Here is a 144,179-nt window from a genome sequence, read left to right as displayed (position 1 = left end):
TTTCCGAGTCACAGTGGGGTTCTTGTAGGTCAGGAGTGATTTTGCAAAGTTCTGAGTGAAGGCAGGGGAAGGACGGGATGATCCTTGCTCTCTCAAATTCTGAGCAGGCTGGAGGGCTGTACGAGGTGTGGGTTCTGGCCAGTACTTGGCACACTGTGTGACATGGGGATTTATACATCCAAACCAATAGGTCTTGGTGCTGAGAGCAGTAGTTGAAGGACGGTCAGTTGTTCCTCTGAGAAACACTCACAAAGATGTTCTCTGTTTCAGGCACAATGATTACTCCAGAGACTTGAGGAGTTTCAAGACAACTGAATGCAAGATAAGAAAGGAGATAGCTTGGGGAAGATAGACTGCTTATCCCTACTGGGACTCTTCTGGAAGGCACATTATTGACTTCAAGGCAAGAGGCTATGAAAGTGTGCCTTTCCTTAAGACAGTAAGCTCTCTGTTTTCTGAAGCGAATGGAAAAAAAGGGGCGTTTTGGTTCCCTGTATCAGTTTCCAGAAATGAGTGTATTGTACAATGTACTTGAATCTACAATGCTACCAAATATAACTTATTGTTACTCAGATGATTCAGAAGACCCTCTGGGATCTCATTAAGATAAACAGCAAATATTTTGTGCTGCAGCTGTATGGACAAGCCATTTCCCAGTGACTTCTAGCAATGAGTCAGAAAAATAAAAATAAATGCCTTTCTGTATTGTCACATATTCTAAGCCAATCATTCAATCAATTGGAATTTATAGTTTACCTCTTAACTGTCAGGGATTATACAGGTATGTGGGGGATATAAAGAAAGGTCAGTGGCGGACTCATTGGTTGCAAATAGAGTTACATCTACATAGGTTCTTTGTCGGAGCTTAAGACTAGAACTCAGTATTGGGGTTTTGTGATGGGTTTGGTAGATCTGCCCCCAGTGTCCACCCCACCTGCCTTCTGCCACTTCCTGCACTGTAGTGGCTGGAGAGCCAAACACCCCATTTCCCAGACTCCCCTGACCTCAGGATGTGCTCTGGATGTGATTTAAGTCCAGCCATTACTTTGCACTAGTGTGAGGTTTGGAAGGCAGAAATGAGCAGAGGCCATGCCTTTGCGGCTTCTGCTTTTTCTTTTAAAAGTCTGGTTGTAGAGGCATTTGCATTCTCTGCGGCAGCATTAGCAGAACTTTGTGGGTGACAAGAGCCAGGTCACAGGGACCCCATCGTGCAGGTGAGGATTAAAGCATGTCTGGTTTGGAGCGGAGCCAGCTTCCTGTCCCTGAGGGCCTCCACATTGCGGTGGCTTCCTGACTTTGGCTGTCATACTGTGTAGAAGGTGGCAGGTTCCTAATCTTGGGATAACCAAGAGCTCCCTTGGTGACCCAGTTTGACTACATGGTCTGGGGAGTCATTTCTGAAATCTCAACCTCAGTCTGTTTCGCCATCTCTCCCAATGACTCAGTGAGCTTTTTAATGCCCTATGATAAACCCTTCCGTGCTTCAATTTGCTAGGGTGGCTTATGTTCTCTGCAACTAAACCCTGCCCATGACTGTGATTGGTAGAGGAGAGTTACAGGCAACAGACTCTAAAGAAATTGGAAATCTGGATTTATGTTTTCTGACTGGATTAGGTTTGAGAGGAGCAACAATGATGTTAGCATTAGAATATGGAATACTGGCAGTGCGTGACATGGAGTGGTGAAGTCGTTACTTAATATACGGGTCACTTGGGATGAAGTGTACAGTACAGGCGAGGCTTTGGTGCACTGGGTGCCTGCTGACCACTATGGTAAGAATAAGGCATATAAGCACTGTGGAGCTGGGTGGCTGTTTTCACCTACATTAGAGAACTTAAAGAAAAAATGATCTGCTTAGGATTTTAAAGTTACTGTTGTAAGGCATGATCAGAAGACAAGAAGTGCCTATGAATTTCTAGAAGAATCATTTATTTCATGTAGCCGCAGGGCTGATACATTCTAACATTAAATGCAGTCTGATCCTGTGGGTTGATGATTAAAACATAATCTGAACTCACAGAATCACTAGGTCTCTTATGCGAAAGTTTGAGTATTGATTGGGAGAGAATGAGACCATATGAATTGGGACCATTTGGGTGGGTTCAACTGAACCTGAGTACAAAGATCCCCCAAACTCCATTGAACCTCTGTTGCCAGTAGAAGCATTTCCTCTGGCAATGATGTTTGATGAGGCTGGTCCAGCCTTTCTTAGAGACTCTGTAATGACCTTGCTGAGGGAGTTCCCTTGCAGGGGAGTGCCAGTTTTCCTCTTACCACAATTCCTATCACTCATTGGTCTAGATCTATCACTAGAGTCAAACGCCATCATGAATTCAGAAGGACAAGTACAATGTCTATTTTAGGAGGCAAAAGTTTACACACCTAGGGAATGGCAAGATTTTCTCACTTATATCAGCAAAAACCTAGGGAATATATGTGGGGATAAATTATGAGAATCTAGGCTAGAAAATAAGAAACATAATTTTAAATCTGGCTTACTTTATTGGGGTGGTTACATTTTCTAGAGATTCTGGATTGTTCTAGTCGGAGCAGCTGGGAGTGGTTGTAACTCTTGGCCTGACTGATTGACTGGAAATGGGACTCAGTGGTGGCCTAGTCAAAGGAAATTGAGGTATCAGAAACCTGCGGTATAACGTAGGGGGAGGAATCCAAATACTTAGGAGAAAGGACTATCGGGGTAGGTATTTCACATAAAATCCAGTAACCCACTAAGAGGGCCAGGGGACTGACTTTTCACCAGAGCACTGAGAAACAAAACTGTGAGAAGTACATCCTTGAGAAGTGTTGCAGTGAAGTCATCCATAAGTCAGGAAGGTGAGAGATGCTGCTTTTGAAACGGACATTTTGATTGCAATGGGTCTGCTGAGAACCTAGAGAGGCAGAGAACAAGTAGCAATACCTAAATGTTAGAAGCAATGTGGAAACATCTTCTGGCAGCATTGCCAGAGCAGCAATCTGATCTTTGCTGGTAGTTAATTGACCATCTGCCTTCTAGGAATGAAGAGACGGCCGTTCTGTCAGAATCCACTTGTTGATATATATATAATCAAAAATACTATGCATCTGGAAAGTCATAGGCCTTCACAATTTCCAGACCAGTTTATAAACCTAAAGCCATTGAATGAAGGGGAAACCAGAACCCTGAGATCCTATCAAGAAAATGTACCATAAATATTTCTCCTATTCTTCCTCAAAGAAACCTGTAGCTATTTAATAACTTAACTCTGCACTAGGAAAAGAGAACCACCAAAACTGATGAGGGCTGATTGGATTCTAGCTTTCATTAACATGAATCACCTAACACTCCAAATACTACTGTGGTCCTTTAGAGGTGATAAATGAAATTTGGGTCTGAGCTTGTCTCTCAGTGGTCCTACTGAATTTGTGAAGCCCTCTTGTAATTATTTCCCTTACTCTTTTTTTTTTTCCCTTACTCTTAAATGTGTAGTTGGAGTATACATTTCAGCAACTGAAGAGTAGCCACGTTGGTTTTGTGGAGTAAAAGCTATTAACTATGAAGTGTCCAGTGGAAGCTGGAGTAACCCCTACCCATAAAAATAGTAAACCAAACCAATCCCCCCCCCACAAAAAAAAAACTACTGCAATCTTGAGGAAATCACAGAGATTAGTGTCATCATAGAAAGCATAAAATAGTGCAGGGATGATGGTTCTTCTCATATCTACATTTAACTCATAGTAGATATACAAGAAAACTACGGGTCTTGGAGAATGACAGTGGATTACTGTAAACTTAATCAGTTGGTGATTCCAATTGTATTTGCTGTTCAACATGTCAAATTAACATAATTTCTAGCACCTGGAAGGGACCTATACATTTAGCAAATACTATATTTTCCTTCTAGTTGGTAGAGAACACTAGACTCAGTTATATTTTACCGCACAGAGATAGTAGTATACTTTCCCTGTTTATCTCTGGGCTAGGTCATGCATCAGATGCTCAGACATGTTTTAGTTTTCAGGGAAGTTGATCACACCATGCTATGGAACATCATACAGGTCCACTATGTTGATGACATCATTCAATTGAGCCTGGTGAAAAAGAAGTAGCATGTGTCCTTGGTAAGATGTATACATGACAGGATATTTAAAAGATCATAAAAATACAAGGGTCTGTCCCTTCAGTAAAGTTCATGGAAGACCAATAGTCTGGAGCATTTTGAGATATCCCATCCAAAGTGAAAGACTAACTGTTGTGCCTTCTGCTAAGAAAGAGGTTCAAGCTTGACAGCTTTCTTTTGGCTTTTGGAGACAGCACATACCACATCTGCATGTGCTACCTGGACTCATTTACTGAGTAACCTTAAGCTGCCAGCTTTATGGAGGGCCCAGAGCATAAAAAGGAATAGAAGCAGACTGCCACTTGGCCTAATAATCCAGCCGATCTAGTGGTGACTTGTAAAGGAAAAAATTCAGCTTGTTTCTACTGCTTAGGGAAAACCCCAGTTCTTCCTGACTGTGTGTTTCTTCCCTGAGAGTTTCCTTTTCTTCTACATAGACACTTCAATTCTGACACTTCTCATCACCAAATAGATGGAAGTTTCCCCCACACCAATCAATTCTCTGCAACACCAGCTGCGTATCCTACAATTTAACTCAATTCTTACACTATCTCAGTTCCATAAGAACCACCCCCCCCTTCAGATGCCAGTTAACACCTGTGCTTCTGACCAACGGGCTATAGATCAGAGGCTCCAAAAACCCCCCCTTGGGTTTGATTAATTTGCTAGAGCATCTCACAGCACTCAGGAAAACACTTAATGACTAACAGTTTATTAAAGGATACAGATGAACACCCAGATGAAGAGATACATAGGAGGAGGTCTGGGAGGGTCCTCAGGAGAGGACCTCGGGGACATAAGCTCTGGCGCTGGAATTGGGGTGCGTCACCCTTCCAGTGCATGTGTGTGTGTGTGTGTGTGTGTGTGTGTGTGTGTGTGTGTGTGTGTTCATCAACCCGAGAGCTCTCTGAACATTGTACTGTTGAGATTTTTGGAGGCTTCCTCACGTAGGCACAATCAATTATGAACTCCATTTCCAGCCCCTCTCCCCATTTTGGAGAAGTGTTGGAGGGGGAGAGGTGCTGAAAATTCCAAGCTTCTAACCATGGCTTGGTCTTTGTGGGTGACTGGCCCCCATCCAAGAGCCATCAGAAGCCCACCCAGAGTTGCCTCGTTAGAACAAAAGATGCTCCAACTGCTCTTACTACTTAGGAATTGACAAGGCTTTGGGAGCCCTGGGTCAGGGTCTGGGTCAGATATAAATACTAGAACACGAGATGATCCTAGTGTTCTTATCACTTAGGAAGTTACAAGGGTTCTAGGAGCTCTGTGCCAGGAACCCAGGGCAGAGGCCAATATATATATTTTCAACTATCTCACATGACTGGAGTGTCTTTATCAGATGAGGATGGTGCATGGAACCTATAGGAGTATGGAGCCTCTACAGGAGTGATACACATCCCTAGAGTCTGGAGCAAAGTTATCCTCTATTTGTCAATTGATTACTCTCTCTTTGAGAAATAGGCCTGGCTTGCTTCTCATGGTCAAGTGACCACGTGGCCTGAGCTGTGCATCATGGGCTGGGTGTTATCTGATTAACCAAGCTATAGGAATGGGTCTTCTCATTCTTCATTCTCCAACACTTTATGATTGTGTGGTCTTGAAGGGTGAGTACATTGCATGAACAGAGGGCTCACACTGCCAGGGCATCACCCACTGCTGCATTGCCCTCTCCCCCAATCAATACCTGTAGATCCTTGGGGCGAGCCCAATGAAGAAGGTACCCTAGAAAGAAAAAAAAGTCAAGCCCGGTTTATGAATGCATCCATATGATGTGCTTGCGTCAGCTGAAAATCAGCTTCTGTAACATTACAGCCCCACTCAGCAGTGACCTTGAAAAACAGTAGGGAAAGAAAATCTCTCTGTGGGAAGAACTTGTCAGTGTTGCTTGAAAATAAAGATGTTCAGATGTCCAGGTCAACATAGATTCATTGGTAATAGATTCATTCTGGAGTAGCTGGGTGGCCAGAGATTTGGAAGGAAAAAGATTGGAGGACTGGTATCAGACTGGGGTAGAGGTGTGCAAATGAACTCTTAGGATGGGTACAAAGAAGGAAGATATGTGTGACCACATGTTTGTTCAAAACAGGGCATATTTTGACGAGAAGTTGCTGAAAAGTAAATTGGACACGTTGACCTGTTTTGTGGATGTCTGTAAGCCTCTTTCCTCAGTCTGATGGATTGTTTCCTCATGATTAGATTCAGGTTATGCATTTTCAGCAGGAATACTACATAACTAATGTTGTATCCTTCTCAGTCAAAACATCAGGAAGCACGTGATATCAATTTGTTCTGTTAAATTGGAACTTGAGATTGCTATGCACCATTTTGGCCACCATGTGCAAATGAACCAACAGGCAAAAGAGGGGTCAGTACTATGTCAAAGGAGTGTTTCAGCCCAGTTATCAAGAGGAAATAGTGTTGCTGCTTTACTATGGGAGCAGGGAGAGGTATTTTTGGAATCTGGAAGATCCTCTGGGACACTTCATAGAAGTGCCATGCCCCGTGGTAAAAGTTAAATTAAATTATATATTCAATGTGCATTTTAATTTAATTTATATATTTAACAATAACTTTTAGTGGAAGACTACAGAAATCTAGTATAGTCAGGATCCCTGAGGGTTTAGATCCACCAAGAATGAAGATCCGGGTCACTGTACCAGCTAAATAACTTGGCCCAGCTGTTATGCTGGCTGAGGACAAAACAGGCTGGGGAGGAAATAAGTTGTAAATACCAACTGTAGACTTCCAGCTGCCTCTGGAACTATCATGACCACAAATGATTTCTTCCTTGTTCTGTTATGTGCTTTTATACTCATTAACCATTTTCCCTCCTCCCTTTCCATTTTTCTCAAAACTTTATAAATGGTCTGATGGTGGTTAATTTTACAAGTTAATTTATATAGCATGGAATATCTTGGTGGAATTGTTACTGAACTAGAGAAGGAATAAATATCACCCAAAGATAGATACAGAGACTTATGGAACTTTGGGTGTTCCCTTTTGAGGGGAGGTGAGTATATTTGTTTTTTGTTTTTGTTGGTACAGGGACAATTATGTTATTGCTTGGAAGTTTAAATATGGAGATAAGGTAAGTATAGATGTTGAATACCCAGAGGAAGCATCTACAGCATTTATGGTGGATTGGTGCTCAATATCCATTCAAGTTTTCTTCTGTGAACTTTCCCAATCTGCAGAAGTTAGAAAGTAAAAAAAAAAAAGTTTCTGTTTTTTTTTTTACCTGGACTCTCTTGCAGCTAAGGTTTTGGAATTTCTTAGGCTGGGCCAATCAAATACACTTGTGCAAGATTTGGAAGGCAGAGTGGAATGGAGGCTGTATTTCTGCTGTACTTACTTTTTTTTCTAAAAAGTACAGGCATGGAGGGATTTTTTTTCCCCCTGAGGCAGCATTAACATAGATACCAGTGTCTAGGAACTCAGTTGGTTTGAGTACTAAAAGGCAGAGCATGAGGCCTCCCTGCTGGTGTGTATCACAGCAGGGATGGTGCAACTTCCTGATGTGGCAGGTTCCTCATTGTAGCAGCTTCCTGCCACAATTCTGGAGCCAGCTTCTTTCTGACCACAGAAGAGGCAGAAGCTCCTTTGGTGACCCATTTCTGCACTGAGACTTTTTGTTCTTGAAAGCTTGTCATGGAAGCTCTTTCTTCTGCTTTCCCAATGATTCAGTAAGCCTTTACAGTAAGCTTGTAATAAGTATTTTTCCTGCTTAAACCAGCTACAATGGATTCTGTTCTTTGCAAGTAAACCCTGATCAATATAGGGGCTTAGGAGCCCACTGTCCTGTGCCAATAGTTTACATGAGGAGCAAGCAAGGTTCAGGTGTAGCTTCTCCACTACTGCTTGTTATGCTTCTATTCTGGAGAGAAATCTATCACACCCTCTACGACAGCGATTCTTAAGCTCAGCACATTAGAATTATCTGGGGAGTTTGAAAAATTCCTGGTTCATGAACTGTCCCCAGAGTAATTAAATCAGAAATCTCTATGTGTGGGGCCCAGCATTCAGTGCTTTTTTTTTTTAAAGGTTTAGTGTTATTTATTTTTGGCTGTGTTGGGTCTTCGTTGCTGTGCGCGGGCTTTCTCTGGTTGTGGCGATCAGGAGCTACTCTTAATTGCAGCGCACAGGCTTCTCATTGCGGTGGCTTCTCTTGTTGTGGAGCATGGGCTCTAGGTGCACAGGCTTCAGTAGTTGTGGCTCACGGGCTCTAGAGTGCAGGCTCAGTTGTTGTGGCGCATGGGCTTAGTTGCTCTGCAGCATTTGGGATCTTCCCGGACCGGCTCGCACCCATGTCCCCTGCCTTGGCAGGGGGATTCTTATCCACTGCGCCACCAGGGAAGTTCAGCATTCAGTATTTTAAAAGCTGCCCAGGTGATTCCAATGTGTGTCCAAGTTTGGAGAACCACCGTAGTCTGGAAGAGAGAGGGAGGTGAATTCTCAGGTTATGTATGAGTTGCAGTGGAGGAGAAATAAAACACTAGTAAAGTAGCTAATTTACCATCTCACAGTCACAATACTGAAATAGGTCTCACTGGGCTAAAATCAAGGTGTCTGCAGGGTTGGTTCCTTTCTGAATACTCTAGAGGAGAATCTGTTTCCTTGCCTTTTCCAGCTTCTAGATGTTGCCTGCATCCCTTGGTTCTTGGCCCCCTTCCATCTTCAAAGCCAGCAAAGGCTGGCTGAGTCTTTTTCACGATGCTGTCTCCCTGGTTTTGACTTTTCTGCCGTCCTCTTCTGCTTTTAAGACCCCTGTGTTGACATTGGGCCCACTGAGACAATCCAGGTTAAACTTCCCATCTCAAGGTTAGTTGATTAGCGGCTTAATTCCACCTTCAACCTTAATTCCATCTTGCTATGTAACTTAACATAGTCACAGGATCTGGGGTTTAGGATGTGGATATCTTTGAGGAGGCGTTATCCTGCTTTTCCTAAGGAAATAAGGAACAAGATCACTGGGGAAGAGACACCCCAGGGATTCCTTCCCCACACTGTTTGAATCAGAAGAGGCAACTGGAGAGGCCAAGGAACTCAAAAGCTATTATACTATTAATTTAGACATAAGTGGGAGCCTGGTACACTGTATATTCATACTTCTGTAAGAAGCATGGCTAGCCAGAATGGACTGCTAAGACGTTAGATTATAATTTGAGATTGTTTAGTCTTGCCACTTTTCTCCTATTGGCAAAATTATGTTTCAATGATTTGAAGCTTCTTTGCAATCCCCTGGTTGCCCAACTATAGATAATGGGAAAATACAAACAGGTAAGCCTTATAGTTTGTTGACCTCTGGTTAGGAACCAAGAGGCTTACCACAAACAGGTGGTCCTGCTAGCTAATTGTTTCCCCCTCTTTAAGAGCCATTCTACAGTAACCATTCTAAAATAAAAAAATTATGCTTTTGGCAGATGTCCTTCAAAATTATTGCTTCATATCTGGCAACCGCTGCTGCAGGCTAATTGATCTAGTTCCTCCAGGGGCACACTGTACAGCTAACTCATCCAGGCAGGTTCACTGGGAAGCGGACAGCGTTTCTGATATGGTTTTTTTTTTTTTTTTTGACCTTGCTGAATGATTGGTCACACTTGCTTTAAGCGTAGTCCATGCCAAGAGCATTGGAACCACGATCCGTAGTATAGAATGCCACAACCTTAACCTTTGTTTGTGGCCATGCCTGAGTAGACCCTGGCTCTCAGGAAAATTCCTGGCTTTGTCCTTGGTACCCTGCAGGTGCTGCCTTAACCACTTGCTGGTCTGATCTCAGAAGCACCTGGGTCCGCTTTTAACCAGCATCTTGAATTATTTGCACACTGGCTCCTTGACTGAAAACTCATAATCTGTGCTTCCCCGGGGCCACACTAAATAGGAATGGGCGTAGAGTGAGGTTACAAAAATGCAAACAAAGTTGGGCATCTCTGGCTCACTGGTCTCCCCCCGGTCCAGACTGGCAGGCCCGTCAGCCTCACCCTTGCCTGCAATTCTCTTTGTAATTCTAGAGGCCCCTGACACTCCCTCCTCTCCGGGCCTGAGGTTGGCCTCATGGGCCCCGGCTCCTAGGTTGCTGCTCTAGCTGCCTGGAAACTTCTCTCTCAAGCTAAATTTGAGGCACAATTATAGGCCCTATAGAAGCTGTCATGGGCTTTCCTCAGTCTCAACTTTCTATTTTTATTTATATTGTCTCTGCTGCTGATTCTTTATTCTAACTTTTATTACATCACAATGTTATTGTACAGGTTTTGGTGAAAAGCTCTTCAAATCCTCCACGGACTGATACAGAACACAAATTAGTATACAGAATAGTAACACTGATGTCTCTGTCGCCATCGAGAGACTGGGGATGGTGTCAGCCGTGTATTTTATGTCTCTACATTGAAAGGGCAGAGGGGATGGTGCCAATGTCGCCTATTCCACTATGTGGATCAAGGAGGTCTTGGTTGCCTTGGTCAGAAAAGGGGAGCTTTACCCAATCAGGCACTTTTTCCAGATATTCCAGATAGACAATGATCAATGAAACTATAACCCACCAGGATTTAATCTCGGGACTGAGTAGGTAGGAAAAATGATCACCTGGGCTTTTCATTTTTGTGAAACAAACACACAAACCACCCTCCACCCTCAACAAAAACAAAAACAAAAACCACCTAAATATAGCTAACTGAATTTTCAATCTTGGGAAAACGTTTTTCATAAATAAAAAGCATAAAATTTTGGCTCAATTGGCAGCATCTAATAATCAAATTTAGGAAAAGTCATTTTGGGTGGTGCACCTACAGTAGAAGCTATCCTGAGGAAAACTTGGAAAACTTGTCTGTCTGACTCTTGGTCTCTCCTGGTCTCTCCCCTTTCTCTCCCTCCCCACCTCTTACTGCACGTTCCTCCTCACTTCTCCTCCCTTTGCCTGACACTGGATGAAGTTTCCATGAGGGCCCCACTGTGGTGCTAATAATAGCGATAGCTGCTGTTTATCAAGCCTTTGCCACTTGTCAGGTGCTGTGCGAAGCGCCCTAGATACATTACCTCACTCATTCCTCCCGCAGTCCTCCCAGAGGATGGGCATATTTGTGTAATGAGCCCGGACAGACATGGTGCCTAATAGCTCCATTATATCCTTTGTCAGCACTCCAAATAACAAAGTTATTGGTATTCTTGCCTTTTTCATGCTTGGTTTCAAATATATTGGTAAATATGATGCTGGCTACAGAAAGGAACTAGCAGGAGGGCTATAGGAAATTGGGGTTAGGCTTTACATATTTTTTAATCCTTTCTCTGAGCAGTAATTACTGGTGGTAGATGAGAGTACTGGGAGCTGTTGTTTCATATTGAAATTTAACTGCTTCCTTCCCTGCAGTAAAAAAAAAAAAAAAAAAAAATACTGGTACAGATGATTAAGAGCCTAAGATGTAGGAAAGTGCTAAGTTTTGAACTCAACCTCTCCTGACAGGCTCAGTATTAACCACTACTTTCAACGCTTCGTCATATGAGAACAAAAGGTACCACAGCTCCATGCTGTATATTTTGCAGTCAAGATGTTCCAGGCTGTCTCTGGAGGGTCTGACCTTTTGGATTGGAGCAAATGAGTCTGGAGAGGATGGTAGGTCAGTAGAAGCTGAGATTTTTGTTTTTTCCTCCTCCTGGACCATATATCACCTTCCTACCTTCCTCACTGTCCTAGTGGTCCCACCAGAGTACAGAGTTTTCCAGAGTTCCTCTGCTTCGCAGGTAAAACCCTACAGATTGCTTTTAAAGTCAGAATCTTTGCGACTTCAGGGACTGGCAAATGTTGCCTAGTCAGGCAGCCCTGTTCTCACACAGGGGCACAGAGTCAACTTGTTGGGGCCTGAGGACACCAAGGGAGCATAGTCTTGCATCAGATGCTGAAGATCTTTCATCATATTGCTCTGACAGTGAGGCTAGAAAACCACAGTTGAAAACGGATGCAACAGGATAGAAGGGGCTGGTAGCACTGGGAGTTAAGTTACCCTTGATAAAGGGAAGACAGAAAGGAAAATTAAAAACAATATCTTGAGGCACTGAATTTAAATGACCAGCTGCATATTACCTGAGACCATTCCACATCTTTTAGGATGACCTAAGGGAATATAATTATGTCACTTAGAAGGAAAGTGATGAGTTATGTTAGAGAGTCATCAGAATGTCAGTTTTATTAACATGAATAAGGTGTAGACAGCAATTTTGTTCTTGTACTTGTCATTAATTTGTGAGTGAAAACTTCAATTAAAAAAATTAATTACTTCCGGGCTTCCCTGGTGGCACAGTGGTTGAGAGTCTGCCTGCTGATGCAGGGGACACGGATTTGTGCCCCGGTCCGGGAAGATCCCACATGCCGCGGAGCGGCTGGGCCCGTGAGCCATGGCCACTGAGCCTGCGCGTCCAGAGCGTGTGCTCCGCCACGGGAGAGGCCACAACAGTGAGAGGTCCGCATACAGCATAAATAAATAAATAAATAAATAAATAAATAAATAAATAAATAAATAAATAAATAAATTACTGTAGTGGGCTTAATAATAGCTCTCAAAGGTATGATGTCCTAGTCCCTAAAACATGTAAATATTTCCCTATTTTGAAAAATTCTTTGCAGGTGTGACTGAGTTAAGACGCTTGAAATGGAGGAATTATCCTGAATTATCCAATGGGCCCTACGTAATCACAGTGTAATCCTTTTAAGAGGGAAATAAAGGGAGACTTGACATATAAGGAAGAAGAGGAGAAGGCAATGTGACCACGGAGGCAGAGATTGGAGGGATGTGGTCACAAGCCAAGGAATGCTGACAGCCAGCAGAAGCTACAAGAGGCAAGGAACAGAATCTCCTCTAGAGCCTCTGCTGACCCCTTGATATTGACTCAGTGATGCTGATTTGGATATCTCACCTCCAGAACTGTGAGAAAATAAATCTCATTGTTATAAGCCCTCAAGCTTGTGGTAATTTGTTACACCTGTTATAGGAAACTGATACACTTAACTTGAACCTAGGAAGTTAGTTTCTTAAGTCATGAACGTAGGTCTCTCTACTGAAAAATATGTCCGTACCTGTATGTGCTTGTAGAGAAGGAGACACAAGAAATTGGCAGCAATGTTTGCTTCTTGGAAGGGGAACCAAGAGAGTAAGTGTCTAAAGTAAGAGGCAGACTTACTGTTCATTTTATATACTCTGATTCTATTTGAATTTTTTCAAATGCATATATTTCTTTTTTAAAAAAATAAACTTTTAACTTTAGGATAGTTTTAGATTTACAGAAAAATTGCCAATGTCGTACAGAGAGTTCCCATATACCTAAACCCAGTTTCCCCTATGATTAGCATCTTACATTAGTACATTTCATTTTTCACAATTTGTCACAGTGAATCCATATTGATACATTATTATTAAGTAAACTCCATACTTTACTCAAATTTCCTTAGTTTTTACCTACTGTCCTTCTTCTGTTCCAAGATGCCACACAGAACACCACATTACATTTAATTATCATGTCTCCTTGGGCTCATCTTGGCTGAAACAGTTTCTCAGACTTGCTTTTGATGACCTTTCAAGAGTACTGGTCAGTACTAGCTACTAGTCAGTAGAATGTCTCTTAATTGGAATTTGTCTGATGTTTTTGTCATGATTAGACTGGGGCATGTATTTCTTTTTCAATTAAAAACTAGTTAATAAAAAAGGAAATTTATTATTAGCACACTAATAATACTTACGTAGATTACTGTGAGGATTAAAATAGTATGTGTGTGTGTGCATGTATCTTAGTAGGATAATATATACAAATATATATATTTTGGGTAGGATAATGTAAAGTCAGAAGGATCAAGGTTACACTCTTAGCCCTGTCACTTCCTAGTTCTGTGATCTGGAGCAAATAACCTCTCTGAGCTTCAGTTTTGAAATCTGTAAAATGGTGATAATAATATATGCTTAATAGGGTGGTGATACATATTTAAAAATATGTGTAGGGCTTCCCTGGTGGTGCAGTGGTTGAGAGTCCACCTGCTGATGCAGGGGACATGGGTTCGTGCCCCGGTCCGGGAAGATCCCACATGCCGCGGAGCGGCTGGGCCCGTGAGCCATGGCCGCTGAACCTGCGCGTCCAGAGTCTGTTCTCTGCAACGGGAGAGGCCACAACAGTGAGAGGCCTGCGTACCGCAAAAAAAAAAAAAAAAAAAAAAAAAAAAGGTAAAACTCAAATGCAGCTATAGTAAATTTTGTATTGTTCTTATGTATAATATTTGAAGATAAACTATATGCAAGGAATTGTGACTAATTTGCTTGTAATACAGGGAATGTATAAATAAAGCAGCCAAGTTATTGCTTTAGGTTAGCTGTATGTAGCTGTATAAACATCTGTGCCTTTCTCTATTAGCTGTATAAACATTTCTGCCTTTCTAATTGTGATGTTTTATCCATGAAATACTTATTTAGTGTCTACTAGAGGTGAAATTTTGTGCAACACAGAATTATACAAAACACAGTGCTTGCTTACAATCTAACCGGGGCAGGAACAAAATGACCCATGAGTGCAGGAGGAGAAGGGGTATTCCTGTCAACTGGGGCAACTTTGTCTTGAAATATAGGTGGCTAGAATTTTATACTGTATCTTCTCTTGACTATCAACATATTGGATGTGCACTGCAGAAAATTTGGGAGAGTATAGAGAAGTAGAAGAAAAATATCCAAACATAATTCTATTTTGGCATAGTTCCTTCCAGTGTTTTTAACCATGAATTTTTAAAAAAACTGCTGAGATCATATCATATATATATATATAAAATTTAATATCCAGTTTTTTTCCACCTAATATATGATAAACATTCTTTCGTGACACTCAAACTGCTTCTTAAAGCATCATTTTAAATAGTTGCATACTATTTCCTTCTGCTAATAGGAAGTAGGTTTGGCTGTTGTGAAAGAGACATGGAACAATAGTGGCTTAAACAAGGTAGAAATGTGTTTTTCTGTTGTGGCATTCCGAGCTGGTGTGAAGCCCTGTGAAGTTGTCAGAGGCTCAGACTCTTTTATTGAATTGCTCTGCCGTCCCGAGGTGTAGCCCTTGTCTGCATGGTCCAAGATGTCTCACCACCATGTTTATGGAAAATCAAAAAGGGGAGGAAAAAAGGTGGGGAAGCATGCCTCTCGTCTTTAAGGACACAACCCAGAAAGTATGCCCATCACTTATGCTCATATTCCATTGGCCAGATCTACTCATATGGCCATAACCAGTTTCAAGGAAGGTTGGGAATCATAGTATTTATTCTAGGTGATTATATGCCCAACTAAAATCCAGGGCTTCTACTACTTTAGAAGGAGAAGACAGATATTGAGGGTCAACTAGCAGTTTCTGGCACACTTTGCCTGGCTGTCCTCTGCTTATATAAACCATGTACTATTGCTAGAGATTTTTGATATCTTCATTTTCTTTTGCTTTAATGATAAATCTTTATATTTTTGTGCTTACCAAGTTTCAAATGTTTGACATATCAGTTCATTTAGGCCTCACAATAATCTTATAGGTAAATACTATTATCCCTATTTTAAATTGAAGAGAGTAAAGTTAAGGAATTTGCTCAAGGTAATATAATTAGGTAGTGGAGTGGCCAGGATTTGAACTGAGAGTCCATATTCTATAACTACCACTATGCTTCTCATTTTTTACCATGTACTGATGATTTCCTTAGGGAAGACTTCTAGAAGAGGAATTAGTGGGTCAAAGGGTATGGACTTGTTTTTTGGGGGGGCTGTGTTGAGCAGCTTGTGGGATTCTAGTTCCCTGACCAGGGATTCCCTGAACCTGGGCCCTCAGCAGTGAGAGCGCAGAGTCCTAACTACTGGACCACCAGGGAATTCCCAAGGGCATGGACATTTTAAAGGCTTGTGATATATTTTTCCCAATTATTTTATAGAAATTTATACTAACTGACCATTCCCTCCAATGAGAAGAAAAGATGTCCTCCCACTGGTCCAAAATAAATCTTCCTACTTGGTCACATAAGTCATCCTCTAGCATTTTCCTAGAACTGGCCCCATGAATCAGCTCTTCTCTGCATTTTTGCTTCAAATGTGGTAGTGGTGCTCGTAAATGGGCAGAGGTTATTTTACACACGCTTATACACCCACAGTGTCCAGCCAAATGTAAAGGAGCTCCTTGCATGCTTATTGAGTGGACACAGGTGACACATACTCCTGTGGAAGGTAAGCCCAGTGCCTGGCCATGGTAGGTGTTCCAAAATACTTCTTACATGAATTTACAGCCTCTTCCCATGTTGAAACGAATCTTTCCTTTGGCCCCCACTACTTCTGTAAGCTATTACCTCATCACAACATTTCTTTCATAGCTAAATTTCACAAAACCACAACAGTACAGCTTTCAGTCCTCCTTCCCATCTACCCTCCAACTTCCTGACATCTAGCTTCCATCCCAGTGCCCCCTCCCAAATGCACTTTCAAAACAGAGTTCTTGGAATCCCGATGTTAATAGCAAGAGAAGGCAGTACTGTGTGTTTAATCCACCTCTATATTCCCCTAGCCCAGAGTAGATCCCCAGTAATTATTTATTAGATGAATGAACATATCTAATGGCTCCTTCCTAATTATAAAATCATGAAATCTTTGATCTAGAAGGAATCCAGCAACCCAAAACATGGTACAGGCATAAAATATAAATTGCTTCAGGGAAACACACAGTTATTTGTGCTGTCAGTGGGGTGGGGAGTGAGTTAAGGAGGTGAAGCAACTTCAGTGGTTTACTCTGTATGTTTCCCTGTCATTCAAGTCTTTTGCAAGGGAATGAATTCATGTTCTATTTTTAAAAACATAAATGTAAGCAAAAGAATTGAATATATCTCTTAAAATAATTTAGAACAAGTAATGGCTGCAGAGCCTTAAAGGTTTTCTAGTGTATTTGTAGAATACAGTCTTGATTATTTGAGATTGACATGAAGAAGGAAAGGAGTCTTCCATTAGGCTGTAATGAACTGTGTGAGTCTTACCCAGTATGGCCATTTTATTGTCAAATATATGTTTATTTCAGATTTCTAACACAAACACAAGCTCCTCCATTTTTCCTTCTTCCCCCTCTTCCTTCCTTTTGCGACAAGTGCAGGACTGGGCTAGGTACCATGTGAGATGTAAAAAACATATACTTGGCTCCTGCTTTCAAGAACACTACATGGGCTTCCCTGGTGGCGCAGTGGTTAAGAGTCCGCCTGCCGATGCAGGGGACACGGGCTCGTGCCCCGGTCTGGGAAGATCCCACATGCCGTGGAGCGGCTGGGCCCGTGAGCCATGGCCGCTGAGCCTGCGCGTCCGGAGCCTGTGCTCTGCAACGGTCTAAAAAAAAAAAAAAAAAAAAAAAAAAAATGTAAAGGAAACAGATGATCTGTTATGGAAGAGATAACACCACAAGCCCAACATGTATGTGATTAAGTTCTTAAAGTGTAAACCCATAGGAAATGTTATGAAGTGTCGCTGGTGATGCGGATTAAAACAGAGCTGACCATACAAGTGTAAACAAAATATAGCCCTGCTTAACTCTTTTCAATCATTAATTGTTCTGAGTGGTCACTTCAGTATTGGTTACCTCCATTCTCAAACTGTTACTGTGATGTTAGCTAGCAAGTGTTTATCCTTAACATCAGAAGTGTGACTGGAGTCCTACCAAGTGATTTTGCCAATAGTTCCCGTTTCTGCTAAAAAAGTGGTATACTCAGACTTAAGCTGTCATGTGTCCACACTCACCTGTCACTTGGGAAGGCCTCTCTCAGAATGCCATGTGCCCAATATCACACAGCCAGGAAGAGGCAGAATCAGGAGTTGAACCAAGCAGTCTGCCTCTAAAGCCTGTAGGCTTAGCCGTTGTCTTAGGGAAAGGGAAGGGAAACCTAACCCCTGTTGAGTATCTACCATGTGCCAGGTGCTCTGTTAAGCACTTTCACTTACACTATTTCATTTAATCCTCATGAAAATACTTAGAAATAGCAGTTATAATCCACAGTTCTGTAGATGAGGAAGAAGACAGAGGCTCAGAGAAGTTAGGTAAGTTGTTTATAGTCACACAGCTGGTAAGTAGTAGAGCTGGGATTCAAGCCCAAGTCCTTCTGACTCCAAAGCACATGCATGTTCTATCATTTCAGGTAATAATGATAAACATCTTTCAAAACATAGTAGTGGGAGACTAATAAAAAATGGTGTTTGGTGATGTTGGGAATCTATACCCTCTGCTAGTCTGGCTCCATATTGGGCTTGTGTTTGTTAGCAATTCTACTCTGACATTTCTCTCCAATCCCTATAATCTCCCTCTGGCATCCTCTCCTACCCTGTGGTCTCCTGTTTCTTCCATCCTTCAGCCACTTGATTATTCTCATCTTTAATTTCCATTAATACCTGCTGAGCATGCCCATAGCTCTCTCATGATATGTCCCTTTGGCATTATAACTTGTATAAGAGCAGTTTTGTAATGTGTATTTGTTGTTTTTGCCCTACCCCGAATATCCTGAGGACAGGAACTACATCTCATTTATTCATCTCTGTTTCTCTCAGCTTTGGTGCTCACAGAGTAGGCAATCAGCAATTATTTTTTGACTTGAATCTCCCTCTGGTTGCTCATAAACGTCTACTTCAATTCCTTTTCCCCGACTGTAGTCCTCATGTACCGCCTCTCCCAGTTCCCACCCTTCACTATCAACCTGCAGTGTCCTGAGCTCAGAGATAACTCAATAAATAAGATCTTCTGCCATGATGGCCATGTCCAGTATCTGTGTTGTCCAACATGGAAGCCACTAGCCACATGGACCATTGAGCACCTGGAATGTGGTTAGTGCAACTGAAGAACTGAGTTTTACATTTCATTTCATTTTAAATAAAATCGACTAATTAATTTAAATAATTGACTTGTTTTATTTAAATTAATTTAAATAACCACCACCATATTAAATAGCACAGCTCTTCAAACATGGAAGAAACAAGCTCCTCAGTCCAAAGCTCAGATGGGAGAACACGCTTCTGCAAGAATTCTGTGGAAGGGTATTCTGGAAATACAGAAATGAGGGCTGTACGGTTCATTTCCAGACAGGTAGTTTCTCATGTTTGTTCTCAAGTTGTCTTGAACAAATCATCCTGCAGTCAATCTGTGGACTAAATGTGTAGATACTACCTATTGTCTATAGAGTGGCAGCTCCATTAAAATAACGTTCATGTATATAGTGTAAAATGGGGAGACATCTAAGTGGTCTGTTACTGAATGGTCCTAAAATCCCTTCAAAGGCACTGAGATGCTAACTGGAAAAAAAATTCCCTCTTTCTCCCACTTCTCTGTTTCTCTCAAATTTAATTTTCTTGTTTTCTTTTCCTGGAACTCTAGTGGCTGTCTAGAATGTATTGCTGGGAGCCAAATTTGTCATTTTATCTTTGGCAGTTGAAGAACTTAAATTTTTCTTTCTAGGGATAATATGATGCATCTCCATTTAGAGGATAGCTAAGTGAAAATGCACTCCTGAAACAAGATTTGTTCTGCTGGCTTCCTTCAATTTGTCAAAAAGACAAAAATCTCACCAGCCTCACTTTGTAATAATGCCCTGAAATTACTTGGAATCACCTTCCACCTACTTTTCTTGTCGCTATTACCTAATACGTGTGGCAGGGAAGACGAAAATGAACACATTTACAATTGAATGTTCTGCTTATATGTGTATTGTCAATGCTAATTGTTTTAGGCAAGGTGTTTGCCTTCCCAGTTTAACTGGGTATCAGAGTTGAATATTCAACATAGCTTTCAAGTCTCAAAATCTCAGCACCATCTTCAAAGCACATAAGGCATCTCCTGAAGCTAGCCTTTTGCTCACAGACCCGCCCCTTGCCCTGGCAACATGACCAACCGTTTCTTCTTTCCAGATTCCTCCTCCCTCTTCACCCTTCATCTCTGTCGTGAGCAGACTCATCAAGACAATGCTATTGCTGGACAGCTCAAGTTCACTGTCTCCCAAGAGGGTCTCAAGAGAGCCTACTAAGCACCAGGTCCTTTCCAGAGCTGATCTTCATTCCTCATGTCAACCCTGAGAGCAGGTGTCCTTTCCATTTCACAGACAAGGAAACTGAAGCTTAGTCAAGTGCAGTGAATGGTCTGTGATCTACCTGATAAAAGGAAACGAGAGCTCCGAAGTCCTGCTATCCTTTGGCTCTAAAGCACCACACCATGCTGCTTTACTGTTGAGAGTAAAGGTTCACTTCATGCATGTGGAGCCCAGGCCTTGTAGAGCTTCCAAGTACCGCTTTGTTAGAGAAGCAGGGCGCTAACCCACAAAACTCCTCGTGGGAGGAAACCTGACCTGGGCTTGTGTGGCAGGCTGAAGTGTGGTCACCCAACGATGTCCATGCCCAGTTCCTGGAGCCTGTAAGGATGTTAACAGACATGGTAAAATGGACTTTGCTAACAGTCTTGAGATGGGGAAGTTATGCTGCATTATCTGGTGGACCCGATAATAACAAGGGTCCTTATGAGAGGGAGGATTAAAGTTAGTAGTAGGAGATGTGACAGCAGAAGCAAGAGGTTGGAGTGATGCAAGGAAGGGGCCATCAGCCAAGGAATGTGGACAGCATCTAGAAACTGTAAAAGGCAAGGAAATAGATTCTCTCCAAAACTCGCAGAAGGAATGCAGCCAGACCAACATCTTGATTTGAGACTTCTGACCTCCAGAACTGTAGGAGATTAAAAACTACAAGAGAGGGGCTTCCCTGGTGGTGCAGTGGTTGAGAGTCAGCCTGCCGATGCAGGGGACACGGGTTCGTGCCCTGGTCCGGGAGGATCCCACATGCCACAGAGCGGCTGGGCCCGCGAGCCATGGCCGCTGAGCCTGCGCGTCCGTAGCCTGTGCTCTGCAACGGGAGAGGCCACAACAGTGAGAGGCCCGCCTACCACACACACACACAAAAACTAGAAGAGAATAAATTTGTGTTGTTTTAAGATAGTAAGTTTGTAATAATTTGTTGTAGCAGCAATAGGAAACTAATACAGCTTATTAACAAAAAGAAAACAGTCACCCAAAGATTGGGTTGGCTGATTGCAGTCCCCATGTGTTGGCCCCAGTGATTCCTGCCTTTTTTTTTTTTTTGGCACAACATCCCAGGAAGGCCTTTTATATCAAAAGTGTCATGAAGTCCTCAATTTTTAAAAAGTTGCTAAATTGTTCTCGTGTTAAATATACCACCTGGTGAGGGAGCATCTTCTGCGGGCAAACTGCTTTGTCTTCGAGATCACAGGCTCGTTTGGGAGACTGAAACCACTTGAAAGTCTAAAGGAGAAGAGCGGTTAAGAAAGACCTAAGTCTCTAGAATCAAACTTAGTTGGAATGGCAACTGTAGCATTTGTTAGCTTTGTGACCTCAGGCAAGTTATTTAACCTCAGCTTTCTCATCTGTAGAATGGGGATAATGAAAAAAACTATCTTATAGGGTTTTAATAGAGATTAGATGAGACAAGGTATTAAATGGGGGGTGATAATAGTTTCTATTTCAGAGGGCTAAAGTGACATGATTTTAACCACGTAAATCTCTTAGATTTCTCTTAGAAAGCTCCGGGCACATAGTAAGCTCTCCAGAAATCTATGTTATTATTTTAATTAAGGCAAGCAAGCCATGATGGGAAAGAAGTAGGACTCTAGACTTTGAAAGACAACTAGTGAGTGCCTTACCTAAAATGACAGAGGGGGAAGAAAACCAGTATTTTTGAATGCTTAGTAAGTATCTGGAACTTAACATCAAAGGAGATATTTCGAGGCTTAAATAAAATGATACCCCCGTGCCCAGTGTAGGTTGTAGTTTTCTTATTCTGATTTTGCACCTGAGTCTTCCAAAGTTTAAGTAGTTTACCCAGGATCCCATGACCCTGGTATGTTGGAAGTCCCTGTCCTTTCCCTCCACCTTGCTGCATGTAGCTGCAGGGAGAAGGGAGGCGAGTCAAGACGGGTGTGGGGACACAAGGAATCAATTCGGCTGTAGTCAGGCTTGGTACCTGGTTCCTGCTCTGGTCCCTGGCACCGAGTAAACACTATATATACCTATATATGTAAATTTATATATATTTATATATATACCTGATGAATTCCAAATGGCCGAGATACTGGGTTGCCGGCCTCTTGACAACCACCAGATGTCAGTGCTAACAAGGCATTCATTCCTCCCCTTGGTTGTTTCCAGAGCTAAATGTCAGAGTGTACTTACGTCTTCATTTGGGAAGCAGCACCTCTTCAAGTCCGGAGAGTGGAATGATTTTGGAGGACTGTGTCATATATTTTAGCAGAGCCCAGAACTGAATTTGGAAAGTATATGGTGGTAGAACACTTGGGTCTTTAAGATAAAAGTCCAAATCATCACATCCTAAGGAACTCTTTGCACTTTTTTCTTTTTTTTGGCGGCGCTGCGCTTGGCATGCAGGATTCCCCTGCAGTGGAAGCACGGAGTCCTAACCATTGGACTGCCAGGGAGTTCCCAAACTATTTGTACTTGGAAGATGAACTTTCCTCGAGGGTAGGCAGTTGTGGAAACCAAAAGGCACTCAAACCCTTAAATTCATGAGGTGAAAAAGTTATGACTGGGGACTGGTTATTGATCAGCAAAAGCTTGGAACTGTAGCTTTAACCTTTTAAACCATGAAATGTAATTTACTCACGATGCAAACGTATACACATACTTTTATAATTAAACTAAAAATTTCCCCAAACAATATTTTACTACATGTGGGGCACTCTGATATTTTCTCTTCTATTCTTTCATTAAAAAATGCTGGTTGGGACCCACCAAACCGATGACCCACGGTTTGAAAAACACTGACCTAGGAGATTATGCCATAGTATGTTTTAGATGAGGTCCTGGGTTTGCAGTGCTTCGTCAGAATTAAATTCCAGGGTTAGAGTAGTCTAGCGGGGAAACCCATGCTTTGGGTATGGATCTGGACTCAAATTGCAACCTTGCCTTGAGTAAGTTACTTATTCCCTGAACCTCTACTTTCTCGTATGTAAAATGGATATAATAATGTCTCCTCACAAGACTGTTGTGAGGTGTCTGATATGTAACAGGTTTTCAACATATGCCTTGCCCTTCTGTACTTGAAGGGTCTTATATTATATGTGCTTAGAGAAATTATAATTTAAATAAACCAGGGCATTCTAAAGTGGAAGGGAGGTTCGATCCTAAAACCAGTTCCTGGAAATCCTTAAGAATAGAATAATCTGGGAGTTCCCTGGTGACCTAATGGTTAGGACGCCGTGCTTTCACTGCTGTGGCCTGGGTTCAATCCCTCGTCCAGGAACTGAGATCCTGCAAGCAATGTGGGGCAGCCAAAAAAAAAAAAGAATAGAATAATCCTGTGCCTATAGTTCAGGCATAATCGTGCTCGTTAGAGAGCTGGAATAATGCCTCTTAAAGTACTGGGGAGGGGACGACATGCCCTGTTTACAATGATGCTTCCCTGGAATCCCCCTGTCTGACCCTCTCTTAGAACTTATCACACAAATATTATTACTCATTTAATGATTTTTCCCTGTTAGGATCTGTGCTTGGCTGGGAGACAGTAGGTGCTCAAAATATTGCTGATATTAATGCAGATTTATGACTGAGCATGGGACTGTGGGTCAGACTTTCTATCTGGAGAATTCTAGCCAAGGAGCCCTGTGACATGCTGAGGGGGAGCTAGGAAGACTTTTTAATTTTCCAGGTAATAAATACTGATCACAAGTGCACTATGATTTGTTTCATAATGAAACTGCCTGTATAGATTTTTTCAGTCTGTGAAAGCCTCCAAGTTATGTCACCTGAGGAAGAGACTGATTTCCTAGCACTTCAGCTCTTCTGAACCCCTGGTGTAAGAATCCATAGCACCGTTGGCAGTGTTTTCTCGTGATGTATTTATATCTCTCCTCTCCATTGGATTATAAATTCTTTGAACCTGTTTTATGACAATAAAGCCTCTTGTTTTCTGATTACCTGCTCTTCGTGTGCATGATCACCTACCCTCACGGCTACCACAGCAAGGTAGATGTTGTTATAGCTCCATTTTACAGGTGAGGGGACTGAGGCTCAGAGAGGGTATAAAGCTTACCAAGGTCACACAGTTAGCAAACAGCAGAGTGAGGATTCAAACTCACCCCTCTAATGCCAGAGTTGGGGTTCATAATAAATACGTGTTGAACTCATACACTGCTGGTGGGAATGTAAATTGGTGCAGTGCTGTGGAAAACAGTATGGAGGTTTCTCAAAAATCTTAAAATCGAACTACGATATGACCCAACAATTCCACTCCTGGGCATATATCTGAAAAAAAAATACTAGTTCAAAAAGACACATGCGGGCTTCCCTGGTGGCGCAGTGGTTGAGAGTCCGCCTGCTGATGCAGGGGACACGGGTTCATGCCCCGGTCCGGGAGGATCCCACATGCCGCGGAGCAGCTGGGCCTGTGAGCCATGGCCGCTGAGCCTGCGTGTCCGGAGCCTGTGCTCCGCAATGGGAGAGGCCACAACGATGAGAGGCCCGCGTACTGCAAAAAAAAAAAAAAAAAAAAAACACACACACACACACACACACACACACGGAATACTACTCATCCATAAGAAGAATGAAATTTTGCCATTATGCTAAGTGAAATAAGTCAGACAGAGAAGGACATATACTATATGATATCACTTATATGTGGAATTGAAAGGACACAACAAACTAGTGAATGCAAAAAAAAGAAGCAGACTCGCAGATGTAGAGAACAAACTAGTGGTTACCAGTGGGGAGAGGTAAGGGGGAAGGGGCAAGATAGGGGTAGGGGATTAAGAGGTACAAACTATTATGCATAAGATAAGCTGCAAGGATATACTGTACAACATGGGGAATATAGCCACGATTTGATAAGAAATACAAATGTGGTATAACCTGTAAACATTGTGAATCGCTATATTGTACACCTGGAACATATCATATTGTACAGCAACTACGCTTCAATAAAAACAAATAAATAAGTAAAATATGTGTTGATGGTTGATGGGTTGATAGACCCAGGACTCCGAGGTCTGATTCCCTGTACGGACCCAGGACTCCGAGGTCTGTGTTCCCCGCCTGTATTGCAGTGTCCAGGTTGGAACTGAGTGTTCCAGGATCCTGGACCCCGTTAGTGGGGCATGCTTCAGAGCACAGAGCCAGGGGAGTGGTGATGCAAAAGATAATGCCTTAGGGGGAATAGAAATGAAAAACTAGCAAGCTGAGTCCTTGGTCTGAGGGAGAAAGAGAATGAGAGAGAGAGTGATTACACGCAATCAAGGGAGAATAGAGGGGTAAAGAGAGGGGAAGCAGGGAGGTGGACAAGTCCTCTGAACTACAGCCCCAGACTCTAAACAATGCCTGAAGATTCCCGCCTGGATGGGAAGGAGCAGAGAAGGAGGCTCTTTGTGCTCCGGCAACTGGCTTGTGTTACAATTCAGTCCTCTTTGGCCTTAGTCAATTCGAGCTATCGATCATTTTCGTAGGCTCATGAAACTTTCGAGCTGGGAAGGACTTTGAAGATTATCTGCTGCCATCCTGTGGTAAGATCTCTCTCTCTCTCTCCAGATAAAGCCACCAGGGACACACAGTGTGAAAACAAGAAGAATAATAACATTAATGATAACAATAGCTGGAGGTGATAGTGAACATACATTACAATTGCTGAAGCGTGGATGCTGACCAATCAGAAAGGACACAGCAGCAAATATCTGGTGTGGCTGGGCTGGCCACTGATTTTCAGCTGTACTTCAGCCCTGGCACGTGTATGTGCTGGGCATGAGCTAAGCATTGCTTAATTAAATCCCCAGAAAACCCCATGAGCCCAGTGATACTTCACCAGAGGAGGAAACGTTAGGTTTAGAGAAGTGACATTAGTGTCCCAGGATACAAGTGAGTAAGTGGAGGTGTCTGATTTGAACTAGGGGCTCCTGACTGCAAGGCCCATGCTAGGCTTAACAACTCTGGGGTGATACCTGTCTCAGAAGCGCATAGCTGGGACAAGGCGGGACCAGGGAAGCATCTGCTTGGAGTTTGAGAGTTTGAGACATGTGGGTGAGGGAGTTTTTTCCATTCTGCTTAGAGAGACTTCTTGATTTTGTCCAACAAGGGCCCCCGAGAGTGTTATAGACATTCTGGTCTCTGATTCCCATTAGGGCAGGAAATGAATAGAAAATGCTGACCTCTTTCCTATGTCAAGGCTTTCCTTGGCCTTTTGGGAAGTGGATTGGGAAAGCATGTCCGTTATTTTTACTTCAAGCCTCCCTTCCACTTCAAGAGGGCTCTTACCTGAGAAAAATGGCTGGGCTTGGTTTAGGCGTGACCCTGCACTGGAAAAATCCCTTGAATGAAAGAACCTCAGTGAAATTTCCCTGCCACTAGGCCTCATCTTTCTATAATAATGACTAGTATTATAATAATTACATAATATTTTGGCGGGAAAAGTTGGCATGATTTTTCTCTTTTGCTTTTCTGAATATATTTTCTGCCGAGCCTAGCCAAGGGCACTCATCTGCCTCAAGGAATTAGGATAATTACAGCAGAAAGAAATCAATAGTATTCAGGTTCTGGTTCTCAAAACAAGATCTTATTTCAAGGCAATAGACTTGAGAGCAGGTATTGTGAAGAGAGGAGATTTTCTCGATTCCCTCATGTCCTTCCTTAGCTTATCAAAACCCAGTCCTGGTGAACCAACCCATAGGGTTTTTGTTGCGAGACATGCAGGAAGAAGAGCGGTGGGTGGCAGAACCCCATCCCTTCCAGTCATGGGGGTGGCTGGAAAAAGAAGGGAGGCCAGGAGAGAACTATTTTCTTCAAGAGGCAGGCGTTACATAGGCCGAGGAAAACCCCGTGGGCAGAGACCTCCAACTCCCCCCCTTTACTGTGCTGGGCTGCCCTGTGCCAGCTGAGGGTGCGGTTTGCTCATCTGAGACTGCTCTCATTTCCTGTACAGTGTGGACATCAGGCTGAGAGCCAGCAGGTCTAAACAGGGACCCTGCCTCGGTGCGAGTGAGTTCCAGGGCTGGATGAAGAATGTGGAGAAGGGGACTTTCCTGGTGGTCCAGTGGGTAAGACTCTGTGCTCCCAATGCAGGGGGCCCGGGTTCAATCCCTGGTTGGGGAACTAGATCCTGCATGCATGCCACAACTAAGAGTTCACATGCCGCAACTAAAAGATCCCGCACGCTGCAACTGAGAAGGCCACATGTTGCAACTGAGTCCGCACGCTGCAACTAAGAGTGTGCATGTTGCAACTGAGAAGTCCACATGCCGCCACTAAAGATCCTGCATGCCGCAACAAAAATCCCGTGTGCTGCAACGAAGACCCAGCACAGCCAAAATAAATAAATAATTAAATATTAAAAAAAAGAAAAAAAGAATGTGGAGAAGAGGGGAGGGAGCAGAAAGTCTAGGGAATCTCACTAAGATGCTGAGTTACCCAAAGGAGACTAATTAGATGGGCAAAGAGTGGGATTGCCAACCCGGAGGATGAACAGAGAAGTTAGAAATAAAATAGAGGATCCCCTGCCTCTCAACCCCCAGTGGAATCCCCTCACACCTAGACTAAAATCCACAATTCTCCTCATGGTAGGCAAGACCCCCCCAGGCTGGCACTCCTCTGACACCTCTCTGACCCCTTCATCTTTTTCCAACCACCTCGGCCTCCTGGCTCTTGCTCCCACACAGCTCATAACTGCACCTGGTGAGGGGTGGTGTGGCATGGGGGATGGGCTGGGGGGGGGGGTTGTACTGGTTCTTTCTTCCCTTTGAAGCTGCAGGCTTGATCCTTCATTCCACTTAGGTATCTCCTCACACAGAGCCTCGTCAGGAAGACTTCCCTGACCAGCCTATTTAAATAGTGCTTCAACCCCTCTCCAGGCTCTTACCTGGCTTTATTATTCCTCATAACAATGCTTACAATTTGAGCCTACATTTTAACAAAACACCACATAACAAAATACCACAGACTGGGTGGCTTAAACAGCAAGAGATTTTATTTTTTCATAGCCTGGAGGCTGGAAGTCCAAGATCAGGGTGTCAGCATGGTAGGGTTCTGGTGAGGGCTCTTCTCCTGGTTTGAAGAAGGCAGCCTTCTTGCTGTGTGCTCACATGGCCTCTCCTTGAGTGTGTGTGTGTGTGTGTGTGTGTGTGTGTGTGTGTGTGCGCGCGCGCAGAGAGAAGGCCACCAATCCTGTCAAATTAGGTCCCTATCCTTATGACCTTATTTAGCCTTAATTACCTCCTAAAAGCCCTATCTCCAAATACAATTACATTGGAGGTTAGGGCTTCAACATATGAATTTTGGAGGGGACACTATTCAGTCCATGGTGCCCTTATAACTACACATTTATTAGAAAGTATTTACTAGAATAGTCTGTACATTGCTATACCTAACTTGCCCATTACTGTGCCTGGCACATAGTAGGCACTCTATAAACGTCTGTGCAATAAATAGATGATCTACTCTGCTTATCCTAGTGGTAGTGTAAACAAGTTTATGCCCTCATTATGATAACATCTCAAATAAGCACCATTAATCAAGCATATACATATGCCAGTGACTTTACCTTAGTTTCTGATCTAATCCTCAAAAAAATCCTAGAAAATAAGAATGACTATTACTGTGATAGGGATGAGTCAATAGAGGCACGGCAAGGTTAAGTAAATGGCCCAAAGTCACACAGCTAATAGGCAAGGCCAAGATTAGGACCCTAGTCTGTCAACTCCAAAAGTGTATTTCTTTTTAGACTCTAGACCAGTGGTTCTCAAACTCTGGTGTACTTCACAACCACCTGGAGGACTTGTTAAAACAGACTGCTGGGCTCTACCCTCTGAGTTTCTGATTCTATATAGGTCAAGGGTTGGATCTGAGAATTTGCATTTCTAATAAGTTCCCAGGGGATACTGATAGCGCTGGTCCGGGGACCACACTTGGAGAATCACTTCTGTAGATGTACAATACTTCAAGTTCCTTTTTCTTTCAGACTTCTGAGCTATTTTCTGTCTCTATAGCCTTTGCTTGAGTGCATCAGAAATGAGTTTGCAGTAAATGCCTGGTGTTTCCACATTGTCTGGAGTGGCCATCCGGAGCCTAGAGAAAGACCTTTGCCACAGGGTGGCAGCAGCATCCCAGGTACAGAGAGTTTGGCTTGGAGCTGGGGACAGCTCATTAGCACACTGGCCCCTGGGTTCCCACAGAGTGTGGGCCTGACTGCCTCTCCATTTCCCCTTGGCAGGGAGGAGATGGCAGGAGGGGGGCTGGCAGAAGGGGAGGTCGTTGGCACACAGAGTGGTGGTTTTGTTCTCTGGGAGACCGGGAGAAAGCTGGGTGGTCCCCTCAGAGTGTCGAATTGTGCCCTTGACAAAATCACCACGCAACGCTGGAGAGCCGGGCCTGACAAAGGCCGGGAGGAGACTGGCAGTGGTTGCCTGTACCCCGGGCGCACGCAGAGGCCTGGGCCCCTCCGGCCTGGCAGTTTCTCAGGATGCCCGTTTCTAGGGGTGATTGACCCTGCAAAGCCTCCCTCGGAGGAGAGGTTGGTCTGTGGCCTCCTCGGTGAGTTCCTTCCTGTTCTGGTGGGCCCAGATGGAGCTGGGAACCACTCTCCCCTCCTCCAGCATCATCCCTAGGCCTCTTCTTTTCTCATTGAGACGGTTTTGTCCTAAACGTCTTAAGGATCTTCCTAAGTGCCAGAAGTTGTGCTGAGAATTTTATATTATCATTTATTTAATTCTCATTACACCTCATGGTCTTATTATACCTACTGATGATGAGGGAGTTGAAGTCTGAGCCATCACGTGCCAAGCTTAGTTGACCACAGAGCCCCATTCAACCTCCTCCAATATATGGAAACCTGATATGAAAACTGGTTTGGAGACTTCAGGTTTCAGACAACCTTCACAGGTACAGATGAGGACATACAGGGAGACTTAGGTCAAGGTACCACAGTCGGTGAAAAGCAAGTCAGGAACTTGAACTCACATTTCCTCGTCCAGGTAACTACCATCACCACGAATCCAATAGATTATGTTCCAGAGTTAACCAAGACAGTCCAGGGACCTTGATGAAACTGCTCAACAATTTAGGGTTAATAGGTTTGGATTCAACCACCACTCTGAAGCTGAGAGCCTTTAAGTTTTAGGAAGCATGAAGGTGCTTTTAGCCTAGCTGTGTTAGTTTTCTAACACACATGTAGACATCCTGCTTCTTTGGTTAACGGCTCATCATCAGCTTACGTGCAACAATACCTCACTGAGGCCCTGTAGTGCCAAGGCCATGGAATTTGGTGACAGTTTTCAGACTTGTGTTGCTGACAGAACTTTTGAATGCTAAGTTCTCCCCACGGCAGACCGATCATCATTTCCTTTTGGGGCTGAGATGACCCTTGGATGGTCTTTATTTTCTCCTGCTATGTCTTCAAGTTCCCGGCTGGCTGCCTTCAACGTTTTTTTTTTGTTTTTTTCTTTAATGATCTCCTGGACCTACAGACTTGGAAAGGAAATCCAAAAGTTGTCATCTGACACCCGTCTTCTGTGAGACACACTGTTGTCTTTAACCTGGCTGCACGTATGTGATTATTGGGAAAGAATTTATGATTTTAAGGGGCATATTTTGTGCTCCTTCTGCAGTACCGATTGGGCCCCGCTTTTTTATATCCTTCAGCCTCAGCTGAAAGAAGGGGCTTTTGTGGGAATGATGCCCATTCACGGAGGCTAGAGTTCCCTCAAAAGACTTTGAAAAATGCCTCTTCCGAACTTTACAATGACTGGAAAATGATGGTCTTTGAGTAGCACAATATGAAAAGAATATGGGTGCGTTTCTAGAAAGAGCACCCCAAATGAAAAAAATATGTTCACATTGGAAAACAATATGTGAATGCCAAATTGTTCAGTCCTGTAACGGATTACAGAAAATATTTTATGTTTGGGTGGGCAGGGGAGAACAGGAGGAAGGAGTGAGAGAAGGAAAGGGGAAAAAAAGAGAAGAAAAGAAAAACAGATGTGAGTCTTAAAATATTTCAAGCATGGATAACTGAAACATTGTTTAATCTATTTAAGAGGGTTCTGTGAAGTCTTAAAGGTGATTGATCAGGCTTTTTAAATGCAGCAACAAGATTTACAAGCACATAGTGAGTGAAAATGCCCCCCAAACAAATAAATAGTAAGAAGAGTCCCAGATCTGGACTGCCTTTTAAAGCATGTTTTTGTCTGCAAAGAGGAATTAAAAATTGGGATGATTATTTTTAATAATCACACAAACTCACCTATAATATTCTCTTCATCGAAGCAAACATAAATTGTCTTGAATTCTTCATTTTGCTTGTACGTAGGGTTGCCAAATTAACCAAAAAAATACAGTATTTTGGAACATACAGTAAAACATTATTTGTTACTATTCATATTTAACTGGTGTCTTGTATTTTATCTAACAATCCTACTTGTTCGTGTGTGTTCGGTAAAATGAGACCGTTTCCAAATTGAAGGCTGAGACACCAGCTTTGTGGGCATGATGAGGGAAGACCAGCTAAAAAAATGTTACCGAGCTACTTACTGAGAACCTGCTCTGTGCTTAGGAAACATAAGTGATGGGATGGGAAGATAATTATCTAGAACAGGATGGCATCAAAAAAGGAGGTGGGAGGGGAGAGAGGCAGGGCACAGGGGAAGAGGAAACAGAGAATACCCAGAAAGGAAGGGGCTCCTGGGAGAGAGGACTGGAGAAGCAGGATGACCAGAGGGAAAGGAGAAATGGGGCAGGGAAGAATTTTAAACTCCTTGATGTCTTTCACATACTGATCTTCCCTCTGCACGGCCAACCTTAGAATTTCATACTGAGCTCATCCAAGCGAGTTCTCTAAGAGGAAGTTCAGTTCCTTCCTGCGGAGAGTTCCGGGCTCCCCCCGGTGGCTATTGTAGGTATCGCTCCCCCAGACCCTGCCTCATTTACCCCAGACATTTCTCATCTCTCACTTTCCCTCTTAGAACTCGGCACATCGGCTTCCTCCGCTCTTCCTTCCCTGCTTTTTCTGATGGCTTATTCATTCGGAGACTGCTTTCGGCATGGCATGACACCTCCCAACTGCTCTGGCCCCCGGAACAGGCCACACAGAGCTGGTCATTGTTGCCCTAGTTCTGGGACCACCCGAGCGGGAGAAGGGGCAGCGCGCCGCCGCGGAGGCCGGATGATTGACAGCAGCCTCAGGTCAAGTGCCCGGCGGGCCACCCGGAAGGAGGGCGTGTGCTCCCCTCCCCCTCCCCCTGCCCCTTCCAGCGGGAATGAGCCCTTCCTTCAGACGCACGCAATTAACGGCACCAAAACCTCTATTTTCAACACTCTGTATATGAATAAAGGCTTACCAAAAAAAAAAAAAAGGATTTTAGCGGGAAAGGGAATCCTGCTTGGGGTGAGACAGTGCTGCTGAAGGGATAAATATGGGAAGCACACAGACCCCCAGCTTCTCACAGTGTAGGATTAAAAAAAAATTGTTTGTATTTACTCATCAGAAACGTTAAAAAAAAAAGCGTTAATCTGAAAAGTGTCCAAAGTTCCATTTGTGAACAGATCTGTGACCTACCACACAGAGGGATCTCTGCGGGCTTCCCCAACACCTTAGTCACACCCTGACAGGGCTGCCACGTCCCTCATCCCTAATGGCATCACCCGATCTTCCACAGGCTGATGAACAGCTTCGCAGGCGTGACTGTGGGCTGAGGGGGGGTGGAGGCAAAATGCAGCTTCGGCTGCGACTGGAAGGAAACTGGTGATTGCAGGAAGAAGCACTTCCTAGGGGTGGACTCAGATTTTGGTGGCACCTCCCTGATTGCTTCTTTATCCAGAAAGTCCCATAGATCAGGATTCCCTCAGGATGGTGAGAGCTGGTTTGATGCCCTCAGGCTGTGAGCGTTTCCCCAATCAGCCATTCCAATACCATAGATGCCTTGTAAAAAGTTAATCAGTGATCGGTAAATGTTTTGGTCAAAAGATCCTTTAGAGAAATTGATGGAAATTAAGGATTTCTCCCCCAGAAAAAGGCAAATGCACAAAACTCTCCCCACACTTTCAAGGGCTATTAGAACTCACTTAAGTCTTCACATGGATGATCTAGGGGTTTGTGGATCATACTTAAGAGTCCCTCTCTAGATGGCTGTCACCTGCTAGTAGAGGGTCAGATTAAAATGTCTCTTAAAAAGAAAAAATGTCTCTAGACACAACTTCGGTCTGGGCATTTCATGATATTGCCTCTCAGTCCTCTGTTAAAAAGCATGACAGAAAAAAAAAAAAAGCAGTTGTCGTAACTCGTGCTTTATGAATAGAACGGTTCACTAGCACATTGGCTGTTTCTGAAATATCCCTTGAGACCTTATTCAGCTCTTTTCGCAAATGGCAGCAGTAATCACATAGATAAATCTACCTACCTAATTTGAAGGTCAGACAGGAAATTACTTTTTTTGGAAGAACCAATGGTGGCATTACACTTTTCTAATTAATCCCAACATGGAAATGATTCAATTTATTGGCGAAATCTGAATCTGAGGTGAACAAGTAAATGCATGCTGTTACAGCAAAGTGCTTCCCTCACCTCCTCCTGTTTCCAGTTCTAGGAGTTGGGCAGGGAGAGTGTGTCCTTATTTATTTTCCTGTGGTTGGCTTCCCCAGCTGGGCCTTCCAAGATTTTACCTAGTAAAATCTTTAAAAAAAAAAAAAAAAAATCTGCATGGCATCCTTCCCAGCATTGTCCTGAACTCCCTGCAATACTTCCACGAATGAAAATTTTATTTTCCTTCAGCGATAAGAACAATAACAACATGCAAAAGTATAATGTAAAACTAATTTTTTTCTTTATTGAAAATACATCTACAAGGTAATGCTTCTCAGTCCACACTGGGTGCATGTAATATGCAGAGCCTGTGATGGGCTGGCAAGAGGGTCATCCCAGAGGACCTGCTTTCCATAAGAGATGGTTAGTATAAAAAAGATCACATTGTGTAACAGTTAATTTGACACAATTAATTTTTACTCTACTGGTGTCATGACAGCCATGCACATTAACTTTTGTAGTGTATTTCCCAAATAGAGCCTTGACATTAAATGGTTACTCCACCACAGCCTAATGTTAACTTTTGTACACATGTACGTAATGCTCGCGATCTATATAAAAACATCTCTAATTGTATATCAGAGGATGTATGTCTAGATTTTCAATCTGTTAGCATAATTAAGTCCGTTCCTTACCATTTTCAGTCAGAAACTCAAACACAGCTGGTATTGTCTGACAGCTCACACTTCACATCTTTGACTGGATACTCCTTAGAGGGTAAAAAAATAATCTCCTCTAAACCTGGTAGCTGCCTTGCCTGAAACTAATACCCCTAGTGTTTTTTTTGTTTTTTTTTTTTTGTCTTGGAACCACACTGACATGAGTTCATACTGATTCATCTTCTACAGTTTCTCTCAGGGACGCAAACCAAACCAAACCAAACCCCACTTCAGCTGAAGGTTTTAAATGATTTGGTGAATGGAGTTCCAACACAAAGAAATATCTTGTTTCTCTCATTCTAAGAACTTTTGATGATAGTCAAAAACCTTTTCAAATAAGAGACCACCCACCCGGTTCATGGACCTCTAGTGGAGAGAGAGCTCATTCATTTGACTTCTTTAAAACGTATAAGAAGTGACCTTATATTTTGATCTGCAGACTTCCTTAAGGAATGATTTTTGAACTGAAAAGAAAAAGTGTTTCAGGTTAAAAAAAAAAAAAAGAACCTCTCCTTTTAAAAAAAAACCTTCCTTAAAGATGACTTATAATCTTGGTGTTTTAAAATCCTCTCTTTATAATGTCAGCCATGCTCCGTTCTTTCCTGGCGATCTTTAGTGTTCCATAGTAAGACCGTGAGCACCCTTGCTAAGTTGCTAGTCTTACGTTTTATTTTCTAAAAGTCTATGATCAGTTGAGGAGTGGTGGGAGATATCCTTCCCAAAGTAGTCCCTTTAGTTTGTGAAGAGTAGGAAAAAAGGGAATACTTCCCCTGTTGGGAAGAACTAAGCAGAGTTTCGTGAACAATTCCACTCCTGGAAGGGCCTCCAGCCAGGTGACTTGTGTAACTGACATTTTGGACACGGGACCTGGTAAACCACACAGCCATCCTGCCCCCACTTAGAAATGTTCATTCCCAATAAATGTCTATTCTGAAAGTCTCACGCTCCATGGACTGATACTTGCTACAGGATGTTCTTTGGGGAAATGGAGGGCAGGCTCTTTTATGGTACAGGATGTTTGGGTGAGAATCGACCATAAAGGCATCTAAGGAATTCGCTCATTTTACAGATGGGAACTCTGAGGCCTAGAGATGAGACGTAACATGCCCATGGCCACATGGAAATTTCACTTTCTGCACCTCCTCACAGCTGTGCTGGGTATGTATTTGTATTGTCCTGCTACTAATAAAAGAAGGACACAAATCATAAGAGAAAGGAAAAAAAAAAAAAACCCTTGTAATGTCCAACCAATAACCCATTGCTGATCAAGTTGTTTTGTTTTGATATTAAAACTGAATTGTATTCTGAAGGATTTTTAAATTCTGAAAGTTGATTTAAAACCATGTTTTTAGCCTAATATTTGTTTTGACTCTTTAATTTGTAAGAACTATCACATTTACAGGATTGCGTGCCACATAAACTTGTAAGACCTGATCAAGACTATTTTTGATCTCAGTACCTTATTAGATAAGACTAACATGAAATGACTTAAAAATTTCAAACATGGGATGAAAACTATACATTTTGGCCACTGCAAAATCCCCCCTTGTTTTTGGATGACTATTTCCCAATCCTATCAGGGCAGGGAGGAAAAGGGAGGTAAAGGGCTGACTGGAGAGAATGAGTTGAAATGAGATGGAAACATTGTATAATGGTTTTCAAACACCTGGTGCTCAAGGAAGCATTTCTTTGTGTTAGTCTACATCTTGGTCTCGCTATCAATGGATTTCTCAATTTCGCTTTCCTGGGCAATCAGCTGATACGGTTTCTTCATTTCATTCTCTTCAATCACTGAGTTACCCATTTCGACGTCCCGATTCTTCAGTTCATGTCGTGACAAGTGTTCAACAATGCCAGCTCCCAGGGAGTCTCCCAGCACATTGGTGGTGGTACGAAGACGGTCCCTGGGGAAGGGAGGGGTGGAAGGAAAAGCGAGGCTCCTGTGAATATCACGGGATTTCAGCTCATGTTTTGAACCAGCTGGCTAAGTCACTGGGGGCATCTCTTAAAATTCTGCTTGGTGTAGCCACCCACTTCATCATTCCATAATAGACACATAACATTCAAAATCGTAGTTACTAATATATATCCGTATAATTAATAACTTATATAACTTATAACTAAGGATATATATTAGTATTAATTTTTAGTTACTAATTAGAGTACCAACAGTAGGAATGACCCTCCCCTTTCTCCTTTTATTTAAAATTTTTCTTTGGTTCTCTTTCCTACCACTCACTTTCCTTTTACCAGAAGGTCTCAGAAGTGTGATCTGGAGACCCCTGGGGGTCACTGAGGCAAAAACAATTTTCATAATAATGCTAAGATATTATTTGCCCTTTTCCCTCTCATTTTCTCATGAATGTCTGTCTAGTGGAATTTTTCGAACAAACAACACAACACCAAAGATAACACAACAGATTGAATGCAGAAGCAGCTAGTCTTGTATTAAGCTAGACATTAAGGAGATTTGCAAAAATGTAAAATGGTATCATTCTTTTCCCTAAATTTTTGGTTTGGAAAATGATATGTTTCCATAAAAGTGTTATATATGTTAACATGTAATGAATGGATTATTGTAGCCTTTAAATGAATTTAACATTTAAAAACTGCCTAAGTTTTTCTAACATGATAAATATTGATAGATATGACCCACACAGATAAAAGCTTTGGGGGTCGTCAATTTTTAAGTGTAAAGGGGCTGTGAGACTAAAAACTTTGAGAACCACAGCTTTATATTATAAAAGTCTTCACATGACTCAAGTAGTGGCTGTGGGCCAGACAGTGAGCTGAATGCTTTCCATGTATCAATGCATTTAATTCTCACAGCACCACCGGGAGGTAGACGGCATTATTGTCTTCATTCTGCAGAGAAGGAAAGTAGGGTGGCTGGGTAATCTGGCCGGGTGCCACACAGGGGCAGGACACAAACCCAGATCCAAGTGACCATGGAACTCATGCTCTCAATTAATTATCTTCCCCCCACTTATTGTGCCTTGAGAACACTGAACTTTTTGTGGTCATTAGATCTACCTCATGGAGTCTATGTAGACTCCAACACCTACTGTGTCCTTCTAGGCTGTCACCTTGGGCATCCTGGGGAGCAAGTGTAAATGGAAGGAAAAGAAAAGAGGCAGAGAATGTTAGCTGGAAGGGTGAGGGGAAAAGGGCAGAGGGGTGGGCCCTAGAGGTTAGGGTCTGAGGGTGCTTTTCTTGAAACTTTCCTCAGAACCAAAAATCAATTCCACTTAATGACGCCAGCTCTCTTCCCACTGTCTGCACAGCTGCCCCACTCGCTGTTGGGGTCAGATGGGAACATCTGCATTATATTACGCCATTGGAATGGGAAGCACAAGAAGAACGCCTGAGGCAGCCTGGGAGGCCCGCTGTTCGGTCCCAGCCGCCATGGGGATGTGTTGTGTAATGCAGAAATGGCTCTGCTGATTTATGTTGGCTTTGTAGACAATAGGTTTCCCAATCCCCAAATGGTTTTATAGAGTGAGAAGCGTAGCAGCCAGATGTGCCCCGAAGGCTGATAAGGGAGAGTGTGCATGGCGCCCGGGGCTTGGTGGCCAGATAATGGCAGGGATCAGGCAGGGAGGACAATTTAATTACAGGCCAAGCCTCCCCTCTTCACGGAGCCCTTTGGCAGGGGTGCCAGGCTGCCTGGTGCCCTAGGATGACAGAGGAGAGCCCCACGACAGCAAGCCGAATGCAGTCCGAGCGTACTCACAGGAACCAGTCCACTGCGATGATGAGCGTGATGTCGTCGGTGGGCAGGCCCACAGATGTCAGCACGATGACCATGGTGACCAGGCCCGCCTGAGGAATCCCAGCTGCCCCGATACTGGCAGCCGTGGCTGTGATACTGTTAGAGGAAGTCCCCAAACAGAAAACATTTGTTTAAATCTCCCCAGATAGAGAGCAGACCCTGTAAAACATGCACAGGGGTGATGTCTGACTTGCCAAGTTAACATAAGAGGCCGTGCTTTAGAAAACTGTAAGTGAGATGGTATGAAACCCATTGAGCTGATAATCGTATTAACTCATAGTTATCAAAAGCCTATTACGTGCCTCCTGATTTGTTAAGCATGGATTACCTCATTTGTTTCTCACAACGACCCTTAGGAAGTTGGTCCTGTTCTTACAGCTGTTTCTAAATGAGGAAACTTGTGCCTATATACTTTTTCATGTACCTGGAAGTATTTTGCAAGGTCTAAAATACTGTACAGTTACAAAAACAGTTTGTTTCTAATAATTCCCCTATCCAAGCAGAGGGTTGTAAAGATACTGAACTTTACAGTATGGTTACTTTGGTCAGAAAAAAAAATCAAATTTATTAATTCAAAAGCAAAATGATTTATGAACAAGGTTCTGTAGCACTAGCTATATATATATATATTTTTTTTTTCTTTTTTTTACTAGCAATATTTTTTATGGAGGCAGTGTGAACCTCATTTGTAAGGCACATAACCTCTCTGGGACTCAGTTTGTTAAATATCTATTTGATAGGCTTATGTGAGAATGTGAAAATAGTTTTTGAATAATAAAGTATTACCTAGATATAAAGTGGTATTCATAAAGTAATAAGTCTGTGGAAGAGACTTCATGGTTCCCCCGCATTGTTCCCCTTGTATAGTACTAGAATGTTTAGCTGGTGTATGGCCGCCCACAATGAAACTATATTTCCCAGCCTCCCTTGGAGCTTAAATTAAGTTCTGGCCAATAAGACATAGGTGAAAGTGATCAAGCAAATTGCAGGTTGTGTCATTCCTCCTCCTCCCACTGGCTAAAATTTGGAGGTGATGTTGAGCCATCCTGGACCACCTGGATGAGGGTGATACCCCGGGGATGATAGAACCACAAGTTTTGGTCCCTTACACTGTAGAACACCTACCAGCCTGGAGGGCTTTGTGGAGCGGAACTGCTCCACATGAGAGAGAAGTACAGTTCTATCTTGTTGAAGTCACTATAATTGTTATTATTTTTAACTCTGACACACGCAACTGAAACTTTTTCATAACGCAGGGCTTTTCAACCAGTATGTCAAGGTATGCCCGAGAATAGGTTATAGTTAACTGAGATATTGAGCTCCCAGCCCCAGTTTAGCTAGACTGGGCCTGGGGCTCCCAGAACCTCCAGGTCCGTCACCTCTGGCCATGATCAGCCCCATCATTTTTATCCCAATGCATCCTACAACTATTATCATTTCCCAATAGTACAAAATATGTATACAGAGTCTGACATAAATTATTTCTAAATAAACATATATAGACATACACACACAAATGTGAGGGAACTGATAGAGATTTAAAAAGACTAAAGTGACATAAAAACCAAATACAAGCCGTAAACCTGGATTGGATCTTAGTCTGTGGAAAAAGCTATACAAGATATTTTGAAACAACAGGGGAAATTTGAATATAGGCTGGATATTCCAGAAGTATTTTTAAGAATCTTACTATTGTGGTTATGTAGGAAACTATCTTTATTCTTAGGTGATGCATGCTGAACTATGTACGATGAAGTGTCATGAAGGCGAGGGGAGGTGGGAAAGAAGCAAAAATGGCAAAACGTTAACAATTGTTGGTTCTAGGTAGAAGATGTGTGTTGTAATATTCTTTAAACTTTCCTATGTATAAGACAATTTATAATAAAAATGTTGTGAAAAAACTAATTTATTTTGATTTCCAAATTGAATTGTTAATAATAACACACACACACACACACACACACACACACTAAAGAGCAGGGTCTGATCTGGATTGTGAGACTTTGTCTCCATTATACTCATTGGTCTGTTGTGCACGAGGACTTTCATTAAGCAAAAAGAAGGGACGATATTCACATGTGCACATGGATATGCCTGGACTGTCGTCAGAAGGATACAAAAGAAACCAGCAAGCAACAGTGGTTGCCTCTGGAGAAGGAAACTAAGAGACTAGCGGAAGGTAGGAGAGGGAAAATTACCTTTCACTAGACAGTTCAAATAATAGTTAAAAAATAGGGCTTCCCTGGTGGCGCAGTGGTTGAGAGTCCGCCTGCCGATGCAGGGGACACGGGTTCATGCCCCGGTCCGGGAAGATCCCACATGCCGCGGAGCGGCTGGGCCTGTGAGCCATGGCTGCTGAGCCTGTGCGTCTGGAGCCTGTGCTCCGCAACGGGAGAGGCCAAAACAGTGAGAGGCCCGCGTACCGCAAAAAAAAAAAAAAAAAAGAAAAAAGTTAAAAAATAGTCCACAAAAGGAAAATTCTCAACCTATTTGTCAGTGTGCTCTGTCATATATACTGCCTAAAAATTAACCCAAGAGAAAATGTTAATCCAGTTTTTGAAATGTATTTTTATTTTCTAATTTTCTCAATAAAAGCTAATGAATAATAAAAGCTAAAATTTCAATGCCTTTTATTGAAGTTTAACATTTTTTAAAAAGAGAAATATCCATACTATGTATTCTACAGATTTTAAAAAGAAAGAGCTGGATATGTTTATAGATGGTATACGGATGAGTAAATCTATCAAGTGGCAAGCAGTATGTATGGTATGATTCCATTAATTAAAAAAAAAAATGTGTGTATGTCTGTGCATTGGAAAAGGTCTTTGTACACCAAACAGTAACCCTGGTCACCTACAGAAAGATGAGGAGTCATGGTGGCAGACAAGTTTCACTTTTTACTTTATACATTTCTGTATTATTAGAAATTCATTATTAATAAATATGCACATCTGTAGTTTAAAAAAGTAAAAATCTCTAAATATCAAAAATAACACTGTTCCTATGAAGAGTCCCCTCTCCCAGTTTCTTCACTCAAGCCCTGATCACCGGCTCATCATTTAAAGTCGTTCTTAAGAAAAGGTCGTATAGAATGTTCCTTGTACCTGATTGTAATAATCTGTCCAAAGTTCAGGTCGAAGTTGTTAACTTGAGCAATGAAAATGGCAGCCAAAGCCTCATAGAGGGCAGTCCCATCCATGTTAATGGTGGCCCCTACTGGGAGCACGAATCTGGTGACACGTTTGTCCACGCCATTGTTCTCTTCCAGGCACTTGAAGGTGATGGGTAGGGTGGCAGAGCTGAGCACAGTAAAACAGGACATGTCAGCTGACCATCCTGACAGTTCAGACTGTGCCTGTCCATTTTGGTATTTTGGACAGAGAGTTCCTTCCTTTCCCATATCCTAAGTGAAAGGGAACTAAGTCAGCACTAGTATAGTTAGGGGAACAGAGCTAGGGACAGTGGGTCCTCTCACGGGGTCATTTGGCAGCTCCCCTGCTTCTGGAGTCCTCTGTGAGGCATCACTTGCGATTACTCCCCATCCCCCAACAAGAGCCTGTGCCAACGCTCGGCCATCTCTCCCTTAGGCAAATGGCAACTGGACGAGGAAGATGAGAACGGGCAGGAAAGGATAGCTGATTTCCATTTTGTCCCCTGAATGGGTATATAGCCAGCTAGTCTTTGAATCCCAACTAGGTCTGACTAGCATTGGAGTCAAAAAGCCAATTCCTATGTCTGGACATTTAAAACCTGGAAAAACACACCCCCGCCCCTCAGTCTGAAGGTTCTGGTTCAAAGTAAAGTTTGAGGTACATTTTCTGATAGAAATAAGCCACGGATGTATGCGTACCTGGAGGAGGTTCCCAGAGCCGTGACGAGCGCTTGCAGCAACCCACCGATGAAAACCCAGGGGTTTTTCCGTGTTACCAAGAAGTAGAGGAGGGGCAGGACAATGACTGCATGGATGAGTAAGCCCACGATGACTGTCACTGTGTACATGGCAAGCTGCCCGCCAATGACTCCCATGTCTTCCATCTCAACAATTTTCCCTGCAATCAGGAAGAGGATGCCCAGAGGGGCGTACCTATGTAGAAGCAACACATGCACAGTTGGAAGTCTGATTTCCAACAAGCTATTCCACAGAAATTACCAAGTGATAAGAAAAAGTCAGAGAGTTGACTTCCAAACTTTTCTGCGCAGAATACTATGAGGACTTGCAGACACTGTGAACTTCTTTCTTTTCTTTTTTAAAATACAAATTTAAATATAACTAGCGCATAATTAGGCTTTCCTCTCACTCAGAATTTCTCTAGGTCACAATTCTTTTTTTCTCCTAAACCAGAAAAAAAGGCAGGTTCAGAGGTTTTGCTACTCACCTCTTTTTTTCCTAAATAACTGTCATTTCACCACACCTGGGTCACTTTGGGGGTCCTCAGATGCCACCATCCCCCCATCCTGCTGTCTCCTGCTCCCCTGCTAAGTACTCTGAACAGTCAGAATCCACCAAACCAATATCCGGACTTCTGGGAGCATTTCCCACGTCGGAGCCTGACTCCCAAGCTAAAACAAGTTGCACACGATGGCATTTCAGTGTTTTAGATTTGCAGACAGCTGTCTTAATCAAGGACAACTTTTATTAGTTTTTCCCATATTACACACTGCTTATAATATTACTTAGTATCAATCTTTTTTTATTTAAATAAATGTACTCTAAGAGGAAATTGTATGTTACAATGCAAATGAAAAACTAGCACCATTTGCCATAGGTAGAAGGCAATCATAAAAGAAATTCAGAGCTATCAAAGTTAATAACATGCATGTTTGTACTACCACAATCAGGTTATGGGTGTTCTAGTTAAGTAATTATTACCCACAGGCTGCTACTGCCTTTTGTGATCTTTCGCCTGTAGACTCGAAAGAGTGAACAACGGAGACATGAAATGTCTTGTACACATCGAATCAAGGCCCCGCTCTCTTTGTCCGACGTGTGCTGTAAACTACAACCCAACTCACATTACCCGAAACAGAGAAGCTGATCACCCGTCAGGAGAAGGGTCTGCTGGGAACTGTGGAGGACTTATTTCATATTGAAAAATACAATGGTTCTTTTAAAAGTCCTTTAAAATCACAGGCCAGGAAATTATAAGAGTACCTGTTTTCAGAAATGTAATAACTCAATGTTGAATGTGCAGGCAAACGTACAGCTAGAAAAGCTACATGTGAGGTTCATTCAGCAGCCTTGAATAGGCTTCTTTCATAAAAGAGGTGAAAGGTGGAGGCATTTTAATAATATGAAGATAAATGTCCACTTTCAGCTCTGCCAAGGTTTCCAAGGAGGGCCCCCAGCATTTCAATGGGGACTCTTGGGGAGACGACATTCTGATCATCTTTGTGCCCCCAAGTTCATATCCTTCTTGAACAAACTCCTGAAAAATGGATTTCTCTGGGCTTTGGGGGCAATAAAGACAAAGGATATTTTTAATCATGATGGCGAGGGCTTTTCTTAGAAATGGATGTTTTCCTGCCTCAGGTGCCAAGAGGGAGTCTGGATTTAAAACAAAGGAAAAAGGGAAAGCAACCCTCACAGGAGGCTTAAACCTATCACAGGGTTCTCTCCCTGCTGGGGAGAGTTTACTTTCCAAGGTCAATGTTCCTCTGTGGATTTAGTCTTTTCCTTTGTCTCCTGCTCTCAACTTTCTTTGAAGGAAGTTGTGTTATAAATTGTGGCTTGGCCTTCCATAATACTTCCCATGAGTCCTCCAGGCTTGACGCAGAGTGGCCATTTACACTTCTTTCTTAGGACTGAAATGGAGGAGAGCAGAGCTCGGTTTTTCTGATGGTCTAGGGGCTTTTCCCTCTCCTGGGAATGCTCTTCTCTCAGTACTTTGTATGGCTAGCTGATCACCCACCTCCTCAGAGGCCTTTCTGTCCCATCCAAGGCAAATTTTAAGCCTCTGCCCCAGTCACTTTTTATCACCTCACATCATATTACGTGAAAGAAAACCTCATGTTTTATTTTATTATTATTTTTTTCCATAGCACTTGTGACTAAAGCACATGGATGATTTGTTTGTTTGTTTAAGAATGTAAGATCCACACGAGGTCCTACTGTATAGCACAGGGAACTATATTCGATATCTTGTCATAAACTGTAATGGAAAAGATTTTTAAAAAAGAGAATGTAAGATCCAGGACATCCTTGTCTGTCTTCTTCATTGCTATATCCAGGGTACCTGGCATTAAATGCTTCATAGACAGGAGACAATCAATAAATAGGAGACAATCAATAGGAGAATAATTAACTAATTAGTTATCAAATGGAGGGATGAGGAATGGTACCCCATCAGTGCTGGAGTAAGGGAGTTGACACCTTTCAAAAACAAGGAAGCAAACTTATGCAGACAGGCTTGCAGATATGTTCAAGGCCACTACCAGCCCAGGAAGTTACTGATTTTCTTGTGCTTACCCGAATGAGATCATTGCAATTGGCCATCCTGCCTGGTGGCATCTTCCTCAGTACAGAACACAAGTTGATGGCAATAAGCATCTTCTAGATAGCATACATAGCAAATGGAAATACATACCACATTATCACCGCTACCAATCTCATGATGGCTTCGTTAAGAGAATCAAAGAACTCTCTCAGGGCCTGGCCCTGCTCCTTCATGTTTCCAATCACAAATCCGAAGCACATGGAGAAGACAACTAGTCCCAGGGCATTGACCCCATTCACAGACCCTGGCACTGGGACTAACTCCTCTGTGATCCTCGTCAGAGTCTCCATGGCCTCTGACACATTATTTATCACGGCACCCACAAGTGTTTCATTGGACTGGATGGGCACTTTAAAGCTTCTCTTCTCATAGTTGGTTTTAAACTTAAAAAGAAAAGGCACAACAGGGATTAAAGGTAATTTTTGCTTTCTTCTTTTGTACTTTTTGCTCGGATTTTCTATAATGATATACATTACCCCAAATTCAGAGAAAAGCGTTACACAAAGTATCTATCTACCCTGTCTATCTATCTATCTATTTATCTTCTATCTATTTACTTATCCTCTATCTAATCTGTGACAAACCTCTACTACTTCCTCAGCACAGACACACACACACACACACACACTCAAATACACAACAAACCATAACAGGAAAGAGGTTGAAGATGGAGTAAACAGATACAAGTGCTTCTGCTTTTTTCTGAAACCCTAATAAAATGACTATAAATTCAAATATTCACAATAATCCCTTTACCCTCTACGGGTTCACGTGAGGGGATCATGGACAAATCACCTAACATCCCCTTGCTCATATTCCACAGCTGTGAAACAGCGCTAACTGTGCTGGTTCCACCTCACAGTGTTGTCGTAATGATCAAATTAAACAGAATATATGAGAACATCTGGTAAACTTTAAAGCACTATACTAATGTTGGCTAGTGGCGCTCAATAACAAAGCCCTTCAGGGACTGGACTTAGTTGGAGACTTCGGTGAATATTAAACAATTTAACATCCCCAAAACAACATTCTTCAAAGTATTCCTGATAGTATTAGTTCTTAAGAATAGTTGTGTGAATAATAGTTGAGGATGACAACCCAGTTCTCAAGTCTATAGAAGAGTCTCCTCTTATTCAAGAGATGGTCTTTTCCCTACAGCTTCTGCATAGAGGCCCCAGACAGAAAAGGCTGAGTGTATTACTGTGGCTATTTGAAACAATTACGCCCATCTCTCTATGATTTTTAACGAGAGCAGAATTTCTGGCCTTCACATTGACGGGGGTAAAGCACCAGAGAGAGTAATAATCTATGGATGTTGACTGGATCTAGAGTCTAGGTGAAGAAAGCACAGCTGTACACGAAGGGCTGGGCCATTTCTCTACCAAGAGTAAATGGAAGACATTTTTGTCCAGTGGGAAGGCACTATTCCCAAACAAGGACATGGCCAGCTGTCAATACTGTAGACATATTCCCTAAACAATCAGTGGCACTGCTCGTAATTTTAACAAAGAAACGGACACCTTTTTGTCAGTCAGCTCTCAAATCTCTATTCTACTGGGGTGCTTATGCATTTTATGGATTGTCTAGGGTGAATTTTCAATCCCAATTAGCCTTTCCTACACCTCCAACTCTTTCCCCTTAGACACAGTTTGCAGCCTACACAGAAATTGCAACCTCATTTGCATTCTGATCTAAGACAAATAGATCCGGGATGATACATTTGCTTCCCTTTCAGAATCCTGTAAATGCAGTCCCAAACCAAATCCTCATGAGTCAGCACTTTTCCCAGCGTTGCTAGAAATCAGCATTTTTGATGTCACCTAGTGCCAGCTGACTAACTGGAATAGTCAGCTCCGTGGTGCTGGGGTTGGCTGGTTGGGTTGAAAGGGGTTTATTATTTATGATGATAGTTGTTTTGAATAAAGAGAGTTAGATTTTGCCCTTGCAGGCTTTTTTTGTTTTTTTTAAATAAAGAAGGAATTTTGCAGTGCGCACATGCATTGCCTATTAAAAATGGTCAATACAAACTTTAAAAAGGGAAAAAAGCAAAGAGCGTAAAACCTGGTCCTCCGTGAGTTTGGAGTTTGATTTTGTTTGTTTTACAGATCCCAAGCACAAGGGTTAGGGAATTACAACAAGGGTGAAGTGACACCATCTGGAGAAATGTTTGGGAGCTATTATTTAACAACTAGAATGTCTAGTTGTTTCCCTTTTAATATCTTGGGCAACAAAGCTTTTTTGTTCAGGTGATGTTAGAATGAACTTTACTAATTTTATCCCCTAATAGTAAAATGTATTTGTGTCTTCAACACAGAGAGCCAAGAGTTGCTTGGATTTGGGGCTATAGGGAACTGGATTTCACTATGGCCTCCTGCTAGGTTTCTCATCAGCCTGGATACCCCTTCCCAGGAAGCAGCACAGAATGTAGAAGCAAAAAGAGGATGGAATTTGAAATCAACACAATGAATTTGAATTCAGGTCTGCTATTTACTACTTGGGAAATCTCACACCTACTACATAACCTCTCTGAATTATCAGAGATAAGTTGTCTCATCAGTGAAATGAAGACAATGTTACCCCTCATATTATGTGAAGAGTAAACATAACATTAGTGCTTGGAAAAGAGGGGACATTCAATACATGATGGTAGCAGTGCTTTCTGATGTGGCTCCTCCTTTAGAATCTCTAAGGCCCTTAGTAGACTTTTAAAAAAACAACCCATTGATTTTTAAAATCAAACCCAGAAACTTGAATAATCTCCCTAATCTTTAAAGCAAGCTGTAAATATATCTTATACTGGAGTTTGCTTGCATGGTGAGCTTTTGTTTATGGGCTATGGGGGAGAGGAGAGAGAGTCTCCTGATTGGCCTTCTTAATAATTAACAGAGACTTAATGAGTCATTTGTATGCAAGACATACAGTGTCTGGCGACTAATAAAGCCTTCAGTACAGGGAAGACCACCCCCACTCCTTTCCCAATTCCCCAGAAAACTCTAGTGCTTTCCATCCACTTGGCAAGAGAAGTGTTTCTTACTACAGAGAAATGGGAAAAAATTAAATTAAATTAAAAAGAGAACTCTACTCTGTTTGGTACACCAAAGAGGAATTTTAAAGATGAATTAGTAGTTGTGTTTACCTGTTTAAAGCAAGCTTCCACCAGATTTGGAGGGAACATATTCCTGCAAAGAAAATAATGGTCACTTGAAAAATTCCCAAATAATAAATTAGCTCCTTAAATACTTTTTCATTGTGTCTAAGGTAAAGATTGCACTGAAATAAGCAGCAAATGGAAAAAGAGAAAGATTTTGGTGGATCTTATGAAATGGGACATAGGTCATCCCTCAGTGTGGCCCATGTAGTTCAAGGAAGTTCCAAATTCAACTCATCTGTCCTTTTGTCAGACAATGGGATTTTTTATTCCAACATCAAACCCTGCTCCTAGGAAAAACCCAAGTGAGAATGGAAACGCCTTTTATCATAAGCATTCTGGTTAACTGAGGTATTATTCAATAATGGCCATTTTGGTATCATGCCATGTGTTTAAGGACCAAGTGCTCCGTATCAAATGTCATGGTTAGACTGTTCTCCACAGAGTCCTCCCAAAGGCCCTCTGGGGGATGAGATATTGACTCTGAATTGCTAGAGCTTCTGAGGCTCTTTGGTGACCAACAGGGAGAGGGCCCACAAAATTTGAACTTGAGGCCCATGTGGCAGGGTTTGTTACTGCCTCAGAGCAGTGTTTGTGTTCATGGTGGGGAAGAAGTAAGAGGCAACACTCTTGCTGGGGAATCTCTAGCCAGCTGTATGACCTTGGCTAATTCATGGCACCCAGGTAGGTCTCAGCTGACTCACCTGTTAAAGAGGAGATTGGATTAAACTATCACTAGGGCTCCAAGACTAAAGACTGCGGGAGAAGGAGACATGACCCAGGCAGCTGGAGAGTCTGAGATTCCAGCAGGTGTGTGTCATCAATCAGACTTTAAGATTATAAACTCTGGTTTCTTCCTACTGCCTAGACCAGGGGTCCCCAGCCGCTGGACTGTGGAGCAGGTGGTGAGCAGTGGGCCAGCCAGCAAAGCTTCACCTGCCGCTCGGCATCGCTCGCATTACCGCCTGACCATCCCCACGCCCCAGCCCCCATCCATGGAAAAATTGTCTTCCACGAAACTGGTCCCTGGTGCCAAAAAGTTGGGGATCTCTGGCATAGACCATCCTGTTTCTTTGTCCTTCCCATCTATGCTCTATGGGTCTGTTTCTACAAATCCTGAGAGAAAAGTGAGTTTAGGATTCCAAGATAAATGCTCGAACCAGGCGTCTGGGTGGGGACAGGTTAGTCTTGCACTTGTCACTGGGGCAAGGAGAGGCAGAAACACACCAGACAGAGAATGAGAAGATCCCAATTCTTTAAATAAGGAGTAGAAATTATACAGAAAGAAAATATAATAAAATACCCCTAATCCAAACTCCCTGAGGGTAAAGTTCCTGAAAAAAAAATGGTGAAAAGCCTTAATTAATCGTACGAATTAAATAAAGTCATTATCATTGGGTGCCAGCTTGGTATGAAATAATACAGAGTGGCTTGTTACCTTCGGATAATTGCGATTAACTCCCTGAAAAGCGCTTTCAGGGAGGTACCGTGGGGCTGCCTTGTGCTTACATACAGATGATACAAAGTCACTCATGGTCAGAATTGATAGGTGCTGCTGAAGAGACCCTTTGTTGCCCAAATCACTCTTAAATCTACCAGCCACAGACCCATTCCTTGAGATGGCACGTGAACTCAAGTCCCTAGGGGGAGGTTCTCTCAGATAGTCGGTGGGGAATCCTTTAGAGTAGGCATCTAGGATTGGTAAGCCAGTCTGCAAGTACATTGTAGAGAAGGGAGGAAAGGGCTAGGTTTGGGGAGGACAGCCTGGGTGGGCTACTTGCTGGAGGAATGCTAAGCAGGTGGGGCACTGAGAGGTCCGTGCTGGGATATCTTCCATTTGCCTTTCTCCATCCACTCTCCATCCTGCTCTGTGCCTGGGAGGCTGACCCCTCACCTTCTGGCTTCCTGTTGGGTTTGTCCAGTGTGAGGCGCTGACAGATCACAGGGCAGTGGGAGGAGAGAAGTGGACGTATATATTCTTCCGGCTCTCTCTCTGGCAGGTTGGGCAACAGCTTCCTCCCTCCAAATTAGAGCTGTAGCCCCTATCCTGAGGGCCCTTTGCCTCAGGACACAGCCCGTCCTGACTTCCAGTAATGGCTCCCTTCCTTTCCTCAGAGCCACAGGTGGTAACAAAACAGCTTCCTATTGCTGTTAGTCCTCTAGTGTCTCACCATCACTTGTAGGTTCCCTTTACCCTGCCCACACCTTTGCAAACCCTGTTCAGTGATCCTTCTGGCCTTGCAATATGCTTCCTACGAGCAACTGACCGATGCAAAGGCAAGTGTGGAGAGAGAGCAGGCAGGGAGGTGCCAGGCTCAAACTTGGGCTTACTTCTCAGTTCTGTGTCCAACATATTCTATCCTCAAGTCTGTTTCAAGTATTAGATAAGCTAATTTGTAATCAGTGTATGGTTTGTGTATAAAACAATGCTAAAGAAGCCATCCTTTAGACTTTTATTATTGATCTGCCAAATCCTTTCTTCATAAATAGTACAAAAGGAAAACCTTGGGACAGGTATGATCAGATGATCTCTAAAGTCCCTTTTGGAAATAAATTGTGGTGTACAATGGATGATGATACAGATCACAAGTTCGAAATTAGAAGAGTCCAATGAACAGGCTATACTTGAAAAAAAGTAGCCTTAAAGAGGAAGACTTGAGAAAAGTAGGTCAAGAATTGTTGAAAGACATTATGTTAAGTGAGATAAATCAGACAGAGAGAGACAAATACTATATGATTATCACTTATATGTGGAATCTAAAAATTACAACCAATTAGTGATTATAACAAAAAAAAGAAGCAGACTCACAGATATAGAGAACAAACTAGTGGTTACCAGTGGGGAGAGGGAAGGAGGGGCCAATATATGGGTAGGGGAGTAAGAGGTACAAACTATTAGGTATAAAATAAGCCACAAGGATATATTGTACAATGCAGGGAAGAAAGCCAATATTTTATATAACTATAAATGGAAGATAACCTGTAAAAGCTGTGAATCACTATGTTGTACACCCGTAACATATGTAATTGTACAGCAATATACTTCAGTAAAAAAGTCACGCACACAAAAGAACTAGTAATATTGCAAGGTGAGCTGCACAGTTGAGAGGATGTCTGAGTGCTCAGATTCCGAATCCTAAAAGCAGGGCTCTTAAATCCTTATCTTCTCCTTGCTCTTCTCACCTCTTTCACATGAGATCAGAAAACGGACACTTACTTCAATTTCTGTTAGAAAGAGGTAAAGATGTGACCTTCATTTCAAGCCCAGCGGGACTGGTTCAGTCAGATACCTCTTCTAGGGTTTGATCAGCTCCCCCAATAAGAGGGGTTGGGTGGTCAAAATATACCCAAAAGGATGGGCTTGCAAGGACGTACCTGATCAAGTCCAGGAAGGCGTCTGCAGCTGTCACTTGTACAATTTTGCCTTCTCTGTGCATGTTTTCCTTTGTGCCCTTCCCAGGATGGATGATGATGACAATGACTATGCCAATCACCACGGCAATGATGGTCGTAGTCATGTAATAGACTACAGCTCGCATCCCCATCTTCCCTGACGCCTTACTATCTAGGGCCGCCATTCCTGGGGAAGGCAAACAGAAGGAGATTTTCAGCAAATCAGTTCAGGGAATTTTCCAGTGGAAGGTCACGGGAAGAGCATTTCCTTCACCACTCCCCTACCCTCTCCCACCCAGCAATGGGATTTTATACATGTTATGAGAACTTGGCACCAAATTTAATCAGGCCGTCAGCAAAAGGTGAAGGGAAAAAGCCATGGAATGGCTAGGCATCAGCTGTGTCAGCAAACACGTGATCACCTATTTTCTGCCCCAAGAATTGATAGCATGTGGCTCTCTGATGGTTTGAAGGGGCAATCAAATTCTTTCCTAGGTTGCTACTAGTTGGGGAAGCTGTGTTAATTAGTGAGGTGTGTGTGTGTGTGTGTGTGTGTGTGTGAAGAGATACCTTAAAAGATTTCTGGCAGAATAATCTAAGCATATCTCAAGTTCTGAGCACTGGGCAGACTCACACAGATTAACTGCCATTAAGTTCTTTTATAAGAATTATTATTTTATGTATGTACTTGGGAGTCTTCTTTTTGGATATATTTACGTAAAATTTCAGCTATTATTCTAATCACCTACTGATTTATCTTCAATTTACATTTAAAGTCGGCCAAAGTTCTCGAATATCTTCTCTGTTGTTTCATTTTATCTCAGCTCATCACAATTTTTAAAAAAGAATCACGTGGGTGGGGTTCTTCTCATTTTTGCACTCTGTCTTCCTCCACCTTGTCCTGTAGGCCTGGAGTATCTTATCTCATGTGAAACATTCTTTCCTTCATTTTTAGTACATCTTCAAAATCTACCTCAGGCAAGGCATTATCCCCTGTGAGAGAGGAGGTATGACTTTGAAGGTTTCCCTAACTGCTCTAGCCAATGGAACACATCTCCATACCTCTTGGGATGGAAAAAAATTGGAAATGACCCAAAACTCTCAAGAGATTAAGTCATCTTAATAATAATATGGGCTCTTCTGTTTCATTAACCATTTCCTCACTTCTCTTCCTTCTTCCTCCTCCCCAAATCCGCTAAAACACTAAAATCCAATTATAGCATCATCCAATTATAGTTAATCAAACTATTTTCCTTACTATTTAAAATCATGATTCTATAAATGTATTAAAAGTTTATACTGTATTTCAATGATCAGTATCAGATTCTAATAGTGGTTCAACATGTAGGTAGTGACCCTGTTCATACCAATGTATTGATATTTAGAGTAAGGTAAAGTATTGAAAAAAATAGTGTCCATGATTGCCAGATACCTTGCTGGGTTTGCCCCCAAATCTTGATACAATTGTAATGAGCTCTATGGGAACTGAAGCCATGACCTTCAACTTATAATTTCATGTGTATTGAATCATATCATTCATAATTTTCATAATAAGCACTTAGTACCTGCTACGTTCTTATTTTTAACAATTTATAAGGCAGATTAAAAAACAAATAAGTAACTTTCTAAGGTCTTAGTTAACAACAAGTAAAGTGAAGGGGGAACTTGAACCCAGATCTTGTGTAACTGAATTTAACGTGCTTTCTCCCCCTGAGAAAACCAACTACAGTTCCCACAAACAAGGAGGCCAATTTTGACTTTAACGCATGAACTTAGCTTCTTTTATCCTTGCCCTGGGTTTCTTGAAACCCAGGATTAATACCCACTTATGGGGGAGGCGCCACTTCAACACTTCACCATCATTAAAAATGGGCTAATCTGTTCTCAGTCCAAGTGGTCCCATCCCCCCAGGTTCATTCTCAGGTCTCCATCATATCTCAAAACATCTTGGCTTTCCTGTGCTTGAAATCATTTCTCCCAGAAGGGGCCCACTCTCTTTCCCACCATTGCCTGAGCTTGTCACCACTGAAGCCTGCAATTCTTCGGTGGGCGAGTGGTGTGGGCACAAAAGGCCGGATATCTCTGCTAGGGGTACCAGGCGGCAGTATTTTCTTCCTCCGAGATGCTTTCTTTCCCTCTCGCCTTCTATTCTGTGGTGCTGTTCCGTTCTCTCGCCAACTCTTCTCTGCCGCTCCTGCCCACTATTCCCGACCTATAGCTATTCAGAGAGAGCGCTAAGTGGTCAAGGCAGAGCACTGGAAACCAACGTGGCAGACAAAGGAGGAGGCTTAAATCTCCCTCCCTCCCACCATGGGGGAGGGATGGGGAAAATTATACCAGAATCCACAGCTACAGGGCCATTGGCTCCAGGAAACAAAGTTTATAGGTGTTTTTTTTAAAGAAATAAAGTTAAAAAAAAATGAAAACCGATAAGAAAGTATTTTTTCCATGTGCTCTAATTCTGAAATAGATGAAGACAAACATTGAGGCATTTTTTAGCAATGAGCCCAGGAGAATCAACAGTCAAATGAGAGGCCTCACCAACCTCTGCATATTGACCTTGTTCCTCTGAAAGAGAATAAAGCAGCAGCTCCGATCGTTTCAGCGGAAGAGGGAATGTGTGGGAGTATCTTCATTAACCGATTCTCCACGTAGGTCCTTCCCCTAAAAGGGGTCTGGTGTCCCACAGCGGGGCTACCTGTCCACTTCTGCTCAGGGTACCCCAGCATCCCCTCTCCTCCTTCCAATTCTAACCACTCCCCTTTTCTCTGAGGCAGGCTTGTAAAACTAAAGGGACCACTAGAAGCAAAGCCACACACTGTCATCAGGGCAACAGCAGGATGGATGTGGACAATCTGTCACAACACTGGGCCTAAAAGAGAATAGCCTTGATGCTGGTGGAGTCAAGAAAATGGAGGAAGAGCTCTGGAAGGCGAAACCCCACATAAGCAAGCTGTCATTCTTCCTGTCTCTTACCCAGACTCTGTGACCATCTTCTTTCTCCAGCCTCCTGAAATTCCAGACAAAGCTCTACACTAGAGATGACATGCGTCTGGGCACAAGGGTAAAGTACTAAATCACTTTGTAGAAAAGGGAACTCTGGTAGGAAGTGCCCTAAATGTTTGAGAAGGGAAAAGTTTGCATTGAGCCTTGTCACTTTAAAATATATGGAAGAGGGGCTTCCCTGGTGGCGCAGTGGTTGAGAGTCCGCCTGTCGATGCAGGGGACATGGGTTTGTGCCCCGGTCTGGGAAGATCCCACGTGCCGCGGAACGGCTGGGCCCGTGAGCCATGGCTGCTGAGCCTGTGCGTTATATATATATATATATATATATATATATATAAGAAAAGGTTACTGTGGTGAGGGGGAAAGAGGTCCCTTGGGTATGTAGGTACTTGTGGGAGTATGTTATGACAACTATGTGTTCATCTAAATACGTATTTGAGAAACACATTCCAGAGCAAGTAGTAAAGATAATGATCTTGACTGGTCCCTTTTGCTTCATTTGATCTGGGCTTAGCTAAACCAGCTCCATTCAAGACATCCTGACATCTTTATTATGAAAACAATCTGTCATCAGAATTGAGATCCTCTTGAAACTCAGAGAAATACTGTATTGTCTATTGCTACAAATTCTGTGAGAGTTCTTCCAATTACAATGACATGTTTGTAGGTTTATATGTTTTGTAAATATTCAGTTAACTTTTGTGCTGGTTCACTAACTCACCAAATTCGCCCTCTTATCAATGGCACATATTCATCTAATTTCATGATAACTGTATGTTGTAGATATTGTTGACACCATTTGAAAGGTAAAGAGACGAGGCCAGAGATGTTAAGTAACTTGTCCAGTGTTGCACAGCTAGCTAACAGCAGTGGTAGGATTCGTACCCACAGTCTCAAGGGAGTACCCTTTCCACTATACCTCAATTCTAATGGACAAGCTAGGAGTCACCCACATTTCATTTGCTTGTTATCCATGCTAACTTTCTTGCTTTTGAGTTCAATATTGAAATAAGCCACCTGACTGGAAGAAAATTTGACAAAGGGAGGTAACTGTGGAAAAACTCTGACCTTCCCCACCTTGAGGGGAAGTAACACTGGTCACCGGAAGGACTAGCCAGAGAGCTGATCAATCAGTTTAAATTCCTCTCTATTCCTAGAAAAACAGCCCAGAGCATGTTCTAATGGAGGGTGGAGGGTCATGGATATTTGCTGACTGTGGGCACATGGGTCTTACTTTCTTTTCTAAAAATCAACCTGTCAATAACTGGTCATCAAGAAACTAATCCATCATTCATTCCTGCAAACCTATTATATGTTTACCAATGAGTATGGCATCTAAGAAAGATTGAACAAGACATTTTCTACAATGTAAAAGATTTAGACTTTTCTTCAAAATACCTGGGTATTTTAGGCAGCGGTCACTCTGAAGAGAGAGGAAAGGAAGAGAAGAGAGTGTCTTGATACAAATGGGTCAATATGCATTTACCTCTTTATTTATGAAGACAGTCTTTGGGTAATCAGTTCAGCACAACAGATGTGCACCAAATTCACGTTGTTGGGGTGGGGTGGGGAGGGAGTGTTTCCTAAATATGTGTATAGAACTCTCTAAGTCTATTGTAAATGAGATTTCTTCTGGTATAATATTGGTATGACTTCTCAGATAAATGAAATATGTATTCAGTCAAGTATGAAAGGGTAACATCAATAATGTCAAGTTCCCAAGGCTCTATTATTTGCATGGATTTTATTCTCCCATCAGCTAAAAATCTCTTATACATTAATGTGTCTCAGTCTGTTCCCCCAATAACTCCTATTTCTGGTTTGAAATGTGAAATCTAAAGAAGAAGCGGTCTGTTATGAATTGTCTTTCTACTCGTCCTCGTGGTGTTTCATTGTTCTTCCAGGGCCACTGGATCAGTCCAGAGAGGACGGAAAAGGGGGGATGGCAACAGCTGATTCAAGAATATTGTCCTGTTTCAGTTGTTATTTTATTTTACATATACTCCTTCTCCACCATGGGCTTCTCAAACACTCATCTAATGAAAGCCGCCTGTTCTCAACCCTCCTAGAATTTCAAGATGGGCAAACTTACAAGGAAATCAAGGATGAGCTCTAGTATGTACCGTATTCATTTGAATAAAAGGTAATGATTTTTTAATAAGAAAGTTAAGCTCTAGAAATACAATATACCTCATATTTACAGACTGAAAAATGAGCTCTTGTGTCCTAAAGCAGCTGCCCAGTTCTGGAGCAAGGGCACACTGGAACCCTCAGCAATGGACAGTGAACAGGAGAGCCACAAAGCTCCGAGGAAAGGCGGTGAGGGGGAGGGAGTGAGTGTGAAACAAATGACTTTAAATCTCTGTCTAAAACTATGCGAAGGTTTTTTTCACTGAAATATTGTCTCTGGCTTCTTTATAGACTAGATTGGAAAAAAAAAAGTTCTATGATTCTAGGGGTTCTGGAACAGAAGGCAAATCTTTAAAAGTTAGGTTAGAAACAGTATCATAAGGGGCTTCCCTGGGGCTTCCCTGGTGGTGCAGTGGTTAAGAATCCACCTACCAATGCGGGGGACATGAGTTTGAGCCCTGGTCCAGGAAGATCCCACATGCCGCAGAGCAACTAAGCCCGTGCACCACAACTACTGAGCCTGTGCTGTAGAGCCCATGAGCCACAACTACCGAGCCCGTGTGCTGCAACTATTGAAGCCCATGTGCCTAGAGCCCGTGCTCCGCAACAAGAGAAGCCACCGCCATGAGAAGCCTGCGCACTGCAACGAAGAGTAGCCCCTGCTTGCCGCAACTAGAGAAAGCCCATGCACAGCAACAAAAACCCAATGCACCCAAAAAATAAAATAAATTAAATAAATTTTAAAAAAACACGAAAAAGAAAGAATTCTTAAAAAAAAAACTATCATAATTTTGCATCACAATGAACACGCTGGTTATAGCCTCAGAATTTCATCGAAGAGACAATATTTCAAACTACTTGAGGCCAACCTCAGGCATTTTTAGAAACACATTCTTCTTCTTCTTTTTTTTTTTAAATCTGCCTCCTTAATTAATTAATTAACTTATTTATTTTTGGCTGTGTTGGGTCCTCGTTTCTGTGTGAGGGCTTTCTCTAGTTGTGGCAAGCGAGGGCTACTCTTCATCACCATGTGCGGGTCTCTCACTATCGCAGCCTCTCTTGTTGCGGAGCACAGGCTCCAGGCGCACAGGCTCAGTAGTTGTGGCTCAAGGGCCTAGTTGCTCCACGGCATGTGGGATCTTCCCAGACCAGGGCTCGAACCCGTGTCCCCTGAATTAGCAGGCAGATTCTCAACCACTGCGCCACCAGGGAAGCCCCATAGAAGCAAATTCTTCTTTAAAAATGGTGGTGCAGTGATTAAGAGTTCTGGCCCTGAAGTTAGAATACCTGGATTCCACGTCTAGCTCTGGTACCACGTGACCTCTGTAAGCCTCAGTTTCCTCATCTGTAGAATGGGAATAAGGAAAGCTCTCTCACAGGGTTTTCATGACATTAAAGGGACAGAAAGCACTTAGCATAGTGCTTGGCACATAGTAAGCATTCAAGAAACGTTAGCTGTTATTATTATTAATTAATCAGACAAATAATAAGCTACTCTCTAAGTGTTATTTGACCTGTCTGAGCCTCCATTTCACCTAGACAAGAAGATAATAATACCCACATTGCAAGTGCAGGGAAAACTTACGTAAAGAATCTGTACAAAATAGGCCCTTGACAAATGTTAGTTATGATTATTATATGACCCCCTCTACTAGAATTTTAGTGCCAAGAGAGCAGAACCATATGTCTTATTCATTGATGTAGCCTCCTTGCCCAAAACAGTGTCTGCACAGGAAGGCGCCCAATAAATGTTTGTTGAATAGTCATTCTTGCCACCACTGAGGCTGTTATGCCCGAAGGAGGCCACACACTTTTTAAAAAAGCATTTAGATTAGGCTCCTGTTCAAATGACGAGCACTAAAGTTGCTCTTGTTTAAAGCACTCTGCAATGCGGACTCACCAATTTTGACTGCTCTTCCCGCCAATTAATCCAAAATAGTGAGGTTCCTTCTATCTTGAAGAAGGAGAGACAGACCTTGTGGGGAGCGACCCGGTATCACCTGGAGCTTTATCTCCAGAGCTGGGAGGTCATCAGAGCAGGGCAGGAGGGGCGGGAGGCTGGCACAGCTCCATGCAGAGAAGGGAATGGAAGAGGGGGTGGGGTCTAACACGTGCTTAAGTGGGTCACGGCTAGTATTTTTATCCATTAATGAAAGAGGACAGAAAACAATAGAGTGCATACATGGGGTAAAGGTATTGTTTTGTGAAACTTTTTTCAGCTCTGTGTGTGTATGTCCGTGTGTAGCCAGGTCACAGTGTAAAATACATTTGTGGGTTCTGGTAAAAAAAAAAGAAAGAAAAAAGGTTTGCAAACACTGGTATCTACCCCCTTTCAGTTAATAGTAGAGGCTTTAACAAGGAGCCACGAGCTATGGGCTTCCCTTCCTCTCACCTTGCTTCTGATGCCCTCGGGCTGCCCACCCACCATACCCAAGACCTCATCCCATCTCGCTAGCGGGGACCTAGGACAGGACGGTGCTGATTTCTGGAATCTGGTCAACTCATTTGAACAGAAATTCTACAGATATTGTAACAAGGGAAAAAGTTTTAGAAAAGGTTTGTTTCGTGGAATATTGAGCAAAGAAAATTCTTTTACTTTAATCCGTGATTCTTTTACTTTAATCAATGATTCTTAGTGAAGAGAGTTAAACCATCTCCACAAAGAGCTGAGAATGATTTTGTGGAATTCACAGTCAATTAAATCACAAGTATTCTCACATGGGTTTTCACCCTGGCCAACTTTTCCTTCCCGTTATGGCTGTTCACAGTCTCACAGAACTTGGCATTTCATTCACCTATAACACCACTTAGTTTTATGAAGTTATACTGCATGAGAACGACAAGGAAGCTTCCTTACAAATTTACCACTTGTGATGGCATTTGTCAGGCAAGTTGATTTTTTAACTTGACCCTTACAACTTGTCAACGAGTCTTTTTTTGATCTCTAGTGTGCATTAGTAGAATGCAGTGTGGAAAGGTAAAAGGGAAACTTTCTCTTTCAAAAGAGTGTTAAATAGAAAAACTAGCAGAGCAGACACTAGTATCATTGGCAGAAAAACGCCTATCATAAATCACCTTTTATTCTCAGTCTGGTAGGACTGAGCAAACGATCCCTTTTCCCTGGCCATAGACATCCTTGAAAATGAACTTTCACAGAAGGAAGCAGTGAGGGGAAGCAGAGGCCCAGCTTCAACGGCTGCTACCTCTCACGTCCAAGAGCTTCTGGGTCCTTCCCCTTAACCTTTGGCGGGGGGTGGGCAGGGAGGGGGGCTGCTTCTCCGGGGTACCAGCTGGTGAGGCCCTCTGAGGGGTCAAGCTTTGCTCTTCTCTACACTGGCCTTAACCACCCAATAGCCTCATCACAGCCTGACACAGCCCTGCCATGAATGGTTCCAGTAACGCGGGAACCTACCGCACCGACCCCCTCTCTCTCTCAGCAAGGTCGCAGGAAACTCTCAGAAGGGCCAGCTCTGAGTTTCACGTCTCACAGTTCATCGCTGCTGGCGCGAGCCCCATGGAGAGGTGACCGTTCACCCCACACACTAGCCCATCCTTCGCTCACGGTATTGGAATGTGCCACACAATATGCTTTTTTTGAAGAGGAACCAGGGAGTCGTTCATCTTCTTTATGTGCGCTAAGCAGAGCAAGAGGGAGAGGCGAGTGGGACCCACGATGAGCTGGGGAGTAGTGATTAGTAACAGCTGACAGCCTCAGACCGAGACCCTTTCTTTGGTTACCTCATTGTGTAGCAGCTGAGCACAAAGGAATGACTGTCTTTTCGCCAAGGCTTAGAAACCCAGGACCACAGAAAATAGCAGCTAAAAGAAAAAGCGTGGGTTGGGTGGTTAGGGCAAGGGCCGATCAGACGACTCTTGGTTATACCTGTGAAGCCTGGCTTTGAAAAGAGACCCCTGTGATGTGGAAAGTCATACCCACAGGCAGTGGACCTTCAACCAGCCCCCACCAGGAGCACTGATGTGAATGGGGAAAGTAGGTGACTTCACTCACAACAGAAAGAGCACGCAGAGAGCAGCAAATTGCTCTGGTTTAATGAGAGGAAGTTCTTTGAGGGCCAGAGCTCCAGCCCCCTCTGCCTTTGCAAAAGAATCACGATTTACAACCAACCACCGGATGAGTTGTTTGCAATTTCCGTAACAGCCCTCTTTACTTGGGGTTGTCTAACTTGCCATGGAAAAGACCTTTATGTTCTGGGCCTCGTGCAATTTTCTTAAGAAGGTGGTGATCAAAACAGCACATTTTCTAAAATAGCTAGTGGGAAGCAGCCGCATAGCACAGGGAGATCAACCCTAGAGGGGTGCGATAGGGAAGGTGGGAGGGAGACGCAAGAGGGAGGGGATATGGGGATACATGTATGCATATGGCTGATTTACTTTGTTATACAGCAAAAACTAACACACCATCGTAATGCAATTATACTCCAATAAAGATGTTAAAAAAAAAAAAAAGCACATTTCTAGCTGGCAGGATGCTGAATGGGACTGAGTTCTACCACTGGGCCAGACTTGTCCCAAGTTAATCAAAGGGCATCACGAGTTGACTGCAGAACATGTCAGACTCAAGGGGTGCTCTATTCTTCCCGTGGAAGGCCTGTCCCTTGCAGGAAAAAAAGGAATTGAAAGCCTCATAGAAACTGAAAGCGACATATGGACATTAAAACCTAAATCCATCTGGCCCAGATTCCCAGAACAGTTGAAGCAGGAGTGTGACTCCAGGCCTTGAGGAGGCTGGGAAGCAGCAGAGATTCCTGGGGCCAAAAGTGTCGTACAAACTATGCAACCCAAGGTCCACCCCACCCCTCCACCATCAAAAGATTCTGGAACCATAACCCAACCTGAAAACTCTGCAATGAACTGAGGTTAAGTTCTGTTGCCTGACACTGAAATTAAGATATTTTTAAAAGGTATATTTCTTAAAAAAAAAAAAAAAGAAAGAAATAGTTGAGAGTAAAACATGTTCACCTCAGCTATTTTCTGAATTAAATCCAGAATATGGAATCTTATATACTACATAAAAGAATAAATTAAAAAAAAATTCAAGTCCACATAGTATGAGTGTGTTTCGTGGTTGGTAATTGGCAATCATCGTTGCTTTTGTTGTGGTCATCCATTTACAATGCTTGGTGTCAGTTTATTTATCTCTTGTAGAAATAAAATACAGTGTGTGTGAGTGAAAAAAAAAAAAATTCAAGTCCATGTTTTGACCAGTTAAGAGAGTATACAAAATTAAGTCTTTGGGGATAGAGTTGGGGTTGAGGAGAAGAGGATGCTAGTGGAGATAAGAGAGTTGAGGAATGACAGATAAGAAAGGGGAGAGAGAAAAGAGAAGAAGGAAAGGGAGACTTAAAGCAGAGACGTATGGGATGGGGAAACAGTTCAGAAGGTGCTTTTATCTCAGTCAGCATATTTCTTGGTATGGCCAACACACCTCCTTTCAGTTCTGATTAGTTTGCTCAGCATTTAAAAGTTCATCAATTGTTCTTATCTAATCTATAAAGGAATAGTTGCACTCAGGGAGTGGGAGATTATGTCCCCAACTACCTGACCCTAACAATAAAGCAGTATCACTTCGCAGAGTGAAAAAGACTGTGAACTCTAGAATTGGTTGGCTTCCCTCATCTCTGCCTTACATAAGTCAGAGAACATTCCCTCCTTGGAACAGGAAAAGCTGCATTTTTGCCCCCAGGGCCAAGGGCGACAATGTAATTGAATTATTCCTGATATATTCCACTAGAAGTGGTGCAACACTTTACAGCTTTTTTCCTTCTACACAAAGAAGTTAGTTTTGCAGCATCAGTTTCATATTTTGATTTTTTTTTTCCATGGGGTATTTAGGAATTTCAAAAAATTCTCCGAAGAAAACTGCAGGCAGCCCCTTATATCGAATTTCGCTTATCTTGAGTAGACTTCAAGGAGCTGGAGGATGTCAAAGAAAAGATGTGGAAATGACATTTGGTTGATTTTGAGACTGACGGTGCATGCGCTGGATTGGTAATATTATTCTTTAACTTGGAATTTAGGGAGAGGGTGGGTAACGATACAGTCACCAGTGTTTGGAAAAAAACACAACTAGTGGATGGGCACATTGGAGTAAAATTTGGTAACACAGAATGGCAAAGAGAGAGGGGGAGGGAGAGAGAGAGAGAGAGAATATGAACTGGGGACATTGTCTTTAACAAGGAATATGGGATAAAAGATTTATAATAAGGTAAAGAAAATCAGGTACAAAACATTGATTTCAAATGACTAATTCAAATGACTATGACTGCCCCATCACAAATAATGGAGAGTGGCAGTAAGGAACTGAAGTTATATTAAGGGTAACTTACTTCTTTTGAAAGTGGCTATACTAATTGCTTTCATAGTTAAAAATTTCTCACTTACGTGTTCACTCACATTTCATTAAGGACCTTCTCAATGCTCTGGCCAAAGACATGATCATTAAGGCCCTCATGCATTTAGTAAGAAGTAAGAATTAAAAATATATTATTGTGAGACAGCCTGAACAAATGAAATGCATAAAATTATCCAGCAGAATGATTTGAGATGGAATTGGAAGGAAAATAGGGACATTTGTTGGCATATCCTGCAAGGAAATGATTGTAATAAACTGAAAGGTTTGCTTGATTTGAATCCTGGCTCCCTTACTTGTTAGCTTGTGACTGGTCAAGATATGCAACCTCTCTGTGTCTCAGTAAATGAGGGATAATAATAGGATTTACTTCATGAGATTGTTCTGAGAATTAAATAAATTCAGCATGTGATGCCTTAGAACAACATCTGGCACATATCTTAGCCATGATGATGGTCATTTTTTTTTTGTTTGTTTTTAAAAAATACTTTAGGTCTGAAAGACTCCTTGGAACACTACTGTAAAATGTGAGATCTCAGTAGGTAAAATTAGACCTTATATTTCTAGGCACGTGCTAAGTGCTTTATCTGATTTAATCCTCTCAAATGACTTGCGTGGTTGGGACTTAACAATGGTCAATAACCATTTACAGATTAGGAAACGGGGAGGTGACACCACAGGCTCAGATCACACAGCTAGTAAGCGGCTATTGTTGGCATTTCAACTCAAATCTTTCTACCCCCAGAACTGCCCTGGAGATTCTTTGTAAAATAAAGTCTTCTCTGTACTGGACTTGTATCAATTGTTGATTTGTCTAATGGGGAATTCTGACAAAAATCTGTTAAATTCGTATTGGAAAGGATGCCTTACATCATAGTAAAAAAGTCTTGAAAGTAAAGCAGTGATGATGAGCGGCTACTGTCAAAGCAGTGGGCAGCCTGCACTAGAATTAGTCTGATACCTTGTTGAACTGGAGAGTCATAACATGCCAGCTTTATTCAGAAGCTGATATACTAACAGGTATCCTAAATCAAAGAGAAAAAAGAAACCTCAACCATGGGTAACTGCACATTGCAAAGGCCTTTGGCTAATTCCTGGAACTCCCAGGTCTCTTGGTGAAGCTGCAGTATTCCCTCCACCCCACACCCTTCAGAGTGGCAGTTATCAAACTTTCTCTGACCCCATCCATGGTGGCACTCACCACCTCCTAGGCTAACTCTTCACTGTTGGGCAGCTTTGATTTTTAAAAACCGGTGCTTAAAAAGAACTGAAATCTGGTTCTTTATATTGCCCCTGAGATACATTTTTGCTTCTGGAGGAACACAGAGCAAGTCCGGTCCACATTTATCAGAGAGACCTCGGTCTTCTTTTCTCCAGACTAAATACACATCATTTCTCCAACTGATCCTCATGTATCACTGTTTTCAGAGGTTCATCAACCCGTAATCCTTCCCACTGCCTACCGATTGGGGCCCTCATGCTCTGATCCAAACCTTCTTTTCTCAGCTTCATTTCCTACGAGGGCCGATTCTACCGTATTCTTCTGGGCAACCTAGACTACTCAGTATTCCCTAGACACGACTTGAGTTTTCCTGTCTCTGCATCTTTGCTTTTAAGGCTTCTTCTGCTCTTGTCCTCATTTCCTGTGGAAATCCTCCCGCCGGTCCAGCTCCTGAATTCCCAGAGCACTCTTTTTGTGCTTCTCGGCTTCAGAGCCGGCTTTGTTTTACAGTCATGTCTGTACCTGTTGGGCTCTCCATGAATATTTTCAACTCCTTGAGGCTAGAGACTGGTAACGTCTCTTCACATCTTTATTCTGCACACCGGTTAGCACATCACCTGCCCCAAATAGATGTCCAATAAATGTGTCTTGGATTGGATTCAACACCCTCTTAGTAGATACCCTGCTTTGTCAAAGGTGCTCCCGAATGTGCTTGGCACTAAACAAATACTCCCAAGGCGCTGTGACCACTGCAGAGTACAGCGAGCTGTTTTCGTAATTCTACCGAGGAAGCACACGACTCCGTTCATTCATTTTTAGCCACCACATCCTACTGTTGGTTCACATTAAGCTTTTAGTCACATTAATGGCTGCCAAGCTCAGTCGCTCCCCATCCTGTGATTGAATCTTTTGAATCTAAAAGCAGAAATGTGCATTTATCCTCTGCTCAACTTCATTTTGTTGGTTTCCGTGCAGCACTGCAGCCCACTGAAGTCATTTTGACTCGTGCTCAGAGGCATATGCGGTTGAAGCCATTCTTTGGGGGCTTATATCATCTCAAAACACAGTGCAGGTGCCTTCTGGGTCTTTAAGTTGTTGATTAAAAAAAAAAAAAAAAAAGGAACAGGACAGTGTTTTCTTTTATAAGTACACTAGGGTACTTTACCAGGTATCTTTCCAGGTTGCCGTGGAGCCTCAAACACTCTTTAGATCTAAATGTTCAGACAGTTTCAAGTCCAGACCACCGTTTCATTAGGTTCTATTTTATTGTTAGAGGTATTATAGAAGACTTTAAAATTTCAGAATAACCAAAATAAATTGTATCAGGAATTCCACAGCCAAATATTATTATAGGAAGGGAGTATTTTTAAAACATAAAGAGATTCCTTGTAGTATAGGGAACTGTCACAAGATGTTTTGTGAGAATGGAGTAAGCCTGACTTTGTAACTTTAGGAAATAACTCTCTTTTCCTAAAAGAACCAGTAGTATCAATCTAGAAAATTATACACTGATAAATATTTTTCTCTATTAAATGGGAATGTAATGTCATTGGGTAGATACGTAAATATGCCAATACAAAAAAACATAAGTTTTTCAGGACTTCCCTGGTGGTGCAGTGGTTAAGAGTCTGCATGCCAGTGCAGGGGACATGGGTTCGAGCCCTGGTCCAGGAGGTTCCCACATGCTGCGGAGCAACTGAGCCCACGCACCACAACTACTGAGCCCACATGCCGAAACTGCTGATCCCGAGTGCTGCAACTACTGAAGCCCATGCACCTACAGCCCGTGCTCTGCAACAAAAGAAGCCACCACAATGAGAAACCCGTGCACTGCAATGAAGAGTAGCGCCCACTTGCTGCAACTAGAGAGAAAGCCCGAGTGTAGCAACGAAGACCCAACGCAGCCAAAAATAAATAAAATTTACAAACAAAACAAAAAATGTTAAGTTATTCATATGAGAAAGAAATAACATAATAATTATTTAAGGCTTCAGGAAAGTTCACTGGATAACTCATTGGCAAACAATTCTGAATTTGTTACATTGATCATTAAAAAGCCCATTATTTAAGTGTATGCCTTTAATTCATCTTTACTTTTACTCCTTCCACCAGTAACATATCAGCTTGTGGTTTTACCAGGTATGCTCAGTTCTGAACATACCTAATGGTCTGTATTTATTGCTCTATGTCCAGTGGCTATCACAGCAGGGATCCAATAGATATTTTGTTGAACGAATGATGAGTGACAAAGCCTGCAAATTCAGCAGGTAGGAATAACTAAGCCACTATACTCAATCCACAAATCAATGAGCTATTTATGTAATATCTACTATAACTCGTCACTGTAACTAGGGCTGAGATGCAAATGTCCAAACAGTAGCTCCTATTCTCAATGAGTTCCTTCGTTGAGTAGACAAGTCATATTCTCACCAAATAATCAAATGATCAACCGCACGTGACATAAAAAGTTAAGTGTACAAGTATGCGAAAATTGGAGAGAATATTTACCTCATGTGGAGAAAGGACTTTATCATAGGCAGTAAAATTAAGGCAACAAATGCACTTTAGCATTATAAATCGATCCAGTACAAATCTAGTGGCCACACCGCATGACACTACAGAGAGGGGGCTTTTGTGACAAATAGATCTGAGTTTGAACACAGGTTTGGCCCCTTGCTGCCAGGGACACCTTGGGAAGTTTCCTCATCTGAAAATGGGGATGATAATAATGATCTTGCAGAAGGAATAACAAGTATGTGTGTTAAATGCCCAGCATGTCTTTTATACTCAGTAACTGCTAGCAATTAATATGCAGGTGAAATTTTAAAAGTCACTGACCAATCAAAGAATAAATCTTCAGTCAAGATCATCACTTCACCATTTTAAGGTAGAAGAGGGTAAACATGATCTGAATGGCAATACCAGTGTTCTCATATGTTTTCATCTTCAGATGTAAATCACACATTATTTAGCCAATTTCTGAGGAATTACCATGTGCCAGGCTCTGTCCCAGACTAAGTAAACCATGTAGCACTGTCTCTAATTTGCACACATCTAATGCTATGGAAACTTGATTGTAGAGAACACAATCCCACAGGAGAATCTGCAAACACCCCTGGAAACCCAGTCTGTTATCAAAAAGCCAAAATTAAATGCTTAAGACTGGGGCTAGGTCATGGCTAAGGAAAGTGAGTCCAAGAAACCAAGAGGCTCAGTAATGTACAAAGTGACACCACTAGTTAGCGGTGAGGCTAGGACAGAACAAAAGCTCCACCACGAACTTTGCAAAGTAGTTTAAAGCTTTGTGTTAGCACACCAATTTGAAACCGGTTAAGTTTACAACAAATAAAGTTTTCCCAATCCTGGAAGGTCATGAGCTTTTTTGGCGAATGGGTTTTTTATTCTAACGTAGAAAGTAAAGTGACTTTAATTGTTTACTCAGGGTCATCTACGAGCAGTTTCCTTGCTCAGAAATATTGACAAGCTGCAGCGAGCATGTCTTAGGAAGTAGCAAATCAGCTGAAAGGAGGTGGAGTAACACACAACACGATCTCTGAAACTGGCTTCCAATTAGTGACAGCCCAGGCATGGGTCACTGATGAGGCCCGCGCCAAGGCTGAGGAAATGATCCTCTCTGGTCAGACGCGAGATGCACAAGCAAGGAAGGGCCTTTCACCGAATACTCTCCAGCAAGGAAGCCAAAGGGCGTTTGAACTTGATGTTTACAGTATCAAAGCAGAATCCGCAAGTGGCTGTAATCACTAACATTAGTCCCGTGCCTGCAATTCACACAGAGTACCCTCGCAGCCACGATCTCAGCTGAGCTCACCTCAGGGTCCTCCCACGTGGCATGGACAACAAATATTTCTATTACTATCGCTACCGTTATTTCTACTCCATTGGTAAGCCTTGAATGCCAAAGCAAAGACTTCCCCCATAGCTAAACAGTGCTGAAAAACTAGTCTGGTATGAAAACTAGTCTGAGAGTTCCAAAGTTTGTGTTCTTAAGAACCAAACAGGGATTACCACGGATACATGCAGCCAGAGGGAGCCTCCTCTTCTTTGATCCTATACTCTGCACTGCTCAGTTGGCCCCTCTTCAAGTCTTCAGAATTAAACATCTCATCTCTCCACAGAGCAAGGACATCCAGAGCCCGGAGTCCCTGTTTAACAGCTCTGTGACTTCCTTCTTCAGCACCTAACACAGCTGACGGGATGAGCTCAATACTGGATGAATTAACAACCTCACCTAGACGGCAGCCAAGGTGCCTGACTCAGAGCACAAAAGCAGTGAGGACACGGAAGGGAACGAAGCGTAAAAACATATGGTAGATGCTGTCAGGACCTATTTGCCGAGTATCCAGTGAAAGCACAGAGTCAGACGAGGTTTGACAGGGAAAATAAAGGAAGTAGTAGAGCCCGTGCTCCCTGAGAAGTGTATCGACGGTCTCGCTGAGGCCGCAGCACGTGAAAATGCCTCATGAGGGCTTGTGGGATAACTTCCAGATGAGTAGAGATGTAAAATATTTCAAGTAGGGAGATAAACGCGTAAAGAAGGTGAACAGAATAACCATTCACTGGGAATCAGCACACAGGATACACAAACGTGCTCCTTAATCCTCCACCGAGTGTTTGGAAGCATGAGAACATTTCCACTGGCTTATCCAATGCACTGAGGGTTTTCTGTCTGCACAAAGTTTTCTTTACGCTCCTGGAGGGGCATAGGAACCGCTTCCGAGGGAGATTCTGACATTGAAGCTGATTAAGAAGGAAACAGGAACATTCTGCTTTTTCCTTGGCGAACCATCCTTGGCTCATTTGAAAGAAATTTATTGGGCGCTTATTGTATGCCAGGCCCAGAGCTACAGACAGAGCTCCAACCCAGGGCTGGTCTTAATGCTCACAGGCTGGCAGGCAGAGCAGTGCTGGGGGAGCCACGTTCTGGCAGAAGAAAAGAGGAGCACTGTGGAAGGGGAGCTGGGGAACTGTGATAACCTGTAAGATGGGGTCCTGGCAATGCTTGCCTTTGCTGTCAGGACAACTGGAAAAGCACATTTAGAAAGAAGGAGCAATTTTAGTGCCAAATCAGATCTGCCTGTGCATGTTTACCAGATTGGACTCTGACAGCCAAGGATTTAGCAGTGATGTCGTCAGAACTAATAAAACAGGTTAAGAGAGCTCACGAGGGCTAAGTGCGGAGTCAGGTTAGGTATTTCTGTGAACGCTGGAGCACATCAAAGGCATACAGGCTGTTGAAATTCTAATTGGGAGACATGAGACAACCCAAAATTTGAAAACTAGTACCCCTCCCCATGCTGCCAAACACCTAGCATCTGTTCAAATCTATTATAAACCATTTCCTCAGGGAGGAAGTGAAAGAATTGCATGTAGCTGCCGAGACGTGTGCTAGCCGGGGATGCCGCTTCCACGCTGTAAACTTATGTGTGAACTTATTCATTAAGGAATGCCATTCCTGACCACAGACCTGCTGCAAAATGGACGAGGAGTTCAGTCACAGAGCACAGGTGAAGTCAATGCCCCGAAGACATCATAAAACAACTTAGGAAGTACGTCTTAGAAAATGCATTAAAAAGCAAACTAGCAAATTAATCTCACGTTTGGTTTGTGAAGCTGTAGCTATGCTCTCCAGTGGAAGCATTTCAATTTTCAGCACCCTCTCCCTAACCATTTCAAAGCCTGCAATTCTACAGTAGTCGAGTCAGTTGTTCTAATCGGACTTTTCAAGTTTTTAACTTTATATGGTTTACTGGTACCTAAAAATTGCTCTTGGTGAAATTTTCTTCCACTGGGCATTTACCTCCTAGAGTCACTATGGGAGGAGAATAATAAAGTCATGTGATACGGCAGCGTTAGTAACACACAGCTGTATTGGGTTACTTTCATTTTACTAAACATTTTAGGCCAGGTCTTGCTCCCTGGATAACTCTGGGAATCCTCCACAGGCACGCAGAAGACGTGAATCTAGCTCTTTGTGTCTGTAACTGTACACCTGCTATTGATGCAAAGGATGAAAAGAAAAACACCCAAAACACATTGTTCTATTTTTAAGCTGTTGTACTCAGATCCTGGGGAAGGAAAGATGCCCTTTCTCCCCTTGAAAATTACTGAGAGCCAGCTATTCTGCTGTAGTGTAAATTCAATTTCCAAACGTTGAAGACAGATGATCTTAAGCACTGAGGGAGAAAGTATGGAGTGTGTGTGTATGTGTGTGTGTGTGTGTGTGTGTGTGTGTGTGTGTGTGTGTGTGTGCGCGTGTTTGTCTGTAGATGTGCGCGCATACCAGTTGGAGCTGGGGATGCCAAAATAAATCTTTCCACACATCCGGAAATGCCTATCAGGGAAGCAAACTAGCTGGCAATCAGAAACTCCCATGTAATGCTCACTGTTTTAAACGGCACACACTCTCATGTCCTAGGGCAGAATTGCATGCCACGGCTTTAGAAGGCACTCCACCAAATACTAACTGAAAGATTGAATCAGTGAATCTTTCCAGAAAAAGCATGTTAAAGCTCTCTTTGCCTGTTAAAAAAAAAAAAAAAAAACACACCAACTGCATAAATTGGCAGTAGGGTGCAATATTTCTCTAACCCAGGAGTCCAAATGTTGGCTGTTCTGGTCTGATGCTACTCAAGGACACAGTGGAATAGTTTCAGGAGGAGCTGGGTCACCTTGGAACTTTGATGCTTCTTCCCTCCTGTATTAACCTCTCTGAAAAATGGTATGCAGGGTATAACACTTTTTACATCCGAAAGGAGACTTTCATGACTTTTTCTAAAATAACTGAAGACTCTCTGGGATCTCAAAACATGATTGTTGCCAGCCCCCAGGGATGGAGTGCCAAACAAAATGGTCCCTCACTTTCCTGAAACTTACAGTTGGCTGGAGGAGGTGGAAAATGACAATGGGGCCACCTGGTGACACAGCACAGGTAGGAAAGCGTTCCTGGAGGAAGTGACATTAAAGTAAGAACTGAAGGGAAAGGAGGGGTTTCAGGTAAAGAGTCAAGGCAGACATGGGGGAAGACAGTGAGAAATGAGATGGAAAGAGACAAGCAGGAGCCAGGCTCAGAGTTCTGACCTTTATTTCAAAAGCAAAGTGGGGAATTTTAGCAAGATGATACAGTCTTCAGGTAAAAAAGCAGGTCAGAAAACGGCAAGTCCCCATGGGGAGTGGGGGGAGGGCAGGGAGACTAGCGATGGTGTTGCGGCTGCAGACTAGGTTTGAGACGGTGTGGTCTGGACTTGGTGGAGGGGTGGCCAGTCAGAAGTCAGAGTCAGACCTTTATTTCAAAAGCAAAGTGGGGAATTTTAGCAAGATGATACAGTCTTCAGGTAAAAAAGCAGGTCAGAAAACGGCAAGTCCCCATGGGGGTGGGGAGGAGTGGGAGGAGGGTCGAAGTTTCTGATTTAGCCCCTCCTTTCTACATTTCCTTTGATTGAAAAACAACAACAAATTTTCAATAGTTTCCTACTGTTTCTAAATCTAAGATTTCTGAATTCTCCTCCACGTTTATGTCCTTTCACCAGGAATACATTTATTCTACGTGCACTCACCATCTTCATAATAATGAACCAGCTCTGTAAAATCTTAGTGACTTGAAAGAGACCAGTGGGTCCTTTTCAAGCGGGGAAGCAGGCTCAGAACGATGAAGGCTTTACTGTGTCTTTAAGTTTATTTTGCAGGTAATTCTAGTTTGCATACACCTGGGAACACATCCAATAGCTCTCTCCCATCTTGAAACAAAAGAAGAATTTTTGAATCTAAAGGAGTAGCAATCACATTGTCAAAGCTGGCCTAACTCAGGAGCTTTTGGCCAGCTGAGTTTTACCAGCTCCTGAAAGCTGTGGATCCTAAGGCTCTTCAAGGCCTCTTTCCAATACAGACTTCTACTGCTTGTATCTATCTGTGACTCTCTTGACCAAAAAACCACGGTCTGAGGGACAGAGGAAGATGTTAAGCAACACTAGGGAGATGTAATCAGCAAAATCCAGAACGTGGGAAACTAATTTTACGTGACAAACAATCTGGTCTCTTCAATAAACTGCAAAAGAAAAGGATGGGAAAGAGAGAGACAGAGACAGAGAAATAGAGACAGGGACAGAGAGACAGAGAAAGAATCTACAGATTACAAGATTTAAGGGATATGCAAAACAAATTCAATTTATGAATGTGGCTTGATTCAAACTGACACACTGTAAAAAGAGAGGGAGAAAAGAAATGGGGAGTTTTGAAACCGATTGGATGATATTAAGAGGTCACTGTTAATTTTTAAACAAATGATAATGGACATTACGATTATGTTTAGGGAAAATAATTTTTCTCTTTTTAGACTTAAATGACTCCTACAGAAACCACACTTTCCCTCAGACTATAGAAAGTCCCTAGCCTGTATCCAGGAAAGATGATTTTCACTTTCATCCCAGAGCTAGAGGTCAGGGTAGAAACAGTGGACAAGTTTCCCCAACAGTGAATCTACTTTCCCCACCTGCTTCTACACTAAGAGTTGGATAGTCCAAATAAAAGCGGTAAGGTAGACTGACATTCCCAAACTCTACTTTCACATCTGCCTAGCAATTTAATCCTGAAAGTGGACTGAAAGTGAAATCAATGTTCCTAAAAGCTTGAGTCAGATTTTAAATATACTAAAATAATCCACGGTGAGTCATTTTATAATTTATTATTTTTGGAAAACACACACTTATTCTCAATAGAGAAGGCACATCTCCCTCAAGGGTTGGGGAGCGGGGAAAAATGAGTTTAGAGCCCTTTTTTTTTTTTGCGGTACATGGGCCTCTCACTCTTGTGGCCTCTCCCGTCGCGGAGCACAGGCTCCGGACGCACAGGCTCAGCGGCCATGGCTCACGGCCCCAGCCACTCCGCGGCATGTGGGATCTTCCCGGACCGGGGCACGAACCCGTGTCTCCTGCATTGGCAGGCAGACTCTCAACCACTGTGCCACCAGGGAAGCCCTACCTTTCTTTTTAACAGACAAATAAGCTGCAGAAAGGCCAGAGCCTTGTTCTTTATGCCACTTTTCTCTCGTGATCCTGTCAACCAACAGAAGTTAGGATTGTGTTTTTATTTTGAGAAGCCTAAAAATAAGAATTTAAACCAACTGTCCATTCTTCATGATAGAGAAAACTAAATCCTCAGAGAACCTTTTACCCCTGAGGCAATCAGATAAATTTATTCAGCTAGGATGGACTGTGCTTTCATAATTCAACATACATAAGGAATATAATAACTGTACTGTACTATTAGGACTGCTCTTTATACTGATATGTAGCACAAAAAAGTGTATCTGTGGTGTTTTCTTAAAGCAGTTTTTGTTTTCATATTTTTTCCTTTTATTGAAATCTTAGCAACTCTTGAACCACAGGTCATGAATGCAGTTAGAGTCAAGAGAGATCAAATCCTGCTCTTCTCTCCACTGAGTCTTTTCACAATGTCTGTGGTTAGAAAGAAAAACAGAGTGATTCACTATCTCTAAAGACCAGTCACACAGGGGGTCTGCCCATGCTTAAGAAGTCCTTCCCAAGCCTCTCTCCTGGTGAGGCTGCACTTTTTGAAAGTGGATTTTGACTGTACATGTGGGAAGTTGGGATCAGTAGCTCAGTGTCACAAGAAAGCCAAGGGGTTTTATCTACAAGAACACTGACTGTGAACAAAGCCCATCAAAGCCATAAATACCTTCCAAGGGCAATTGAAGGTTGTAAGAGCCAAACTCTCAAACTACACAGAGGAGACAGCATGAAGTGTGGTACAGACTGCATTTGGAGGTTGTCCAAAGAGCTGATGAACTATGGGGGCAAAAACGGTAGATTTAACTTAAGAACTGTGTTCCAACTTATATTAGTCATCAGTAAGAAAAGGTTTATTGACACAAATCTCAAATTTCCTTGAGAAGTTCCCAAGTTAAAATTTTGAAACCTAAGTTTGTTGCTGAGTGGCACAGTCCTGGCTGTAGATAAAATAATCGAACATACAAACCTTAAAAATTTCCTTTTGCCGTTCAGACAGTGCAATCATTTTTTAAAAATTAATAATGGAAAGGTATTTGGCAGAATAAAATACAATTTCTTGCACACTTATGTGGTTGGTCCTCAAAAAAAAAAAAAGGAAAAAATATGTGCCAAATGGTAAGTTTAATGCTGATTACTGCTTTAATTAAAAGAAAATTCTAAGTGATCACATAGAAATGCAGAGAATGCTCGCTACAAACTCACAGCACCCAGAGCCCATTTTAGCCTTCTCCACATGGTTGGGATAAATTAAAAACAAGGAATAAAAAAGCCACGAAGTTACTCTGATAAATTTCGATAAAAGAAACTGATCTCTTTTAAAGAATAATAATTGTTGGAATGGCTACCTTTTCTCAAAAAATGATTTCAGTTGTAAAAATAAAATAAAATGGATGATCAGAGTCCGCATATTTAAGGAAACAGCCTTGCAGTCAGAATTTCACCAAAATCTGACTTTTTCTAGTGTTGACAAAAATCTCTTTCCATGAAAGAATCACGGATTCTGTCTTAATTTTTATATGTACTCTTTGGTGTAAGTAAATCAATGAGTAGATTGGCAGGAATGTGTCAAGTAGAATCAATTAAATTTCCTTAATACATCTGCTCTCTCTCTCTCTTTCTCTTTCTCTTCTCTGAGCAAAGTTTGGAATCATTTTGAATGCCAAAGGAAATACTCCACTTAATGAAAGATATATTTGAATTTGAGTGTATCTTGATTGAATGTCAAAAATGAACACTCATTTGGAAGGGTGAGTATGCTTTGCTCCAGAGAAATTCATGGCAGCTAATTTTGCCTTTTGTATATTGAAAATAATTAAATTATTTCATTCAAGTCCTTGTAATAAGTTGCATTATGAGCGGCATATGGCTGAGTATGGAAATTGGTTAACAGCGAGTGTTAGTTGAGTACCACAGGACTCATAAAGTATTTTAAGCGGAAAATGGTCAAATTAGATTCTTACTTGAAACTACAAAAGAAGAACTACGTATTTCCAATAGGGTAATTAATGAAAACCCAAAACTTAGTTATGCAGAACCATGCAGAGTCTAATTCCATTGCTACTCTCACAAATATGTATTTTATAATGCTATGGTGTCGTATGGAACCTATATTTTATTAGAATAGATGCATTTTGGCTAGCAACACCAGGGCCATGGATTTCAACAAGAAACATCCCAAGGGACCAATTCTACCTCTGACCCTTACATCCCAATACTGTAGCACAATAAACACGGGTGGATGTAATGTACTTTTAAATTCCTGCCCACGCCTCTGCTTCCCTCATATAGCACTATTTGTACTCCACCGAGGCAGGAACTTTTGTACTTGCAAAGCTTCAAGAGATCTTTTTTTTTTTTTTTTTTTTCAAAAATACCCCTTTGAGCGTTATTTGGGAGGACTCTTGAAATACTGAAATAGAAAGTTTTCCAAGACTTAGGAACCACTTAGAATTTTCTCCTTTAAGAGACCACAAATATGAGACCACAAATTGTTTTCCTACTAATATCCAAATCCCATTTCCCAGCTGGGAGGTTAAATTGTCATTGTCAACGTGTAAACACAGTTGCATAGCACCGCGCCAATGTGGCGCCTTTGGGGGAGCTTGGCTGTAAAGCTTAATCAGAACGGAGACACGCTGTCTGCCTTCATGCAGCTTGCACTTGGAGAGCACACTGGCCCAGAGCCACTGACAGCAGATCACAGGGCTGGAGGATAAAGCCGACCCTCATACCACTGTGGTTTGTCCAACGATGGAGGGGGCAGACATGACTGAACAATGTCTAATATTTAGACTTACAAGAAGCTTGGGATACTTTGTTTATTTTTTGAGGGTTTTAAGCTCATGCCCCTTGTGTGGATTTCAACACAGAAAGGATAATCTGAAACAGCAGCATAAAGAGAGGAAACCAACTGTTAGTGAAAAAAAGCCAGCCCTTGTTATCAAGGATAGTGCTTGTAATACTCTATCAGTGTTCTTTAAAATTCCAGACTTCCCTTGGTCAGACCAATAATCCATCCTGTCTCTGGCAGCAGCACCAATGCTGTCCACCGTGACGTCAACTTCAAAAGACCTACCCACCTTTAGTTTTCCCTTAGCGATATAGCTTTGTTTCTTTAAAGAGTGGTCAGTGGCTTACATTTTGCTTACAGCAAAGGGTCTTTGGGATTTTCTTTAATAAACACAAATGAATGATTTATAATTAGCCTGTACATTACTTATACATTTGTAAGAGGATAGCACCATCAATGCAAGAGGTTGCTTGGGCTATAGTCCTCTTCAGGCACACAAATGAGCAATAATCAGTACCACCATAAACTAACTCACCAAGCGGAGGTACAACTCACAACTGGCAATTCAAGAAATGGGATGGAAGCTGAATGAGACAACCCCCAAATTACTGAGAATGGTCAGTTGGCAAGCTTCACTTTGGCTTACTGATGGTCAAAAGGCAGTAGAAGACACAGTCCAAGATTTGGATTGGAGGTCTTACGAGTGCTTTAAAAAGTGGAGGGTCCTAAAAGAATGGGACTTTAGGGGCTTTTCTGGAATTACCCAAGTGCAGACACCTAAGGAAGCAAACCCTTTCCTTCTGAGTTGAAAATAACTGACCTGGAATTATAGCTCATAATGCAGAGAATTATAATGAATGTATAATTCAGTAGTATTGTAAAAGATCTGAACAGAACTTTCAGCAACGGGGGACTTTCTGTAAATTAAGATGTACCAGGCCACTGAGGTAGCTCATAAAGGCCACTTCATACCGGTGAGATTTGTACCAGCACTCCAGTCTTAGCATCTACATTCCTTGGAGGAAACTCGAGTATGTAATCCAGAGGTCCTCTTGCTTCGGTCTGTCTCTTCCCACACCCCTACCCTGACCCCCAACTACCTCCTCAGGGAAACCACAGGGGCCTCTGAGGAATGTCTCGATTTGGAGAGATTATCTGATTACTGCCCTCAAGACTTAACATTCTGGATACCTCAAGCATCTATACTATACATTTCCAAAAGTGAATTCCCGGCACAGGGAGAAAGCTATCTGATTTAAGCAGTGTATGATGTCCTTTGAAAGCTATGTGTAAAAACTCTAGCTGTGGTAGGTTAAATTAATAAGCAAACAAGCATTTAGAATGCCCCTTTCAAAAGAACTGACATTAAAATATTACATCTACCTTATATTTGAAAATGTCTAATTGTGTTAAAGATCATATAACATAAAATTTACCAACTTAACCATTTTTAAAGGTACAGTTCAGTGGTGTTAAGTATATTCACATTGTTGTGTCACCTGTCTTTTTTTTTAATTAAGCTGATTTTTATTCACTATAGCTGAAGAAAGTAACACATTATATTCTAACATAACAAAAAGTTATGATTGATGAGTCTACATACATTTCAAAGGATTTCAACAATTATTTTAGTATAACCAAAGATGTAACATTTGAATTTTATCTTTTTTGAAACATAAAATGCAGTTATAATACCCAGACTACATATCTTATGACTTCGAAAATTTTAGCTAAAACATACATCTTTTACAGGTAAAAGCAAAGCAAAAAATAAAAAAGACATAAGTGTTGGCGAGAATGTGGAAAAATTAGAACCCTTATATGCTGCCGGTGGGGATGTAAATTACAATTACAAGTGCAATTACAAAACAGTCTGGCAGTTCTTCAAAAGGTTAAGCAGAGTTACCGTATGACCCAGAAATTCCACTCCAAGGTATATACCCAAGAGAAATGAAAACATAGGCCAATGAAAGTCCACAGCAGCATTATTCATAAGCGCGCCCTGCCTGCAATGTAAAAAATCCCCCAAGTCCACCAACAGATGAATGGATAAATAAAATATGGGATGGCCAAACAATGAAATACTATTTGGCCATAAAAGAGAATGAAATAGTAACACATGCCACAACAGGGATGAACCTTGAAAACGTGAACCTTGAAAGAGACCAGTAACAAAGGACCATGTATTGTATGATTCCATTTATATGAAATGTCCAGGATAGACAGATCTATAAAGAAATGAAGAAGACTGATGTTTGCCTAGGGTTAGAGGAATGGGGTAATTTGGGGGTGATGGCTAGGAAGTGTGGGGTTTTTTGGGGCTTAGTAATAATGTCCTAAAATTTATTGTGATGATGGATGCACAACTCCGGGAAGACACTAAAAGCCATTGAATTATACACTTAATATGGGTAAACTGTATGCACGTGAATTATATCTCAATAAAACTGTTAAAAAGATAAAAACCATCTTGAAAATAAGATAAATCTAAGTCTACCAATACCAAGCAATAATTTTAGGGACTCCATATAAATAAAAGCCTCTCTCTTTCTATTGTAAGATAGATTTCTATCATTCCAAGGAACAAGGAACAAGGGGAAGTTAGTGGTAGAGGGCAAAGTCTGACAACAAGGATGTCTCTAGCAGTTGAAAGTCTGATACACACTGCTATATATCCAAATATGCTTATGTGATTTATACAGCACTTTTCAGGCCCTTGACCTTACTTGGGAGGTGTTAAGTCAGTGTTCAGGTATTTATTTAATGGGAAATTATATACTGACATTAGCCATCTTTCCATAGAGTTTCTGTTTTCTGCTAAAATCAAATAATGATGTCACGTGTCCAATTCAGAGGGAAAAAAATGAATAAAGTCAATAGATTGAATTCTTTCAATTCTAAGATTTTTTCCCTATAAATTTTCCATAAGTGTTTCTTGCCTCTACTCATGTGAATACTGGCAAAAAAGGGGCTAAAAATTATGAAATATAATGCCTAAGTGATATTAGAAATTTTGAAATTGTCAATCATGCTTAGATTTAATAGCTTATACTAGTCATGGAAATGTGCTTATAGTTTTGTTCTCATACTAAGAGTCATATTCTCTCACAGTAAATGTGTTCCTACATCATTTAATATGTAAACATTTTGAATGTGCCCATGAGTGTTATTGTTATGAATTTCCAGTTTATTATTCTTAAATATGCTTAAGAACTACGACATTAATGTCTGGCTGTAAGCCTAGGCATGCCAAAGGAATGCTTTCAGATATGTCATTAAGCACAGGTCCCAAGATAAGACTGCCAAATTATATTCTAAAATTTAAAAATACAGCAAGATTCCAGTACAGAAGCTACTAATGTTTCCATCTTTTTAAAAAAATAAATACTTACTGTGTAGGTAGGGTATGCTGATATTAAGGATTTTATGGTATGTATCAATTTAGGAAAATTTTGCAATATTCTTTAGGAAAGTTAGTTTTAAAATAATGAAACTTCAGCTCTTAGCACAAACTCCTTTGAGAACAGTGCATCCAAATGACAGGTTAAGGAGACATGATGTAGTTGAGAAACCTTAAAGTACAGAAAGAAATTCTGGAAAAGTTGCAAATTAAAAAGAGTAGAGGCAACAGTCAGACTGTAGTACTTTTCAGAGTCAGAAGAACTTTGGAAAAAACAAACATGCAAAGCTATGTGTGCACATATCCATATTCATATTGTGCTATAATGAAAAATTGTGTTCCCAGATTTCATAGCATCAACGTTTTATTGCATTATCTCCTACTAGATAGAGACGCATCGTGCTCTCTGGAAGTATTGGTAATTAATGTAAAGCACTGGTAGAGAAGTTTATACCACAAACGGAAAGAAAGTAAAGAGCTTGGTTGGCAACACTTTCTTTAAGTGACTGACAACTCTTGGTGTGTGTGTGGGGGTGTGTGTGTGTAGAACATTAAAGAAACATGAAACAAGTTAAAATCATCTTAAAATATTATTCCTGTCTTATGTGTTCTTTGCTTTTAGAAACATAATGAAGTATCTCGTATTTGCTTCAAAATAATCCAGTGGTGGGAAGGAGTATAGGTGGGGGAGAGGGTCCGGGGGTATTATAGATGACACAGGATTGTGTGTGTGTGTGTGTGTGTGTGTGTGTGTGTGTGTGTTTATTTCCCCACCCCCCCCCAACAGCACTGACAGGTCCTGGCAATATAAATGTCATCTCAACAGGTTGGATCTAGGAGGCCTACAATCATCTTGCCATCATGCTCTTACAGAACTCTTTCTAAATGATTAGCCAGGAGCTTCTTCTGACTTGTTTACTTGTCCCCAGCACCACAGAGCTCAGACACTGGCCTCCCTTCATCCAGTGCCCTGTGAGAGGAAACCCCCTTGGTAATTTAGGGGAAGTTTCTTCCCTCTGAGGAAAACTCAGATGGAAACTCAAGTAATTGTTTAAAAAACTAAATAGAAAGACAGCAAAACCTATTTCCCCATACGAGGGAGTGCAGGAAATGGACATTTGAAAGCAGTACTAACTGATAATGTAGATGTTGCTGGGTTAGCAAAACAAGGGCAATTATGGGTAGTGCGCTGGCCTCCAGCCTGGGGATCTGGGGTTATTACAAAGATCTCCATGAAGAAGCTAAAAAGAAGATTATCTTGCCTAGAGAAATAAATCTGCACAAACATAAGGCTTGAGAACCTAGATTCTACCCAGACTCAGAATCGGCTGGATCATTCCAGCAGATCAGTCCTTCAGCAGAGAATACCGTCACCCCAAAGCCTTCTTTCTGCTTATCATGAAATACTCACTAAACACGGAACAGAGGGAAGATGGCGTACTGTCCCCTGCAGACATACAACCCATGGCATTGCCACAGAAAGCCTTGTCTGGCTACAGAACCTTCTCTCTTTCTCTCTATCTCTATGTCTGTCTCTTTCTGCTGGTAGAAACTCCAGCGTCTTTTAACTTGGCTTTATGGGGCACACAGAAGTCTTTTGTAATGGAATGCAGGCTCCTAGTCATTCCCAAGGTGAGCAGTTCTCCTAGCAGAAGTCCATTCAAATCAAAGTCAATAGACTGGGTGTCTGTGTGTGTCCTCAAGCACAAATCTCCAGTCAGAATTCATCAGCATCCATCATTGCTCTACTGAAAACCATTATCATATCAGCAGAAGAAAAGCATCTCTTTCCAACACAGCCCACAGACCTGTAGTTCCACAGTAGTTTGAAAGAAATCACCAAATTGGTAACATAGGGGGAAAAAATCTTATTTTTCTTAGAGAATAATTTAATTTTAAAAGAAGTTTTAAATTTTTCTTTCTTGTTAATTTTATTAAAGAAACTTTCAAAAGTGTCTTACAAACCAGAACCGATCAAAACCACAGGCTACATTGAAGCTGCTGAAATTCACAGATAAAAATTCCCAGGAATTCCCTGGCAGTCCAGTGGTTAAGACTCCGTGCTTTCACTGCTGAGGGCCTGGGTTCAATCCCTGGTTGGGTAACTAAGATCCCACAAGCCGTGTGGCCAAAAAAAAAAAAAAAAAAAAAAAACCCCCGCCAAAAAAACCCCAACCCTTCTTCACAGGAAAAAAAAAAAAAAAAAAAAAAAAAATCCCAGCTCATAGAACCCCAAGCCTTCTGGAAAGTCAAATCTCACACAAAGCCTTGATGAGCCTGGGGCTTCTGATCTTTCAATTCAAGAACTGTTCCATTTTTACCACAAAAGTTTTTCCATAAACATTCAATTCTGAGGGGTTAGGTTACCATAGGCAGAACCCCTCTGAGCCAGTGGTTTGTTGCAGCTGACCCAACCCCAGCTGGTATTAGCAGAGGATTGGTTCCTGGTGACTCTCCCTACCCAGTCACGTGACACCTGGAGCTCTGGGTTCAATTCTGGGAAAACAATGGGATTCAGGAGAGGGCAACCCAGTTGGTAAGGGGCCTAGAAGGACTGGGCACATGAGAAGAACTGGGAGAGAAATTCTAGGCTGTGCTCAGATGCCCTCTTGAAACTGGCTGAAGAACTGTGCTCCATGGGGCACAATTAGCACCACTAGGTGGACCTCGCAGGAGACAAGTGCAACTCAAGTTCGGACCACCTAAGCATGAAACTTTCAGGAGGCAGCTGATGGCCACCTTCCGGGGTGCTGGAGAGGGGACTCCTGTCCTGGGCGTCGGGATGCATAGCATCACCTCTCTCTGCCTTCCAGTTTGGACAGCCTCAGTCTTCTGTCTCTCCTCCTGAAAGCTGAGTGGCTCTGCTCTGAAAGGGAAAGTTTCTGTGGCTGAAACCCTGTTAGGTGCCTCTTCCCTCTGACTTCCCATCTGTGAGGCTATGTTCCCCGGTGTTACTTTTGCTGGGAACGTCACGGGGCACCCCCCTCTGGCTCTTACCGTGTTTAACGGTGAGCCAGGTGTGAGGAAAGCAACAACAAGCTGCTGACTGGGGAGCCTGAAAACTGGAGACTCAGGAAGAGGGATGGCCTGATACTCAGTCCCTACTTTGTCCTCCACTGGGCTCTTCTTCCCTGGGTCACTGTTCCCGTGACGCTGCAATCGTGAGTCTATCTCCCAACCAGACTCTGAACTCCTTGAGGTCAGGGGCCTTGTCTTCCTCATTTGGGACCCTCAGGTCCTAGAAAAGTGGCTGGTACGTAAAAAAGCTCAACAAGTGCTTAGTGAATGAAATTGTCTGTGACAGAATGGTAGACATTTTCTGGGACAGCTAGACTTAAATAAATTTGTCTACGCTTTACCAAAACCCAAATCCACTAAAAATAAATAAAAAGCATTTAATTTCCCAGATTTCCTTTCTATAGGATGCAAAAAAGCCAGGTGATCTCTTTAGCCCTCAGACGGGTCTTCCCATTAGATCTTACAACCTCTCCCTCTAGATGGATGTTATTTAGCCTCCCTTCCCACATTTGTAAACAGATGGAGATAGAAAATAAAGCGGGGCCAATGGTTGGCTTCAGATGAGCTGGGCTGAAGCTGCTTTCTCGGTACCTTGTTTCCAGGCTGCCATGAAGTGTGTTCGAGTGTTGAGACAGACTCAGTTTGTCAACGTTTTGATTAGCCAGGAAGGCTCTGCTTTCGGCATGTAAGCAGCACGTGGAATTTGCTGCCCTGTGGATTCCAGGGTGCCACACACTGGGGCTAAGTTTCTCAGGAAAGACCGGGCAGTTGTATAACCAATGATAATATTTAGAATTATGCAGCTGTGATAAGGTCATCCCATCCCTCACTGCAGGGCAAAAACCAATCCCTTCCAGTAGAGAGGAAGGAATTTTCCCGTGTTGTTACTCCATTACTCATGGTTTCTTTAATTTACCTTTAATAGGAAACTGATAGCTGTAAGGATCACAGACATACGAGACGTGAGGAATCTGGAGGCTTAGTTACATGCCCCTGAACTGAAGCTCTCTTCTTTTTCTAGAATTTTCACTTATACAATGTGGACCAGGACAGCTCTCACTGCTGCTACTCTGACTGCCAATAACTGCCATTAATTGAGCACATACTGTGTGCCAGGCATAAATCCTCAGAACAACAGACCCACGACATAGGTACCATTAACACCTTCGTTTTACAGAGAATGAAAAGGAGGCCCAAAGAAACTCCTCCCTACCCAAGATGGATATTTTTTTCCCTCCTTCAATGAAATGTATGTGTGGGGGAAGAAAGGAAAGCAATCTACAGTCCCTTTTCTTGTACATAGATGCCTGGGGTATTTCACAAAGGCCTCAGCTATATCCCTGAGTCATGACAATGAATAGTTTAAAATATTAAATTTTTCTTGTGTGATTTTGGCTTTCATTTTTGCAAGGCCTTCACAAACCTTTCACATGTCCAAATACTAAGAATTGCCTAGCTCATTTTTTGCCCTCTTGTGTTAAAGGAAATGACAAAATTTTAGATTATTTTTATTGTAACTGTCATTTCTCTGACACTAAGGGCCATACTTTGAGGTATGCCATTTATTGTCTGTACTTTTATTTTCTCAGGTAAGAGAGCCTTTTGCTGAGTGTAGCTTGTTGGCTTCAACTACAGTTAAGTCCCACATTCCATTGAATTCATTGGTCTACAGATTTGGAAGATGTTTGTCAAAAGGGATGCATCCCCCTTCCAGAAAACTGGAGACACGGAAGATTCCTTTCGAGGTAAGTGATTGAGAAGGAATGCACACTTAGAATGAGAAAAGAAGAAAGCACTAGTTTTCTGAAAAAATTCCAAAGTAAGGAGGAGGTGATGGTTACGTCTACACAGAGCAACCTGAAATGGAGTTTAATTATTAGCTAGTGAATTTCATAAGGGTTAAGTCAGCCGAGCCAACTCATAATTCTGGCATGAAATATCTAGTCTGGTTGCTTATCTTGACCAAATCAGTAGGAATTGGTACCAACCCCCTATTTTATTGTGCGGTATGTTGGCATACAAGTATTCTTCTTGTTCAAAAAAATAGGTACTTGAGTACAAATCTAGCCGTTAGGCTTTCTCCAGCTTCTCTCTGGCAGCTTCTGGAATGCTAATACACACCAAGGATGTTTGGAAGGATTGAAAATTTCAAATTCAGAAAAAGGAGAACATGGCTTACAGGGGATCTAGTGCCACAATTCACCAACAGGGATGTTCCAACTATGAAAACGTAACTTCAATGTCTCAGAGTTTAAACGTGATTAATTGTACGGAACCTTCTAAAACAAAATGCCAAATGGAAATAATGCAATAAGGGTTTCATGCATTTCACCTTCTGTCTGCACAGACCCTGGGACTTTTGAACTTAAGAGTGCTGAGTTCTCGTGTTCCTGTCGGGCGCAGAAAAGGCCAACGTGGCTAGGACACAACATGGTAATACCCAGAAGGTGGAGGAGAAGTTTTCCAACAGTTATTTGTTTAGTAGACAATAAATGTGGTGTTCAGTAGCTGATTCCATGTTGAGTTAAGCTTCGATATGGAACTGCCAACAGTGGAATGAGGCAACATATGAAACCCAGAGATAGCCTGATGGGTGCACAAATCCATCAGTGCATTTCTTATAATTAATAGCACTGACGCTGAAACCTGAGTTCCAATATTGGTAGCCCAAGGGATGGATTGAGCCTGCAGATGTTAATTATGTCAACGTTTGAAAATCTAGGTTCTTATCAATTTTTGGATTTCTGGATTCTTTTGAAAAATTGGAAGATCTGGCCCTTGTTGACACATGGCAACAATTGGCTGGAGCTGATAGCCTTCAGGTCACAATCTTGCCTCCCTTTGTCTACGCTATTCTGCAGTGGGTCACTTTCCATTTATCATCACACTCATCTCTGTTACCTCTCCTGTCAAAGAGAAATACTTCTCTGTATCCATGACTCTATTAAGTAGGAAAACAAAAAGTAGCCTGAAAGGGCAGCTTCATATATATACATCGCCCGCTTGGCCACTGGAGGCATCTGAGTTTGCTTTTCCATTCTAAAATAGTGGACCCTGACTTTGTTGTCTCCCAGCACATTCTCCAATAATGCTTCCCAACACTTACAGGGATCCCCTGGGGTGTGTGTACTTTGCAAAAGTCGCCCCCCCCACACCTCCTCATTCACACTGAGTCACACCCTGCTTTGGTTTAGAATCCCTGTACTTAAAACCATGAAAGAAATTCTTATGGAATCTATCACTCATTCCAGTTGATCATGAATATCTAAATTACCATGTAGCTTGGAAATTATTCCTTTGAGACCAACACCTTAAAAAGATCTTTGGCAAGCTAAATTAAGCCGCTTCTCTTAACAGTCCTGGAAAAGAGCTGACACTCTTTTAATGGTCCCTAGTGGCAGCATTCCCAACTTGCAATTAGGTTACATTTTAAAAGTTCATTTTATACTGGTTGTTTGCAGTTTATAATTCCTTTCTCTTTAACACCAATATTATAAATGTTGATAATTTCTCCAAGGTTTACGCACAATTTCTTTTTAACCATGCAGAGGGATTGCATCACAGTGGGTTATTTTTTTTCCCAGAAAAATTACTCAACGAAAGCTCTTATTCCTTCAACAAAGTTGATGTATTAAGTATTAGAAAATACCAGGAAATTCCACTTCAAATAACTGTTAACTCGGATTGCTACTAAAGGGAGTTAATATTTCCTCTAGTTGTACCAAACGAGGGCTTTCCTCTTATAAAACCCACTGTAGCACAGTGGAAATTTTAGCACAATTGCCAGAAAGCTCTAAACACTGTTCTCACCCTTGAAGAGACAGTATAAAGGAACCCCAAACCCCACAGTTTGCATCCAGAAAAACTGCAGGTACTCAATTCAGACTCCAGCCAGTAGGGATGGTGGGAAGGGACTCCCTGTACCATTAAACAAAATAGTGAATGTGAGTTCTGTCCTCTAAGTGCTTCTGCAAGAACTTGTTTCCCAGGAAAATGGCAGCACATAGATAATGAGGATGTGCCCTCACGTCAGCATGAATTTAGCTTCTGTGATAAGAATCGTGGCCGCTGTGATTACCTCTGGTCAGCAATGGGCCAGGCCAGTTTCAAAAACAAGTGCCCCAAATCATTCTGTCTACTTGATTGTTTTATGGGCACTTCATCCTCCAATGGAAGCTTTATGTACATGCAATCACTTGTTTGAAGACCTGAACAAGTAGAAGCCAGCAGAGATCTGCAAGGCGCTGAAAAAAAAACAAACTGACATAGTTTCTGTCCAAGTAATGGCCAGCCCTCCAAGGCATAGAGCAGTCAGAATCTTGCCCCAAGACTTTTGAGTTGTTCTATGTTGTTCTTATGACACAGAGATCTTGAAAGGCGATTATAAATGGTCTTGAGAACTCCCTGGGTGGGGGGTGGGTGGGAAAGATGCTCGGAGCCACAGAATGATCTGCCTAAAGGTGGGCAGTAAGCCAAGGACGGAAGAGAAAACAGGGCCAGTAATACCTGAGTTCTGGGTTTTAGCTACAAACTCAGAAACCATCCTGCTGGGGCAGTGTCTATGGACATTCCTTCTCCAAGTCAGAGATGTGCTGTGGGGAAAGAGAAGAGTTTTCTAAAACTTCTTGGTTCTGTTTGTATTCTCCAATCACAGGTACCAGTGACTCTTCAACCATTTCCCATGCAGGCGTAAGTCGTTATTTCGCGTTCATAGAAAATAAGAATCCTATCCTGCAAAGCTTCCTTCCGTGCCTTGAAAATCCAAGTGTCAACTGACAAAATATCTGGATGGGGAAAATCTCCCACCCCCTCCCCATTCTCCCACCAGCGTAAAAGGCAACGGGGGTGGGGGACAATGGAGAAGGGAACGAAATCATGCGGGTTCACCAGGAAAAGATACAGTGTTGGTGGCAGCAGAGTTGGTGAGTGTGTTGTGGGCATTACCTCTTGATGAGGCTTCCAAGAAGGCTCCCGCTCAAGTCGTGGTGGCTCTGAGAACAAGCATTCTTGCATCAATAGCTAATAGGCTGTCCAACCAGATGTTATCTGGGTGGGATAAGAGGGTGAGAAAACAGACCTGTTGTACGCTGTTGTCAACTACATCGCTGTGGGCAGAGAAGGCTGGTTGTGTAGTGTTTAGCAGTGCGCCTCTTTTGTAGTGAGGCAGACCAGATTACATGGCGGTTCAAATCCGTTTCCTCTTGTGATTGGTAAAATACGAGAGTTATAATCATTCATGCATTACTAAAGCCTCCTTTCCATCATTTTGAAGGGACTTTTATTTTCTAGAACAGAGCATGCATCCAGCAGAAACCTAAAGCGTTTGTTTTTCTAAGCGATCTTTTGCAATAAGCACACATGAAAAAAACAAAACAAAACTGCATAGGGTACCTGTGACAAGACTGGAGATGATTAGTGGTAACACCAGCATCTGTAACATCCGCATCAGAAGTTCCCCGGGAAAGGAGAAGTATTTGACTTCCCGGTAGCTCATTTTGTATGGTCGGAGGGTAAATCCAAGGATTGTACCTGCAGGAGAAAAAACAAAAACAAGACAAAGAAGAAAAGTTGAGTCTTTTTCAAAACTGTAGCAATCGTAGAAAAATAAGCAAGCATTTGGCTGATCATCACTCCTGTCTAAGGAGACTCGATTTATTTAAGCAGCAAATATTTGTGCCACTTTGGAGCAAGGGGTGTGCCTATCTTTTCAATCATAGTCTGGAAGGGTCTGGCTGAATTCAGGGCTTCGAGTAGAACTTAGAGAAAAAAATGCTCCTGGTCTTAGCAAATGAAAAATTTCTTTGTCTAACTTGCATGCAGGGGAACCAATTTTGATATGGCCCAGGACATGGATTGGGGCATATCTAGGAAATAAATCACGTATCCACACACAAGGCAATATAGGGAAAAAAAAAAAAGGCTTATTATAATGAAGTTCTTTTGTAACAACAGATGTTAGAACGGCTGGCATAACCACTTATAAAGGGTAGTGTAATTTTATCTTTTACAATGAAAAAAACCTCCTCTTGTGTACACTGTTAATCCATTTTCATCATCTCCCTGTCTACACACCACGCTTTCTGTCTACATGGTCCCGATATTGCCTTGGCAACTATATTGTACAGACTTGCTAGTTGCTGGCAAAAGAAGACAACAAAATTAGCAGAGACTTTTTCCAAAAGTTTTCCCTGAAAACTTAGGGGATAATAAGGGAAAGAGAAAGCAATTTTCCCCTTAATTTGATTCTGCTCCTGGAACTTTAAAAAATATTTAAATGATAACTCTATAGGTATATCAAATTATGCTTGGTACCTTTGGAAATGTTCAGAAATTAACAGATGTATTGAATAATTTTTCTCCTTCTCCCCTTTTCCTAATAAACTTTCTTTGCCCCCCCCCAGATTTTCTTATTCCATTATTGTAAATATTTTCAAAAATTTTACTAAACCATGTGAGTTATAGAGAAGTACTGAGTAGTCTAGAGGCTAGAAGTTGGGGGAGGAGAGAGAATACTGTGTAGACACAAGTTTTTCCAAAGGAAGCAAGCAGTCCTTTAAGGAAACTGAACCATCTTAACTTCTTATGAAATGAGACACAAAGTTCATTTCAATTGTTACTGTAACTCCAATTTCAATTCTTGGATTCCAACAACATGAAGTATCCATTCTTTGATTACATACCGTGATATCGCAATTACAAGTTGAATCTACATGACTAGAAAATCCAGCTGACCCTGTTTTCAAGACCTTCAGAAAAATATTTATTGCTTTTTCCCAATGTAACAGTAATATGTTCGGGAGAAAAAAGTTGATTTGGAAAATGTAGAAAAGAGGAAGCCAAAGCCTGCCTTTATTGGTTCTACCATTTAAATAGCAAATAGCTAATACTGACTGAGCTCTCTCTATTTGCCAGGCATTGTTGTTAGTGCTTTACCTGTATTAGTATCCATATATTTAATCCTCACAAAACTCCCAGGACATAGGTACTAATTTACCACCAATTTACTGATGGAGAAATCTAATCATAGTGAAGTTAAAACATGCCCAATTTCAACAGCTCTTCCATATCAAAGTCAAATAGCCGTCCATTCAAGTGGCAGAGCTGGGATTTAAACCCAGGCAGTTTGGACTCAGACCTCACATTCTTGACTACTTTTCATACTTCCTGTCTCTTCAGTAGAGCAAAGACAACTACTGTTAGTGCTTCCCTGAGCTTCTTTCCAGAATGTTCTCTTACAGAGTTAAATACACAGGGATCACGCAGACTATACTTTTCCATATATAGTCACCATAAACATCACTTTTAAGCCTCATGATAGCAGATCCAGTGATTGTATCAAAATTTACTTACTACCATTTTTGTTGTTGAACACTTGGTTGTTTCGCAGTTTTTACTTTTATGAAAAACACCATTATGAATATACGAAGGCTGGTTTTTTTTTTTAAACATCTTTATTGGGGTATAATTGCTTTACAATGGTGTGTTAGTTTCTGCGAAGGCTGGTTTTTACCTAGAGGTATTTTGTTTAGTGTAGTTCAGGGAAAGGGAACCAGTGCATTAAAGAATCTGGTTACCAGCTGCGGGGAGGAGAGAAATAGGTGAGGGAGATTAAGAGGTATAAACTTGCAGTTACAGAATAAATGAGTCATGGGTATGAAATGTACAGTGTGGGGAATATAGTCAATAATTATGTAATATCTTTGTAGAATGACAAATGGTAACTAGACTTATCATGAAGATCACTTGGGAATGTATAGAGACATGGAATCACTATGTTGTACACCAGGAACTAACATAGTGTTGTAGGTCAATTATACTTCAAAAACAAGCAAACAAACTCATAGAGATCAGAACTGTGGTTACAAGAGGGGGTGTGTGTGGGGAAAGGAATTGGATAAGGCAGTCAAAAGGTATAAACTTCCAGTTATAAGACAAATAAGTACTAGGGATGTAATGGACAACATGACGAATTAACACTGCTGTACGTTGTATATGAAAGTTGTTGGGCATTCCCTGGTGGTCCAGTGGTTAGGGCTCCGTGTTTCCACTGCAGGGGGCATGGGTTCAATCCCTGGTCGATGGACTTTCACTAAGCTTTTTGTGATAATCATTTCATAATGTATGCAAGTCAAATCATTATGCAGTACATCTTTGTGTGTGTGTGTGTGTGTGTGTGTGTGTGTGTGTTGTTGTCGATTTTTTTTAGCCGAGCTGCAAGACTTGCGGGATCTTTGTTCCCAGACCAGGGATTGAACCCGGACCCTCAGCAGTGAAAGCTCAGAGTCCTAACCACTGGGCTGCCAGGGAATTCCCATGCTGTACATCTTAAACTTATACAGTGCTGTATGTCAATTACACCTCAATAAAACTGGAAGAAAAAAAAAAAAGCATATGACTACCTCAATTCATGTTATCAAATTGCTTTCCCAATGGATTGGCCCAGCAGTTTAATACCCCATTAGTGAATGAGAAGACTTTATTTCCCATACCTCTAGGAATGGAATATTATCATAAAAACTTGTTAAAAGAAGCAGAATTTTTGAATGAGTAAATAGTCTGTATATTTGTTTTCTTTTGAATTTACTTAACATCTAATGACCATTCCTCCTAATTGTATTTCACCAGTCATTTACTAAATCCTGATAGTTTAAGAGTTTATGTATGTGTGTGTATATTTGGTATAGATTCTTTATATAATAGAGATAATTACCCTTTGCCTATGTTTAAAATAATATTTGCTATAGTTTTTTTCTAATTTGCTTGCCATATATTATTACTTAAAATATACAGGTGTTCTACAAATAATGTCTACACATCTTTTTTATTAAGTGATTTCTTCAAGAGTTATAAACTTTAATTTCCCTCACCCTCCCAAGTTTGAGAAATCTTCAATACACTTTTCCTTTTTCGATAGTTTGCTTGGTTTTAAAATCTTAAATCTTTAATCTCCCTGGAACTCTGTTTGGGGTAAGGTATTTAATTTCAATTTTCAGTGTGCATTATTCAATACAACAGTATTAACAGCACATAGGAATTATAAAAAGCTCTGGTTATATCTGGTTCTTTCCTACTTGTTCATATAAAGGTCAAGTTACTAAAATCTGTGCTTTATCTTATAATAAGCATGCAAGGAATAAAATAAATATTATAAAGTTTACTTCCAATCAAATGTATTTTCACTGGCATTGGTTATGTTTTGTGACTTTTATTTACATGCATTTAAACGTTTGTCATTCAATTAAAACAAAAAATATGCACAGTAAGCCCAAGAAACGCATTTTGGTCTTCTGGAATTTGACCATACCAAGCGAGTAGGAATTTTAGATATCCTTCAAATAACAATTTAAGAACAAGTTTGGTTTTACAAGATCCTTTCTAAATACAGTTTTAGAAATGTATTTACTCATGTACAACAATATTTTCAAGGGTGGGTAGGATCCTGCCTAGTCCAGAAATACCCATTTAAATTATAATTCAGAAAAAATTGGTAAGATAGCTGCTCTACTAATGCTCTACTAATGATACAGAGCAACAGAAAGACAGTCAAGAAGGCAAAGTCTCAAGAGGTGGTGAAATTTTTCATCTGTCTCCTTCCAGTCAAGATGGTCTTGCTTGGAAGTGTTAGTCCTGGCATCTACCCTAGAATGTCTCTGTTTCTTTACCGTCTCCAATACAGAAACCACATTTTCTAAAAGCTCTTTTTTATAGTAGGAACTGCAGAAAGATGACATCATTTATTTATAAGGGATAGTTTTAAGTCAAGTGCTTTGAAGAGAGGAGTTGTTTAGAGTGATAGCACATTGCAAATACACTTTGAATCCGTTTTGTCCCTGACTGTGCTTTGGTTTATTTACTGTCTCTGGGTTTATCAAGTGAGCCATTTCTACTCTTAGGAGAGATTATGTGGGGAAGGGCAGTTTTTATTGGGCTCTTACTATGTGTTAATGGTGGTGTGATCCTCATCACAACTTTATGAGGTAGGTATTATCATATCTATTTTAAAGATGAATACTCTGAAGCTCAGGAGTTAGTTAACTGGCTCAAGGTTACACAGCTAGTAAGTGGTTGACCTGGGGGCTTCCAAACAAAAGCCAGTGCTCTATCTACTAGCTTGCTTGAAGACAGTTCTCAAATGCACCTGGCCTCTGGGTCTTCAGCATCTCTAACCCCCCAAATTGTAGAAGCACTTGAGTACTAACCCTGGATCTGCTAGAGATGTCCCAGAGGCACCTTCGGAACCTTCCACAGGTCCACTTACTTTTTGAGGATTCCACAATATGGTTATTAGTATCAAGTCACTGTTTAAAATGGTTACACCAAGTCCCTTTTCATGGAATGATTTAACTAAATGTATATAGAATTTATTAATTAAAGTAGCCTGCCTTTTCCCTCTAGTGCACACATTTTAATCCTTGGAAACCATCAGTAACAAAGGTGGGAAAGACATTAAATGAAAACATCCTTCAGGTTCTCATGCTTAATGACAACAGCTAACAGTCTTCAGCACATGCAAGATGCCAAGTTCTCACAAGCACAGATGCCATGGAAGCCAGGACTGGTACTACCCATATCTCACAGATGGAGAACCAGTCACTGACAAAGTAGGTAAACTGCCAAAACCACAAACCTGTATAGGTCGGAGCCATAGTCAGCGTAGAGAGAGGTCGAGCTCTTCTCAAGGTCAGCTGAGTGGCTGAGGTGGGCTTCATACCCCGCTCCAGGGCCCAGACCCTCACCCACTATGCTGTACTCATGGCCTTTCAGTAGACATGGTACGAATTTAAAGAGCCTAAGTTAGGACACAACATTTTATCTACATTTTCATTCTCTTTTGAATTAGGTTAACTAAATATAGAGCTTAAGTTGAGGAAAGATTTTGTTGATTTTACTTAATGAAGTCCACATCTAGCTTTTTTTCAGTTCATTTGTTAAATGAATAAACAAAAGCCATTTTTTCCTTCAGCTTTCTGCTGGGACAGGCAGCGTTAGAGGTGAAGCCAGTGTGCTGAGGTCAGCCAGCTCTCAGCATCAAGTTAAGAGGAGGTGCTCTGCATATGCAAAGATGGCTTTTCTGGGTAAGCAATTCAGGTTTCTGATGAGTCTTCCCTGAAAACAAGTTCTCACAGCCTGATACATAGACTTCTCAGAGCCCTCTCCACTCTGCCCTTTCGACCAGTTAGAGGGAGAAGGGTGGAGGGAAGCCTGCTTCCCTTCAGTAAAGCAACTCACTGCCTCTGCAGAGCTGAGTTCCATTAGTGGGCACTTATTTAAGCCCATTGATTGATATTCCCAGAACTAATAAAAACTTTTATGGCTACCAGATTTTTAGTGCAAAAGAACAAATCCTTTATTATTGATTACTCTGCAAAAATAACCATAAAAACCAGAAGAACTTCCTAACAGGATTTGTTAGATCCGAAGCAAACTTTGCAAAGTTGGCATCTTGGTGGCATTATGTAATACATAGATGTCACGAGCAATATCAGAATTCCTCGTTCTCAGCCAACAATCTCATAGTATTCTTATTTTGGTATTTTAACAAGATTTCTAGAATCTAGGAAATATCTTAACAAAAATGTTTACAGTGATCAAAATTAACCGTCCTTGTTGAATGCTACAAACAAAGATGCATTTTTTTAAAATACTTTTTCTGGGGCTTCCCTGGTGGTGCAGTGGTTGAGAGTCCGCCTGCCGATGCAGGGGACGCGGGTTCGTGCCCCGGTCCGGGAGGATCCCACGTGCCGCGGAGCGGCTGAACCCGTGAGCCATGGCCGCTGAGCCTGCGCGTCCGGAGCCTGTGTTCCGCAACGGGAGAGGCCACAGCAGTGAGAGGCCCATGTACCGCAAAAAAAAGAGAGAGAAAAAATACTCAAGAAAAAGAGTCCTTCAGGGGTTCACTGTTTCTCCCTGGGGAGTCTATACAACAAATACTTCTTTGGAAGATTAAATGTCACTTCACTTTCTAAACTAAGACACAATGTGCACCCTGGAGCCTCAGAAAGTATCAGCAGGCGGATTCTCAACCACTGTGCCACCAGGGAAGCCCCGCTGGTTCACTTTTGAAGGCCAGACATTCACAAGTTAAAGCTAAAGACCTGTTTTAAGAATTCGGTTCATATCTAATCTGAAAAAAATTATTGAAAATATTAAGAAGCCAGAAAATATTTAAGAGTAAAAGAATGAAGCACAATCTGAAGTAAACTTTAGACCAAATCACCCACTTTAACTTTTGGTGGATGTTGGCGTTTGAAATAGTAAAGTTTTACTAACGTTCCCGCCCTATCTCCAAACTCTGTCATGAACAGATTGGCAGACCAAAGCCTTCTAGAGTTATTATTCACAATGCAAAATTCTCCAGGAAAAGAGACGATGGCCCCCAAAGAGCTCAGATGTCAAAAGAGAATCTAAAAGTGATATTGGCATTGATTTTGAGAGGAAGATCTCACATTCTGAGGCCAGCTGTAAGAAAACTACCAAAGGCCCACCACCCAAGGTGAGCTAACTAGCTCTTCTAGCATTTACATTGCAAACCAGTCAAAGCCCATTCAAACTCCTACTGGGAAAAAGCTTGGCCTGCAGATCTTCAACCAGAAAGGAGACCATGCTGTCTGCTTGAATGCAAGATGGCTCAAAGATATAATAGTATCAAATATTTTTGTTGATAGCACACCACTGGTTTTATGTAACAAAATACTATTCTTTCCCAGCTAGGGTCTTTTCATTTTTGTAGTAAAAAACCAAACACACAAACAAAAAACCAGCACTACTTTGCCTCAAGTTCACAACAATCTAATGTATGATGTAATAAAATCACAGGAGTGGCATCCATTGCCTTTGCCGTATTCTATTGGTTAAAAGCAAGGTCACAGTTTCCACCACACCAAGTGAGCTGCACAGGATGATAAGGGCTTTGTCTGACCTGCACAGTCTCTGGGCCTGGCCCCCAGCTGCTGCTGAACAGTTTCCGGAGCAAAGGAACTGCTTAGTTGCACCGATTCCCTACTGCACTCCAAACTCTGATTTCTCTCGTGATGTGGGAAACTGGTTCTTGTCTGAACTATGATTTCTCATATGCTTAGGTTTCTAGATTCACAAACTAAGAGTGATAGCTCTCGATTCCTAATTCTCTCACTAGACAGGTTTTTTGGGGTATGAAAGACAGCAGGTGTGATGCTGTAGAAAGATCATAGTCTGGGAGTCAGAGATGAGGGTTCTGGGCCTGATGCTGCCAGTAAATTATGCTAGTAGATACTTCACTTAAATGACTGAATCTTCATAGCAAACCTACAGGACTTAATATCACCATCTTATAGATGAAGAGACTGAGTCCTAGAAAAAATAAGCCAACTGTCCAGGATTACGTGGCCAGTAACTGACGTTGGCAAAATGGGGTTTTAAACTTAGATCTGCCTATTTCCGCAACTAATATCTTCAAGTCACAATCTCTTTGCCCTCCCTGCCCGCTTCTTAATCTGAATAATGGGAGAAACAGATCAGAAAGGCAGTATCTATGATCTTCTTGAACTTTAATATTCTCTGCTACATATTCTGAGCATTATCTTAGCTGTTTTATATGCATTCATCTTGTTTCTTCTAATGAATTCTGAAGTCCTTGAGAATGCCTACGAAAGCTTGTAGTAAGTCATAAAATGCTTTATCAATTTGGCCATTACGGTTATTATGGCAGGTACTCAATAATTATTTGAGAGATCAAATAAAAGTTTCTATTTCAGAACTTGGCTAGATCGTGGCCCAATTTGGAGAAGTTAAAAGCCTGTCTCACGCCAGCCTGATGAAGCTGCTGGATGTAAAGTTCCATTAACTCATTTTTATAAAGAAGCCAAGGGCAAAATGGAGAATTTACCTGCCCAAGAGGTCTGCTGGTCCCTGGCTTTTTGTTTCAGCTCAAACTTCCAGGCATTTCCTGGTGAGAAGCTACTCTGTGTTTGAGCCAACCTTTCAACCCTCCCCCACTCCTCTGTTCCCACATCCTTCAGAGGCCCTGGCTTGGCTCATTCTTTTGTCCTTTGGTATTTCCTGTTGCTGGAGGTGGGAAATACCTGTTCCAGCCTTGTTCCACCAGTGGTGCCCAGATAACCAGCCGTGGGTGACTGATGACCAGGCACGGTACAGATGCAGACTCAAATCTGCATGGCGTGCAACACTGAGAGACAACTGAACCGGAAGAACCTTGGAGTTCTGAAAAGCCTGGTGCTTTCTTCTTAAAACTGCACTAACATAGACTATGTGAAACGGTAATATAATTTATAAATAATCCTACGGGTCTTTAAATGTCCAATCCATTGTCATTAAAAAAAATCTATTTTAGAAATAGTAACTGAAATCACCAGAATCTGTTGCCTTCCTTTCTGGGTAATATATACAGTTGTGAGTAGAAACTGGGAATGAAATATATTTTAAAATTTCCAAGTTCTCCCTGTGCCTTTGCTTGTCTGTCATATGCTTGCCAGCCCACACAAACTTCAAAGTCCACTCATCTCTACCTGTGGCAGCAGCCCCATTGGGGCAAACTCTTTTAAATCTCACAATTTGGAAGAGTAAATGACTCCAACCTCTATGGGGTATAAATTAGCTATACAAAATCACAAATGGGTATACCCTTAGTCTCAGCAATTGCACTTTTAGGGATGTATCCCACAGATATCCTTTACCAGGGTGAAATAACTTTAATCCCAGATTATTCATTATACCATGTGAAAAATGATATCAAAGGGTTGGAAACAACCTAAGTGTCCCATCAATGGGGAACTGCTTAAATAAAGTATGGTTCACCCATACAATGCAGCCTGGAGAGGATGAGGTGGTTCTTTATGTGCTAGTAAGGAATGACATCCAAGGGATACTGTAAAGTGAAAAAAGCAAAGTATGAAGTGAGCTATATATACTATGGCACAATTTGTAAAAGGCAAAAAAAAAAAAAAAATTAAATAAATATGAATTTATTTTTATGCAGATAAAATAACTCTAAAGTCACAGAAGAAACTGATAACAAAACAAATTGGACCCCTGGGGGATCTGTGTGGGTGTGACACTTTCATTTCATTTCAGTTTTGTTCTTTTTGATTTGGGGCAATGTAGATTTATTTATTTCATAAGTAAAATAACAAAATAAATACACACACAAAAATGGCCCACAATTAAAAACAAAATCTGACTGAATTTTATTTTACATCTTTTCTGCTAAATGCCTGAATCTTTCTAAAAACTCACTCTGGGTCTGGGTTGCTTGGTCCTCAATCTGCTTTAATTTGCTTTAACAATGAGTTTCCTTAATTTGGGTCATGGAGAGGGGGGACACTAGCGTGCTCAGATTTATAGTTGAGGGGATCACTTTCTGACCAAAAGGATTTTTTTCTGGAGACAAGGAAGTGAATCTGAAAAAACTTTGAACTCAGTCGTTATAGGCTCGTGTACTGCTTCACCCAATTAGCCAGAGTTACAAGTATACCAGAGCTGAAAACTCACATTGTAAACCACTCAGCAAAGGTATGCTCTTTCCTCATCTGTCACGTTGTGGAAAGCATCCTGATGCCAGAACTTACAAAGCCCTGGCAAGTTTATTGAGTTGCAGCTTTATGTACAAGACTACTTCATTTGCCTTAAAAAAGCAAATCTAAGACAAAAGTAAATAAATAAGAAAAAAGAAAAGAAAACAACTTGGGTCATAGGCAGTCTCTTCAAAGACTCATCATTTCCTTCTTGATGCCTTTACCTTCACATTCATCAACACGCTGAAGAGAGCAGCAAGCACATGGATCTCTGGGGTTTTGCCTTTCTTGCTTTAAAAATGGAATTTCCAGTGATGCAATGTGTCTAAAAGAAGAGGCCATCTTTTCAGGGTGAGAAGGGCAGTAATTGTCCATCTCTACTCTCATTAGGAACAAATGAGCTTCATCTTACAAGATTTTGAATAGAAAGTCTCTCACTAATAGCCCACTGTTTTCTCTCTGAGAAGCAACAGCATTTTGTGACCTGGAATCATTGCTGGAGAACTGGAGAAATCTCTTTGGGGACAAGAAGAATAAAGTTGTCCTCTCAGGAGACAGGGACTCAGTCTTGAAATTCAAAACTTAAGTGTACCTTTCAACTCGCTGCTCCTAAATTTACCTTCAACTCTTTGATAAGATACACAGAGGAAAAAAAGGAGTGCCTTTCCCCGACATTGACTTAATTCAGCCAGGGTATATCTTCCTTTATCTAGCCTTGGGGGTTTTATTCTTCTCTTTTTGGTTTCAAAACCACTTGAGTGCATTTTTTTTTTTTTTTTTTTTTGGCTGCATTGGGTCTTCGTTGCTGTGCATCGACTTTTCTCTAGTTGCGGGGAGCGGGGGCTACTCTTTGTTGCGCTGGGCAGGCTTCTCATTGTGGTGGCTTCTCTTGTTGCAGAGCTAGGGCTCTAGGCACACGGGCTTCAGTAGTTGTGGCTCACCGGCTCTAGAGCGCAGGCTCAGTAGTTGTGGCTCATGGGCTTAGTTGCTCCGTGGCATGTGGGATCTTCCCGGACCAGGGCTCGAACCCGTGTCCCCTGAATTGGCAGGTGGATTCTTAACCACTGCGCCACCAGGGAAGCCCTTGAGTGCATTTTTGATTGGGTCTAGTGATGGGAATATTCTTGGTCTAGGGAATAAGCTCTGGGTCATTTTGATAGCACTGAAGCTTGACATAAAACTCATAATTTTTATCCTCGGTGAGCACAATGGCTAAAGTGTGTGCCCTGAAGTGCTCTGTGTGTTTGCTGTCAGACCAAATACTTGGTGAATGATGGCACCCCAGTGTTCCATAAATATCAAGAACTCTTAACACCTGGAATGTAAAGCTTGGAAAAGACGGTGCTTAAATTCCAGTTGCCTCTTCCAAATAGCGTAGGCTCTTCACAACCTTGTTTACTCTACAGCAAAAACAAAGGCCTGCAATTTTCATCCCCTGATTTATACAGAAGATGGAAGGGCAGGAGTGGCTCTGCAGAGGTGTGCCTCAGTTGTATCCTCAAACATTGCTTAGGAAACATTGGCCACCACACCCAGAGGCAAGAACTTGACAGTCAAGAATTCAAAGCAAGAGAAGGCAGCCGCTTCATAGATTTGAGAGACTGGCTAGAATGAGTTGGGAGATCACGAGTTCAGGAAAAAGGTCCTTGCAATGCTACAGCATCATGGGCTGAAAAGAAAACCCTCATGCGTCTGATTCCGTATTTTCAGCTTTAGAGGAAGACAAATTAGACTTTAAATGATAGAATTTTGGAGTTGGAGGCAGACATTAGTCCAAATGTATTTTGCTGGTGAGGAAATATGAGGTCCAGAGATTTGTCTTAAATCATAAAGGGAGCTGACGGCAGAGCTGTGTCTGTAAGCAGGACCTTTAGACTCTCAGTGCTTTCTCAGCTGTGTTCCAGACATTCACAGATACTAATCAGAAGGGGGGATGAACTGGCCATGGACTTACATTGCTATAGAGGGCAATGGGAAAGCACTCTGTAAACTGTAACATAGCCACAATGGAAGATATTATTATTGCAGGTAATTGTCCTGAACACACATACTTATTTGATTACCTACTTGAAAAAGAAACAAATTTGAAATTGCCTGCTCAGTTTTCTCATTATCTGAATTAACAGGAAGAAAATAGAGCAAAATAAAATCCAGAGACAATCTTAGAACAACATTAAGCCTTCTACCCCCTACTTCAAAATAACCTTTACCAACTCTGTTAGAAACCAGCAACATTTTCTCCAAGTTTCCAGAACCCCTCATCTTGCTTGGCTCCACTCTGATGGGGGCGACAATTAATGAACAGTAGACACCAAAATGCTGGAGAAAAGGAGAAACCAGGGAGGTGGTGAACTCTGATGGGTCCTGAGTGGTACGAACAAAAATGCACTATTGAGTATGTTACAACATTTATTGAAACCATTTTCTCAGCAACTTCCCATTTTCCTGAGACATCACTCCCTCCATTGAGCAGTCTGTGTTGTGATAACAGCTGCCTGGGGATTACTTTCTGTTTGGCTCAAGAGGCCAGGTAGGTAAGGGACAGATAATGACGGTGTCACTTACACTGAGGCTTTCATCTCTGCCTCTCAAAGCCGTTTACAACTATTAAGTCTCTTCCTACGACTCTCTTGGCTCCCTCCTCTAGCCAAGGAAATAGAAGACACTTCCAGACCTAAAGCAGGTGACCGTCTTCTCCCCTTCCCACACCTGGTCCTCCCTCACCCTTGGCTCTCAGTCCTCTGGCCGAGCAGCATCCTCAAACCCGCGTGTATTGATGCCCTAGCACAGATGGAAGCCAAAGACGAAGGGCTGACGCTTTCTTTGGACACTTTGCCTGCCAAGCATTTAAGGACATTATTTAAGGTTACATGGTCGTAAGTGGCAGAACTGGGATAGAATCTTGGCAGAGAGGTGTTATAATTATTCCATTTTACACATGAAGAAACAGAGGATCAGTTCCAGAAATGGGACATCAACCTAAGCTTCTGACTCCAGAATCCGTGGCTCTGATCTACTCCCCTATTCAGTCCTGGACTCTATCCCCAGGACAGGAGGCAGCTCTCTGGAATGCTTTTGGAGACGGTGGGAGGGAGGGCTGGGATCTAATGCGAGTCGGCTATTTGCTATTGCTGTCCCCAACAATTTCTCTATCCCTATGTCACTTCTCCAGAGCAGGGCATTATGGATCCACTGCTTCCTAGCTCACCCTCCAGCCCAGCCCTCTGCCCAGGGAGTCTCTGTGAGTGACAGTGACTAGCTGGGCTCTGGTAACACCAGGGGAGGGGCTGCCCCGAGCTTCTGGAAGCTCCTTCTCTTTTCCAGGAAGTGTTGAAGAAACTGGAAATCTGAACCCAGAAATCTGTTCACCATTCTTTGGATTCTTGTTGTTCAGCCTGGGTGGAGATGCCCTTCTCTTAGTAAGCTGAAAGGTGTCAGCATGGGGCCCACTAACTCAAGCGGTTGGCTAGCTGGGTCCAGACAGCAGCTGATAGCTCACTACATTAATGAACCTGTTTGGCTGAACTAACTGACTCGGCTGGATGTTGTATGACATGTCCAAGGCTCAGGATACCACTACAGCATTTCTGGGAGATTATTGCTTCTAGTTATAAAGAAGGGCCCTAGAGTTAATACTGCTCCCAGAATAGACTCACTTACAGAGTAGCTTATGCAGTAGGATAACCCGATGCATTGATCGTTATTCATTTACCTTCAAAGACAGAGCCTGTCTTCGTTCAGTCTGGAGATGGTAAGGCTACCTTCCAAATCTTTATCTATGCTGAGCCTCTTACACTGTATCTCCACTGCAGAGGCAGCCCGCATCTCAAACTCAACACATCCAAAACTGACATTATTACTTCCCCCGTCTTCTTCCTGTGTTCCACCATGACTGATGGTACCAACGCCACTCGGTCACCCAAGCCAGAAATCAGACCATCGACCTGCAATCCACCTTCTCTGTCAACTCACATGCAATCAGCCACCAGGACTCAGGAGTGACCCTTTTTCTGAACTCTCAATTCAGTCTCTCCTTTCCACCCCTCCTATTGATGTGTCAGTAAACATCCTTAGCTAATTGGTGTAATAAAACAAGAATGGACATTTCCTGAGAGGAGGGACTAAGCATCCAGAACGCTGTGGTGGGTAAGAGTATGAACTTGGAGCCAAAATGGTGGATTTAAATCCCGGTCAAAATGCATCAACTGTGGGATAAGTATCTGAGCTTCGGTTTCCTCATCTATAAAATGAGAATAAAAATACCTCCCTCCCTGGCTTGTTGTGAGGATTAAATAAAGCTAACATACTAACAACACTTACAACACTGCTTGGCATCACATAAGTGTCCACAATATATATTATACATGTAACGATAGATGAGGAAACTGAGACTTCAGAACAGGTAAACACCTTCTTTAGGATCACACGGTGATTAAGTATGGCCGGCATATGAATTCAGATCATCAAAAGCCACACTTTAAAAATGTTACCACGTGGCACATCTATGGTTCCACATGTGGTTGTTAATAACAAAGTAGAACGTCTAAAGTACCAACACAGAAAGACACCAGATACGATATAGAACTGTATATACAATGTGGTCTAATTTCAAAAAATATTACGAATTTCTCTACTACTACCTCTGAACCCCATATATTCCTTTGTCATCTCATTTTTCATCCCTCTCTCCTACTAAACCACCTGAGGGCAGAGATGCCACATTGTATAGCATAGAGCCAGATACACAACATACAATATTTGTTAAGTTGCTGAATAGCATTGAATCTTTAAAAAAAAAAAAAGCATTTATTTAGCAGATAATAGATGAGTGACATTCTGTGACTTGAACATGACAAAGGATTTTTCTTTCTTTCAGGGAGATGTCTGAGGTCCCTCTGACACAACTGACCACAGTATGAAGTAGAAAGTGCTTCCCGGAGGAATAAAGCCAGTGACCACACTTCTCAGTGTGTTTTTTGTCAGACAGCTGCCTGCTATAGCCCTGGAAGACACTTCATCAAATGCTTTAATGATGAACTATCTTAAAGGGACTTAGCACTTGCCACTGCCTTCTTTCAAGTTGCTAGCCTGCTCCCGTTACATGGGCTTTGCAGCCTGGCACTTTCAGACTTTGACATGGCTTAGAAATGACATTAGAAATGTCATTGCATAGAAATGACATCACATTGCACATGTGGTTTTATGCCTGTGTTTGTAGAGGAATTGGTAGTGAAATATCTACAATTCCCTACTTTTTTTGAATATATGGATTCAACATGTCTCTACTCCTCCTCTGTATTTCTAGCTTCTATTTCCACACACTAAATGCACATTTATTTTATTTCAAAACGATGAAAGAAAACAGACTGAACAAAAAATTCACCCCACTATGTAGATTTTCCCAGTCTTTTTTAGTAAAAGTGATCAAAACCTAAGAATTTGAAAACAAAGTAATTGGGACTTCCTTGGCAGTCCAGTGGTTAAGATTTCACCTTTCAGTGCAGGGGACATGGGTTTGATCCCTGGTCGGGGAACTAAGATCCCACAGGCCACAGGGCAACTAAGCCTGCGTGCTCTAGAGCCCACACGCCACAACTAAAAAGAAGCCCACGCACCACAACGAAGATCATGCATGCCACAACTAAGACCCGATGCAGCCTAAATAAATAAATAAATTTTAAAATAAATAAATAAAAATTAAAATTAAAAAAGAAAACCAAGTAATAGCTATAGTTCTTTCTTGTCATTTCATCTTTGGAGAAAATAACTCTTTTCTTCTTCCTTCCTAGCATCTTTCCAGTCTTTCCTTGTGCTGCAGCAAATAAATTTGAGAGTTGATGTCCCAGACATGTCCTTTTCCTATTATTTCTTTTAGGCTTGGTGTAGACATGGTACCTAGTGGCAAGCTAAATGAGCCTTTGTTTTCACTGGGCCCTCAGTGGAAGAGGCACCAAGAGATAGCTGAAGGCTTCTTCCTTCTCTCCTAAATCTGTTTGCTACTAAGTTGCGATTCCAAGTCTTTGGTGTAGACTCAGTGGTCTGACTGTCAATGAGACCTCTTTATTTGTTTCTTTGTTAGTGCCTTCTTCTTGTTACTTCTACCTCCTCAGTTTCCATTAGTAAAGCCAACCCTGAGGGCATCCTGCCAAGTTATCTACCCCAGCTCAGCCAACTCATCACAATTCTCACAAATCTTAGGGAAAGTCCTCTTTGGGCTAGGAAATGATCCCAGAACTCATAGAGAAAATGGACTCTTAAATCCTGCCACTATCTTCCTTCTATCAGAGATGTTATTTCTTTGTAATCACTTAAGAACTTCCTTCCCCATTGATCTGATTTCCACGTTCAGGTTTTATCACTTTCCATTTCTGTGTTCTTCACCTGAAACATTTCTGTCCCAGAAATGGAACTCTTGTGTTTAGAACACCATTTTGAATCAATGTTTCTGCATCTTTTCCAAACATACTCCAGTATCACTGAGCTCTATTATTATACGTATAGGGTTGCAAAATAAATGGGTATTTGTTAAATGAAAGAGGAATGCAGCTTAATCATTTGTAGGAGAATTATACGTTTTCTGCTGAGTTTAACTGAGTAAATCGTGTAGCAAAATGACAAAGCTATGTGAATGCGTGTAGCATTGCTTGGTAATCGGCCTCTACCAAGACATGGCAGCATTTTTCTTCCTGGCAACTCTCACAAGATGTCAGCTAGTCAGGAGAGCACTGAGCTGGGATGGCAGAGTGGTTAAGAGAATGGCCTCTGGCACTAGACAGCCTGAGTTTGACTTTCACCTCTAGCATTTACTAGCTGCGTGACTTTGGGCAAGCTGCTTGATCTTTCCGTGCTTAGTCTCCTTAACTATGAAATGAGGATCAGAGTAATCGTACCTACCCACTGCCTTCATAAGCTTGTTTAAGGATTAAGTGAGCTAATATAAGCAAAACACCTAGGAAGTAGCTGGAATAGTGCTGTATAATCGCTCACAATTATTATTACACAGCTATTACTTGGCTTGACAACGACTGTAATTCAAAGAAAAAAACCGAGATGAGAATACTGTATTTTACATCAACTTCCAAGACAATGATACAGCACTGAAATACTTCTTCCGGGAAGATATTCAAACCTGGAGACCTAAAGGAAGCCATTACTTCTCTGAGTCAATCAGGAAACTTTCTTTTTGAACATCTCTGGAATTAATTGAAGAGTCATTAATCACCAACAATTACTAAAAGGAGCCAAAGATGTTGAAATGGAATATATCTAAAGTCTTGTGACAAACTACTCTTCTGCTATATTCCTATTTGTCTGCAATCTAAGAATCCTATTTTTGGAGATAAAGTTATAATTATATTTACATGCTATAGAATTTTCTAAGTTTTTATTGTCATTACCTCTTATATTTGACGGTGATCTTGGCAAACTCCAAGGTAGAGATTAAAGCCTTTTTTTGGTGGCAGATTAGTAGAAATTTAAGTTATAGCATTTTTTACAACATGACATTGGCTTATCTGTTTACCAGCCTAAGGGTTTCTATATTGGTTCAAAAATTCTGAGTAAGTAGGTTTTTCAGCTATATTTTAAAGGAAGATTAATGCTACCTACAAGTAGCAGATATAATTGCTAATTATAATGAACTATAATCTCAGATACCAATAAATCAAACAAAACAATAATGTTTTATTTGTACAGATTGCTGTCAACAATGCTAAATTAGTAAGAGACTGAAATGTTTCAAAAAAGGTTTAGCTATTTATGGCAGACACTTAGAGACAATGAATGAGGGATCTGTGTTTACATTTCCCCTAATTTACCTTTCCCAGTCACTGGACGAGACAGCGTATAAACAGAAAAGATTCGGTCTCTATGTCTGTGTTGATATTCAGCTGCAAGTCAGCACCAGTTAGAATATAATTACTATTAGGGACCTGTGTCTCATTCTGGGTATACCAATAGTGTACATTAGTTTTAAGTGAAAGTGACATTGCATAATGATCACATTTTGGCCAAATCTAGAGCACTTGCTTGTTTCTATTGTTACTTAACTGCTCAGGTCTTAAGATTAAATTATCCTCTTTTATCCTTACATGAGATGGAGAAACATTTGATTTATTTCCCTTCTTCACACAATCAATTGATTTGCATAATGCCTAATGAGACTCTCAGATTCCCACATGTTTTACCACATGTTGCTCCAAATGTGCCAACAGACTGTCATTTAAAGCAGAAAAAGAATCTTCAAATTCAGAGGAAAGCCTGGGCTATCCTTTTGAACACCTACAATCAGTTCATCTGATAATATTCCCAGGCAGTCAGATGCCCCCGAGAAACAAGATCTAGTTGTGCTTTTTTTTTTTCGCTTGTTATCAAATGACTTACCCACAATGACTGCAGTGACAGTAAGCAGCACAAAAGCATTCCGAAACAGGTAACTTTTAACATCTTCTTTTGTGATGTTCTGCACTTTCTTCTTGGCCAAGAGTGTGCGTTTACGGACCCCTTGCTGGAATCTCTCCATCCTGCCTCCCATCCTGGCCTCTTCTCCATTGCTTTTAGTCATGTTTTACTTCTGCAGAGTGTCTCTTCTTTGAACTTCAATGTCACGGAATCAGCCCCAGAGAGCCAGTCCTCTTTGGTGTTCAAGAACACAACTAGATGAGAGAGAAAGAGACAAGAATTACAGCCTCCAGGGGTGAGAAATCAGGGCTGCCCGACACCAGGGGAAGCTGTTGGCAGACTGTATAATCTCAGTAGGAATCAAGGGCTGGAGAGTGGCAATGCCAGATCTCAAGGCTAGAATGTGCATATTTTACTGGACCACGTGTGGGACATGTGCATAAATCCAGAATATATGAGCAGGTACTTGTGTTACATTTTTAAACATTTGTCCTTCCCTCTCCAGTGAAGCTATAAAAGGGCTCATCAGAGCTGGGTGTGACTGAGCACCGTTACCCCCACCCGATCCCCCAGAACCTAGCCAAGTACTTTGCACAATGTTCGCCCTCAATAAATGTCCAATTGAATTAAACGCACAGGAAACGCTCAGTAATTATACTTAATGGCTCATGTTGTATACATGGCAAAGGCATAACCAGGTCAATGAAATGAATTAAGATACTGAGACTTCACAGTCAGAGGTTGCTGTTATATATAATAAAGTAACTACTTTCTGCATTAAGAAAAAAACCACGATAATATCAACTAGTAAATATGCTTATGAAAAGAACACAAGTACCCACAGGCCCTGGGAAATACATTTGACCCTTTCACGTGGTAACTTTTTTTTTTTTTTCATAAAATAAGCTAAGTGCACTGGGCACGTTTATAAATCATCTGAAATCATAATTCATCTTCATTTTGGTCCCAAGTAGAAGTACAAATTAGCATTTATCTTTGTGGCAAACATGCTGGCGTCTTCTGAGGAAACTATCACCCACTTCTCAGTATTTTAAAATTTAGGATTTCTAGAATAGATGAGGAGATTAATTCAATTTTCATTCCAAACGTTACAGCGTGTGGTTTCTAGTTTCTTTAAAGTGCTCCTAGGTTACTCAAATATGTCTAAGTAAATCTCTCCTTGGTGGAAATCAGCTGTTTTGAAAGATCAAGGGATTCCTCCTGCTGTTTTACAAGATTTCTAATCTGTAACCTTTCCCGTGATAAATCCAAGTAAACAATCAAGTCGTGCCTGTGGACGTGTGTATCTGGCAACGCGAAAAGCTAGTGTGTGCGTCCGTGTAGGAGGTAGCTAGAAAGCAAGAGACTCCTCGGAAGCTTTTGGCAAATCCAGGTGCAGAAAAAAAGACTAGTCTTAACAGTTTTGACTTTTAAATAAAATTGCGGGCTGGGGTCAGTGATAATAAGACGTACAACTCGCTCAAGACTTCACAGCAGATTAAAAGTTTAGGGAGAAGTGAAGAAGGGGAGACACGAGAGACCAAATTTTTTTCTCTCCTACTAATCTCTGATTCCCTTTACCAGTCACTTTAAAACAGACCAGCTCAGCCTTGATTCTTTCCTAGAGCTCGAACCACAATCTGTCCCCCATCCACCCTGAATGACTCAACTCCAGATTAAGAGAGGACACGGCGTAAATAGACACCACACGCTCAATGCATTAAAATACTAACATGGACTTTATCTACCAAAATGGCTAGCTTTTACTCTCGCTACTCCTCTGCTCGGGAAACAAAATACACTGGCAGAGAAATGGAACGAGAAATGTAGCCCAGCAGGAATACAGGACGTCAGACTTACCTTTTCTGATTTTGTAACGGGTGGAAGATACCCCAGGCAATGACAAGGTGAATTCCCAGCAGGTACAGCGGAGCAACAAAACGCAGCGAGCAAGGCGTGCATGTGCTCTGAAACTGCAAATTACTATCGGGGCAACTTAAGAAAAGGGGCGGAGTCTGTGCCCGGGAAAGGGGGAGTGGGGAAAAATGAAAACACCACAGGGAAGGAGGGGGGAAAGCTGAGGTTTCTGGAATATTGATTAATCTTGGCGCACTAGAAGCATGCTTGCTGGCTTTGTTTTGCTCCTTAGACCACTTTTCCAGCTTTGTCAGTTCACTTTCATTAGAAATGCAAAACCGGGACCAGGAAGAATTGAAGAATAAAGCGCACACAACACTCAGAAAGCTTGAAGTCTTGATTAGAACGTTTCAAAGAAGACTTTTCTGAGGCTAAAGTTAATTATCTCACATAATGGCAGGTTTCCTCCCCTTAAGGAAACACGAGAGTGTGCTCTTTTGCCTGGTTGTACAACTGTTATGATGAAAGAGCCCTTCTTTTTAGAATTGGGGAAATAACTGGCATTTCTTGGGAAGACCCGGAACGCAATCAAGTATAGAGAAAAAAAATACTATAATTCTCTAACCTTGTCTAAACTTACTCAAAACACAAGCTGAAACATGCCTCTATTTTAGCAGTTTAAACTCTATTATAGCAAATCTAATTTAGCTCACCATCTGTGTTGCAAAGATTCAAAAAGGTAAGAAGCACAAAGATGCCAGGATCTTTGCTAAACTACTCAAGTAAAAAGCATTTTAAGACCAAGAGTATAAATGCACACTTGAAGTTTGGTAATTTCAAAAGATAAGTTGCTGTGCGGACATATGCCTCAATTTTAAAGGAGGCTAAATGTCCCTCACACCCCCTCCTGCCTCATCATTTTTAGGAACTAGAAAATTCTCATTGCCTTGAGAATATAACTTGCACTTTTAGTCCACCTTTCTTAAGAAGGAAATAGATTGTGAAGTCGATTTTTAAAAATTAAAAAAAAAGATTTTTGAGCCTGACTCAACTCCAAAACTTAGAACTTGTTTAGTATGAAGAAAAATGTTTAACAGAAACAAAACTCATACCAAAAATTACAGAGTTCTGTATTCCTGTTTATTAACTCTCATATTCCCCATGCAAAATCTGCTTAATTCTTGTGTCTGTTTTCCAACAAGAAAGTATGTCTTTTTCCCTTATTAACAAATCCAGGGAGATTCTAAAGGTATGTCTCCTGCCAAGCTTCAACTGTTGCATGTATATACTCTTTTGAACAGCTCCTGGTTGGAAAGCAACGGTGAATCACGTAAATGCTAAAATTATAAATTAGCAGCAATTATAACAAGTTTTAAACTTGCATCATTTTAAGAGATTATTGAGAATATCTACCTCTGCCAGTCCCACCCATCAGCAATCTTTCTCTTCCTCTTATCTCTTAGGTCACTTAGCATCCATATCACATAGTTTAACACATAGTTCCACTGTCTCCTACTGCTCCTTTCTTTTAAAAAATCCTGTTAAATTTTGGCTTCTCAACTAAATTGTAAGTTCTTTGAGGGCAAGAATGGGTCTTATACCTGATACATAGTAAACATTAAATTCAACTCCTATGAATGAATGACATAATATAAGAGTATTAAACAAAACACTTTGCAACCTTCTGTGTTAAAACAAAATCACTTATTTTTATGTTCACACTTCTGGCCTAGCTACGTGGAGCACATGTCATTTCTCAATGCCATGACTACATTTTAAAGCATTTATTTACTACACTAGGTCCTCTCTGAGCCATGGGTTTACGACTAATTTGTTCACATTTCTTGTGGAAGTGACCTGTATTTCAAGAGAACTTAAAAGAGAAATCTTTATATGATTTTTAATGGAGTTTCAAGTCAGGTGGTATTTTCGTTTTTAATTCTATTTTTTTTATAGGCAAGAAAAAGCACTAGAAAAACCTCACTTTGGTTAGCATAGAGATGAGAAGGCCCTAGTGCCCCTTCTTTTTTCCTTTTTTCTAATCCCCAAAGCTTGGTTAAAAACCACTTCGTTATTTTAGTTTGCACAGACATTATGGGAGTCTGGTGAACCCCGGAGAAGGGAAATAATTCACCACTGAAAGTTTTGTTGGCTGTAATAAAAACCCAATGAGAAAATGAGATGCAAAAAGTTTCAGTTCAGAGTTCATCTGAATTACAAGGTTTTAGTCTGGGGGACATATTGGGAACTACTTCTTTTAAGTACCACTTTCTCTTTTGGAAAGCTATAGCAATAATGCCCTCAGGACAACTTGGGTTTACTCAACACATATTTCTTCCTTTTCCTCTATTTTATAAATAAGACCCTTGAGCATTCAAACATTTTTCCTTCTTAGAAATACTAAATAAGCGAAACAGCAAGAAATTATGAACATGTCTCTATATGTCTCTATATGTATTTCATTTAAAGCTACTCTGGGTAGGAGACACAGAGCTAGGAAATCACTTTAATTTTGGTATTTCAGAGTTTAAAAAAAAAAAAAAGATGTGGCAAAACCTGCTCCTTTTAAAAAATTTTCCAAGAATTTTCTTTGAACATGCTATTATAAAGTATGCTGTAGGTAAATTCATTTGGGGGGTTGGGGAATGTCACCATAACAGGAAACAACCAAATCCAACCTATCCTTGAACTCCATTAGTTTCAAGTATGAGGGATCATGATTAACAAGTAAGTGTCGTAACATAGTACAGAACAATCACATTTCAGCAGTCAAGATAAGGGAATTTGAGGAAGAATATGATTAGAAATCCTTTTAACCTTTATTGAATATTTTCCACTTTTATTTGTAATTTCATGGGAGATTTTTTCCTTCCTTGTTCAAATAGTTTACATTTTAGAATCACCATAAGGAATGTCAATTTTCCTTCTACAATTTGGAAATTGTAGAATGTTAAGACAATGAAGGGGACTTGATTTAACCCCAGGGGACGCACTAGAGGTAGCAGGAGTAGACAGAGTACTTGTGGTAGTTGGTCTTTCATTTTGTCTTAAATTTTTTCCTTCTTAGGTTTGAATGTAAAAAGCAAAACAACAAAAAATTGATGGTGAATTCTGGTTAGGTTTTTAATGATTTGGGTTTATCTTAAACCTATGTGAAGCCTGAAAAACCCAACTATAGAGGTGAACTATAATTAACCTTTATCCTACTCACTCGTTCAACAAACCTTGAGCAAGTCCTGAGCTCCAAATACCAGCCCCTTTTCTCTAGGGGTCCACAGACACATCTGTAATTATTGCACAGTGGGCAGTAGGGGGGCCCCACAGAAAGTTATGGGAACTCTGTGCTGGAGCCTATTTACCAGGTCTCCCTACGAGGACTCAGAAATCCTTGGAGGACCTGTTCCTGGCTCAGCCTTGTACGTACAGAGGACCCAAAACAGCAAATGAAAAAACCTTGAACTCTATTCCTAGGCAAGAGGGAGCCACAGGATTTAAGCACTGGAGTGATTTTAGTTTTAGGTTGATGCAAACCCTTTGAGTGAACAAGACTTTAGTTAGGAAGCCAAAGGGGCAGAGGAGCATTTACAAACGGGGGTAGTTCACGCTCACATTAAAAAAAAAAAAAAAAAATTCTATTGAAGAGTACAGACAACCTCATGGTATTGAGCCCCAAGGGATAGGCTGGCATTGAGTTGAGACCACCTCCACTAGAGGTGCTTCCTCTCCAGGTCACCTGACCCACCCACTTCACTTGTTTTAGTTCCCAGTGTGTTCCTCTAGCACATTATTTTTTTTTTTTTTTTTTTTTTTTTGCGGTACGCGGGCCTCTCACTGCTGTGGCCTCTCCCGTTGCAGAGAACAGGCTCTGGACGCGCATGCTCAGCGACCATGGCTTACGGGCCCAGCCGCTCCACGGCATGTGGGATCTTCCCGCACCGGGGCACGAACCCGTGTCCCCTGCATCGGCAGGCGGACTCTCAACCACTGCGCCACCAGGGAAGCCCCTCTAGCACATTCTAATGTTGTGACCTCTGAACGGGTTTAAGAAGTGGTCTGAGTAAGGGTAGAGGCCTAGGGAACCCCAACATAATAGGTAAGAAGAATAACAGGACCCCCCTCAATAGAGCTGCAGGTGGTGAGAAATTATACCAACCATTTTATCCCAAGTTAGCTAAGAGTTGGACATAATGGCGGTTTAAAGCAATGTAACACATTTTCTTCATACTAAAACTAAAGAGGGTCTGCTTTTTAATGAATATTTCACAAGTGTTATTGCTATTAATTATGACTCATGTTGTGAAATGGCTCTTTTCCCAGTTCTTCAAAACGAGCCAAACCTCCACAGGACCAGAATCTTAGTGTAGCTGGGAAAGATCGGGTAGGTTAGTGGGAATGAAAGGTTTTGGCAGTGTGAGCAACAATGATAGTCGACATTTTTATAGGAATTTATAGTTTCAGAAACACTTTTACACACACTATCTAATTTGATCTTTGTGACAGTGCTTTGAGGAACATGCTATTATCACTAGCCCTGTATATCCAGACGTTGACATGGAGTTCCAAGGGATTGAGCAATTTGCCCAGCATTACAGTCAGTGAGTGACAAGAGTTCCTAACAGTTCACGGAAATTTGGTTTCTCATCTTTTTCCAAAAGGAGTCTCCAGTAGCTTTTATTAAGACAAAGAGAAAAAAGAGTAAAGAATATTAAAAGGAAGGCCTACCATCTGTTATTTCTTCTGGAAAGTCAACCCTAAACTTCTCCTGTTCCCTCTCCTCCTCCAATCCCTGACAGGGTTGATTGCCCTTCCTATGTGCTCCCAAGACTCCCTGGGTTTAAATTTCCAGAGTGATTACCACCCTGTTCTGTAACTCTCTCTTTCTAGACTGTGGGCCCTTTGAGAGCAGAGCTTATCTTTATAACTACTGCCTACCCAGTCACCAGTACAGAAGGTTGCTTGGTTAAGTAAGAGTTGCTGCATCAATAAATGGACACATCACAGCCACAAATACGAGAAATTGTATCAGTCCATCTCCAATCCTAAAACTTGGAGAAAGGACATCAGTGAACATCAAACTTAAAAAAGGGGAGAAAAACTAATGGATTCCTTTTTCAATCATTACAATATAAAAGAGATCCAAGTGGAGCTGCTCTAATGGAACAGGTGGGAGGTGGCGGTCAGAAGCTATCTCAGTTTCCCCCTCTTCTCTCCCTCAGGGGTCCCCCTCATCAATCCATGGATTCCACCCATCATCCTTGAGAACAAAGATGTGTTTTGTTTTGTTTTTTTGGCTGCACGGCATGTGGGATCTTAGTTCCCCGACCAGGGATTGAACCTGCGCCCCCCTGCAGTGGAAGCGTGGAGTCTCAACGACTGGACCACCAGGGAAGTCCCAGAACAAGGATGAATGAGGAAGTCATGTCAGCTTGTGCCAGGATTCCTTAGTACTAGGTCCAGGTTTAGAACTTAGGTCCCCCCATTCTTGCCCCCATCGTGTTTTCAATCACTAAACCACAAGTTCCTCCTCTCCCAAATTTGAATGTTGTCTGTAAAATGAGGTTAGGCTACCTTATTTTGCTCAAGTCGCTTTCTCTTTCAACAGTCTATGATTCTAAATCATGTCATGCCAATAATAGGCTTGCCCCATCCACTTCGATATATTTAGTTAGTGTCACAAATTTTTATATGCACTCAGTGATTAATGGCTTCTCATTAGATTCCTCTGCCACAAATTAAACACAAACATATAAACAGTCACCAGAGGAAGCTTACTGAAGGGCATGGGTTTTATGAAGCACAGTGATGACATGAATCTTTTATAAGTGTTTGCTGGTATAGAATCATAATTACAGCAATCAAGACAGATACACCTCTTTTGTAAGGAAAAAAAGTAATTATAATTTAAAAGCGCACAGCTCAAAGTTGCCATCACAAAAACGACTATTATAGCAACTATTTCGCATTTGGACATTTTTTTGGCAGGAGCTCTGGGCATTGTTTATTGTGAGTCAGAAACAGGCACTGAGAAAATATGCAAATTTTTTAAGCAAGAGAAAATGCAGCTTTGAGTTGAGAAAACAGGGTGAATGGTGCAAACTGTCTGGGTCTTGCACACAAATCAATCTTAGAGGCTGAAATAATTTTTGGTCATTGGACGCTGTGAGAGTAATTTGGGGTAAGGTCAGAATAAAGTTATTTTATGCTTTAAAATATACATTCAAGATTTGTGCTGTACCCTGGAATCAAAGTCCATCTTCTGCTAATGCCACATCTATAGCTTGATTCTAAATTGAAAGACCAAGGAAGAAACCTCCGCAATGCTACCGATCCCATTTTCCTTGGCTGGGCAGAGGAACGGCTCTGGGCTCGTGAGGTAGCTCACCTCCGGGTCACAGAAGTGGCAAAGCCAAGCGTCCTCCCTCACCCTGCTGCCTCCTCACACAGGATCACACCTGAAGAAATAAAATTCACTTGGGGTAACAAGTTCACTCCTGTCGCTAGACCTCAGTTGTAAATGGGTGTTTCTATCAGAGTTGCATGAATCCAGTACCAAAATCTCTTAATATCAACAGATGAAACTAGGGGAGATAATATAGCCTTGGAGAAAAATACACTGAGGCTGGGGTCTGGTGATGGAAGCTTGGGTAGATATTGGGAGACTCCCCCGACTCCAAACAAAAGGTGAGGCAAGAACTAAGTTTCAAACTTTTTTTAACCTGATAAAGTTAATTCGTATATGGGCCGATGTCACAAATCGAAACCTCAGACAGCCTGCACTGTCAAGGAAACCTAACACACTAACTCCAGTCCTCCCACTCTGCTTTAGCTAGCTTACCTTACCTAGAAAATAGGACCTGTCAGCCTTATAAGGACCTCTAGCCAATCATGCCCCCTTTCAGCGTGGCCTCTTCTAAAGCTCTACAAAGTCACTCTGGCCCCAAATCCCTCGGGACGGTTGCTCCACTGCCTGGGAGGGACTGTGCTTCTCCAGTCCATGGGTTGTTTTCACTGAATAAAGGACATCAAACTCATTTCAAAATTGTATTATTTTTGTCGTTAGAGAAACCCTTTGTTCAAATAAAATCTCATGATGAAACAAACGGTAATACAGCACATCAGGGATAAGCCTAATGTCCGGGTGAGATTAGAGCCAGAGTGTCCAGAGCCACTAGATTTATACTTCCTCTGGTGTCCCCTCCCTTCTCCCCACCACCAGCATCTGGACCCTGAATGGGTTCCCAGGGCAAGATATGGAAATGACTGGATCGGGTAACTCGAAGTACTCAGATTCTGAGAATAACGTTCTCATAATCTGGAATAATCTCAGAGGAAAAGACAAAAGGTTTAAAGTAAACTCTAAGGACCCCACGGTGCTAGTGATGTTTCAATGAATAAAACTTATAGAGGCATGGTTTGTTTTAGTAAATTCAACCACAGGTAAGATGTATGGGAGTATGTTTTTCAGGTCTCACGCCCAGGCCTGGGGTGGGTGGAGGGGATGATGGGTGGTAATGAGACGGACTGGACTGAGCAATGGGTCATAGTTTTTATGTCCTTGTGACCTAGTTAAGCTCCGGGATAGATGCAGGAAATGCAACAAAGCCAAATTAATGGTTTGCCCAAAGTCAACTAAGTGAATGTCGAAATCAGCACCAGAACCCGGGGCTCACACTCCCAGCCCTGATCATTTTCAGACAAACATACAGTGAAAGCCTGGTAAGACGTGATTCACTTATGAGACAGATATTTTCCTCTGCAGTGTTATAAGGCTACTGTTGTCCAATATGGTGCCATTGGCCGCATGTATTGGAGTGCTTGAATGTGGCTCCCGCAAATTGAGATGTGCTTTAAGTGTGAAGTATATATTGGATTTTGAAAACTTGATCCAAAAAAATGTTAAGTATCCCATTAATAATTATTCGTATTGATTACATGCTTGTAATGATAATATTTTAGATATTGGGTTAAGTAAAATATATTACAACTATGTTAAAGACAGTTTCACCTGTTTCTTTTTTGCTTCTTTTAACGTGGCCAATAGAAAACTTAAAATCACATATGTGACTCTCATCGTCTTTCTGTTGGAAAGACAGCACCGTTGTAAAGTGATTACTCTTTATAGAGGCGTTCTTGGACTTGGTAGAGCTGACGAGACCCCCTCTCCAGTCCATTCTCTCCCAATTTATTTAAATAGATTAGCATGTGGTGAGAATATTTCGGTCTCTGCTAGAGGTTTAATGCTAATGGTCAGAGTAATAATAATAAAACAGCTACCAGTTATTAAATCTTTTCTATGTGCCAGGCACTGTGCCAAGTGCTTTACATTTGCCTCCTTTACTTGTCACAGCAAACCTCTTGTTACTAAATTTCATCATTCCCACTTTACCAGCGAAGGAATTGAGGTTCTGAGAGGATTAGCAACCAGCCAAGGTCACAAGCTGGTTAAGTGGCTGGACTGAGATTCCACCGCAGGCCGCTTGCTTTCAAAGCTCAGGTACTTGAGCGCCACACAGTTCTGCTCTGCGAACGAACACTCCCGAGGAAAACACTGTCCTCCGAGTTGCACCAATTCCCACTAGGTTTGAAGGCACTGGAGGGAAGGTGGGATACCCAGAGAAGGGCAAAACGGTTGCGGTCCTCAAGGATCTTCCAGTGCTGTAGGGAAAACAGATGCACAGTGAGATAGATGACCGAATAAGACCTGATGAAATTGAAAAATAAAACTCTCTAGACAGACAGTTTGCAGGGAAAAGGGAGGGTTGCACGGTAGAAGCAGCATTTCAGAAGGAGCTCTGCGGGTGAAGTGTTTTGCATACTTAGGAATAGCTAGGGAGAGTCTTCCAGGTGGAAGAACCCAGGAGCAAAGACACAGCACGGACTCAAGAGCGGCTATTAAAACATGGCACAGCCGAAAGAAAAGACAGAAGAGGTTGAGCACACCGTGTTTTAGACAAGTAGAGAGTAAGAAGGTAGAAACAGCTTGGATACCTTGCTTTCTTTTCTTTTTAATTGAGGTATAGCTGATTTACAATATTGTGTTGGTTTCAGGTGCACGGCAAAGTGATTTGGCTACACATACGTGTGTGTGTGTGTGTGTGTGTGTGTGTGTGTGTGTGTATTCATTTTTTGGATTCTTTTCCATTGTAGGTTATTACAAGATATTGACTATAGTTCCCTGTGCTATACAGTAAATCCTTGTAGTTTATATGTTTTATATAGGGTAGTGTATATCTGTTAATCCTAAACTCTTAATTTATTCCTCCCCCACCTTTGCTTTCTTGACAAGCATCTCTTGGGTTGAAGAAAAGTCTTTGGGTGCAACTTTCAGAATCAAAGATAGCTTTGTATTAATGCAGTGTGTAAAATGCTCAAGTCTTTTCTCTAGAATCTGGCCAAATAAGCAATCACAGCTACCACCACAAAATCAGCCCCTAAAACTTTCGGAGAACTACCCAATGTTCATGAACCAAAAGGAACAGGGTATCCAAATGTAACAAAGACGCCACAGGAGTGATCCCCTGGTGGCCCACGTTCTCTCATATTCCAGGATCTTTATCAGCAGAAATGAAATGCCTTCTCATCCACACCCCTGCCTCAGCCCCACCCCAAATCCACACTCGGGTCAAAATCCTCGTTTTCTTCAATTCCATTATGGGAAGTTATGTCTCGGAGGCAGTAGATCCACAAAAGGATAATAATTGCTAACACTTATGAGGCAGACAGAGAAGACTAGAAAAAGCAGCTTTCACCAGCATGTAGAAGAGAGGGAATAATTTTATTAGATAATCTATTGGGATCCCTCTTTAGATGTCTGTTAAGTTTTTCAAATGTAATTTTTAAGACAGAACCACTCCTCACATCCTTGGCAAGGTAGCCTTCCTCTGCTTACCTTTTTTTTTCACAAAATCCAATGTGACTCAGAGCTACCGGTCCAGCTTTCAAATTCTTCCAGGAAACTGGAGCCACCAGGTGAGGCCTATTGTTATGGAACGGTTTGGTGATTAAAATGTAGTCCTAATCTAATTTCAGCCCCCAGGGTTTGTCTCCAGGTTAAAATGTGTGGAGTGGAATTAGGGAAAGGAGGCCTGCCAAAGGGTAAATTTACCCCTGGTTAACTACCCTTTGCACTAGTCTTCTACTACAAATTCAGTACCAGAGCCAGGACCGAGCAAATCCTGCCCCGGGAATACAGTCAGTATATGTATATATATGTATATATATGTCAATCCTGGAGCTACGCCTCTGGCATTCCTTTCACCCACCTGGCAAGTCTGGTCTTCTCAACTTCTTATCACAGAGAATTCATTGCTTCCTTGCTGGCTGTTTAGAACTCTTCTCTTGGGTCTGCTGGATGAGATTGCAATCTTTATTTGATCCTGGGGCTTTACGGAAGAAGGTCCATCCTTCAGGCTAGTCTTGAGTTGCTGAGAGCTGCCTGGAGATTTAAAAATGCACATTTGACTGTATGAATTAAAACTGGTGTGATCAGGGTTAAGAAAAAGGAAAAGAACAAACAAGCAAAGGGAGTGGGCAAGGGCACAGATAATCCTCAAAAGGGGAGGAAGAGGCTATGGTGCAGCTGGGATTCTGATTCTCATTAGGAAGTCAGTGTGGACTAGAGGAGGGCTCCTCTCTGACCTTTCTCTTAAGGTTGATGTGACATGTTCAGCTTCCTCAGCTCTACCAGCATGGGCCCTGAAGATTTCTCCATCTTATTCTAGCGCCCCTTCAGTGCCTATGGAGAGCTTATATTTGTTAACATGTTTACATAAATTTCCCCCCGCTAAAATTTTTGAGGATTTAGGTCTTCAAAATGTTTTTTCTTTACAATAGAGTAAAAATTATAAAGGAAAACGTGTTTCCCTTCTACACTTCTTCACACCCACAACCTTTGCTCCACAGTCAGCAGTGTATTTTTACGCTTTTTTTAAAAAGTTGAAATATAGTTGATTTACAATGTTGTGTTAATTTCTGCTGTACAGCAAGGTGATTCAGTTATACATATGTACACATTCATTTTTATATTCTTTTCCATTATGATTTGCCACAGGACATTGAATACAGTTCTCTGGGCTGTACCATAGGACCTTGTTGTTTATCCATTCTTTATGTATTAGTTTGCATCTGCTAACCCCAAACTCCCACTCCAAGTCTATTTACACTTCATGCAACAAATTTCTGAGTCGCAACTCAGTGCGCGACACTGTTTAAGGCACTGTGGGTAGAGTGGTGAAGAAAGGAGAGGAGGTCTAGACGCTCCTGGAGCTTATATTCTAGTGGGGGAGACAGACCCTAAACAAAGAAATGCGGATGGCTTCAGGAAAGGGCTCTGGATCTCACTGACTGGGGTAGGAAGCCACTGTAGGGCTTAGCTCAGTGCAGAGGGGTAAAGTGGCCTTTTTAAAGAGTGAACTCTAAGACTTCCCTGGAGGTCCAGTGGTTAAGACTCTGCGCTTCCACTGTAGGGGGCACGGGTTCGATCCCTGGTTGGGTCCTGCATGCCGTGTGGCGTTGATTTCCGGTAGCCTTGGCCTGCAGAGGCTTGAAGCAGGGTTTCAGTTCCTGGTCAGCGTTTGAGGTCGGGTCTCGGGGGTGAGAGCACCGAATCCTAGCCACTAGATCAGTGGTCAGTGACAAGGCCCTGGCCCTACGGCTTTGTAGAAAAAGAGTTCCCACAAAGACAGAAAGCAGTGAAACAAGTATTTATTAGGAAAAAAAGAAGTACAGTACGTGTGGATAGACACATGGGTGGGCTCAAAGAGAGAGTCATACCCTCGTGGCAGTTTGAATCACTTTTACGGGGCATTTCTTCCAGGTTTCCTTGGGCCAATCATTTGGATTTACCTGGTTTAAAGTCCGTATTTGGCGTATCTCAGGATTTTCCCATGTATGTGCGTGCACTTCTTAGCCAAGATGGATTCTACCGAAGAGGCCTATGGGTAGTGAGCGTGTGGGGCCTTTAGGGACTTTCCACCCCCTCACTTGTTCCCGTAAACCAACCTCTTGCGCCACTCCTTCTCCCTATCGAAACCAATTCTTCTCCCTATCGTGCGCCACTCCTTCTCCCTATCGAAACCAATTCTTCTCCCTATCGAAACCAATTCTTGGAGTTTTTCAGTTGACGGGGACTTTCCAGCCAGCGGGTAATTTTCCAGTTGCCCGTAACAAGTATACGCCCTAACCGCCACATTGAACAAACAACTGTAACGGCCAGAAGGTGGGGCAAAAGTTCCTAAGCCAATGAATTCAAAAGTCACCACATTTACCCAATCATTGTGAGAATATACCCGCCCTATGAGTAAATAAACCTATAAAAAGTATGTGATTCCGCTTTTAGGGGTTCCCCATCGGCCTCCTGCGTGAGGTTCAGGGAACCCCGGTGCATCGGCTCCTAGTAAACCTCTTGCGTGTTGCAACGGCTCTCGACTCTTGGCGGTTCTTGGGCGAGTTGGAATCCCTCGCAGACCGTTTGGGTCTAACAAGCGTTAGTTAGCATCACTCTCCTTTTGACCTCCACGGAGGCTCTCTGTGCATGTGTATTCGGGGATGTCTCCTGCCTTCGAGAATGAGGAATATGTGGTCTCTTCTATCTGAGCAGGACCCAGCCTCGTCTCTCAATTGTCCTGCTATTCCCATCTCGGAGTTATCGGTCCACAGGGAGCGAACTCAAACCATTTGCCCTGAGGGCCCATCTATCTCTTGCCTCAGCGTGGCCAAAAAACAAATAAACAAACAAAAATAAAAAAGCTAACTCTGGGCGCTGCATGGAGAATGGTTAGTAGGAGCGAGAGACTAATTAGGAGGCTACTGGAAAAGCCCCCAGGAGAGATGATGGTGGCTTGGATTAAGGTGACTAACCAGAGAGGTGATGAGCAGTAGTCCTGTGAGAGGATGACTTTTGAAAGAAGAACTGTCAGGATTTGATGCTATTTGGACAAAGGGTGTGAAAGAAAGAGTAGTGAAGGATGGAACTAAAGTTTTAGGCTTGAGGAACTAGGTAAGTAGAGTTTAACTGAAATGGGGTTGAAAGCCTAAGGTTCAGGTTAGGTGAATGAAGAGCTTTTGGATCCTCTCACATCTCCAAATGGAGATGGCCAGGTGGCAAGGGCATTCAAGAGAGACGGAAAGCTGGAATATTTGGGACTTGCCACACAAAAACTCCAGCTGCAAGGGCATGCCAAGGGAGTGCACAAGTGTGCATAGAGACAGAGCAGAACCTGATTCATAACTGAAATGGAATGGAGTAACTAAAAATTAAATAGTCCAGTTTATTTTGCTTAATATCCTACATGCTCAAACACTGTTACAGAGGCTGAAATTATATCTAATGAAATCTCTATTATTCTGCCTCATTTTGTTAGCCAAATTTTTAATAAGCATGTATTGGCTCAAAAAGGATGACATGAAGGTTTTTGGCCTGAGAAACTGGAAGACTGTGGTTGTAATTTACTGATTTGGGGAAGAGTGGGAACAGACTTGTGTGGGGTGTGGGCAGGGCAGGAAATTAAAAGATAATCAAGTGGAGATGTTGAACAGGCTGTTAGACATAAGAGAAGGAATTCAGGGGAGAGGTCTGGTTGGAGATTAGATTTGGTGTTATCAGCCTCTAGACAGTGTTTAAAGCTAGGGCACAGTTTAATATTAACAACACAGATTTCATCTCCACAGGGTGTGAGTGTAGCTAGAGATATATAAGCAAGAACTGATCATCAAGGAATGGGCCGGGGGCTCTCCAATTCCTAGACATGGAAAAACTGTGGAGGAATTGGAAGGGAGACCACGTGGTAAGCAAGGAAAAAGCAGAAGTGTTGTCTAATGTGCCACATTATTTTAAACATTACAGGTACTGAAAATATCAAAGAGTCAGAGACTCTTATGAAATTTAATGCAAGCATAAAATACCTTAGGTGTTAATTACATGGCCTCTGTATTTAATTCTAAATCTCCCCAGGATTATACATACTTGCCTGCTTAGAAAATAATTATGTTATCCAAAGGATCAGGGGGTTGCTTTCCCAAAGGAATATTTTGAAATTATGTTTCTAGCTGTACATTCCCAGCTAATCAGTGTGGCATATTGACCAGAGATTTTGGCTGGGTGTGATATGTGAAGCAGCAGACGGCAGGGCATGGCTTCTCAACTCCTGACTGCCATGCTGTGAGATGCTCTTTAAGTCTCACTGTCATGAATTTGAAGGGTAGAGAGTGGGGTGGTCACATAAGTCAACTCCCAGGGGATGAGGTTGGAGTCTTTAAGCAACCACAGGGTAGCCACATCCCTTGACTGGACTTTGCATTTCTTTATTTTTTGAGGTTGTGTCAAGATCTTTCTGTGGAATTCTGAACCTGGGGTTGGAGGAGTTGTCCAAAGGGTCTTCTACAGATAGAACCCAGGCATCTGTGAACTTGGATGTGAAAAATATCACAACTTTATTTTCACTAACTTTTCATTGAAATTCAGCAATTCCTTCACTTATGAGTGTAGGCAACAAACCATATTAATATTAGCAGTATCTGGACTTTGTCACCAATAGAAAGGATAGATGTTATTATATCGCCTTACAGTTGTTTCAGATATCTCAACAGTACTTCAAAATTGCAGTAGTTATTAGACCTGACACTGTATTTTTTTTATTGTGTTGGTAAAGAAGCATATATATATATAACTGTATTTCAAGATGATCGTTTCCCTTTGTAATCTTTTGCTTTATACTTACATGTTTTTTATCTTATTGTGAGAAGGGACTTAAACAGATTGCCAAAGGGGACAATGGTGCAGAAAGGTGGAGAGCCCCTGCTGTCTCTCAACTTGTGTCTTGAATTCTTGCCATGTACTTCCCACTTCTTGGCACCATACCACTCCTAAAGACACGGTAATGATATTCTACTGGACATCTTGAGGCTTTGGTCAATGACATTATCATTACTTATGGTGTCTTTTCTCATCTGAAGTTTGAAATTTTAGGCAGTGAAGTCTGCTCTTGTTACATTTTTCTTCACGGCTTCTGGTTTTGAGTATTTCTTGAAAAGACATTACCCACTCTAAAGTTATAAAAGTACTGTACTCTCCAATGTTTTCTTCCAGCATTTTAATAGGGCTTTTATTTTGTCTTTCATCTAGGACTTTAATCTAATTGGAATTTCTTTTTATGTCTTCTGTGATGTAAGAATCTAACTTTTTAATTTGTTCTCCTAAAATGGTAGTCAAATATTCCAACACCATTTATTGAATAGTCAACCTTTTCTTCATTTACCATATATTTTTAGCAGCTTTATTGAGAGACACAGGTGTTAGGTTGTAAAAAGTTTTTTTATTACTCATATCCAATCCCAGGCCCAGTTGTTCATTGCCTTCTTTGGAGGGCAATCAGTGTCATTAGTTTCTTTTGTATCCTTACAGAGATATTTACTTATGTGTATATTTATTATTTTATATCAATTATACCTCAGTAAAATTACTAAAAATATGATAAATGAGAAAAGGATCGACTCTTCAAAAATAGAAATATTTATGCATATATAAGCCAATACATGTACACACACAATAATATATAATATGCATTGTTTTTCCTTATCAATATATTTTGGACATTATTCCATACCTGTATTTAAAAATATTCTTCATTCTCTTTTACTTCAACTTAGAATTTTATTGTATTGATATGCTCAACAAATATGTATTGAAAACATACTATGTGTGAAGTACTTTTCTTTTTTTTGAATAAATTTATTTATTTTATTTTTGGCTGTGTTGGGTCTTCATTGCTGAGCACCAGCTTTCTCTAGTTGTGGCGAGTGGGATCTACTCTTTGTTGCAGTGCGCGGGTTTCTCATTGCGGTGGCTTCTCTTGATGCAGAGCACGGGCTCTAGGCACGTGGGCTTCAGTAGTTGTGGCACGTAGGCTCAGTAGTTGTGGCTCACGGGCTCCAGAGCACGGGCTCAGCAGTTGTGGCACACGGGCTCAGTTGCTCTGCGGCATGTGGTATCATCTCAGACCAGGGTTCGAACCCGTGTCCCCTGCATTGGCAGGGGGATTCTTAACCACTGTGCCACCAGGGAAGCCCTGAAGTACTTTTCTAAGCTCTGACATATCAGTGAACAAAACAAACACAAATCTTTTCCCTCATAGATCTTACTTTCTAACGAGATTGATCATAGTTTATTTAACCAGTTTAACGGATATTTAATTTTCAATCTTTTGATATTATAAACAGTGCTCTAATAAATACCTTACGTATGTCATTTTGCACATACGCAAATATATTGATAGAATACAATTCTAGAAGAGGAATTTCTGGGTCAAAGGGTGCGTACATTTGTAACCGATATGATCAAATTATTCTTGGTAGAGGATGAATCAATTTATACTCCCAACGATAATGTATTGACAGTGCTGGTTCCTCCATACATTGTTCTATGCAGGTGTTTTTTTGGTTTGTTTTGGGGTTTTTTTTTTGCGGTACACGGGCCTCTCACTGTTGTGGCCTCTCCCACTGCGGAGCACAGGCTCCGGACGCGCAGGCTCAGCGTCCATGGCTCACGGGCCCAGCCGCTCTGCAGCACGTGGGATCTTCCCGGACTGGGGCACGAACCTGTGTCCCGTGCATCGGCAGGCGGACTCTCAATCACTGCGCCACCAGGGAAGCCCTTTTTTGTCTATTTAATAGGCAAAAAAATGACAAGTCATTGTAGAGTTATTTACATGTTTCTTCTGAAGAATGTTACTGGGTGTCTTTTCATATTTTTAAGAACCATTTCTGTTTCATATCCTTTGCCTGTTTATCTATTGAGTTGCTAGTCTTTTCTTGCCGTATAGATTGTATATATTAGGAAATGTTGGTCTTTTTTTCTGTGATTTAAATTTCTAATATTTTGACCAGTTTGTCATTTATTTTGATATTTGATGGGTTTTGCTATACATAAATTTTGATTTTTATGTAATTGAAATGATCAATCTTTCCTTTTGTGGTTTCTGGGAAGTTGTATGGTACTTAGGATTATAAAAAGACTCCAGTGATTTTTTTCTTGAATTTATATTATTTCATTTTTTGAATTTAAATACTTAATCTATCTGGAATTATCTTGCCATAAAGTAAGGACTCAATTTTTTCCCAGATGACAGCTCCAACACAATTTATTAAATACTTTTTCTTTTCTCTATTGATATTAAATATCATCTTTATAACTACTAAATTTCCACATATATTTATGTCTATGTCTTGCCTTTCTACTCTGATCCGTTGATCTGTCTGCATACTCAGTGTGCCAATACCACAGTTTTAATTATTGTAGCATTATACTGTAAAGACGTTCTTTCATTAGTTTTGCTTTTCACAATTGTCTTAGCTATTCTTCTTTTTTTTTAAATAAATTTATTTTATTTTATTTATTTATTTTTGGCTGCGTTGGGTCTTCATTGCTGTGCCTGGGCTTTTCTCTGGTTGCGGCGAGAGGGGGTTACTTTTCGTTGTGGTGTGCGGGCTTCTCATTGTGGTGGCTTCTCTTGTTGCGGAGCACGGGCTCTAGGTGCGCAGGCTTCAGTAGTTGTGGCACGCGGGCTTAGTTGCTCCGTGGCATGCGGGATTTTCCCGGATCTGGACTTGAACCTGTGTCCCCTGCATTGGCAGGCAGATTCTTAACCACTGTGCTACCAGGGAAGCCCGTCTTAGCTATTCTTGCTTGCTTATTTTTCCACATGTACTTTAGAATCAGCTTATACATTGCAATCTCTCATTATTTTGTTCAGATTTCCCAGGGAGCCCAATATATAGCATTTTTTTTTCTCTGTCCAGGTTACGAACAAAGTGAGAAAAAAGGTAAAGAATTAAGCATGTTGGAAATCAAATATAACCGTTATTAGAGACACGGCTGAGTTGGATAGCTAAGTATACTTCCAAATGGCCTCGTGAACAGAATCTCAGGACTAGGCAGATATATTTCTGAGCCACAGGCAACCTTGGTCTGGGGATGGCCTCTTGAGGTGGGAGCTGTCCAGGTGAGGCTCGTGAAACCATCATCCTTGCGGCCCACTCACTTCCAAGCAAAAGGAAGGAATAAAGCCAAGAAAGTCTACTTTATTTTTTCCAAATTTGCTAGAGAAGGAGAAGGAGGAACGAGTGAGAAGTGTAAAAGAGGCCTTAAAAATCCTCCGCAGGAAAGAAAACTGGGCCTTTCCCTTCTAACAATTTGATGTTGGGTGGAGTAAATTATTATTCCACTTTTTTCGGTGAGATACATAGTACACAGAAATGTTAAGAAGAGACACAGAAACCTCCATCTTCTACTTCAGTTAACTCCTTATGCAAAGCTTTCGTGGCCTTCGACAGATCCCCTCAACAATCCCTTACATTAATCATTGGTATCTTCTCTCAGCCCAATGTAAACATGACAGAAGTCATAAAGATAAATTTCTCCATTATTTTTTTCTTCATTGACATGGTTTACAAATAATACTTAATACAGTCTCACAGTCAAATAATCCTCAATCCAACCTTGAACTGCTTCCATTTGGAACTCTGACATTGAGTTCAATTTCTTTTCGGTTTCAGGACAGCATCATCTATCTTCCTCGGCATCTACCACATAGCTTCTTTCTGTCTGACTCTTATCTCAAATTAATTAACCCCGAAGTGATGTCAACTTCCATGCTCAGTTCCCTCTACAAGGTGTGTTTTTCATATCCTTGAAGCTATCTATGGGATTATTGCTGTGGACCCTAAAACTGAGAAATACCCTCAAATCATCTCTGATTTTCTGAAGTTGAAGCTGGAATCACCTACCTCACATCCATTCTACTCCTGTCCCCTGGGATCTGGCTGCACTAAAACTGATCAAACATGGAGGATCAAACATGCCTTTTCAATGATCACTTAGGTCTTCCTAATCTACATATTCCTCTGGGTGGAAGATCCATCTTAGCCCTCCAATGCCTGCACCCCACCCCTGAGACACGTGACTCTGTGGAATTCCAGGGCAGGGACAGTATACCTAAACATATGTTCTGAAACAAAGTAATGCGTACTTTTAAATAGCTATGTTAATAAGGTAGGTCCCCATAGGAAGAGAAAGAATAATCTTAAATGTACATCATTATTGGAATCAAAAGAGAAGAATGTACTGATGAAAAAGAATTCAGCTTTACTGCATAACCTGCTAAAGAGCTAATGCAAGTCATAATTACAACGTTTTTACGGTGTTTCTCTCTGTGTCTGGTGGGCTTTTGGTTTGTATTTTTTTAGTTCTAAACGTCATTCTCTGTCTTAGTGCTACTGAGTTCAAGCACACTCCACTGAAGAGCATGTTGTTAATGTTCTTCATGGCATCTGTGCTGTATTTTGGGAGGTCCATGGAACTTAATTAGAAAGAAAGTTGGCTTTAATTTCTTCTTTTAGTCCCCCCACTTGAAAGAATAAAGCCTGGCTGTTTGAAGACCCAGTTCAGAAAATCATTCTTCAGTTTCCTCTTGATTTGTGTTTATTGCTTAAAGTTTTCCCAGGGGAGGGCTGAAAGCAACCTTAGAACAGTTCAGGCGTGCTCTTGTATTCCTTTTCTATCGCAGGGCTCCAGATAAGAGCCTTCAAGAAGGGAACATATTCAGCCCTTACAGCAGGATGTCAGTACTTTATAATAACCTCTTCCACAGCCCCAAGCTCTCAGCACTATTCACTTTGTACTAGTACCCTTAACACAGCACAAAGGAAGACTTTGAACATCCCTGAACCCCACATCCCTGCTGAGACCCCGGGATCCAGGATACTGCACAGCAGTCTTCAAAAAGCCCCCTAATTTTATTTCTGTCTCTGATTTCTGGGCCAGAGTCTTTTGCTTGAACAAGGGGAAGAACAGCTGTGTAAATAAATACAGATGACTACAACTGGCTGCATGCTTTCCCCAATTGCGTGCTACACTCACATAGGCTCTCTGTTGATTGTGTGTAGGATAGATAGATAAGGACATGGACCCAAAGTGTGGCACTATATGGCATTTTAAAAAAATTAATTAATTAATTAATTTTTGGCTGCACTGGGTCTTCGTTGCTGTGCACGGGCTTTCTCTAGTTGCGGCGAGTGGGGGCTACTCTTCCTTGCAGTGTGTGGGCTTCTCATTGTGGTGGCTTCTCTTGTTGCGGAGCACGGGCTCTAGTCATGCAGGCTTCGGTAGTTGTGGCACTCAGCCTCAGTAGTTGTGTCTCTCGGGGTCTAGAGCTCAGGCTCAGTAGTTGTGGCGCACAGATTTAATTGCTCCGTGGCATGTGGGATCTTCCCGGAGCAGGGCTCGAACCCGTGTCCCCTGCATTGGCAGGCGGATTCTTAACCACTGCGCCACCAGGGATGTCCACTATATGGTATTCTTCAGAGAGAAAATTGTCTGGTATTAAGCAACTGGGAGAGTGTTCTATATAAAATATGAATGCAGGGCTGCTGGCTCACCAGAAACAGTTAACTGTATCATACGTTTGTAGTTAGGGACTTCCAAAAAAGCCTGTTTTCCTAAAACTAATTGATCATTCATTCAACAAACACTTATCAAGTGTCTACTACATATGAAACATTTTTTTCTAAGTATTCATGGGGACACTTGGCAAACCTTGGTGAGGTCTATCTATGCCTTTAAGGCTGTGAATCAGAGCAAAGGGATAAGTAGTGATTAAAGGTATAGTTTCTGAAAGCAACTGGTCTAGGTTTGAGTTCTAACTTCATTACCTACTAGCCGTGTGGCCTTAGGCATGTTGCAAACCCTTTCCGAGCTTCAGTTTCCTCACCTCTAATACTATTTTCCTCATGGTATCATTGTGAGGATTAAATGATGTGAGGCACAGTGTCTGCTACATGATAAACTCTCAGCTATCATAGTAGATAGGATATGGACTAAGCTGTTGTCACAAGGAGACCCCCAAATCCAGTAGCACAGCATAATAGAAACTGATTTCTCTGTTCACAGCTAAGAGGTCTAGAATATCTCTGCCATTTTCAAAATGTAGTTTCATCTCTAAGGCCAAGATGGTTGCTCCAGCCCTTATCACATCCTCGCCAGCAAGAAAGGAAAAAAGCAAGGTGGGTGTTGGGGGGGACATGCTTATTCCTTTTAAGGGAATAACCTAGAAGTGGCACATTCTGTTTCTGGTTACATCCCATGTGCCAGAACTTAGTCATATGACTGTGTCAAGCTACATTAGAAAGGCGGGAATTGTAGCATCCAGCTGGCAGTGTTGCTCAGCCAAAACTCATAGCTTCTGCTGTGCGAAATGGTTGGCCACGAACAACCTCAGCCGCAGCTATCACTGTTACCTAGCCATAGGACCAATGACAGTCATGTTGTGGGAGCCTCAGAAGATCACAAGACACATGGGGTAAGGAAAAAAAAACATTTTCAATGGAGGGAGAGACAGCTCGGAGGCATCTAAGAGGGAGCATGATGAGAGCATTTTGAGAAGTTCAGATTATCTGGAGTGTAGCATGTAATAGCAGCATCTTGTGGGAAGCGAAGCCAGAGCAAAGGTTAGCAGCAGACCGTGAAGGGCCTGAGATATTTGGACTGTACTTTTCAGGCAGTGAAGAGATAGTACAGCTTTTTGTTTTTAGCTGGGGAGGGGAAGATAGGGAATGTAGTTTAAGAACATATATCTGACAGTGGTGAATAGGCAAGGAGGTGAATGACCAATTGGGGAAGTCATTTCGATAAACCAGCAATGAGATTTTGAGGGCCTGAACTGGGCCAAGGTGGTGGTGGGACTGGTCAGATGGAACCAGGTGAGAGGCACATTTGGAAATAGGGTCAACAGGATATCATAACTGACTGAGCGTGGGTATGAGGAAAATGGGTCAAGAATGACTCAAATGTTTCACGCTTGGTTTTTGTCAGGGTGATGATGCCATTAACAAGGACAGGGAAGCTGGGAAGAGGGGAGATAACAGTTAGGATGGGGTAGTGTTTTGTGAGCCAGGAAAGGAGAAAACTTTGTGGTACCCTTATAGTTGAATTTAAGTTTTTGGATAATTGTTTGATGTCTGCTCTAGGCATTAACGCATATGACTATAAACTCATTTGTAGGTGCATAACAAACCATCACAAACTTTGTGGCATAAAACAAAAAATTATTTATCATTGTCCTTCATGGTTCCGAAGGATGACGGGGCTCAGCTGGGTGCTTATCACTCAGGATCTCTCACTCAATTATAGCCAGACAAGGGCTGGAGTTGGAATCATCTCAAAAACTCACATGTCTGATGGCTGACGGTGGCTATCCACTGAGACTTCAGCTGGGACTATTGGCCAGAACACCTCCATGTGAGTGTGACCTCTCCACGTGGCCTGGGTCCTTCACAGCATGGTGACTGGGTTCCAAGGGCACACATCCTAGAGAAAGTTAAGGAGAAGCTGAACAGTATTTCTGCTAATGACGGAGTCACACAGTGGCATTTCCACTGCAACCAATTCATTAGAAGTGAATTTCTAAGACCAGCTCATGTTAAGGGCTTGATGGGAGGACTGTTGAATTTGTGGTCATGTTTTAGACCATCACACTCTGTGAGGACAGGGACCTGACCTGTCTTTTTTTAAACCATTATGTTGTTCATGCTTAGGGAAAAAGTCACATATTGGGTGGTCAATGAAAGTTTGTTGAACAAGTAAATGAAGAGAAAAATGAATGTTTCAGTACCACGGATGATCCCTGCTAAGGACGAGGGGATGTTGGCTCTTACTGTTTATTACTAGCTAGTCACCTGTGTGGCCATCACTTCTACATGGGGAACTTCATTTTTTAGCAGCTGCCACTAATACAACTGGGAGAGTGAGAACATCACAATCCCTTTTTATTGGGCCACTGGCTTTTGAGTATGGAACAAATGGATCTGAGAGGTGTTAAAAATAAAATGAAGCGTATTTAAAAATTTTAGAATTTATTTGAGCAAAAATTGATTCAAATCCACAGCAAAACAAAAGACTTTTACAGGCAAAGGCAGTAGGAAAAAATTATATGAAGCAAAAAGCAGGTTGGTTATTGCAAAGTTACTTTCCTTTAGGGGATGACAGGAGTCTATGAGCCAGATTACCCAACTTGTGCTACATCAGGTGATTCCTGGTTGACTGGTTTAAGATTCCACTTCTGGGAGAGGTGAGACTATAATTAAGTCTCAGTTTGGTGACATGGGTAAATCTGTGTTCAGCAGTTAATGTTTCAGTATTTTATCTTTTTTGGAAATGATCTAGATAGTCAATGAATACCCATCATTTAATTTATCTCACTGTAACTTTAAGGTTTCAAGTTACCAAAAGATTTTGGAAACTATTTTCAAGTAGACTTATGAAATGGAGCAGGACCCTGTGGGGCCCTCTCAGGCACAAATCCTTTCCATGTCCCCCATTTCTCATTTGTAGGAAAAAGGCTTCGCCTCCTAGACCTTCCTGAATACCAAAGAGCAGATTCAACAGTTGTTAATCAGGGAAGTAAGGGAATGCAGAAACAAAGGAGGAGCAGTCAAGAAAATATACTGCAGGAAATTCCCTGGCGGTCCAGTGGTTAGGACTCTGTGCTTTCACTACCAAGGGTCTGAGTTCAATCCCAGGTCGGGGAACTAAAATCCCGCAAGATGCTCAGCCAAATGAAAAAAAAAATAATAGAATTATAGTGATGGGCAAGGTCCAGGTTCCTCCTCAAGGGATATGTATAACAATACCTTTGAGTTCTTCTAGAACTAAGGTACCCCACCCAGGTTGAGGATGGTAACTTCAGGCTAAGCCCAAAATTCCTGGAGCACCATCCTGTTACCACACCACCAACTAATTAGAAGAAAGTCACACACTCTGCAGCCTTTGCCCCAAATTTCACCTGTAAAAACTTCTCCCCCAGAACCATGGAGGAGCTTGGGGTTTTTGAGAACGAGCCACCCATTCTCCTTGCTTGGCCCTACAATAAACCTTTCTCTGCTCCAAACTCTGACATTTCGGTTTGTTTGGCCTCACTGTGCATCAGGCACAAGAACTTGCATTTGATTAGGTAGAATAAAAGTATCATACTTAATACTGATAACTCTAAAGACATGCCTATTTTAATTAAACCAACAAACTTAAACTTGCTTTTATTTACTGAAGATTATCCTTGATTACATGAACTTGAAAAACATTTGAATTAATTTCTACACTTCTGAGAGTATACTTGATTTATATAAATGCTTGCTTGTCTTTAAGCCTATTAAATAGAGCTCTTTACAAATTAATTTTGGCAATACCTTCCCCTGGTAGAAAAATTTCACACATCTATAAATACATACATAGACATACATAAACATACAGACTCAGAGATCTTATAGCTGTTGTTTTGAAATTTTAAGCATGAGATGGGTATGATAATACAAAACTCACTAGTTTAAAAAAGAACAATTAGATCTAAACTGTGTTTCTGACAGATGGAATAAGTTAAGATTACCTGTTTTTTACTAATTTCTGTGAAAGAGATTTTTAGTTTTTTATTGGCCTACTTTGCAAAATACCCTTTCCTCTTTTCTTCTCCTTCTGATAAGAATTACCCTGGTTCCTGGAGAAGACCAGTAGAATACTTACATATCAAAAGACACAGAGAAAGAATGCAAGTTCCACGAGGAAGGACTTTTGTTTCCTAAGTTCAATTTTTTTACAATATCTGCAAGTCTTTTAAGATGAATAGGGGAGGTTTGGGGATTGATAAAAAGGATAGATGGGCTTTGAATTGTTTCTAGAGTCACACTTCTGTTCTTATAAAGACTCAATTTGTAAGATAAGTGCTGTTGTTTTTAATTCCTTAAAGAACTGGGTTGCAACCTGAATGATATGGAGGCTGGCCCACCCATCCAACTAGTCATCTTCAATTTGCTTCTTTGTATCAAGGAGAAGATCTTCAACTAAGATGAAAAACAAAAGACTCCTATGTTCCAAATTTAGAGCTGTGTCTAGATTTAGTGTTTTTGGAATGTTTTAGTAAATCCTTCCACAAAGGCTTCAGAAAGTTTTTCTTTCCCTCAGAGTACATAGTTTGATTTTACCTTAGGGGAGAAAGCCTCAAAAAAAGTTCCTACCAGGCACTCAATATCAGCTTCCAACATGGCCAGCTTCTGAACATAGAGATCATTAAAAAAAAAACAACAAAAAAAAAAAGAGAGAGAGAGAGAGAAAGAAAAACATCCTTTCAAATATCTTGTCAGGTTTCACCTGGTAAAAAGAGCAAATATTCCTGGCTGTATTAAATGACTCCATGAACACAGAGGAGTTACTGAAGAGGGTGCAAAAGATACTACATTTCCAAGATCTAGAGCTGTTAACGAAAGTTCGTGTGCCCGACACACAGTGAGGCCAAACAAACTGAAACATCAGAGTTTGGAACAGAGAAAGGTTTATTGCAAGGTCATGCAAGGAGACAGGTGGCTCATGCCCTAAAAGCCCCGAACTCCCCAAAGGGTTTCGGCAAAGCACTTTTAAAACCAGGTGAAGGATGGGGAGTCACAGGGTGTGTGATCAGCTTGTGCACAGTTCTCTGATTGGCTGATGGTGAGGTAGCAGGGTGGTATCACAGGAGTTAACATTATCAGTCCTTAGGCTCCAGGAGGCCTGGGGCCATGTGCTTATGGTCGTCAAGTAGTTCCATTTGTCGGGGGTGGGGGTTCACATCTGCAAAATAACTCAGGAAATGTGCATCAAATGCTATTATCTAGGTACTTCAGAGGAGCTAAAGCAGAGGATATGGGGGAAGCCTGTCCTAGGAAGGCCCCATGGGGTCCTGCTGGGTTACACTTCCCCCCTTTTCTTTGATACTCCTCAATCTCCAGGAGAACAAATTTTGAACAAGAAAAGGAATAAAGGTTCAGAAAGGAGGTTAATCATAAACTTGACAGAGGTACCCACATTCCGGCAGACACTGATTTGAGAATGGCTGGTGGTGTCTGAGTCTGACACAGCTACTCCATTTTTACTTCCAATTGCATTTCTCTCCTCAATGGCCAAAGCAGATGTCACCATTAGTGATTTTAATGCTTTTCTAGATATGAGAAGATGCAAGAATTTGGGCTCTTAAAATCTTCTGAAAATATCTAACTATATGAAGACCTGTTCTGCCAGTTTTTTCCAGAGCACAGAGTGCCTCATTCCTGATCTCCATCCTGAACTCCTTTCAGGGGGTGTTGAAGGTCAGCAGCTGCAGAGGAGAGGTAGATGGCAAATGCCAATTTTCAGCCAGCAGGGCCCCTTCATGGTCATACATTTGACCATGGTTTTGGGGGGGCATTTCATGACCATTTTGTGATAGGAATACTCATTCCCAGGTCTGATGGAGATCTCATTGATAGGCCACTCAATGTGCTATCACTGGACTAGGCCTTATTAACAGCACAAAAATCTCCAGACCACCTATCTTATTAGTTTCTTATTGTCCAGGAAAAGATTCCCTCTTGTTGCTTCTTCCCATATCTAGAATTACATTATTACAATCATTGATCTCATATGGAGCTACATATTATCATTTTATCAGAGGCTCAGTCACACATTTGTTAATGCAAGAAACAACAACAAAAGAAGACAATATAGGTTATAAGTTGTTGCAAATATCTCCTAGTTTTGGCCAGACTCTGGAGGGGATGTGTTAATTTCTTCTTTCCTGCAACTATTCACAGGTGGACTGGGGCAGGATGTTCCCTGTGAGCTGAACAAAGGTATTTTAGTTTAACATTCAAGCATGGGGGCAGGGTTCCTGAGATGGGCCATTACATATATTTTAAGCTATAGGCAACACCCCTTTAGTGATTAACTTGTAGAAAAGCAATAGAATACAAAGGTTAAAGTAAAAGAAACAGATGTATTATGGAGTCAGATTTGTTCTTCCCTACTACAATTCCCAATGGTCAATGCCCATTCCACAGTCTTGTGGGGAAAGGGGCAACAACCACTCTTGGCTACTTCCTGCTGTACAGGGGTGATGAAGGGTGATTGTGGAATGGAATTGATCAGCCTTAGGCATGGAATATTCTTTAGAATCTTTAGTAAATAGAATAATTCTCTTCCTTTCTTTATCTATAATTATTCGAATCTGATGAAACTCCTTAGCCCTGTTGGTATCTAACTTGTAATTGGACTTAGGCTTTTCGTTCCAGTTCCCATACTTATCTATTAAATTTAACTTTCTGACTGTGTCATAACTACACTTAGGGGGAAAGACTTTTGGAGAAACACAGATTAAAAGCCAATAATATTTCAGGCAAAACCAAAAAATTATAACCATATTCACCAGTTTACACAGTCCTATATACTTAATCCTTTTTACTAACAGTTTTATGTAATCAGAGATTCCATTAGACTTTTAAAATATCTTACCTAGTTTAGCAGTATGATTTAAAAGTTGTCAGAAACCTGTTTTCATCAAAACATCCTTTCTATGACTCTTTTTGAAGATGTGGCAATTTTGCAAAGCATCAGCTTTGCTGTCTATGAATGATAAAGGTCTTAAAAAGGCAAGGTTAAAGATCTGATTACAATTCTTCTTGGCAAAGAAGCTTATCCAAGTTGTTGTGACATACAACATTTTACAATAACAACCAAAATTATAACATTATACCAGGATGTATACAAATTTCAGAAATTTTGCATAATTTCTAGATTGTCTATATTAATAACATTATTCATAATGTATAATCACTCATTTGACAATGCTTTCTGTGTAATTTAGCATACCAACTAATTCTAGTCAGTTTAATATATATATATTATTATTATTAATTAATATTAATATATTATTCTGAGGTGCCTCAGGAGCCCTCTGAAACATCTCAAAGCTAGCTGAAGTCAAAAGAACTTTAATTAGAATTTGATAGGAAGTTCATCAAAACTATCAAAAAAAATTTTTTTTAAACATTTGGTCATATAGAATCATACATAGGTCACTGTGAATATTTAAAAACAAATAAAGATCAATGAAAGGCAAGGAAGTTCACACAATCTGTCCTCAAAAGCAGCATTCTAAGTAAACTTGTTCTCTTAGCAGAGAGGAACCAAATCTAGCCCTGCACCTGTCTACTTTTAATAACAAATTTCATTTACCCAATTAAGTTTAATCTAATCTCAGCCTGACCACGCATAAAACTCCTTTTTTACTAAAAATGTATATCCCACTTTCCTACTGTATAGTGAAATGTTTTATTATTTTTAGTAGCTTTAATTACATATTTAAATTAGAATCCCCAACTCTTAAAAACCTTAATTTCTAGTGAAAATCAAGAGGTAAGTAATAGTTACCAAAATCTGGAGAGACTATTTTAGATATTTTTCAGAATGTAATTATTCCTATAGAGTTTACCTAAAAGCTCTTATCTCATTTGCATTTAATTCACTCATAAAACCTTCATCATACCAAGTTATTTTTCTTGCTGACAAATTTTCAACAGATATAACAAGATTTCATTTAACTTCTATTAAACCTAGGTGCAGTGAAAGTATTATACTTAATGTTGATGACTCTAAAGACAGATCTATGTTAATTAGATCAACAAACAAACTAACCTTAATACCAGGTATTAATAGAGTATTTCCCCTTTCACATGAACTTAAAACTCATTTTTAAAAGATTATTTATTTATTTATTTGGCTGCTCTGGGTCTTGGTTGCGGCACGTGGGGTCTTTAGCTGCAGCATGTGGGATATAGTTCCCTGACCAGGGATCGAACCCCCTGTATTGGGAGTGTGGAGTCTTAGCCAACGGACCACCAGGGAAGTCCCTTGAAACTCATTTTGTCTAGCTTCTTTTATATTTAATTAGTTCGTGCTTAAAGTCAATTAAATAGAGGTCTTTATAAATTCAATTTTTAAAAATATTTGTTTATTTATCTTTGGCTTCAGCAGTTCTTAGTTGTGGCATGTGGGATCTTTCATTGCAGTGAGTGAGCTTCTCTCTAGTTTTGGCACGTAGGGTCTCTAGTTGTGGCGCACAGGCTTAGTTGCCCTGTGACATGTGGCATCTTAGTTAGATCTTACAACCCACATCCCTTGTATTGGAAGGTGGATTCTTAACCCCTGGACCACCAGGGAAGTCCCTATAAATTTAATTTTGATAATACTTTCCAGAGGTAGAGATATCTCATATGTATAATGTGTACACAGACATATAAACAAACAGTACTAAAGATCTCATAGCTGCACTTAAAAACCTCAGTTATGAATCAGGTATTACAATATAAACATACTAGCTTACAAAGAACAGTTGGAATATATTAAAATTGTTTGCTCAGATGACTAAGTCTTTACTATTTGTTCTTGATATCCCTTATGAAGCTTATTAATTAAAGTTTGGCTGAGGGAGCGTTCCCAGAAGTTTTGAGGTTTTTTAAAAAATGTTATTTCTGCATCCTTTTTTTCCTTCAGTTCTAAGCAACACAGATTGATTAGATAAGCTCTAGAGAGGCAAGATAGATCATTTACATCTCAAAGGCACAGGAAGAGAAATGTGAATTCCTCCTCTAACTATTTATACAAAACCCAGCCATCTTAGGCTATTTTCAGGGAACTTCCTTTTTTCCAGTTCCCAAATATCCACTGCAGTTTAAACAAACAAATGACAGTAATAAATAAATACAATAAATAATACATATCATCTGCTCACATTCGTAGGCCCCTTTTTCAGCAAAACCAGGAAGAGAAAAAGGGATTTGGACTTAGGTACTAAGACACTCATTCACATACATACACATACACTCCCAATATAAAAGCAATTGCAAAAGACCCACTTTGATATAACAGCCGAGCCATTAGGGCCTTTTGCCCTCCAGATCTCAGGGAGTATTGAGGCATTTCCTTTCATTCAGGAAGCATAGCTAAAGATCTCTTAGTTTTGCAAAAGTACCAAGTAAGATGGAACAGAACTCTGATCATACACACTTAATTATTCACAGCAGGTATTATCAAATATCAAGCAAACAGCAATTCAAATTGGTCCCTCAGGGCCACGGTTCCCTAGTCCCAAAAAGGAAAAAAATCTCAAACAATGCTCTGCCACAGGCAAAACCAGTGCAATAGGGAAGGATACCCTGTTATTGTCACACATGAGTCCCATTATTCACCAAAGATGTCTCAATTGGCCAATGCAACTACTAACACACATACAATCCCCAAAGCAAATAATCAGATGAGGCGTAGCCCAGAAATTACACCTCCATTCACAGATGGAGGCTCCAGAGTGTCCTGGCTCCCAAAAAAGAATGGACCACGAGTGGCTCACCCCAAAATGATACACACAAAAACACAAACAACAACTAAGCTATGGTCACACAGACAGAAAATCAGAGGAGGTGTAGTCTAAAATTCCACTTCTACTCCCAAATGGAGGCCTCCAAACAAATTGGCCTGGCTCTCAAAATGAACCGGTTCCCAAATCGGGTGAAGTCCAGCAACAATTCCCCTCTCCAGCAGGGTACCCCAATCAAACAAGATTTCCCTTAGAGGGAAAGCCCAAATTGAGGGGGGTAATTGTTCCCAGTTGTACACACTGGAGCGACGTACCCTCAAGCAAAGAGAGTGGCTCACTTCCCACAAGGGAAGCAGCCCACATGGAGTGGAGGGAATTCCCAGGCTGCGCAAGCTGGAGCAACTCACCAAATAATACCAAATGTGGACCACAGCTCCAGGTGTTTCTTGGCTCCAAACAGCCTCATGCCATGGATGGCCGGTGCCTGATGGGGACAGTCCCTCTGAGATCCCCAGAGCAAAATGGGCTCTGGCAGCTGCTGGGAGCTCAGGCAAGGGGCTGCCCCAGGCTGGGCTGGACCTGCCACTGGCATGGACTCCTGTCTGGCTCGCCAAAATTGTTAACACAATGTGCCTGACACACAGTGAGGCCAAACAAACTGAAACGTTGGAGTTTGGAATAGAGAAAGTTTTATTGCAAGGAGATGGGTGGTTCATGCCCTAAAAGCCCCAAACTCCCTAGTGGGTTTTGGCAAAGCACTTTTAAAAGCCAGGTGAGGGACAGGGTGTCGCAGGGTATGTGATCAGCTTGTGCACAGTTCTCTGATTGGCTGATGGTGAGGTAGCAGGGTGGTGTCACAGGGTTTAACACTATTAGTCTTAGGCTCCAGGAGGCCTGGGGCCATGTGCTCATCGTCATCAAGTAGTTAGCATTTTCCATTTGTTGGGGAGGGGGGAGTTTCACATCAGCAAAACAACTCAGGAAATGTGCATCATATACTATTATCTAAGTACTTCAGAGGAGCTAAAGCATAGGATATGGGGGAAGACCTGTCCCAGGAAGACCCCATGGGGTCCTGCTTGTTTACAGAGCCACCCCCAGATAATCAAAAAAGAGACTCATATAATTCCCCTGAGAGTTGGCAACAGTTCATAAAACCCCAAATGAATTGCAACCCACATTTCTGTCCAGCCATATTTTTGAGATCCCTAACCTGAGGTTTTCAGGTCAAGTTCTCAGGACACAAAACAATACAAATAGGAAGTCAATAAATGTCTCTGGGAAAGCATCAACAACCAATGGGTACCTGAAAGCAAATTCACCAGTCACAATTTAAAGATCTAATTCTTACTTTTCTGTTTTTTTTTTTTTTTGGCCTGCCAATCTAAAAGGAAGGGGTGGCCTTTTAGGATGGCCTAAAACGTGAAATTTTACCTTCTCTCTCGACGTGGCACCACAGATAGAGATCTGGGAGAGGGGAGAGATGCCTTGGGTAAGAATTCTCCCCCTTTGAAGACTTCTGCTAGTTTACCCCCTCTGCAGATTCCAGAGCAGGTGGGTTGTCCCAGTGGGTCTCATCCTGGTCACCAGAAACTATAGAGGAGGAAAAATAATTTTCCTTCTACCCTTTGTGGTCAGCGCTTGGTTGAGACCCCTTTCTCTCTAGGGACACCTCATGAAGGGTTAAGCTTATCTAGATTAAAAGTTCTCCACTTTGGCCACTGTAATTCAAGATTATCTTTGGTAAGTTTAACCTGCTTGTTCAACTTTAAAACAAAATTTTACTCACCTGAGACCTCACACTGGACCCAGTCCAGTTTCTAAGTTGGACCCCAGTTTGAACCTAAATGCAGTCCCATTACTAAGTCAGTCTTAGTCCAACCCAGACAGGTTTCTATGTTGAACTCCTGTCACTTTTTGGGCTCAGTCAGTAAAAAAAGAAAGCTTAAATAAAGTCTGAAAACTCATAATTCAAAAGCTGGGGAGGTAGGACCCAAGAGGGACTTGCCTACCACCTCCAGGGGCTGCAAGAAAGCAGCAAGGTCAAGGGGTTCCATGGGTACCTATGTCTGGTTGCTCTTTGCTCCTGGGGGGCTCCTCATGGGGGGATCTCCTTTGATTCCCTCTTCTGATGCCAGAGTGGTTAAAAGATAAACTGAGGCATATTAAAAATTTTAAGAGATTATTTGAACAAAAATTGATTTGAATCAGGCAGCATGCAATCTAGCAGGTAGAAAGGAGCTCCAAGGAGTTGTACAAAATGAAAGACTTTATAGGCAGAAGGGAGCAGGAAGAAGGAAGTTGTATGAAGCAAAAAAAGCAGGTTGTTATTGCAAAGTTTCCTTTAGGAGATGGCAGGTGTCTATCAGGCAGATTGTCTAACTAATGCAGATCATGATTCTTGATTGACTGGTTTAAGATTCCATTTCTGGGATAGCCGAGACTATAATTAAAATTAAGTCTTAGTCTGGTTACATGGGGCTTAGCATAAGTGACTCCATTTTGGGCCTGTTGTCTTATTTTTTTTTTTTTTTTTTTTTAAATTTATTTATTCATTTATTTATTTTTGGCTGTGTTGGGTCTTCGTTTCTGTGCGAGGGCTTTCTCTCGTTGTGGCAAGCGGGGGCCACTCTTCATCGCGGTGCGCGGGCCTCTTACTGTCGCGGCCTCTCTTGCTGCGGAGCACAGGCTCCAGACGCGCAGAGCTCAGTATTTGTAGCTCACGGGCCCAGCTGCTCCGTGGCACGTGGGATCTTCCCAGACCAGGGTTTGAACCCGTGTCCCCTGCCTTGGCAGGCAGACTCTCAACCACTGCGCCACCAGGGAAGCCCTGTTGTCTTATTTTTAATAGAGGTAATCCTAAACCATATGTCTTCATCCTGCAAGGGATTGATTTCTGCTTTTACCCAAAGGTAAAAGGAGGGTGTAGAAGTTTCTTTCTGCTTTGGAACAGATTACCACATACTTAGTGGCTTAAAACAATGCTCTTAGCTCATTTGCTCATTGTTCTGTAGGTCAGAAATCTTGGGATCTCTGCTCAGGGTCTTACAAGACTCAAATCAAGGTGTTGGTCAGACTGCATTCTCAGTTAGAGCTCGGGGTCCTCTTCCAAACTCATGTGGTTGTAGAATGTGCAGTTCCTTGTGGTTATAATGCTGGCTATGTAATGTGGTTTCCTTGCTGGCTGTCCAGGGTTCACTCTCAGAGGCTAGAGACTGCCTACATTTCTTGTCAAGTGGCCCCTCCATCTTCAAAGCCAGCAACAGAGAGTTTCTCCCTCATTGAATCCCTCTCTTATGCTTCACATCTCTCTGACTTTCTCTGTCCCTGACCACCAGACCCAGATTTAAAGGGCTACTGTGAATAGATCAGACTCATTTGGCTAATCTCTGTATTTTAAGGCCAGTTGATCTGGGAACTTGATTATGTCTGAAAATCATGTTTGAATAACTGGGAGTTCACAGCAGTAGTGTCTGAATAACAGGGAGAAGGTGCAGGTACACCGGGGCTAGCAATCTTGGAAGCTATTTTAGAAATCTGCCTCCCACAATGGAAATTCCCCAAATATAGGAAGGTGTATGGGTGATTCAAATGTTGGGAAACCCAAAACCTTACAATGTCCACCGCAGGAAGAAAGAAAACAAATGCAGACATAGGAAAACTAAATGGTAAGCATCTGAGGGGAATTCCCTGGCGGTCCAGTGGTTAGGACTCTGCACTCTCACTGCCCAGGGCCCGGGTTCGATTCTGATCAGTGAACTAAGATCCCACAAGCTGCGTGACATGGCCAAAAAAAAAAGGAAGAAGGTAAGTTTCTAAAATTGAAATTATAAATTCTACTAGGGAACTAAATAGAGATGGACAAAAAGAATGTGGACCAGTACTGAAAGCCTGGCTGAAATTAGATGCAGAAAATGGCAATAGAAGCTCTTGATACAATTAATGATTTCTTAAGCAATTAACTGCAGCAGTGAGTGTAAAAAGATGAAGGTGGACAACAGTGACAGGCCCGTGTACCGCAAAAAAAAAAAAAAAAAAAAGATGAAGTTGGAGAAATTAAATGGAGGTGTTTGCACAGCACGGGAATTAGCAAGACAAGCAGAGCACTGGTCAAAGAAGCAAAGGATCATGGTAAGAGCATCACTAAAGGGAAAGGAGCCGGAGGTCTGAATTCTCTTTCTTTATCTATAAAGTGAGGGTGCAATGGATAATGGCTGACCTTTAGCACTGTAGCATCTATGATTCTATGTTGTGGCCGTAGGGTCCTGCTGAGTTGGAAGGCAAGGGAATGATTCTAGTAGCATTGAAGAGTAGGAACTGAAAGTCATGAGGACAAAGATTGGGTTCTTTAGGATTTGATGGAATAAGAAAGTGTAAGTGTAAGAGAGTTAGGTAAAAAGTTGGTTTTATGCTACTTCCCATAGAATTTTAAACTTTATAGCAATATACTTCTTTTCCCCCCTCCCTTTCTTTGTTCTATTATTGTGATAGACTTTACTTCTTCATATGTTATAAATCTCACAGCATGTTTTTTTGGTTTGTTTTTAAAGTCAATTATTACTTAAACGGCTTTAAAAATGAGAAATAAATGTCTTTTATATTTATCTCCAGAGATTTAAATTCCCACGGAAACTATTGCCTTTTAGCCTGGAGCACTTCTTCAACAATGGCAATGAATTTTCTCAGCTTCTGTTTGTCTGAAAATGTCTTTATTTCAACTTCACTTCTGAAGGTTTTTTTTTTTTTTAATATAGAATTCTAGGTTGAATTTTTTTTTTAACCCTTTAAACTTGAAAAAATGTTGGTCTATTTCATCCTGGCTGTATCTTTTCATCTTCCTTTAATGGAAGAGTGGATAGATTTGTTCTGTCATGTAATTAATTTACTGGCAAATTATCTTCATCATTTTGAGGCTTGTTTTTAAGCTTTATTAAAGTAAGTCTGGAGTAGATTTTACTCTAGGGTTAGTTTGGCCTTAATGCTATGGGTGTCTTCAGTGAAAAAATATATCCAGAGTATTTGGTGGAGTTTCTCTTTTTCTTTGATTGGACTCGTTTTGTATTACCCTATGTCTGCACGGACTAATATCCAGTCAAAGACTCAAGGAGATATCTATGCAGATTCCTAAAGCTACATCTCTGCATAGCTTCCCTCCTCTCTGCCCTGCAAATTTCAGTCACCTCAGCTCACTTAAACTTCAACTAATGTCTCTTGCACTCAGGGAGACAACTGTGCTGTACTTACTTTACTTTCCACTTCTGTGGTCTGGAGTCTGGCAAATATCTTCAGAGAGAAATACGGGGTCATAATAGGAATCATTTCATTTATTTCACTTCTCTCAGGGGTTACAGTTCTCTGATGCTGGTTGTCCAGCATCTAAAAATAATTGTTTCACACATATTGTTTTCTTTTCTTGGTTATTTGAGGCCTGAGCACTGGTCTGGTACTACTTAATCCGTCATTGTCAGTGGTAGAATGACCACATTAAAAAATATTTTAAATAGTATTTATCTATTATTTCCTTTTGATGTGATGGAGTAGAATTAGGCCTGTGCTTCTTCTATTATGTCAACTAGAAATTCTATGGGAAGTTATTTGATAAAGGCAAAGGCATATTCAGACTTGTGTGGTGTTACTGGGGGTTGGATTGGAAGAGAATGAAACTGGAGCAGAGAGACATTCTGGACATTTTAGACATTTTATTCTGCAATAATCCAAGTAGAACACAAAGCCTGAACAAGGTTGTAAAATGTGCATAGGAAAGAGCAGTTGAAGATAACTCTGAGGTTTCTAGGTGATTAAATGATCTCAGAGAAAATAAAGAGCCCTAGATATTCAATGATAGCACAGAACTTCTTCCCTTCATGGTGGCATATAATATTGTCATGGACTGAAAAATTTGTTAGATTGGAAATAAAAAATGTCACCTAGGTATAAGTGTATAACTCTGGAATCATCTTAGAACTGCTGCATTTCTTCTTTTATAATTCATTTTTTATTTTTCAGATTATTATTATTTTTTTTATTGGAGTATAATTGCTT

General features: G+C 41.5%; 1 protein-coding gene across 1 annotated transcript; it reads right to left on the bottom strand.

The window, feature by feature from the left end:
- Positions 1–34,003: 34,003 nt before the first annotated feature.
- On the bottom strand, positions 34,004–108,025 carry SLC1A3 (solute carrier family 1 member 3). The gene is made up of 10 exons (XM_024754620.1): positions 107,944–108,025; positions 106,066–106,337; positions 87,566–87,703; positions 51,176–51,380; positions 47,789–47,831; positions 44,743–45,035; positions 42,009–42,242; positions 41,263–41,457; positions 38,120–38,254; positions 34,004–36,290 (listed from the first exon to the last, which is right to left on the bottom strand). The coding sequence occupies exons 2-10, from the start codon at positions 106,244–106,246 to the stop codon at positions 36,086–36,088; spliced, it is 1,629 nt and encodes a 542-aa protein (XP_024610388.1). The 5' UTR covers positions 106,247–106,337; positions 107,944–108,025; the 3' UTR covers positions 34,004–36,085.
- Positions 108,026–144,179: the final 36,154 nt, after the last annotated feature.

The sequence above is a fragment of the Neophocaena asiaeorientalis genome, unplaced genomic scaffold (assembly GCF_003031525.2).
Source record: "Neophocaena asiaeorientalis asiaeorientalis breed wild unplaced genomic scaffold, Neophocaena_asiaeorientalis_V1.1 scaffold229, whole genome shotgun sequence".
Classification (NCBI taxonomy): domain Eukaryota; kingdom Metazoa; phylum Chordata; class Mammalia; order Artiodactyla; family Phocoenidae; genus Neophocaena; species Neophocaena asiaeorientalis.
This window is presented reverse-complemented; position numbering and strand designations above follow the sequence as displayed.

Excerpts from the sequence above, each read along its gene's own strand:
- SLC1A3 (XM_024754620.1), bottom strand. The coding sequence starts at position 106,246 with ATGACTAAAAGCAATGGAGAAGAGGCCAGGATGGGAGGCAGGATGGAG. Across the intron at positions 51,381-87,565 it reads CATCTCCAGTCTTGTCACAG|GAATGGCGGCCCTAGATAGT; the intron begins GTACCCTATGCA and ends TGCCTTCCCCAG. Across the intron at positions 41,458-42,008 it reads GCTCTGGGAACCTCCTCCAG|CTCTGCCACCCTACCCATCA; the intron begins GTACGCATACAT and ends TACTGTGCTCAG.